The sequence below is a fragment of the Taudactylus pleione genome, unplaced genomic scaffold, assembly GCF_031769625.1.
Source record: "Taudactylus pleione unplaced genomic scaffold, aTauple2 ptg000099l, whole genome shotgun sequence".
NCBI classification, from domain to species: Eukaryota; Metazoa; Chordata; class Amphibia; order Anura; family Myobatrachidae; genus Taudactylus; species Taudactylus pleione.
In genome coordinates this window covers 2,957,629-3,101,807 of record NW_028284501.1, presented here as the reverse complement: position 1 = coordinate 3,101,807, position 144,179 = coordinate 2,957,629, and the positions used below count along the sequence as shown (strand labels likewise).

The 144,179-nt window shown below is 43.5% G+C and overlaps 1 protein-coding gene across 2 annotated transcripts; it reads right to left on the bottom strand.

The window, feature by feature from the left end:
- Positions 1-54,177: 54,177 nt before the first annotated feature.
- Positions 54,178-117,460, bottom strand: LOC148526401 (organic cation/carnitine transporter 2-like). 2 transcript variants are annotated; one of them, XM_088470388.1, is made up of 11 exons: positions 116,981-117,139; positions 103,010-103,155; positions 95,329-95,432; positions 93,747-93,901; positions 84,200-84,371; positions 79,059-79,185; positions 64,765-64,865; positions 61,329-61,543; positions 60,638-60,820; positions 60,048-60,183; positions 54,178-59,501 (listed from the first exon to the last, which is right to left on the bottom strand). In XM_088470388.1, exons 1-11 carry the CDS (start codon positions 117,036-117,038, stop codon positions 59,423-59,425), a joined length of 1,476 nt encoding a protein of 491 aa, XP_088326514.1. In that variant the 5' UTR covers positions 117,039-117,139; the 3' UTR covers positions 54,178-59,422. The 2 variants fall into 2 exon arrangements, with proteins under 2 accessions (XP_088326514.1, XP_088326513.1); XM_088470387.1 differs by lacking the exon at positions 103,010-103,155 and having other exon boundaries at positions 116,981-117,460.
- Positions 117,461-144,179: the final 26,719 nt, after the last annotated feature.

The window sequence follows — 144,179 nt, the reverse complement described above, 5'->3', positions numbered from 1 at the left end:
TCAGGAGGAGGTCACATGAGCAGTGTCATGTGGTCAGAGATCATAGTTGCCAAGTCCGCTTATAAGAGCAGAATTGGGCTTCTTTTTTTTGCAAGTTGCTTCTTTTTTTTGGAAGTAGCTTGTTGCTTGTTTTTGGGCTTATTTTTTTGTGTGCGTTGTTGAGGCACCCATAGAGGTAAGTAAATGTGTGTGTGTGTGTGTGTGTGTGTGTGTGTGTGTGTTTTACACTGGTAGTGACTGAGGGTGGGGGGAAGGTTGGTTCTGGGGAATAGAGGGCAGTGGACAGGGTGAAGTTGCAAGGAGCGGTAAACTAGATTATAGAAATGAGGCAGGTACATGGGGGCGAGTTAAAATTACTATCAAAAGAGGGGATAATGGAATTAGACAGGTGACAGGAATGAAGGAGGTAAAGAAGAGGTGGGTACACACTAGACGATATGTTGCCTAATCCTGCTGATTGGACGGGCATATCGTCCATGTTGGCTAGTGTACCCACTATGCGTGACCCTGCGCACTCCTGCGGGTCGTCCATCGGGGTCGTTCCGTCGGCCTGCATGTAGTGCCGATGGAACGACCCAAATGCCGATGCTGGCATATTGGATGGAGCCGGTGCCCGACATATCGGACGTTTGGACACCACATCATGCAGTATGTATCGACCGCCCAATATAGCGTGGTCAGACGTGCATTGCTGGGTACACACATCGGCAAGTGTGTACCCAGCTGAAGACTGGCAAGGGAATGAGATATGAAAAGAGGGAGGAGGTAAAAATATGGAGGCTGGTGTAGAGGGAGAAAAGCAATATAGGCAGATAAGGCTGTGCATACACTAAAATATTTAGGTTAGAGAAGAGGGTGAATAAAGGAAGTTAGGCAGGTAGAGAGTGAGGACAAAGAGACACCCCCATAAATTGGGCTTTTTTTATTGGGCTTTTAGGATTGGGTTGGGCTTGTTTTGGGCTTGTTTTTTGCTTATAGGTTGCTTGTTTTCCATTTCAGAGTTGGCAACACTGTCAGAGATGTGACAGTTGGAGGCAGTGGTTGGTCAGGGCAGAGCTATGCACTAAGGGCGGTCAGGGAGTCCTGAGGTAACGGTCAAGAGGCAGGAGCTGTGCTTTGGAGGGGCCGCTGGACACATCTGATAGGCAGAGAACGGCATAAACGGTCAGCCACTGAACAGCCCCCTATTCCTCAGTCTCAGTCTGCAGCCACAGTATCTGTGGAGGAAGGTCTCTGTGAGTGACAGCAGCAGAGATAATAGGCGGTCTGGAGGTGAACCCGGAGGAGCAGCTGGGTGATAGACAGCAACCTGCATGCGGGGTAAAGACTAATCAGCAGGTCAAAGCGCAGCCTCCTCTATTTAAGTAGACTTAACTATATCTTAGCAACCCCTCAGACTGCATCCAAGCAGACAGCTAATTAATAGATAGAGCAGTTCTCAGCAAAATGACTTAATTAAAAGGAGCCTCTTCGCTGCTGACAGACAGAGTGAAGCTACATTATCCAAAGGGAGTCAGATACGGTTACTAGTAGGCGCAACTTAGCCCTGAGTAAAGTATTTTTATGGAAGTCCAGTGCACAAGGTGCAGTTGAGCTGTACAATTGCCTTGGAATGGGGCTAGCCTCTCAGCTGTTGTTGAAAGAGAAAGTATACAAAACGGCCAATGAGAGTAATGCTCAGCAGCAGCTCTAATTCATCTTGTTAGTATTATCAGATACTGTTTCCAGATGACCAACTTATTAATAAAATTGTCCAAATATATTAATGTTCCTCATCAGAGATTGCTAAGATAAACCGTAGTTATATACTTGCTGCTATCAGTTCCATGTTGCCAGCAAACTGCAGCCTCAAAGCGCTGCTCTTCAGTTTGTAGAGACACCAATACAAGAGAAATGACCGGACAGCTTAATGATACTAAAAGTACCGGAGAGCATCATTCTTCAGCACAAAGACCTTTAACCATATTTTAGCTGCTGTTTTCTAGCAAATACTGTATATGTGTACAACAGCTAGAGATGAGCGGTTCGGATTCTGTGGGGATCCGAGTCCACCCGAGCTGAGGCTCTGGTGTTCCCACGACTCTGATCCCCACTGCGAGCCCGACGTCAGAGTCCTGACGTCGGATCTCACAAGAGTGCTGAACTCTCGCGAGAGGCGAGAGTTCGCATCAACATAAGGCGCTGAGTCCGTGACTCGGCGCCACTTCTCTTGCATGCTCCATACTGCGCGCAACTCTGCATGTGGGCGGTCTGGCTGAGGGCACGCTGAGTGGCTGTACAGGGGGAGACACTGCACGCTGAGCTGCGCTATACTTTGCTGATCAAGTGCTGTGTCCAGAGACTCACAAGTGGCTGTGATTGTGTAAGGGGTACACTGACTGCAAGTGGCTGTGTGTAAAATAAATAAAAGAAAAAAGTTTAAAGTTTAAAAAGAAAAAAATCTTTTTTTGGTGCTTTACCCCACTGTATATACAAGCGCTGTGACTTTGTGGGCGATAGCCCTCTGTGTATAAAAATACAAGCACCGTAACTTTCTGAGCCATAGCCCTCTGTGTATAAAAATACAAGCACCGTGACTGTGTGGGCCATAGCCCTCTGTGTATAAAAATACAAGCACCGTGACTGTGTGGGCCATAGCCCTCTGTGTATAAAAATACAAGCACCGTGACTGTGTGGGCCATAGCCCTCTGTGTATAAAAATACAAGCACTGTGACTGTGTGGGCCATAGCCCTCTGTGTATAAAAATACAAGCACCGTGACTTTGTGGGTCATAGCCCTCTGTGTAAAAGTACAAGCACCGTGACTTTGTAGGCCATAGACTTTGTAGGCCATAGCCCTCTGTATAAAAATACAAGCACTGTGACTTTGTAGGCCATAGCCCTCTGTGTATAAAAATACAAGCACCGTGACTGTGTGGGCCATAGCCCTCTGTGTATAAAAATACAAGCACCGTGACTGTGTGGGCCATAGCCCTCTGTGTATAAAAATACAAGCACTGTGACTGTGTGGGCCATAGCCCTCTGTGTATAAAAATACAAGCACCGTGACTTTGTGGGTCATAGCCCTCTGTGTAAAAGTACAAGCACCGTGACTTTGTAGGCCATAGACTTTGTAGGCCATAGCCCTCTGTATAAAAATACAAGCACTGTGACTTTGTAGGCCATAGCCCTCTGTGTATAAAAATACAAGCACCGTGACTGTGTGGGCCATAGCCCTCTGTGTATAAAAATACAAGCACCGTGACTGTGTGGGCCATAGCCCTCTGTGTATAAAAATACAAGCACTGTGACTGTGTGGGCCATAGCCCTCTGTGTATAAAAATACAAGCACCGTGACTTTGTGGGTCATAGCCCTCTGTGTAAAAGTACAAGCACCGTGACTTTGTAGGCCATAGACTTTGTAGGCCATAGCCCTCTGTATAAAAATACAAGCACTGTGACTTTGTAGGCCATAGCCCTCTGTGTATAAAAATACAAGCACTGTGACTTTGTGGTGTCTGTGCCGCTGCGCCGTTGCTCTGACGCTCAGTAACCAGTCAGCTCACTGCAACCTTTGGCCAATAATGGTGAAAACAATATTATAAGCTGTGAGGTGGTCTAAATTGACTGTAAATGACTGGAAATTAATGTTATCGAGGTTAATAACACTCTACGAAGAAAACAAAGCCCAATTTATGTGATTTTAGCTTTTTTTGTAAATTTTTGTAAAAAATCCAAAGCTGGACGACGAATTAGAATCAAATCCAAATACAGCAAAAATGGTCCGGCGCACATCCCTAACAACAGCTTCAAAGACACATCTGATTTCTGTTAAATATATTGGGTACTTTCAACATCTATAGTAGAGGAAATGTGATTTAATTATATATCTTGTTGTTAGCTGGGTTACTAATTTCAGACATCTTTTGAAAAGTTTGAACTTAAGAATTGATGAGAAGCTGTTATTGCGACTGTGGTTATTCAAACTAATAGGAAAAAATATTCGGAACCAACTGTTCTAATCCTTTGTACCTGGAAAACACTCCTTACCTCATTATCGCACCAATAGAGGCACAAGTACTTGCAAAGAGTGGTACGTACCATCCGGGTTAGAGCTTTACATTGCACCCCTGCAGCGGGATATTACATTAGGAAATAATAAGAAGAAACGGCTTAACAATAATTGTATTTTAAGATGTTAAGATGTATTAAAAGACGTTAATATATATTAATAAGCCACACAGCTGTGTTAACGGGACATACAGCAGAACACTGGCACATTTTTTTGCCCAAGTTAATGACCAGTGATTGCAGCTGTGATGTTTTTTTGTTACTGGTCTTCTTTGAGCAATTACTAGAACAGCAAATTCTGCTAGTGTCAGACACAGAATCTTCTTCTGGCACTTCTTTTGGTACTTCTTCTGGCGCTTCTTCAGGCTCTTTTGGCACTTCTTCTGGCGACTCTTCAGGCTCTTCTTTTGGCACTTCTTCTGGCGCTTCTTCAGGCTCTTCTTTTGGCACTTCTTCTGGCGCTTCTTCTGGCACTTCTTCTGGCACTTCTTCTGGTGCTTTGTCAGGCTCTTCTTTTGGCACTTCTTCTGGCGCTTCTTCAGGCTCTTCTTTTGGCACTTCTTCTGGCGCTTCTTATGGCACTTCTTCTGGCGCTTCTTCAGGCTCTTCTTTTGGCACTTCTTATGGTGCTTCTTATGGTGCTTCGTCAGGCTCTTCTTCTTGCCCTTCTTCTGAGTTCACCTGGTGGAGACATAAATTATATACAGTATAATAAATATGTCCTGTAAAGTGATATGAATAGTTCTGGCAGTATGACTGCTACCAACCAATCTACTAGTTATTACTCAGAAATTGTACAATAACTAGTAGAGCCCATGCTTAATTCATGGATCAGAATTTTTTTAGATTCAAAATGGATCAGAAAAAAGTTTTGTACCTTGAGCTACTAGTTTAAAATTAGGGAGTTACATCAGACAAATCCTCCCAGCTCGTCCCGTCAGAACATAGGTACTGCCTTGGCCCCAAAAACATTTGCTTAACTGAATAAACACTGCATTCACTTAAAAAAAAGGCATGTGAAGTAAAAAAAAATACCATTTGCACAACACAGGTTGATCATCACCATGTGAGGACCTGGTTACATAACAGGTAAACAGCAATCTAGAGGTGACCATGTAATGATGAATACTTGCATGCATACATACATACTGTACATATACAGTATACTGTACATTAGTCAGCCTCCATCACCTTTACATATTTAAGAATCTTACAGCCTGGAGATTTTAGCTTTTAGAATGGAGATTATTATTTGAGAAATACACATTAATACTCACAGGAGGATATTTACAATGTATACCTGATGTAACCTGCTGTGTGCCTCAGTAATCAATGGTGCAATTGTGTGGTCACAATGCAGTATATGTGGTTACAATGTATACCTGATGTACCCTGCTGTGTGCCTCAGTAATCAGTGGTGTGATTGGGTGGTCACAATGCGGTGTATGTGGTTACAATGTATACCTGATGTAACCTGCTGTGTGCCTCAGTAATCAATGGTGCAATTGTGTGGTCACAATGTGGTGTATGTGGTTACAATGTATACCTGATGTACCCTGCTGTGTGCCTCAGTAATCAGTGGTGTGTTTGTGTGGTCACAATGCGGTGTATGTGGTTACAATGTATACCTGATGTAACCTGCTGTGTGCCTCAGTAATCAATGGTGCAATTGTGTGGTCACAATGCGGTGTATGTGGTTACAATGTATACCTGATGTACCCTGCTGTGTGCCTCAGTAATCAGTGGTGTGTTTGTGTGGTCACAATGCGGTGTATGTGGTTACAATGTATACCTGATGTAACCTGCTGTGTGCCTCAGTAATCAATGGTGCAATTGTGTGGTCACAATGCGGTATATGTGGTTACAATGTATACCTGATGTACCCTGCTGTGTGCCTCAGTAATCAGTGGTGTGTTTGTGTGGTCACAATGCGGTGTATGTGGTTACAATGCATACCTGATGTACCCTGCTGAGTGCCTCAGTAATCAGTGGTGTGATTGTGTGGTCACCATGCAGTATATGTGGTTACAATGTATACCTGATGTACCCTGCTGAGTGCCTCAGTAATCAGTGGTGTGATTGTGTGGTCACCATGCAGTATATGTGGTTACAATGTATACCTGATGTACTGTTAAATCGTTCATAAACCTTTTAATATATTCCTTCCTATAAACCTCTAAGATTCACCTGCCTAGAACCTCTAAGACAAAACCCTGCCTAAAAACCTCTAAGACAACGCTAATTGCGTACGCAGTATGACCGCAAATAAAGACAGGAGTGGAATCTTGTGGTTCCAACGCACAAGTATTATTCAGGTAAAAGTACAGTCAGTTACACGCAATCTATACATACATCATTTAGGCGTAAAAGGAAATAATACAGACCAAGTACGGTTATACATACACTGCGCCTCTGGATCCAGAGATAGACTTCTCACTAGATATCCTCAGCTCACCCAAAATTCAGTATGAACTGCCAAACCAGTGTTTGGACACATGTATTTATTCCCCCCCAGACTGAAACAGGACAAAGGGGAAACTTCCTGCTGATCTCATTGGTTCCCAGAGGAGGAGCATATGTAACGACACATTTAACAGGTTGTTTCAAATAGACTTTTCCTGCCTCTAACAGCCGGGGTCTTTCTGGTAACGCCTCCTGTAACATTCCATCAACTAAAACATTTTGTTGCTTATAAGTTCTGCGATCCATAACTTGAGTTTGCATGATGCGATCTCTCCACCGATGGGTGGTCACAATGCGGTGTATGTGGTTACAATGTATACCTGATGTACCCTGCTGTGTGCCTCAGTAATCAGTGGTGTGATTGGGTGGTCACAATGCGGTGTATGTGGTTACAATGTATACCTGATGTACCCTGCTGTGTGCCTCAGTAATCAGTGGTGTGATTGGGTGGTCACAATGCGGTGTATGTGGTTACAATGTATACCTGATGTACCCTGCTGTGTGCCTCAGTAATCAGTGGTGTGATTGTGTGGTCAACACCAACCTTCAAAGCTCAGGTAACGCTTCTGTAATTTTAGCAATGCTTAGTTGTGTGATCACGCTCCCATAGTTATACCTCCTGATGCCTGTGTCACTTTTTTAAATTAAGTTATAAATGTAATTATTTGCTCCATCAAAATACTGCAGTTTTATCCTAATTCATGGCTTAAATTAATGTAGAGAGTGAATGGACATCAGGGCTGTCTTTGTTACTTGTGGCCATTTTGCCTGTGCAAAGCCGTTATTTACATTATTCAGAGTGGTCTTTTATTGATTTTAATTCGCTTATTATATCCGTCAGTTAATTGTATATTTTATAAAGTGGATATTTTATATACCAATTTTATGTTGTGGAGGTTATATACATTTTTTTGAGACATTTGATTGTCTAATAAAGTATAAAGCTGCATACACACACAACGATTTTTTGAACAATTATCGTTAAACGATATCGTTTAACGATAATCGTTTGAACAGATCGTTCACTTTCTGAGTCAAACGATGAACGATTATCGTTCATGCGTGTTCACGTTTGTAATTTGTAGTTTGTAGTTCAGTCAGACTTGTCAGCTCAACAAGTTGACAAGGGAATATGCAAAAATCGTTTGTAGCTCAAAAAATCGTTCATTACACTTTAAAAAACCTGACAGATAATCTGACAGAAAATCGTTCATAAAATCGTTCATAAAATCGTTCATAAAATCGTTGGTAACAAAATTGTTGTGTGTGTATGCAGCTTATGAATTGGTTTTGACTCCAAGGCTCACTTCTTTTTTTTCTATCTAGTCTGGGGGGGAACCAGTGCCCCTTTAGGAGAATAGCAGTTATTCAAATTCAATATTTTTTAGATCAATTTTAGTGGCATTTAAGTCTAACTTAATGTCTTTTGGTTTCTGCTTCAGTCTAAAGAGGTCCTAATATGTGGCAGGAGAAAAGAATCATTGCTCCGGTAAAATACATTGTGGATTACTGAGTGTGGTGTGAGAGAGTGTGGATTAAAAGTTCAATAGTGTATAGGATAACCAGTCAATAGGATGACACTAGATGGTTGGCAGACAATAGGTTGACAGAATCATATGGTCGACAGTTAAAAGGTCAAAATGTATTTAGGTTGACATGGTCAAATGGTCAACATGGCCAAAAGGTCAACACACAAATGATGACACAGAAAAAGTCTAATCCTCACCCTAACCATTCCTTTAGTGTCTAACGCTAGCCCTCCTCCTGGTGCCTAACCCTCCCGCCCTAGTGCTTAACCCTAACCGTTCCCTAACCCTCAACCAAAGTACCTAACATTAACACTAACCTAACCCTTACCCTAACCCTTTTCTATGTCGACAATTTCTGTGTCGACGTTTTGACCATGTCAACCTTTAAACGCAGTCGGCTTAAATCCATGTTGACCATTAGACTCTTTTTGGACCCTGACGAGCATCTAGTGTCAACTTATTTACTGTCTATCTATGTACTATCGATCTTCAATACAGATATCGGTGTGAGAAAAAGCTGCTGTTTTGGTAGTGGAGTCAAGCAAGGCAGCTTCAGTTGAGACATTGTCATTGAATAATAATAGTAATAACAAGTTATTAATATTCCTAAATGGGCTTTAATGTAATGACAGTGGCAAGTCCTGCTTGTGCACAAAGTTTAGCAACTTATTTTGGAGTCTCTCTCTCTACCTGACCTATGGATAGGGTTGATGCTAGATCCAAGTTGGCAGAAGAACTTCTGACATAACAACCATGTGACCGCTATGGCAGGGCTGTGTAGCTACCACTGCTACTATCCACATGAGCATAGAGGGGAAATATAAACCCGTGGCGTCTGAAGCGCGTCACAGTGCCCGAAGCATGGCGAGCGAAGCAAGCCCACGAGGGGACACTTTTGGCCCCCTGTTCTGAACCTTGCTCCTCCCCCTATTACGGGTCACATGGTTCAAATCAGCGGTCCTGCATTATAGACCTAACCTTTTGGATAGTAACATTGTAATTTATGTTTTATCCCTAATGCCTTACATATTTCTTTAAATAACCTGGCCAGTAGAGTGGGTATCTCTCTCTAAGTTGATGATCAAATGATCAAACCATACTTTTCTACTTGGAGGGGGCAGCCCAAAGGTCAGCAAGTATGGATCAAACCATTGGAATAATAGTAACTTTCTGCTGATAGTCACTGTATATGCTACTATACATAGGTAAGGTTCAACCAGAGTACATGCCAACAATTACAGGTACATGCTTAATATATGTAACCTTTCTTTATTTAAATAAAATTAACTTAAGCATTTTAAAAAGTTCCCCAAGGTGGGGATTGTGCTGCCATATGTGAATTCTCACCATTGCTCACATTATATGCATGACAAATAGGGTATGAATGAGAATACTGTTGAGCGGCAGATATAAATTTTGGGACAAACCAATCCTGGTTCACTGATGATGTCATCCCTTCTCTGCTCAAATAGGCTGTCGTCCAGTGCATGCAGGCACAATATGGCAGTAGTAACTTTATTAGCACTAAGCGCCCATCAGGTGAATGTCACAAGTGATCAGACTGTAATATACATCCATTACACCTCCATGTAGACTTATCCGACTCAGGGGCTTCATCATGGAGCCTAGCAAGGTCCTCTAGAAGCAGATCAACATAATGGCCATTGTTGATACATATCACATAGCCATCCCACAGTTAGTAGTTACATTAATCAAATCATAACTGCTGATCAGGCTCTGTGTATTCTGTTCTAATGTGCACCTTATAACCATTAGTTATTTGTATATTTTATTAATGGGATATTTAATATACCAATTTTATGTTGTGGAGGTTATATACATTTTTTGTTGACATTTGTCTAATAAAGTCTATTAATTGGTTTTGACCCTATAGCTCACTGCTCATTTTTTTCTATCTAGGTTGGGGGGAACCAGTGCCCCTTTAGGACAATAGCAGTTATCCAAAATCAATATTTTTTAGATCAATTTTAGTGGCATTTAAGTCTAACTTGGCACCTTTTGGTTTCTGCTTTCTCTTAGAGCCTAAAGAGGTCCTATAATGTGGCAGGAAATAATAATCATTGTTCCATTAAAATACATTGTGGATTATTATTATTATTATTATTATTATTATCATTTATTTATATGGTTCCACAGGTGTTCCGCAGCGCCTTACAAAGTACATAGACAAAAAAGTAACCATTGACTTACAATACAATACAATACAATACAGGACATGGATAAACATTGCTATATTAGTGACATTAACGCCCGCATAAGCAGCCAAGTGTTAGTTGCCCTAGTGGCTAGTAAGAGATAAATTAAATTACAGTAGGGAGAAGCACAAGAGGGTAGAGGGCCCTGCTCGAAAGAGCTTACATTCTTTAAGGGAGGGGAAGACAAACAGGAGTGACACAGAATGGGGTGGGCTGGGAGAAAGGAAGATGTAGCAGCAAGTTAGGATGAGAGCTGGAAGGCTTTAATGAAGTAGTGGGTCTTAAGAGCTCATTTGAAAGATGGTAGAGAGGTGCAGAGTCTGATAGGGAGAGGGAGGGAGTTCCAAAGGTGAGGAGCAGCACGGGCAAAGTCTTGGAGGCGGGAGTGGGAGGAAGTAATCAACGCATGAAAGGCGGCGTGTATTAAGTGAACGAAGAGGGCGGACAGAAGAGTGAAGGGAGATGAGATCAGAGATGTAAATGGGAGAGGAATGGGTGAGGGCTTTGTAAGTGAGTGTAAGAGTCTTGAATTGGGTTCTGAAAGGGAATGGGAGCCAGTGGAGGGCTTGCAAAAGAGGGGAGGCAGATGTAGAGTGTTTGGAGAGGAAGATGAGCCGAGCAGTAGCATTGAGCACAGACTGGAGAGTAGAGAGATGGGATTTGGGGAGGCCAGCTAGGAGAAGGTTACAGTAGTCCAGTCTGGACATGACCAGTGAATGTACAAGGGTTTTGGTAGCATCCTGGGTGAGAAAGGGTCTGATCTCTATTCTATTCTTGAGATGGAAACGACAGGACTGTGAGAGGTTCTGAATGTGTGGTTTAAAGGAGAGGGAAGAGTCCAGGATGACTCCAAGACAACGCACTTTGGGGCTAGATGAGATAGTAATGCCATCTATTAATAAAGAAATAGTGGGACATGATGTTATGTGGGAGGGTGGGAAGACTATCAGCTCAGTCTTAGACATTAAGTTTGAGAAATCGCTGGGACATCCAGGAAGAGATAGCAGAGAGACAGTTGGAGATATGAGTCAGTAGAGAGGGGGAAAGATCAGGTGAGGAAAGGTAGATCTGAGTATCATCAGAATAGAGATGATAATGGAGGTCAAAAGAGCTGAGTTTACCTAGAGAAGACGTATAGAGAGAGAATAGGAGAGGTCCAAGAACAGAACCTTGGGGAACACCTACTGTAAGAGGCTGTGGGGGGGAGGAGTCGCCATGAGAGGAAACATAGAAGGAACGGTCAGAGAGGTAGGAGGACAGCCAGGAGAGAGCAGTGTCATGTAGACCAAGGGAGTGAAGTATATGCAGCAGTAGAGGGTGGTCCACAGTGTCAAAAGCAGCAGAGAGATCAAGGAGAATGAGCAGTGAGTAGTGGCCCTTGGATTTGGCAGCAAGGAGGTCGTTGCTGACTTTTGTGAGGGCAGTTTCAGTGGAGTGGAGAGAACGGAAGCCAGACTGAAAAGGGTCAAGGAGGGAGTGGGAGGAAAGAAATGTGGTGAGGCGGTTGTAAACAATACGCTCAAGGAGTTTGGAGGCAAAAGGGAGGAGAGAGATTGGACGGTAGTTAGAGAGAATGTTAGGATCAAGGTTAGGTTTTTTAAGAATGGGGGAAACACGGGCATGCTTGAATGCAGAAGGAACAGTGCCAGATGAGATGGAGAGATTAAGGAGGTGGGCAAGATGGGAGCAGGCAGAAGGAGAGAGGTAGCGGAGGAGGTGGGAGGGGATAGGGTCGAGGGGAGAGGTGGAAGGGGGGGATGACTGGATAAGGGCCTTAACTTCCTCTCCAGTCACAGGGGAGAAGGATGTCAGAGTCTGTAAAATGGATGGGGAGGGGTGATCCGGGAAAGGAGGAAGTGGAGAGCTGGGGGACTGGTTGTATATGATGTCCTGACGTATGGAATCAATTTTAGATGTGAAATAGGTAGCAAAGTCAGTGGCAGAGAGCAAGGAGGGGAGACGAGGAGGGGGTGGGCAGAGGAGGGAGTTGAAGGTTGAAAAGAGACGCTGGGGATTTGAGGACAGGGAGGAGATGAGATTCTTGAAATATGACTGTTTAGAGAGGGAAAGGGCAGCACTGTAGGATGACAGCATGAATTTGAAATGGAGAAAATCTGCCTGAGAGCGTGATCTTCTCCACTGTAGCTCGACAGTTCGTGAACATTTTTGCAGGTATCTGGTGCATTTGGAATGCCAGGGTTGAGGTGTGAATTTGCGAGGGTGAGTAGTGATCGCCGGAGCAACAGAGTCAAGATCAGAAGTAAGGGAGGCATTGTATAGGGAAGCAGCTTGTTCAGCGCAGGAGAAAGAGAGGATAGGGGAGAGAAGTGAGTCAAGTAGGGAAGAAAAGAAAGCAGTGTCGATGGCTTCAATGTTACGCTTAGTGATGGTGGCTTTTGGAGGTAGTGGAGGGGAAGGAGAGAGGGATAGGTTAAAAGAGAGGAGGTGATGGTCAGAGAGGGGGAATGAGGAATTGGAGTAAGCAGAAATATCACAACGGTGAGTGAATACCAGATCAAGCAAATGCCCACTCGCATGGGAGGGTGAGGAGGTCCATTGGGAGAGTCCAAATGAGGAAGTGAGGGTGAGTAGTTTGGAGGCAGCAGATTCTGTGGGGATATCAATAGGAATATTGAAGTCACCGAGGATAATAGAGGGAAGGTCTGAGGAGAGAAAGTGAGTGAGCCAGGAAGCAAAGTTGTCAAGGAACTTGGAGGGAGGGCCAGGGGGACGGTAAATGACAGGTACTCTGAGGTGTACTGGTTGGAAGAGGCGTATAGCATGAACTTCAAATGTGGAGAATGTAAGGGATGTTCTGATGGTATATGTTGGTATGAGTAACCAGGGGATAGAAGGACACCAACACCATGGCGACCCCCAGGCCTGGGGGTGTGGGAGAAGGTGAGGCCCCCATAAGAGAGAGCTGCAGGAGAAGTGGTGTCAGAGGGTAAAATCCAGGTTTCAGTAATGGCCAGGAGATTCAGGGAGTTGTAGATGAAAAGGTCATGGGTGGGGGCCAGTTTGTTACAGACTGATCTGGCATTCCAGAGGGCACAGGATAGAGTGACAGAGTTGATAGGAGAGATGTGAATGAGATTATCAGGGTTGCAATAGCGTGGAGATGAGAATACTTTGGGAGACCGAGATGAATAGAGTGTAGGGATCATGCATGCTCCTGTGCTAGGAGGGGACCCTGTAGGATGTGGGCAGGGAGGGAAGTTAAGGAGACGTGAATGAAAGTGGGGTGAAGTGACAGGGAGATAAGTAAGGGAGGAAAGATTACCAGTGGGGTAGTAGGATCCTTGGGGGGTATAAGAGAAAGAAAATGGAGTAATGGGAGAAGAGGGGGAGGAAGGCAGAGAGAGAAGGGGAGATAGGAGGAGGTGGAGGAGACCAGGGGGAAAGGATAGAGGTGGAGTCAGAGGACAGAACAAAAGGTTAGTTAGAAACTGAGTGAAGGGAGGAGACAACATGGTCATGGTAAGGATGAGGTACAGTGTCAGCACAACAAAAATATATTATAGAGTTTAGAAAAAGTGGAGATAAGATGGGAGCAGAAATTGAATATTAGAGTACAGAGTAGCAGTAGCTAGATCATGTAAGACTAGACCAAAGTGCTGATGTAAAAAGACATTATTACAGAGTTAAGCTGATATTAACAGTATTCAGTAAGATTATATGTTAAGCACAGAGGCAGCACAAATAGTAGCAAGTGATGGCCCGAGTTTTTGTAGCAACCAGAGTTCAGTGTTGAAAGTCCAGGTTATGCAGTCAGCAGGAGTTTGTAGCAGTGAGATTTTAAAATCACCTTTGTTGATGGTTTTTCTCCAAATCTAGATTAGGTTTTTAGAAGTGCAGATCGGTTGTTTCCCTTCTGTTCCACTTCGGTTCAACGCTGGTGTAACGCTAGTATTAATTTTAAAATGCACTTTTGAATAGTGCACTTCTGAATGGGGCTATTCCAGCCTACTAATGACCAATATGCGGTATGAGAGAGTGTGGATTGAAAGATCGATAGTGTCAATGCACAATTGGTTGACACCAGATGGTTGACAGGCAGTAGGTCGACAGGGTCAAAAGGTCGACAGGGCCAAAATGTTAACATGAATTTAGGTCAACAGGCTCAAAAATTTCAATATGGTCAAAAGGTCAATGCACAAATGGTTGACACAGAAAAGCTTGATGCTTTTTTGTTATTTTAACCCTAATCCTAAACATAACCCTCCTTCTGGTGCCTAATCCCAGCCCGCCTCCTGGTCCCTAACTCTCCCCCTAGTGCCTAAACCTAAACAGTCCCTTCCGCAGCCTAACCCTAACCCTCCACCAAATACCTAACCCTAACACTAACCTAACCCTATTCCTAAACTTAAACCTCATCCTAACCATAACCCTAAAAATCATGAAAAACCATGTATGGACTTTTTTGTGTCTACAATTTGTGTGTCATCCTTTTAACCATGTCAACTTTTTGACACGATCTACTTAAATCCATGTTGCCCTTATGACTGTTGACAATTTGACCCTGTAGACCATCGGGTGTCAACCTATTAACAGTCTATCTATGTACTATCTAACTTCCATCTGGATACAGGTGTGAGAAAAAGCTGCTCTTTTGGTAGTGGGGTCAAGCAAGGCAGCTCCAGTGGAGACATTGTCATTGAATAATAATAGTAATAACAAGTTATTAGTAATTAATGTAGACGTTGAGCAACATAAGGACCATTGCTGATATGTAACCAAACTGCAGTTAGGTGTACAGTGTAATTTACAGATGCCAATCTAAGTGATGATTTATTGCCTGATTCCTCAGTGCTGCTCAGGCTGCTTATGTCAGGTTCTGGATCCTGCAATGTACAGATCAACAAAGTATTAATATTCCTAAATGGGCTTCAATGTAATCACAGTGGTAAAGTCCTGCTTGTGCACTAAGCGCCCATCAGAAGAATGTCACGATTGATCAGACTGTAATATACATCCATTACACCTCCATGTAACCTTAACAGTCTCAGGTGCTTCATCATGGAGCCTAGCAAGGTCCCCTAGAAGTGGAGCAACATAATGGCCATTGTTGATATGTAGCCAACCTGCAGTTAGTTGTATGATGTAACTTATCAATGACACTTTGTCTGCAGTTACTGTGATGGAATCCGCACTGTTGATCAGGCTCTGTGTATCCTGTCCTGGTCTCTGTAGTTTTAAAAAAAGGAAAAAGTATAGTAATAGGACTCCTAACTCTATTATACAGTATTAGACACTACTCTGCATATTGCTTGCAGGAAAAACAGGACAGCCACAGCTAGAGAGTAGGTAAGGATGTCTGCCTGTCTTTGGGAATATAAATGTGAATAGAGTCTACCTTTTATAGCAGATCCCGCTGATAATGCAGAAAACATAATGCCCATCACACACCCATTTAGGGAAGGGATGACCCCCATTGTACCTTCCTATGTTAGACATTCTTCTGTCTTGTTGAAACTGGATTATTGGCTGAGACAAGATAAGTTTAAAATTGAATCGCAGCGACACCATCTTGCGACTGGCCAAAAGATGCCATTTTCTGAAATGGCCGCCTAAGCGCCATTTTAGATAAACTCACACTTTAGTACATGTGGCGATAATACTATTAGCATCATGCAAAAGCATCTGTGACCATCGCCATAAGTTACGGCGATTCACCAGAAACCTATTTCATGACTTTACGTATTATAAAGGATACATTTCAGAATTGGCTACGTGACAACTAGCTTGTGTAGATAAGCTTCCTGGACAGTGTCTGCCCTCACTACAGGTGGTCTGGCTTGAATACACACCTACATTAGCAAGCTTCCTGCAATGACATGACTTCAAAGACTAGAGTGTCATCTTAGGTCTGTCTCTTGTAGCTGGGCTATTTGCATTTCACACAAAAGACTGGGAGAATAAAGAGTTTTTTCTTTTGAAGCCTGGGACAGGTGGGGGACGACTGCTGACAGAGTGGGCATGTGGAACTATCTGGCTCAGCATGTCACACTGCTAAGATGTTCACTTAGTGAGAGTTAAGTGCACCCTTCCTCATACACACATTAATACGTCTTAAATGAAACCCCGAATACTCACACATTACATATTCACACATAAGGTTTAATAAGCTTTAAAGTATATGATTTAAGTTGGTTCAGTTAGTTTAAATGCTGAGAAATAAAGATATTTGATAACTAAGGTTTTATACATGTTAAGACAGCCGTGTTTGGTTTCGAACTGATGCGTACTCTATCAACAGAATTCCGGTACTATCGGTGTGGAGATCGCATCATGCATTCTCAACTTATGGACCGCAGAAACTACAAGCAACAACATGTATATTTTATGAACAACTTAGGATGCAGCATGGGGAGGAGGGAGGGAAAAGACCCTCAGTTGTTAGAGGCTGGGCGAGTCTATTTGAACCAGCCTGTTAAATGCACTGTGACATATGCTTCTCCCCTTGGCATAAGCAAGAAACTTCTCTATTGTCCTGTCTATTCTGGTGGGGTATAAACATGTGTGCTCAAACACTGGGTCTTTAGTCTTCTTGCTGAATGCTGATAGAGGTTTTCTTTCTGAATGCCGGGATCTGGTCCAGAGCGCATGCGTATGTATGCTGTACTTGGGTCTGTATAATTCCTTTGCGCTAAATTGTACACAGATCATAGCGTGTAACTGACTGTACTTTTACTTGAATAATACTTTGTGCTTCGGAACCACATGTTCTGAGTCTGGAGTCTCTATTTATTGTATGACTGCGTATGCAAATTAGCATCATCCTTAGAGGTTTATAGGAAGGATTTTAGAAGGTACAGGCAGGGGTATATAGAGTTTCATGTTAATATTGTCAGTCTCTTTACTGCTATGAAGTTCTTACATGTATGTCTGGACTCATAATGATAATAATTAGTATTATAATTATTTGCTTGTGTAGGAAAGTGATGACTCCCCTTGTAACTTCCTGTGTTATCATGTACAGGGACTGGTTATAGCTGTACACATCATATACAGGGGAGAAGTATCTCAACTCAGTCTGTAATAAATATAGAATAGTCAATTTAGATTTATAAATTGTTTTTGTTATATTGGGTGCCAAAAATGTAATCATACATTTTTTTTAAATAAATATTCTCTGTAAAGCAATGTGTATAATATTTTAACTATATCAAGGTTGATACCACTACTACTACTACTCAGGGTTGCCAACTTTTGATTTCTCCTCCCTGGGAGAAGCAGGTGGGCGGAGTTGAGGGTGGGTCTGACCGAGTTAAGCCCCACCCCTCACCAGAATTACCCGTGACCACCAGATATTTACAGTAGGGGGCCGGGCCTAATGATGAGATTCTCATAGAATTGCGTCATTAGGCCCCTCTCCCAATGCGCGGACTCGCCGATACATGGTAATATTCTCCCCATTCTAGGAAGTGAGCAGAATGTGGGAGAAGTGTCTATTCTTCAAGGGTACGGGGGGTTACCCGAAAAATCGGGAGCCTCCTGTGACTTCCGGGGGAGTAAGCAAGTATGCTACTACTATTACTACTAATACTGCTGCTACTACTAATAATAATAATTTACTTATGTAGTAAAGTAATTACCATTATAACTTCCTGGGCAATTATGTTCTATGTCTCGATGTTACTGAGCATACTGTACATGCAAGCAAAGACACTCACCCCTTCCTATAATATACAGTCAGGTCCATAAATATTGGGACATTGACAGAATTTTCATATTTTGGCCTCTATTCACCACCACAATGGCTTTGAAATGAAACAAACAAGATGTGCTTTAACTGCAGAATTTCAGATTTAATTTGAGGGTAATTACATCCAAATCAGGTGAACGGTGTAGGAATTACAACGGTTTCTATATGTGCCTCACACTTTTTAAGGGGCCAAAAGTAATGGGACAAACTAAACAATCCTAAATTTAACTTTCACTTTTTAATACTTTGTTGCAAATCCTTTGCAGGCAATTACAGCCTGAAGTCTGGAACGCATAGACATCACCAGACGCTGGGTTTCATCCCTGGTGATGCTCTGCCAGGCCTCTACTGCAAATGTCTTCAGTTCCTGCTTGTTCTTGGGGCATTTTCCCTTCAGTTTTGTCTTCATCAAGTGAAATGCATGCTCAATCAGATTCAGGTCAGGGGATTGACTTGGCCATTGCATAACATTCCACTTTTTAGCCTTAAAAAACTCTTTGGTTGCTTTTGCAGTATGCTTCGGGTCATTGTCCATCTGCACTGTGAAGCGCCGTCCAATGAGTTCTGAAGCATTTGACTGAATATGAGCATATAATATTGCCCTAAACACTTCAGAATTCATTCTGCTGCTTTTGTCAGCAGTCACATCATCAATTGATGTTGTTGTTCCAGAACTGTAATGGCTTTTTTAGATGTTGTTTGGCAAACTCTAATCTGGTCTTCCTGTTTTTGTAGCTCACCAATGGTTTGCATCTTGTGGTGAACCCTCTATATTCACTTTTGTGAAGTCTTCTCTTGATTGTTGACTTTGACACATATACATCTACCTCCTGGAGAGTGTTCTTGATTTGGCCAACTGTTGTGAAGGGGTTTTTCTTCACCAGGGAAATAATTATTTTGTCATCCACCACAGTTGTATTCCGTGGTCTTCTGGGTCTTTTGGTGTTGCTGAGCTCTCTGGTGCGTTCTTTCTTTTTAAGAATGTTCCAAACAGTTGATTTGGCCACACCTAATGTTTTTGCTATCTCTCTGATGGGTTTGTTTTGATTTTTCAGGCTAATGATGGCTTGCTTCACTGATAGTGACAGCTCTTCGGATCTCATATTGAGAGTTGACAGCAACTGATTCCAAATGCAAATGTCACACCTAGAATCAACTCCACACCTTTTACCTGCTTAATTGATAATGAAATAATGAGGGAATAGCCCACACCTGTCCATGAAATAGCTTTTGAGTTGATAGTCCCATTACTTTTGGCCCCTTAAAAAGTGGGAGGCACATATTGAAACTGTTGTAATTCCTACACCGTTCACCCGATTTGGATGTAATTACCCTCAAATTAAATCTGAACGTCTGCAGTTAAAGCACATATTGTTTGATTCATTTCAAAACCATTGTGGTGGTGAATAGAGGCCAAAATCTGAAAATTCTGTCAATGTCCCAATATTTATGGACTTGACTGTATATAACAATAGTTCATTAAGGGCCGCTGCGAGAGTATGCTAATCAATGCATACGCACGGAGACCGCAGCATAAGATGCAGAAGTCCTGCCCCATATTAAACCGCCTATCTCCCTTTACTCAAAGCCTGATCAATACGCAAGATAGCGTAAACATCAGTAACATCGAGAACTATCAACCACATTTGCATAATAGTGGTTGACCAGACCTAGCGCAAGATCTTGGCAACTTCCTGTGTGCACGGAGTCTCATCACTGCATCCGTCGCCGCTTTGGCTTATTTATGGACACCCCTAAAACGGCATCCTAACACACAAGCATGCCTGCATTCACCCGAACACCCCCCATCAACACCCACAAATGACACTTCATGTCAATCAATTTCAGAAGGGGTCTGCGCATAGTCTTTGTACGCTTACCCGATTGTACTGGCTGGTTCATGTACGCGCAGTGCAATGCATACTCATGCGCAGTTCTGAAACATCAGCCAACTGCGTGCATTCACTCCTGAGCATTCCTTGCTGAATCAGGCACTTAGATTGGTGCCCAAAACATAATTCTAAAAATTGTTTACAAAATATTTTCTGTATAGCATTGTGTAGTATGTGAAAATGTTAACAACAATAATAATAATAACAATAATAATAATAATAATGCATTGTAGTGAACTGATGACTCACCATTGTAACTTCTTGAGTTAAAATATATTCTCTTGTGTAATCCTCGAGTATATATATGGGAAAGTTCTTACCTCGGTCTGTAGACAGGTCAGCCCAGGGGTAGAAACCCTATGGAAGTGGACCCCCCAAAAATGGGGTTTCCCCTCCCCAAAGACTTTTAGCCTCTTCTCCATACCCCTGGTATGGTGGGTATGGTGGTGATTAATAAATATTAATATTGTGCTGTTAGGCGTAGCCCCCTTTCTTCGTTCCCAGCGCGGCTCTGCATACCATTCCTCCCTATTTTTCAAAAACAGCCTAGGCTAAGAGGCCTAAAGAAGTTTATCAATTTAGGGGACCCCCACACCATTTGTAATAAACATTTTATAACATAAAAGCCATATCAAATTCTATTGATCTGTGCAGTGGTTTCTGTAAGCTCACATCTCAGTAGCTAGTCTATTATTTGAGTGAGTTTGCCATATATTTGTTTATTATTTTTTAAAGCCGTCATTAAGTAAATACAGAGTTTCTATAATTCTAATGTAACAAACATTGATGGGGATCTGATATTCAGTTGTACTCTAAAGTCTGTTTCGACAGCGGTTTTCCATAGTTTTTGCCATTAGTAAATAAGCGGATCACAAAACCCAATACCGACACTTACTGTAATAAATATGTTACATGTAGCCCAAAACAGACTAAAATACATTTAAACATTCTCTGTAAAGTATCGACTTTGATTATGTCTTAATCGCCAGCCTAAGAGCTCCTCAGTACAGTCACAGTATGGTAGAGCTGCAATATCACCTAAAACATGCACATTTGCCAAATGGAATGCTTTTACTATACATTTGGCCCAGAGTTTTTACTATGGGCCTGGGGGTTCACATGTCAATGTATTATCAAGCCACGTGGTGCAGTGTGGTAGAGGACAATATGGGAACCACACATCCATAAGCTGTGGCTTATACAGCAAGTCGGTTCTCCTTTGTGGAGGCCCAATTTCAGTGGTGGCTCCATGGTGTGAGGAAGACGGTACAAGGAAAGTGACCCATCACATTAGAATGGAAGGTTGGTGATGATAAGTCACTTTTTGAAATGTAATAAAACTCAAATTACTCTTTATCATCATATTTTAACTATTGTGTGAAGTGACATCATTGACAGGACAGTCACTGGGCCTGATTCAGAGCCGGACGCAATTAGCGCCCCCTTGTCCAGAAAATAGGGGTGGCTATTCAAATGAACCGTTCGCTCTTTGCGGTCTGTTCACGCCTCTAGGTCTGAACGAGCGAACAAAACTTGCGGTTGTTTTTGGGAAACTACGCCCCCTGGCCGCTTGCTTCCTACGTCATGTCCGCTATTTATTAGATTAATCCAGTACATCGACCAGGGTATGAGCTGCTCGCTATTCTTGTGGTTGGTTTTTGCTACCACAATTTTGCGAGCAGTTCTGGCTATAAAATAACCCAGTGACGTGCTCAAATACGCTGCTGTTTTAATTATGCACACCCATAAAACGCCCATTTTGACCTTTAAGCACACCTGCGATCGGATCTCCACTCCCCGTTTTCAAGCACCTTCCCCTGTTACCACCCACATACGCCTCTTTCTGTCACTCAAATTATCAGGCATTCGCTATTTTGCGAGCACATGAATTTCGACCGCACTGACTGGTTCGCGCATGCGTATAATGATCCGTACGCATGCGCAGTTGGGCAAGCATCGCTCGGAGCGAACGAGCGGCCGCTTACGAGCGGCTCTGAATCAGGCCCACAGTCTTTATCACTTACCCAGGTGACATAATTTGTTGGTCCTTGTTCCCAATCATCGTCTTGATGCCATCCTTCCATGACTACCTGTTAGACACAAATAGCAGTGGGATTATATACATTCTTATGCATCCTTAAGCTTGTAACTACAAATGGTGGTAAGTGTAGGGCAGGGAAATGTCTCTCTCAGAGATTGTGACTGGCTCCACATTGAGGGCCTCATTCAGAGGCGGTCGGAGGATGCAAGCGGTCGCTCAGAAACTGGGCGGCTGCTTGCATCCTGACCGCCCGCCTCTGTTTCGGTCGTTAGGCTGTGGGTTTACACCCATAGCTCTAACGACCGCTAGGGTGATGGTCGCGATGGTCAGAGACCATCGCGACCATCGGGGCTTACGATGAGACTTGTCGTAAGCCCCGGAGAGCTTCTGGCTCTGTCAGAGCCAGAAGCTCTCCACTGACATCACTAGTGATGTCAGTGGGGCCTCCCCCAATCGGGAACGCCTCCGTTTGGTCTGCCACCCCCCCGGCCCGCCTTCCAAACGGGGCGAGCTGTCAATCAACATCGACAGCTCACCCCCTTCGGCGCTGTCGGTCGTAGCGGGTCTCACGCATGCGCACGAAGGAGCCGGCTCCCTCGTGCGCATGCGCACTTGACAAACATCGAGGCGTACGACCGCGCGTCCGCCTCTGAATGAAGGCCTGAGTCTCTTAATAGAGCCAATCAGTGGCGGATCTTACCATGTTCTGTGAGGGGGGCTGCCTGCAGTCCGGTCAGAGTAAGGCCAGTGAGGTCCAGACTGTTGCACTTGCAGCACCTGCCAGGTGCATTATGCATGAGCAATGGATCTGGCAGGTGCCCTGACCGCCGCATGTGCAAAAACACCAGCATTGACTGCAGTCCCTAGAAACTGGCTAGGGCTGATGGAAAGGCAAGGTTCAAGCCATATAATCAAGCTATCGGCGAAATGACCATCCAGTATTCTGAGAGATCCCTCTGTGCACAAGGAATCCCCCACAACTACTCACAGTCGCCTGTCTGGATCTTGGCTTCACAGGTATTCCTTTAGCAGCATTCTCATTGGTGGTCCCCATGGTGTGCTGTCCTGCGCTTCAGCTGCAACAGGGCAGACATACGGTATATGGAAGTACCCTAACATCAAATGTTGCTTCTATCTATCTTCTCATTCCCTGTTCACTGCTTTGTATAAACAGCAGAGGCAGCAACTTATAAGTGCTCCATTCTTTTACTTATACCACTACTTTGACAAAACAGTACATTTGTTATCTGCTAAGCACTATTATACTCTTAAATGTGATAAATGTGCTCTGTGTATTAACAAATGGATGTGTATTTATTAAGCATTACATTATAAGAAATAGATCCTGATTATAGGCTATTTTCCTGGTAAGCTAAAACACAGGAAATACTGAAAACCTGCATTATCTGCCACAGATGGTCTTTTTTTAACTACTCGGCACGCTCATACCTGGTATATACTGAATATATGCTTTTGATTTACCTGTGACTCACAAATGAAATATGGTATATACAAACTTGGGATATACTGAACACATGCTATATTTGCATAAATATGGTCCTATATTGTTTAACAGCACCTAATAAGCACTCTATTTTGAATTAGACCCCTCATTACATTCTTTGGTGTGCTAAACCAGGGATATACTGAACACATGCTCTACCTGTTACATCTGGTATCTTGTGATTCTCTTATAATTCACAGGACGGAATATGGTATTCTTAAACCTGGACAAAACATGGCATGCACAATACTGACTACATGCTCTATTTGCAATATAGTGTCCTATGTGGTTTACCTGTGATGTATTGATGACCCCACACTGCTGATTAAAATAATTATGTATATTTATTGAACAACCTAAACTTTATAGACTCTAAGGCAGTGTTTAATAAATATATTTTGTTTTTGTTTGTGCTCATTTGATACCAAGTATCATTAATTTGTAATTTTATTGCATAATCATTGACCTTGATAGGTAAATTATTTGCTCATTTTGATTTTTTTTTTTTAATCTTAAGTGTCCTTTGACTTCCTTTATCTTTTTATTTCCTCCACATATATTTTCGCTGTCTGTCACATATCTCATATTGATGAATAATGAAATTCCAGTTGCACAGGATATCTATGTCTTCCCAAGTTATGGGGACAATAAATGACCCCTTTTAATAGTACATTTCTAAGGGGGTGCTACCATGGACATACTAATAGGAATCAAAACAACAAGAAAGAGAAAGAAATGTCCTATGATGGTGCACTAAACAAATTAAAATATATAGATATATATAGATATAGATATAGTCCTGTTTGTTAGAACATCACACATGTTACCATTAATAATAAGCAGGGTTCATTAATATTAATATTTTTGTGGAGGGATTCTTTATATATATATTGAAGTGTGAGAACACTATACCAAATAAGATATACATTATAATCACCTCTAACACACTGGAATATTGTATGAAATTATAGTAGCGCTGACGAAAATGTTCTTTTGAGAACACTTATTTTATATTACACTTTTTTCATACCTTTGACACTATCTATTTATATTTTAATTATTTTCGCTATTACCTGAGAACATTTTAGTAATCATTCAATAAAAGTTATATTTTAATTTGTTTAGTGCACCATCATAGGACATATCTCATATTGTCTGATTGCTCTGGCAATTAGAGAATCTTTTTGATTTTACCAATAGGACAACTAGCCCAGGGTTATGCCGAGATTACTGTCAATATCTGGATTAGTTGACCTTACTCCGTGTGATAACCCACTAGGACTTTGTCCTCTCTTTTCTATGTTTGTTTGATATAAGTGTACTGCAGGTCAAAACATTTACTAATTAAAATATAATATCATAGGCCTTTTAATATGCTGTCTTGTGTACCCCACTTTAGAAGCACGTGTTGTACCCATGTGTGTATGTGTATGTTCCTGTTTGGCCTCTGGGAGCACCCTACCTGTTTATATACTTTATGGTATTTTCATAAGGTGGTAAGTATAAAATACCAGTGATAGGACATTACATTTATTTATTAATGCATTTATTACCAGTTATTTATATAACGCACACATATTCCGCAGAGCTTATTTGGCCATTCACATCAGTCCCTTCCCCAGTGGCGCTTACACTCTATATTCCCTACTACATATACACGCAGCATCTGATTGGTTGCTATGGGCAACATCTCCACTTCTAAAAACTGCACATCTTGTGCCACAGACTACGCCATGAGTCGCGCCACACAGAAAGTTTTGTAACGGAACATGGCGTAGCACTGAAAAAAAGTCATAACATGTAATACAACTTTTTGTCCACCAGGTGTCACTTTTCCTAAACTACACAGCGCATGCGTCTGATTTCCAATGTATTTTCTATATGACCGCCCGATGATAGGCTGACAGAAGCAGTGATTCTGTACAATATACTGTAGTACAGCATTTTCCTCATGGAATCAGGGCTGTAGAAAAATGTCTAATAAAGTTTTAAATCATTAAGTGTGTGAGTCCTCTACTTTAAAAAATATTTCACAGGCACACACAGCTCTGTATTACAAACTGACTGTGTGTTTGAAACTGCACACTTGCGTCAATGTCGGCGTTGTCCCAGACTAGTGATTTCATGACTTTAGTAGTGGGCTCTGTTGAAAAGAGGGGTCTCTGCATTACAAACTGAGTGTGCGTTTTAAGGCAAACACTTGCGGCAATGTCGGCGCTGTTGGCGCTTTGGTGGCTGTCAGCTCCGGGGGGTTACAATGGTATCTCTGGCGCATGCCCAGTGCAGCCGCTCTATATGCCGTGGCGTATGGAAGATCATAGCACTACGCATGCCCAGTGTGTCGGGAGTCACACACAGTGCATCCCAAACTTAAACACTATAGTGATTTCATAACTTTAGGAACTAGTAGTGGGCTGTTTGAAAGTGTGATCTCTTTATTACAAACTGAATGTGCATTTTAAGATGCACACTTGCGGCACTGTCGGCACTGTCCCAGACTTAGACATCACTATAGTGATTTCATGACTTTAGTAACTAGTAGTGGACTCTGTTTAAAAGAGAAGTATCTGTATTACAAACTGATTGTACTTTTAAAAACGTAAACTTGCGGCAATGTTGGCACGTCGGCGCTGTGGTGGCAGTCAGCTCCGAGGGGTTACAATGGGATCTCTGGCGCATGCCAAGTGGAGCCGCTCCATACGCCAGTTGCGCTATGCCATGGCGTATGGAAGATCATAGCACTGCGCATGCCCAGTGGGTCAGGAGTCACACACAGCGAAAGTGGGATGTCTGTATTAGAAACTGACTGTGCGGGTGAAGTTGCACACTTGCGGCACTCTTGGCGCTGTCCCAGACTAAGACACAATGGTGATTTCATGACTTTAGAAACTAGTAGTGGGCTCTGTTTAAGAGAGAGGTCTCTGTATTACAAACTGTGCATTTAAAAACACGAACTTGCGGCAATGTCGGCACTGTTTTGGCTGTCAGCTCTGAGGGGTTACAATGGGATCTCTGGTGCATGCCCATCTTGTCCTCCCGGCCATTTTGTCTAGTACGCTCGGCGGACAATCTAGTTTTATTAGTCGCTATATTGCCATGTCTTACTCAATTACTCGCCTCTGTGCTGCTATAATGTACCCTCCACAGACGCTTATTAGGGTATTGAGTTTCAATCCAGCTCCCATACCGTACATAGCCTCCCGTGGCCATCTTGACCTCGTGGCCTTCTTGTCTAGTACGCTCGGTGGCCAATCTTGTTTTGTTAGTTGCTATATTGCCGTGTCTGACTCAATTACTCGCCTCTGTGCTGCTATAGTGTACCCTCCACAGACGCTTATTAGGGTATTGAGTTTCCAATGAGCAGGCGACATTTGACATGTTCCCCTAAAAAAAAATAATAGTTTTTTGTCTAGCCAGAACATTTGAATTGCTCTGAGGGTGGCCATTACCATAATTATCATACTGTATGTCACGGCTGTTGTAAGAATGTAATACCCCACTGTGTTCTAAAATGTTATACAGTATACTGTAGTAATTTTTTTTTTACATACTGGAAAATAAATTCTGTATACTCAGTAACAGTATTTCTCTTGTTCTCTCCACAGTTTTGGTAGTCAAACATGCCAACAAAAATCAGCAAATCCATGAGCAAAATAATTGCAAACATGAAAAAAGAACACACAACAACATGACAGATCCAGGCCTGGCTGAAAGAGAGTGGTGTTGTCAGTTTACAGACTGTGAGCTATCATGCATTTGAGAGGACGCGACCCAGATATAGATTTTTTTTTAAATGCACATGGTAGGTACTTTACATCAACCTTTTTTAAAATATGTTGCTAGATTGCTACTGTGCTGTGTTCCAATTTCAACAGACTGTAACGGCAGGGCTGTCTCTACCTATAGGCTAAATGGGCAGTTTCCCAAGGGCCCCAGGATTCCAAGGGCCCTTGGCAGTGGCGTCACAAGGGTGCAAGCTGCACCCGGGTGTCACCCGCCGAGGGGTGATACTAAAGTGCAGACTCCCCCTCAGTGACAGGAGCCAGGTGCTGCACTGTAGCATTAAGTGCAGCACTCAGCTCCTGACACTGTGAGGGAGGCGGTACTGCAAACAGGGCAGTCTGCACTTCCGGCATACCCCTTCCCCAGTATTAACCACAGAGATTTGGTTTGCAAGGCCCAACCCCTCCCGTGTGGCCCTGCCCATACATACAAGGCCATGCCCCTTTTCTTTGGAGCGCGGCTCCATCATGCGCACAGCTTCCTGCCCTGCACCAGGAGACACGGCTGGGAAAGACACCACTGTATATAAGTGTAGCACCCATTTTATAGTGTTAGTGGCATAGCTGTACAACTGAATCCAAGGATTCTAACTTCATGCTCAATTTGTAGTGGGCACTTTTGGGCTAGTATAGAGGATCTGTTTAAGTAAAGAGGAAAAGGGCCCTTGCACCTGCAAGTGTGTAATCCAAGTGGACACTGGAACATTATTAGAAGTGCATCAACAGGTAATCACTGTCTGACTGCCGAATAAAATATTTTGTACTGTAACATGTATAACAACCCTGATGTTAGCACTCTAAGGGGTATTGTGGGGTAAAAAGTGGGCTTCGCTGTAGTGGGTGCAGGGTGTGCCGTTGTTATGGAGCAGAGTCTTAGAGGGCCCCAGACACAGGTCTTGGCATTTATATAAGTGATGGTATCTGTCTCTCCCTCTCAGTAAAGATCCACACTGAGCTGATCCATCTACCATGCTCCCATTTCACTCTCACAGGCATAGCTGAGCTAATCAGTGAGCCTGGCACTGTCATAGAGTATGCTTCTCCTTGATTACAGACAATGTTGGAGAGGGGCATGAAGTACCAACAGTGAGAATTGCAGTGTTAGGTCCTGCTCTGACCTACTAGTAAAATAACAATGTATTATTTGAGTGCGCAATCTGGATTGTCGCAGAAAGGGACAGTGTGCTAAAATTAAGATCTCCATCCTAAGGAGAATTTTCTGCATTAGGAAGTTGGAGCTGGTTGGTCACTGCCCCTCCTCTCCTGTCTTTGCACTCACTTTGCACTCACTATAAACTGCAATCTTCTCTGCAGATTGCAGACATGGAGCTACTGTGTAATGTTCAAAAGCTGCCAATGGGGATGGAGCACTAGAAGAGTTGTCATTGGCAAATTAGGTGAAGATAAATGAGGTCAATGGGATATAAACTCGTCTTTGTAGGATAAGGCTGCCTAATGGGCAGACATTCCATTTTCAGCGAGTGGTGTGTGTAATGGATGTTATAAAGGTAATAGGAGTGTGTAGTGAATTTTAAAAAGTACTGGAGGCATTCTAATTAGGTATAATCTGAACAGGGGCCACTGTAATTAGCATAATATGTTACATAATATTAACTGGGGCACTGTAATGTGGCATAATATGGACTGGATGCATAATATTGTGGCATAATCTGAACCGGTGAACTGTAATGAAGCATTATATAAACTGGGGGCACTGTGATGGCACATTATGACCTGGGGGAATTGCAGTGTGGCATAAAATGAACTGAGGGCACTACAGAGTTGAAAAAAAATTAATGGGTCACTACAGTGAGGCATAATTTTGTAGGAAACTACAACATGGTATTGTGGGCCTGATTCATACTCACTCGCGAGCCTGGAGCGCTCGCAAGCGGGTCGATGGTGGCCCAGTGCGCATGCGCACGATGGAGCCGGCTCCTTCGTGCGCATGCGCGAGATCCGGATAGCGACGGCCAAGCCGTCGCTCCCGGGTCGCTCCGGGTCTCGTACCATAGGGGGCGTGCTGTCGATGTTGAGTGACAGCATGCCCCCTTTGGTGGGCGTGCCGGAGGCGTGGCTGCCCAGACGGAGGCGTTCCCATGGGAACACCTACCGTCTGGGGCCGGCCCCACTGACATCACAAGTGATGTCAGTGGGAGTGCTTTCGGCTCTGTTTGAGCCGAAAGGACTCCATGGCTTGCGGCAACGCGACCCTACCACAAGGGTCTCGTCGCAAGCCCGATGGTCGCGATGGTCTTGACCATCGCGACCATCTTCCTGGCGGCTCGCTATAGCTGAGGACTGGCCCAGAGCGTCTGGCTTTGAATCAGGCCTTATATGTGCAGGGGACATTCTGTGTAATAATATGACCTAGATGAAATATGTAGCATAATGTGCTACATACAAGGCCCACCAGGGAAATGTTATGAGAGGCATGTACACAGCTGCCACTAAATGGGCATAAACCAGCAACTAGAGGAGGAGTGGCCAACTACTAGGGGAGGTACTGTAGGAGGGTCAAGAACAAAGAAACACTGCCCCAGACACCTCACCTGATTGATACTTCTCCTTCTGGCACAGTGTCAGAATAAAACAAGAATTACTTAAATTCTTGAGAAGCTGATTCTTCTTTCCTTCAGAATTACCGTGGTGGGGTGGTGCCTGGCAGGAGCAAAAATAGCATTTTAAGAGGATATTGACTGTCATTTAAATAGTGTTAGACCTCTTTAAAACCCCTTTCAATCCATTCAAATGCAAGGGTAATGCTTTACGTTCTGCTGTGAGGCATTCAGCTCTGCTTTCACGATCACAGCAACGAGATGCAGATCATACCTCTCAACTGTCCTCTGTACTGTATTGCAGTCACAGGTATGGTATCTGTATTGTATAAAGGAAGGGGGATACAGTGGCAAACACAGGATTTCTAGAGGGGGGTTTCCAAATGCTTGATTTTAGAGTGAGTATGGCCAGTCCATGAAGAGGGTATAATTAACACTTATCCAGCTTTAATATGCGTCATACAAAGTGTATTGTGTGTAATAATTCCAGCATATAGAGAACCAGCAATCACAGTAAGCCATTAAATGCAGAAGTAGGGCCATCCTGTCTGAGCTGAATGTTTTTATTTTAGATGTGGGGTCCATTCCAGGGCATGAGAGCAAGTCTGGGAGTCTGGGGGAGCAGCAGAAGAACCTAGCACTGCCATGGACATATATGTAAATATTGGGCTCTATAGCAGTGCATCCCTAACAGTGCATGTTTTCCAAATCTCCTAATTGGTGTATAGGTTATTTAATACTGGCTGATACATGTTAAAAGATCGACAGGTGGTGCTATTTATTTCATTTATGATACTGAGAAGAGCATGCAGCGCTAGTAATTCCATTATATTACTATTTCTATTGTGGTCATGGTGTGGCTGTGGAGGGGGGTTTCCAGGCAGACGGAAACCCCCCCCCTGCGTTTGCCTATGGGATAGACAGGGGCTATTATCATATGGAGAGTTGGACATGAAAACTGTCCCATGTGGAAAGGAGGTGTGTGGAGGGAAGGGAGGAGAGAGGGACAGACTTTGCTGGAGTAATTGGTATCTCAGATCAGTGATATGGTAATAATAACATGATGGTAGATAACGCCACTTTATAGTCAGGTCATATCTTTATATCTTTATAGTGGATGTAGTTAATAGACCGGCGGACACAATGCCGCCAGTCTAAATCCCGACTGGACCTGCCAGACAAGGGATTTAAGATACCGTATATACTCGAGTATAAGCCGAGTTTTTCAGCACATTTTTTGTGCTGAAAAAGCCCCCCCTCGGCTTATACTTGAGTCATGCCCGCATGGTACGCAGCTGAGTAGCGTACCATGCGGGCTGCAATGTAGACTGTGTCTCTGTGACACAGCTGCACTGTGTGTGTAGCGCTGACCGGACGGAGTTCGGTCAGCACTACAAACTGCCAAACACACAACCGCCGGCAACGGCAGCTGTGTGTTTGTTGTAATCAGCAGCCGATGAGAGTCTGTCAGACTCTCAGCGGCTACTGCTGCTCCCACTGCGGGAGCCATCTTCTGGCTCCCGCAGTGGGTAATGGGAGAGACGTCATCATGACGACGTCTCTCCCATAATGCAAAGCGGCCGGAGGAGCCAGTAGCAGCGTCGGGACCAGGAGCGGGGTTTCAGGTAAGTGTTTTTTTTATTTTTATTACATCTCTCTCTACTGGGGGGGCTACTACTGGGGGCAGTACCAGGGGGGAGATTACTACTGGGGGCACTATCAGGGGGGGATTAATACTGGGGGCACTACCAGGGGGGGATATTGCTACTGGGGGCACTACCAGGGGGGGTATTACTACTGGGGGCACTACCAGGGGGGGTATTACTACTGGGGGCACTACCAGAGGGGGAATATTACTACTGGGGGCAGTACCAGGGGTGGGATTACTACTGGGGCAGTACCAGGGGGGGATTAATGCTGGGGGCACTACCAGGGGGGGATATTGCTACTGGGGGCACTACTAGGGGGGTATTACTACTGGGGGCACTACCAGGGGGGGATTACTACTGGGGCAGTAGCAGGGGGGAATTAATACTGGGGGCACTACCAGGGGGGGATATTGCTACTGGGGGCACTACCAGGGGGGGTATTACTACTGGGAGCACTACCAAGGGGGGTATTACTACTGGGGGCACTACCAGAGGGGGAATATTACTACTGGGGGCAGTACCAGGGGAGGGATTACTACCAGTAGCTGCTGCATTTCTCACCCTAGGCTTATACTCGAGTCAATAAGTTTTCCCAGTTTTTTGTGGTAAAACTCTGTACCTCGGCTTACATTCGGGTCGACTTATACTCGAGTATATATGGTAGTTGTCTAAATACTGACGCCTATCTTAATCCCGATGCCGGAGGACCGATCCCTGCTATCCAGATCGTCCACTGACGGGTAAGTATAACACTTAGCCCGGGGGTGGGGGATTAGTTTTAGGCACCCCCAGGGGGGACTTAGGGTTAGGCACCCCAGGGAAGGCTAGGGGAAGGGGGAAATAGGGTCAGGCACTAGGGGGGAGATTAGGGTTAGGCAGCCCCCCGGGAGGGTTAGGTTTAGGGTGCGGGGAGGGGGGTTAGGTTTAGGCATCCCTGGGGGGAGGTTAGGATTAGGCACTAGGAGGGGAGGTTAGGGTACTTACCAACGCCCATCGGGATCTCTCACTGTCGGACCCTCACTGTCGGGATTTGAAACGGCAGCTGTTGAGCCGCCGGTATTTCAATCCCATTCCCTTTATATAGTTCTGTATGACTCATGTGGCATTTCCGAAAAAGTCTTTGCAGTCATCTAATCATTTATTTACGGTACCTTATAAACATATCATCTTGCTGATTTCAATATATTTTACATGCTTATTGTAGGAGGTGTTTGTGCAAATATTAATGGTCATTTAGAAAATCAAAAGTAAACTAAATATATTTAAAATACAGTTTTTATACCACAAAAGTCACTTTGAGGTCATTTCAATGTAGCTGTGCATGGATGGTAAAACGTTTGCACATGAACTGTAGTAGGCTGATATGCAAAAATGCATGGTGGGCTCAAACTGTTAGGAATAATAGTGCATCTTACTATACTATGGGGCCTATTAGTGCTACTTTAGTAACCAACTCGCTGCGCGTAGCAGTGGTGGATACTAAAACATTAGAGTAATTCAACATTGCTGCGGTGCAGCGACAGCTGATCCCCTATCACTACCATAGCAGTGAAAATTAGCACTGCAGAGACTGCGCACAAAGAACTCGGCAGCCGATGGAGGGATCCAAAAGGGATCCCATAGGAAGGAGCATGGCGTCCGATCTCACAATCAAATTCTGAAAATGTTTAATCTGAGTTTGGTGAATAGGCAATTAAGGAGGTCCCCATAATATATGAAGACCACGTTCTGCTTCAGGTATAACAGGCACTGTAAGCAGGAGATTTCAGTACATTTTCTCTAGCGTTAACTGTTTAATGACGTAAATTCTACAAAAGTAGGTGAAGATTAATATTTTCAGCTACTTTTAAGGATATTTAATAGGCCCCTATGTCTTGGTTTTGGAACAAAAAATATTGAAATAATCTGGTAGGGCTGCAGGCTGCACAAAAAAGTAGGTGTTCCTAGTTTTAATTGGAGCACTAAAGAGTAGGGAGGGCTCACCAAATCCTTTTTTGTGACACCCAACAATAAAGAGTTTGGTGTAATGTAAGACAAAATATTTTTTGAATAGTATTTGGCTTGCGAACGGGTCTATAACTCTGGCGCTGGCCGCGCACAGCTCAGTGAGCTGCCGGACACCGGACAGAGAGGAGGGGCTCGTGTTGGAGACTGCACACAGGCCCCCTCCGCTCTAGAAATGCCCTTGGCCAAATGTGAGTCATGCTTTGCGGTGGCATTTTTACATGTGCAAGAGTTGTGTTGCATTGTGGAATCCCAACTTGTGTTATGAAACACATCAATACACAGGTGGTTCATGACAATACTCAAGAGCAGGGATGGGGAACCTCAGGCCGGAATCGGTATGATTAACCGCCGGACGCATGGCCGGCGGTTCGAATCCCGACACCAGCATCCTGGCAGCAGTGAAAATCCCGATCGTCCTAAGGTAAGTATTTGCATCCCTATTCTACCCCCTAACCTCCCCCCCAAGTGTCTAACCCTAATCCCCCCTCTAAGTGCCTAAACCTAACCCCCCCTTCCCCGCCGCCTAAACCCAAGTCCCCTGGGTGGGTGCCTAACCCTAACCTCCTCCCGGGGTTGCCTAACCCTAATCCCCCTTTCCCCTAACCTAACCCTAACCTCCCGGAGGGTTGCCTAACCCTAAGTCCCCCCCCCCCGGGAACCCTAAATCGAACCTCCCCGCGCGGCTATCCACGCTCGGCGCCCGGTGTCCCTTCGATCGGGATGCAAGGCGTCGGGCTCCCAGCGTATGTCTAATGACAGGCATCGGGATTTCGACGCCTGTCATCAGACACTTGCTGGGATTAGACAGTCGGGAAGCCGGTGGTCGGAATTACGTCCGTCGGCTTCCCGACAGCCACCCCTCAAGCCCGGAGGCTGTATAAGGCCCGCAGAATCATTTGGTCTGGCCCGCTGAGTTTTTTTCTGCTAACCTCATCTGGCTCATTGCACCTTACCTCCATTATGTGCCTGTTATATATATATAAAAAAAAACAGATTTATGCATTAAAATGGGATGATTAGTATAATTTCCCTGTATTGGTTATAAGGCAAAATGATCCCAATGGCTACATGCATTTTCTGAAAAGTATCAGGGTGTTTTCATCAACAAGTAGATCTTTCTAACTGCTTTGAGGCTCGATGGATTGCCGCGATCCTACTTTCCTGTGATGCAGGGTTGGAGGATCAGTGAAATGCAACATGTTGGATCGCGGAATATCGATGGCCACCGAACGACATGTCCGACCAGCGGATCAGTGTTTCCAATCCGATTGCAGAATCGCGCAATCAATCCATAGGTGTATGATGGCCTTTAGCTGTGTGTGATGAGTCATTCATGTAACTCTCCGTCCAGCACTAGCAGCTTCAGCTGTCCTGTGTGTGAGTGATGAATGAACAATTAACTCTTCTGGCGGCCGGGCCCCCTCAGCTGTTCGGGCCCATTACAGAAGCACTGTTTGAAGTTTGAAGAAGAGAATATTTTCTCTTCTTCATAAATAATAAATTGTAAGTGATCATCCCTCATTCAGACCTATGGGGTATTGATACCCCTTAATCTATATACCCAAAATGTTGCTAGCACTACAAGTTGCATAAGAAATAATTGCTTTCCAAGCCAATTGTGGTTCCAAAACACAAAACGTTATATTGCAATAAAAAGAAAGTTACACGCTTTCATCTAACACAATTAGCGCAAAAATCAAGTAAATACAAAGGTACAAACTGATACATACGCGTGCGCACTGGCCCAGTATGCAGTATTTCAATCCTGAATCTGTGGTCACCTTCACCCAAGGATATAGAGAAATGACTGACTACTGCCCCAGCTCACAAGCCTATATTCGGTACAGGTTTCAGAGACAACAAAGGCACAGAATAACAGATGCTCATTGGTTCTTGCTTCAGGTCACTCCGTTCATTGGTTAGTTCATATGGTGTCATCAGAGGTATGGATCAGCTTTCCAACTGCTTGTTTGTGTAGGTTTCCCTCCGAAGAACTAATAAAAAACACTACATACAGAGATACATTCTAACTTATAATTCATATCTTGCGAACGCATGCTGCGATCTCCTTGTGGGTCGAACCGGAAATCTGCAAATAAACAGTGATTTAGAATGGTACCAAACATGACATGTCTACTAGCTTCTATACCTTAAATATCATATACATACATTTTACAACATAATTATTCGCTAATAAAACCTCTAATATCACGTTTATTGTGAAGGAACCTTTTTTATAAGTTATTGTATGTGTGAGTGTGAGAATATTGTGTATTTTCACTAGTTTGCATTGCGCGTATGTGTGGGTTCGTGCGCACTTCAAAGGTGTGTGCGTATGTGTATGCATGTAAGTCTAAGTATGTGTGTTATGTAATTCAGTGTATTTGTGATGGATTAATATATATATTATCTATTTCTGACATACTTCAACAAGCTGCCCAAACTACAGTAAAAGGTGTCACAAATAGCAAGGTTCACTTCCAAGCAGGGGGAGACTCCCAGCTGTTTGCCGCTGCCACCCTGTCTGGTAGCTTGCGACAGGCTTTTCCACTTAATTACAACGTAGGTGTCAGTTCCTATGAACCAAAACAGTACTGAACAAAAAGGTATACAATTGTTAACGATTTGCAGATTTCTGACAATGATTCCTAACTTTGCATTTAGACTGTGTTACATTTTTAATTATTTGTTGCAGTCATATTGTATTAGTATGCAGAGTTTCTCAAAACACTCACAGACATACACATCAAAACCTGTCTTCCAACTAAACCTTGTAGTAATATAAACTAGGGATGAGCGGGTTCGGATTTCTGAAATCCGAATCCCCCCAATCCGAGTCGGGAACCGAGTCTGGCTCAGATTTTCCCGCCTGACTCGGAACTGAAATCGAGGCAAAACGTCATCATCCCGCCTTCCGGATCTCGCGGGTTTTGGATTCTATAAAAGGTCCCCGCGTTGGCGCCATTTCTCACTCCGGCTATGGACAGTGAAGAGGGAGGGTGGGAGTTAGGGCTGGCTGGGCTGTGTTGTGCTGTGCTGCTGTTGTCCATAGGGGCTGTGTCCACTCCTCCAAAGACCATAGGGGCTGGCTGGACTGTGTTGTGCTGCTGTCATCCATAGGTGCTGCCTGGGCTGTGTTGTGCAGTGTCCCATAAAGGCTATAGTCCAAAAGGGGTGCTGTAGTGTTGTCCAGGGGGTGATCTGTCCATCAGGGGTGCTCCCCCCAAGTGCAAAAAAACATTTATTTCTGTGTTTGTGAATTGCGTTCACTGTAGCTGCACATGCATCAACAAAGGAGCAGCGCCAAGCGTGCACCTGTGTCATAAGTAAAGGGCCGGCTGGCTCATCTCTTAAAGGGTGGTGTAACCCCCAAAGTGCACTTCAAAAAAAATTAAAAATTCTTCTTTTCTGTTGTGAATTGTGTGTGCTGTAGCCACACGTCCATCAACAAAAGAGCAGCACCAAGTGTGCGCCTGTGTCATAAGTCTGTTAAAGGGTGGTGTAACCCCAAAAGTGCACTCCAAAAAAATTTAAAAATTCTTCTTTTCTGTGTTGTGAATTGAGGGCCTGATTCAGACCCACTCGCAAGCGGCTGTCCGCTCGCAAGTGGGTCGATGGTGTGCACTGCGCATGCGCACGATGGCGGGAGCTCTGTCGTGCGCTTGCGCCAGACACGACGAGCGAAGGACTTTCCTTCGCTCGTTGTGTCTGATCAAAGGGGGCGTGCTGTCGATGTTGATTGACAGCACGCCCCCTTTGGTGGGCGTGCCGGGGGCGTGCCTCCCAGACGGGGGCGTTCCCGAGGGAACGCCTACCGTCAGAAGCCGGCCCACTGACATCACTAGTGATGTCAGTGGGAGTGATTTTGGCTCTGATAGAGCCAAAATCACTCCGGGCCTTGCGGTTGAGAAATTCAACCGCAGGCTCCGGCTCGCAGTGGCGATGGTCGCGATGGTCAAGACCATCGCGGCCATCAACCTGCACACTCGTATAGGCTGTGGGTGGTGACCCACAGCTATACGAGCGTCCAGGAGGACGCTCCATAATTATGGAGGACGGCCCTCATTCAGAGCGTGCGTTCTGCTCAGAGCGTCCGGCTCTGAATGAGGGCCTGTGTGCGCTGAGGCCGCACGTCCATCAACAAAGGAGCAGTGCCAAGCGTGCGCCTGTGTCATAAGACTGTTACAGGGTGGTGTAACCCCCAAAGTGCACTCCAAAAATAATAAAAAATTCTTCTTTTCTGTGTTGTGAATTGTGGGCCTGATTCAAAACTGCTCGCGAGCGCTATGCGCTCGCAAGCGGGTCGATGGTGGCTCAGTGCGCATGCACACTACGGAGCCGGCTCCGTTGTGCGCATGCGCGAGACCCGGATAGCGACGGGCAAACCGTCACTCCAGGTCTCGTACCAAAGGGGGCGAGCTGTTGATGTTGAGTGACAGCACGCCCCCTTTGGTGGGCGGGCCGAGGGTGTGGCTGCCCAGATGGAGGCGTTCCCATGGGAACACCTACCGTCTGGGGCCGGCCCCACTGACATCACAAGTGATGTCAGTGGGAGAGATTTCGGCTCTGTGAGAGACAAAATCTCTCTGGGGCTTGCGGCAACGAGACCCTACCACAAGGGTCTCGTCGCAAGCCTGATGGTCACGATGGTCAACCATCATCCTGGCCGCTCGCATTAGCTGTGGGTGGCAACCCACAGCAATGTGAGCGGCCTGGAGGCCGCTCTAAAAAACAGAAGGCCGGCCCTGATTCAGAGCGAGCGCTCTGTCAGAGTGTCCGGCTCTGAATCAGGCCCAGTATGCGCTGTAGCTGCACGTGCATCAACAAAGGAGCAGCGCCAAGTGTGCGCCTGTGTCATAAGTCTATTAAAGGGTGGTGTAACCCCCAAAGTGCGCTCCACAAAAAATAAACAATTCTTTTTTTTCTGTGTTTGTGTGTGAAATGTATGCGCAGTAGCCGCACGTGCATCAACAAAAGAGCAGCGCCAAGCGTGCGCCTGTGTCATAAGTAAAGGGCCGGCTGGCTCATCTGTTAAAGGGTGGTGTAACCCCCAAAGTGAACTTAAAAAAAAAAATTCTTCTTTTCTGTGTTGTGAATTGTGTGCGCTGCAGCTGCACGTGCATCAACAAAGGAGCAGAGCCAAGCATGGCCTGTGTCATAAGTCTGTTAAAGCATGGTGTAACCCCAAAATTGCACTTAAAAAAAAAAAAAATTCTTCTTTTCTGTGTTGTGAATTGTGTGCGCTGTAGCTTCACGTGCATCAACAAAGGAGCAGCGCCAAGCGTGCACCTGTGTCATAAGTAAAGGGCCGGCTGGCTCATCTGTGAAACGGTGGTGTAACCCCCAAAGTGCACTCCCAAAAAAATTTAAAATTCTTCTTTTCTGTGTTTGTGTGCGCCTTAGCCGCACGTATATATCAATATAACATAAATGGAGGACAAAACTTCGTCCGATAAAATAAAATAGGGAGAAATCGAGAACCACTTCCTCCTAGTGCTGAAGCTGCTGCCACTAGTCATGATATAGACGATAAAATACCATCAACGTCGTCTGCCAAGGTCGATGCCCAATGTCATAGTAGAGGGCATATAAAATCCCAAATGACAAAGTTCAGGAAAATTACCTTAAAAAAAACACTTAAATCATCTGGGGAGAAACGTAAACTTGCCAATATGCCATTTACGACACGGAGTGGCAAGGAACGGCTAAGGTCTTTCCCTATGTTCATGACTAGTGGTTCAGCTTCACATGACGATGGAAGCCGTCCTCCCGCTACAAAAATCAAACGAGTTAAGCTGGCAAAAGCACAGCGAAGAACTGTGCGTTCTAAGAAGATATCACAAATCCCCAAGGAGAGTCCAAGTGTGGTGGCGGTTGCGATGCCTGACCTTCCCAGCACTGGACGGGAAGAGGTGGCTCTTTCCACTATTTGCACGCCCTCTGCAAGTGCTGGAAGGAGCACCCACAGTCCACTTGCTGATATGCAAATTGAAGATGTCACTGTTGAAGTACAACAGGATGAGGATACTGGTGTAGCTGGCGCTGAGGAGGAAGTTGGTGAGGAGGATTCTGATGGTGATGTGGTTTGTTTAAATCAGGCTCCAGGGGAGACAGTTGTTGTCTGTAGGATGAAAAAGCCCATCACGGTCATGCCTGGGCAGAAGACCAAACATTCCACCTCTTTGGTCTGGCAATATTTGTATCCAAATCCAGACAACAACTGTCTTGCCATATGTACCATATGTAAAGGTGAAATAAGTAGGGGTAGGGACGTTAACCACCTAGGAATATCCTCCCTTAAACGTCACCTGCAGCGCGTTCATAAAAAGTTACTGTCAAGTTCAGAAACTTTGGCTCAGACCGTAAGCAGTCCAGATGCACCTAAATCCCTTTGTCCTGTTGTATCCAAGCGCCTGCAAACCACACCGTCAACTCCCTTCTCGTCAATTTCCTCCTTAGTCAGGATCGGAAGTAGTCCTGCAGGCCATGTCACTGGCATGACTGACTCTCCTAATCGGGATTCCTCTGGAGGATCCTGCATTGCTATGCCTACTACTGCCACTGCTGCTGTTGCTGCTGGGAGTCATCCCAGAGAGGAAGTAGGAACACCACTACTTTTACTAAACAATTGACCCTCCAACAGTCCTTAGCGAGGAAGATGAAGTACGACAGTAGTCATCCTGAAGCAAAACGGATAACTGAGGCCTTGACTGCTATGTTGGTGTTAGACGTGCGTCCGGTATCCGCCATTAGTGCAGTGGGATTTAGACAATTGATGGAGGTAGTGTGTCCCCGGTTCCAAATACCGACTAGATTCCACTTCACTAGGCAGGCGATACCGAGACTGTACAGAAACGTCAGAAAAAGTGTCCTCAGTGTCCTAAAAAATGCGGTTGTACCCAATGTCCACTTAACCACGGACATGTGGACAAGTGGAACAGGGCAGTCTAAGGTCTATATGACTGTGACAGCCCACTGGGTAGATGTATCACCTTACGCAGCAACAACAGCAGCGTCACCAGTAGCAGCATCTCAGAAACGCCAGCTCGTTCCAAGGCAGGCTACACTGTGTATCACTGATTTCAGTAAGAGGCACACCGCCGACAACCTCTTAGAGAAACTGAGGGAAATCATTGCCCAGTGGCTTACCCCACTTAGACTCTCCTGGGGATTTGTGATATCTGACAACGCCACCAATATTGTTCGGGCATTACATCTGGGCAAATTCCAGCATGTCCCATGTTTTGCTCACACAATAAATTTTCTCCCGCAACTGGGGCTGCCAGGAAACAACTTGAGTATCCTAAGCAACCCGCTGGCGGTGATGCAGGGCAGGCAGGACCAAGTTTGGACATATGGTCCGGACTGAAGGACCTGGCAACAATTTCTGACATGTCTACTGTCACTGCATATGATACTGTCACCATTGACAGAATGGTGGAGGATTACATCAGTGACAGCATACAAGTAGGCATGTCAGACAGTCCGTACCTGTACTGGCAAGAAAAAGAGGCAATTTGGAGCCCCCTGTACAAACTGGCTCTACTTTACCTGAGTTGCCCCCCTTCCAGTGTGTACTCCGAAAGAGTGTTTAGTGCGGCTGGGAACCTTGTCAGCGAAAGGCGTAGGAGGTTGCTTCCACAAAATGTGGAGAAGATGATGTTCATAGATTCCAGCGGGGACGAATTAATACTCTGTGAGGATGAGGATGTACACATCACTGAAGAGGGAGAGGAATCGGTGGATGAGGAGGATGATGACAACTTGCCTCCGTAGAGCCAGTTTGTGCAGGGACAGATTAATTGCCAGCTTGTTTAGTGGGGGCCCAAACAAAGCAATAATTTCAGCCACAGTCGTGTGGCAGACCCTGGGTGCTGAAATGATTGGTTTGTTAAAGTGTGCATGTCCTGTTTATACAATATAAGGGTGGGTGGGAGGGCCCAAGGACAATTCCATCTTGCACCTCTTTTTTTTCTTTGCATTATGTGCTGTTTGGGGCCTAGTTTTTCAAACTGCCATCCTGTCTGCCACTGCAGTGTCACTCCTAGATGGGCCAAGTGTTTGTGCCGCCCACTCGTATCACTTAGCATAGTCATCCAGCTACCTCGGTGCAACCTTTTGGACTAAAAACAATATTGTGAGGTGTGAGGTGTTCAGAATAGACTGGAAATGAGTGGAAATGAAGGTTATTGAGGTTAATAATAGCATAGGAACAGAAAAAAACCACAAATTCTGAGATTTTAGCTGCTTTTATGCTTTTTTAAAAATAAATACAGATCCAAAACCCAGAACCCAAAACACGGAAGGGTGGTTTTGGCAAAACCAATCCAGATCCAAAACACGAAGAAAGATCCAGATCCAAAACCAATACACAAAACACGAAAAGTGGCCGGTGCACACCCCTAATATAAACATTTATTTGTGCGTATCAGAATTGCGCTGACACAGAGTAGCGTCCAAGCAATTTGTCATCAGACCATGGACGACTAAATCATCAGATAACAATTGCAAGCGATCATATCCAATTATCTGACTTCGACGGGGCTGCATCAATTAGAGAAGAGATAAGAAAACTCAGTGAAATCAGCAATTTCACTATAGTTTGATTTTCTATATATGAGGGAGAAGAGAAAAAAAAATATTTTCTCCAGCTAAAATGCTGAGAATAGACGTTTTAAAAAAGATCACCAAATACTATAACACTTAGCTTTAGATTTAATTATACCCATGTAAGCCAATACAAAGAATTTGGAATTCTGAAGTCTTGTACTTTTCATTGGTAACCAACAGCCTGTGAGAGCTGCAGACACAGAAACAGTTACCCCGATAGATGCAAGAATATTTATCAATATACAATTCAGCAGTTGTTAACTTGGAAGTTATACAACAACCTTAATGACTTTCTTTTATGGCAGAGGACTTGAAACTCAGGTCTGTAGTTCATTTTTTTATTATTAATTAATAATTATTAGGATAATTAAGTTGTTCAATGAAGTGAGTGCTGCAACATTCTGCAGATTGTTTTCAGGTCAAAGATCAGGAGCTTAGACAAACCGTGTATATTACTATTATCTAAGAACACAACTGTATTCACAATAAAGAAAAAAAAATAGAACTATTAGTTGCAAATAGACGTTCTTTAGAGTGTTTACAAAGAGTAGCAGGGACACATTGATCTTTGTAACTCACTTAGGTGTATTCACATGTATGGAGTTCCTATTTCATCACAGTTACATGGAATGACAGGATAATTCCACTTTGAAACATCTGACTTTCATCAAATAGATTAGGGCCAAATGTGCATATTTGCCTATAAAACATGGCACCTGTAAACTGTATTTTATATTTATAATCTGGGATTTCTGTGGATTTAAATAATTTAAAAGTTTATTAATTAAAATAATTTATTTAATTTAACAATAAGCAAAAACAATTATTCTGGTGCAGGTACAGCTGCTCCAAATAGCATATATATATATACAGGGCCAGTTCTAGAGCAAGCAAAGCCTGCGTCCATCCCCCACAGGTGCTGTCAGAAAAATCCTTTGCTGTTGTGAATCCAACAGGGCTCCCAGATGGAGCATCTTTTGAGACGAATCAGAGAGGACTTTTTCCAATTTATCAACTACCCGTGTACCAGGAGCACAAATATCGTTAGCTGCAGGTGGTGGTGAAGTACCTCTGTGGACCCTGCTAGTAGCAATAGGTCGTCCAGGTATGGTAACAGGCGGATCCCCTGCAGCCGCAGATGGGCTGCCATTACAGCCAAGACCTTTGCAAACACCCGAGCTGCAGTTGCAAGGCCAAACGGCAGAGCCTGAAACTGGATATGTTGTTGTGACACAGCGAACATGAGAAAACATTGGTGAGATGAAACAATTGGAATATACAGGTATGCATCCTGAATATCCAGGGATACAATAAAATCCCCAGGTTCCATAGCCAGTATAACTGAGCATAGGGTCTCCATTCTGAACCTGGGTACCCTGAGGAATTTGTTCAGGGACCTGAGATTGAGAATAGGATGGTAAGAATGTTTGGTTTCTAGACTAGAAAAAGGCTGGAATAATAACTCATTCCTCTTTGGGACAACGGGACCGGTACAATGACCCCTGCCTGCAGCATGGATTGTACCACCTCTTGAATAGCCACAGCCTTACCCATGTTTTTCGGAAGTCCTGTGCAAAAGAATTGATGGGGAGGCCTTCTGTGGAAAGAGAGGGCATACCCCAGAGAGACCACCTCCTTCACCCAGGAATCCATGGTAGTTTGACACCAGTACTGGGTGAATTGAAGAAGTAGGTCTCCCACCCTGGGGTCCCCCAGGAGGAGGCCCGTCCCATCAAGCGGAGGGCTGGTCAGGCTTGGCAGCCGGATGTCTGGTACTCCAGGGCTGCTTCTTAGGCCTGACAGATTTCTTGGTGACATATGGCCTGGGAAAGGACTGAGTTCTAGCCGTACCTGTGGCCCGCTAGGTCCGAAAGGACGGAGTCCAAACCCCAAATAGGCCGGAGCAGAAGGCAGACAATCCAACTTAGCTGCTGCTAAGGTATTCACAATCTTGTCCAGATCAGGGCCAAACAAGACTTTACCGTCATAAGGCAAACATTCCAACCCCTTCTTGGATTCCGCATCAGCTCTGCAAGTACGGAGCCACAGAGAACGGCGAGCCGCAATGGCCGCCGAAGAAACCCTGACATTTAGTAGGCCAATATCCAAATCTGCCTCATTTATATAGGTAGCCGAATCTCAGAGATTTCCCACCAGATTCAGCTGTTCCCTGTTAGCATTAGAGGCTAAGGATGTTTCAAGGCTATTAGCCCAACATTCCATAGCCCGAGCCACCCAGCAAATGGCCATAGCTGGTCTGCACGCAGCCCCCGAAAGGGAATAAACAGATTTAAGGAATACCTCCATTTGGCCCATTTGGAAAAATAATTCTCAGCAAAAGGGTAAGCATAGACTAGACGCTTCTGCGGTTGATACCGCTTTCCAAGCATTTTCCAAGCTACCTCCAAGTGATTCACCAATTGGTCAGTCAATGGGAATGTAGCCTCAGTCACCTTTTCTTCCATGAAATATGCATGCCTAGATTTAGGCGCAGGAGGCTCATCCTCCTCAATGATCAGGGCTGCTTTAACAGCTTGTATTAGCCCTGGAACATATAATTTAGACTTTACCCCCGCCTCCAGAGGAGGTAGCTCAGTGTCAGACTCATCCAGAAGCAGTCCATCATCTGATGACACACCATCATCATCCCATACAGTAGGTTGCGATGATAGCAAGACACTTTTAGCTGGTTTGCTGATAGGTGTGTCCTGCTAACATACCTCAGTCACACCCTGCAATATAGCAGGAACTGTATTAACCCACTGAGGGGGCAACACCTATGAAGGTGTAGGAGGTTGCAGCAGGTTTTGTGCTGACAAAGGGTGCTGTTGTTGAAAACTGAACTGTGGACACATAGGAGGGCCTGCTAAATGCCCTGAAATGGTTGTTAGTGCTTTTGCAAAGCACTCCCATGACGGCTCCTGCTGAACGGCAGAAGCCTCAAGGCCCCCATACATCATCAATCTGAAAACCACAATTGAACAATTTGAAGATTTATTGCCCGATCTTAGGATTTCGCAATCGAGCAATCTGCGCCCATACACTACAGATCTTTTTCAGTGATTTGCAGATCGATTGCAGCAAACACAGATCTGGCAATCTTGAAAGGCCCATCATTTTGCTAGAAACGGTCTGCAAATCTGCTGATCATGTCCATACACTAGCAATCTACAGCCAAAATCGATCTGTGAAATCCAACATGTTGGACAATCTGATTAAACAATTCCAATCACTTTTTGGTTGCAATCTGTGATCTGTGAAGCCCATACATTGCAGATTTTTATACACAATCGATTGCAAATTGCACGATTGCTGCAATCCATCTCTGATGTATGGGGGCCTTTAGTCATATCACTCTCACTGCCAGACATAGTAAAGAGGATCACTTAATCAGAGACCGAGTCTCAGCTGCAACTTGTGCCACACCCGCACCACACCCGGCTTATAGCCCAGAATAACAGAATAGGTACAGGGATAGCAACAAAAGAATGTTATAGTTTTTAGCAAAGAAAACTAACAGAACTAGCATACAGTCACAAACAAATGCAGAAAACAATAATACCTGCACTTAATGGCACTTCCTTAAGTAAACTACAGAGACTTAGGCCCTCATTCAGAGTCGGTCGTAAGCGGCCGCTCGGTCGTACGCCTAACAACCGTAAAATTGAAAAAGGAAGCGATCGCATGGCCGGTCAGTCGCAACCAAAGTGACGCCCATACGTGAACAATGCACCTCCTCTAGCTAGCGAGTGATAGCAGCTAGCGATCGAGTCAATCGTTGTCAGTCGCTGTATGTTAATTTTCTTCTGATGGTTGCGGCCACTTGTGTTGTGTGCCAATTACAACAAAAATTAACAAAAAACTGCATAGAATAGGCCATCCCCATGAAATATATTTATTCTTATTATTCTCTAATGCAAACGCAACTGAATCAATTACAAGCCAATTAGCAGTGTTATTAGCAACAACAAACGATTATTAGCTGCTTGCATTGTGTGGCACAAAATAGAAACATCAAACATAACATCAGTCACATTCGATAGTATCGATTGTACTCTGGTGCTTGCGAGAGCACATACCTAACCTCAAGCTGTACGATCAGCCAGGCCTCTGACCTGCTCGCAGAGTGTCGTTTTACTACTTCCGGCCTTCTATGTCGGTCCTAGCAGGTAATTTATGTACGCCCCTAAAATGCCCTGAAACGCCTGCGTTTTTAGATCACCACCTCCGTCAACACCCACTAACGGCCTTTCATGTCAATCAACTCCAGGAAGCCAATCCTGCTCGTAAGCCGAACGATTGACAGCATTTTGGATCGCAAGGTCTCGTACGCACATGCGCACAACTAACCGTACGCATGCGGTTTGGAAACATCGGATGCGTATGACCGACTCTGAATGAGGTCCTTAGTGTCTAGTAAGACAAAAGTGCTACATACACTGACCACCAACCATAGGAGAGGTATGTAGGGGGACCTGTACTCCGCACTGCCTGTGGAGATCAGCGACACACAGCCAGGAGAATGACTGTCGAAGAACTTATGGGGAGGCGGAGCCGGAAACAGGAAGCTGTCACAGATCAAGCCAGACCACAGTGGAAAGGCGTGTTCAGCAGCGGGGAGGTAACGGCTGTTAGAAAGGGAAGGCTGGCTTCCCTGGTCAGCGTTTAACCCCTGTGACGCTGGAGTGTTCCGCAGAACTCCAGTCCCAAGTCCCAGACGGCTTAGTGTGGACACAGGACTCAGTGCCTGGCCACACTTGCTGTCATCCCCTTGGTGTCCCCCAACCCTGGAGGAAAAAGACTGCGTCTCGGCACGAACCATCGCAGTGTGTGTCGCTTACCTGCACCCCGTAGCGTCCAGCTGCAGTCTAGGAATCCTCCGGGGTCCCTGCTACCCAAGGCCCCTGAGGCCCGTCGAGAGGTACGGATCGTACCGGCATCTCAGCGCCAGCGGGGTGATGATGCGGCCGTGCGAACTTCCACTGGACTGTTCACGCTGACCGCACTTAGAAAAAACTTCCAATTTTCAGGGCTGTTAGTAACAGCCCCACTGCAATACAGTGACTCGACTCCAGCCGGGCACCAAACAAAACTGAGGAGCCTCCGTTCCGGGAGGCGGGGTATAGAGGGAGGCCCCGTTGCATCTTGGGTGAAAAAGTTTAGCTGCATGATGCCCGGATGTCTTCGTCATCACCTATACCCCAAGGCAGGCTTGCCTACCCTCCCGATTTGGCCGGGAGCCTCCCGATTTTCGGGTGCCACTCCCGGCCCCCCGGAAAGGCAGGCAAGCCTCCCGGAAGTCTCTGACCCTCCCTACCTCCCCCCTGAAACAACTAGTAACCCCCGCAGCAGGGGGAGCCGGTGACGCGATTTGCGCTGAATCGCGCCATCGTGGCCCCGCCCCCTGCTTCACTACACCGAAAATAACGGCATTGTAAAGAGGGGGCGGAGCCACGATGATGCGATCGTGCGGCTCCGCCCCCGGCTCCACTCCCAATGAGAAACAACCTGACCGCCCCCGGCTCCGCCCCCAATGGCCGGCCCCGCCCCACACTTTTAGCCGACAATAAGCTCCCTCCCGGAAGGCTGGAGCTGATTGTCGGCAAGTATGCCCCAAGGTTTCCTGTGGACCTTCTATGGACCCTGAAGTAGAAATGGGGCCCGTGCCTATTTTCCTGGGGACATCTTTTCTGCCTATGCGCAGATCACAGTGAAAATGGCCGCCGCCATTTTCCCAATGAATGTTTGCTGCTCTGCAGCGCCGTTTCGGCGCTGCGGAGCAGCACTTCGGAATCTGCGGAGAGGTAAGTATAATTTTAACTATGGGTGCAGGGTATGCGGTGTGAGCCCCCCTGGACCCAGGGGCTCATGTGCACCACACACCTTGCACCCATTATAAAGACGCCTATAGGTGGTAGGCAGGGTTGCGCTTCTTTGTTCACATATTTTTTGATTGGCAACCAATAGAATCATATTACCAAAAATTATTTGGATACTAAATCACCAATCTGTGGCATCCCTACAAGCACCCTGCGACACCCAGTTTAGGAACCACTGTTGTATTGTGTTTGCTAGGAATTCACTTTCCAGCTGCAGTAGCAGCGCTGCATATAGACTGCAGCAAGACAGAACCTGTCAGTTTAGGGACAAAATAATCCCCCACACAAGGGTGGATTAGTAAATTAAAGTGGTTGTGTTAAAATTCCCAGAAAGGCAGTACAAAAACAACTGTAGGCGGGGCGAGACTAGCAAACTATTACCCTAGCAACATTGTAGTTTACAATATGTCAAGCATCCCAGTGACCGGCATAAAGTACGTCAAACTCAGGGGCGTATTTATAATAGGTGCGCACACTCTGCACCCATATTATACTTACCTCTCCGGAGTCCCATGTCGGCACCAGTGTCAGCGCTGTAAAAACGACTGGAAAATAGCTGCTGCGGCCATTTTCCTGTTGTTTTGCGCATGTGCAGGACAGGGAAAATGTCCGCCGCCGCCATTTTCCTGGTGACCTGCTCATGTGCTATAGACTCTGGGCACACTCTAATGCCCAGAGTCTATAAGTTTGGCACGGGCCACGCTGCTCTCAGTGCGCTGCCGGCCGCCGGACTGAGATGAGAGGGCCCATGATGGAGACTGCACACAGGCACACTCCTCTATTGAAACGCCCCTGATCAAACTATATTTGTGGTCAAACACTCTGATAATCCAAACATCATCTTAGATAACTCACTAATGGCTATATAGAATGGTAAATATTAAACGGTAAGATAGTCCTCTATTTGGCATGCATCCTTAAAGCCCTCTATACCAAATATATCACACCCTGCACACTCATAAGTAGCCATTATAAGAGAACAAAAATATAAACACTCTAAATATACATCCACATGAAACATTTATGAAATTCACACTTTTTAATAATGTATGATAATGTACCAGAAGTAATGTAATAATTAAATTGCTCCATATCCAAATGTTAATAGAATATTCATGTTCAGGTAACATGACAAAACAAAGGGAGTAGGTAAAAGCCTGATCCATAGGAAGCATATTGAAAAAGTTGGATCCACACTAAGGGCCTGATTCAGACCCACTCGCAAGCGGCTGTCCGCTCGCAAGTGGGTTGATGGTGTGCACTGCGCATGCGCACGACGGAGGGAGCTCCGTCGTGCTCATGCGCCAGACGCGACGAGCGAAGGACTTTCCTTCGCTCGTTGTGTCTGATCAAAGGGGGCGTGCTGTCGATGTTGATTGACAGCACGCCCCCTTTGGTGGGCGTGCTGGGGGCGTGCCTGCCAGACGGAAGCCGGCCCCACTGACATCACTAGTGATGTCAGTGGGAGTGATTTTGGCTCTGATAGAGCGAAAATCACTCCGGGCCTTGCGGTTGAGAAACTCAACCGCAGGCTCCGGCTCGCAGTGGCGATGGTCGCGATGGTCAAGAAGATCGCGGCCATCAACCTGCACGCTCGTATAGGCTGTGGGTGGTGACTCACAGCTATACGAGCGTCCAGGAGGACGCTCCATAATTATGGAGGACGGCCCTCATTCAGAGCGTGCACTCTGCTCAGAGCGTCCGGCTCTGAATGAGGGCCTAAATTCCCACACCCAGAAAAGCTAGGTACATACAAAATATATAGGAAAAGATGGTGCAATACTAAGGGCCGTATTCTGAGTCGCATCACTATGCCGATAAACATGCAAACAACCAATGTTTTTTCGTCACCGCGCATAACGTCCCGATTGTCTCCCCACAGAGACGCAGCACAGATCTGTACACAGGGTGCTAAAATTATATAGAGCTTTCCTGTGCAGAGACTGGGAGATAATGGGGGTGGCAAATCCGACACGCAGATGTTGCGTCTTATAGGATTGTCACGTCTGTGTCGCTGGAAGCGGCTATGTACAGAGATGTACAGCAGCTCAAGCAGGAGGTAATACTCAGATGGAGAAACTGCACCTACCTAGGGCTGGTGAAAGTTTCGATGCTGTGACCGATGGTGCACCTTACTGGTGATGTAGTGTCTTCAGATGCTGTGAGTGGGTGTCTCAGTCCTTGGGCGCACGCTTGTACACCAGGGAAGGGCTTTTATCAGCAAGACGCAGACATGGCTAGGAAAAAGACGCAAGACCGTCCTGGTCAGTTTTAGAATCAGGCCCTAAATATATTGAAATAGATGGATCCATACTAAATTCATCGAAATTCCTCCTCTTTCCCCTTCTTATCCATCTCTCACTTCCCGCTCTCTCCTCCCTTCAATATTTCTGTCTACATACACACACACACACACTGTGTACATATATATATATATATACATACACACACAAAACCAAATCAGCCGGCACTAATAAATAAAAGTCCATCTGGTCACGGTGCCAGAATAAACATATTACCATAGTCTCCAAAAAGAAAACGGCACTCCAGGGACACCACACACAGATGCAAAAAAAAATGTGTATTACATAATCAATGTTTCAGGGCTCTCGCCCTTTCATCAGGACACACATGTAATTAACATACACAAAACAGGTATACACTTAACACTTACCCCACATAAATACCCTCCATATCAGACATCGTCAGCCACTGCCTTCCGTCCGCATGCACCGAGCACCAGGCGTTGCAAGATGACGCACTTCTGGGAGCCAGAAGCCGGTGTTGTCATGACAACCCACCATTTTGCGGTCCACCCTAAAAACTCCACCGTGGGCGGGTCCGGAGTAAAGCTTTGGCTGTATCTCCACGGGGAGATTCTGGCACATGGTCAATAATAGTATATTTCAACCCTGCTAGTGTGTGACCTTTATCATGGAAATGCCGTGCAGGGTTGCCTACCCTCCCGATTTGGGCGGGAGCCTCCCGATAATCGGGTGCAGCTCCCGCCCCCCCGGAAAGGCAGGCAAGCCTCCCGGCGGCCGCCAAACCCCCCGTCATCCCCCGCAATTTACTCCTATCCCCCACTGCGAGGGCAGCCAGTGACACGATTCGCGTCATTTTGGCCACGCCCCTGCCTTGCAATGCCTGTATTATCGGCATTGTGTAGCGGAGGTGGGACCAAAATGACACGATCGCGTGACCCTGCCCCGTGACGCCTACAAACGTCAGGCACCCGTCCGGACATGCCCCCTTTTTCGGCTCCGCGCCCCGCTGCCCTGCCGATCTGGGTGCTCCCTCCCGGAAGGAGCAGCCAGAAAGTCGGCAACTATGATGCCGTGCCATCGGCTGGTCAATATCACGTCCTGAGAGAGCAAGATTAATCACTGATCTATGTAAGGCCATTCTATCCCGGTATTTACTAATCGTTTGGCCTATATAAAATAGGCCACAAGGGCATCATATCATGTATACTACAAAAGTAGTCAAACAGGTCAGAACATGACAGATGTCAAAATTCTTGTGTGAGTGTGGATGCTTAAAGATCTTACCGGGGACTAAGAATTTACAAGTCGTACAGTTGAAACAGCTAGAACAACCCGGAGGCTGACATACAATATACATTCGGAGGTCTAGACAAACCTCTATTGAGGTCTATATAAAACATACAATGATTTGACAGATGGTCTAATGTAATCTAAAGTCATGTTTTAACATGCGATCAATTTCCTGTTGGTTTTTCCTTTAGTGAATCTCCGAATTGCAAAATTGACGGGATATCGCAAAAATACATAAAATGTTCCAAAATCATTTTTTTTTTTTTTATTTACCCCCTAAAGTACATACTTCGTGCACCCACCGGCCGACTTTGCTCAGTCATGTGCTAAAGCAGGAACCTCCCATTCAGCAACTTCTGAAGACTTCCACATCTGCAAGGAAAAGGACACTGCTTATTATGAAGCTCGACACTTACCAACTCCGTTCTTTTTTATGCAGTTGGAGCCTGCATTTTGGGAATTTGTGCCGTGCGCCTGCAGAATTTCATATTGCCAATGTTATGGTCGCTCTTGCCTGTTGATGTATCAAATTAACACTGCGCCTCAGACCAGCTGGTGCCACCGCCTTCAGCTGCACTTTCTTAGCCCCATAGAGTAGAGATCAGCTCTGAACCCTCTGCCCTTTTCCATAACTAATGCCCCTGAAGCCTTACTGGATTCAGAGTGCCGTCCTTGCGATGACGACTTCTTTTCTTCTCAAGGTGTCTCCTCTACTGTGTATCCCCAAGACTTCAGCCTAGACTGAACTTAAGGATTCACTTCTTTAACTTTGTTATGTTGGCAAAGCACCACTGTTGATTCACCAAGCCACATTGGGGCAACAGCTTGTCCATTGGATTAGTCTCCAAGGAACAGCCATGACAGCAACCACTCCAGAATAAAATCACTTCCAACCAGCTTCTGATTTCGTCACCATCCTCTCTCTCCATAGCATGTTGATAATAGCATCTACAACAACAAAAATCCCGCTATTTCTGCTGCACCTTCTAATGCCTGGAAATGAAATATATTGCTCCTTTCTTCCCTTTCCCTCTCCTTACCCACCTAGAGTATGCTGGGCTTCAAAAATTGATCATTTATCAGAATATTGAAAGCTACAAAGATGCTGGTGGGGAATGTCAAAGGAGAAGAAATGAGGAATTCCCATTCGAAGAAACACAGATATTTGCAGTGATGAAAATCTAGAAAGTACAGAATTTACTTTGAGAAGTAAGAACAGGAGTAGAATAACAAGTGGGACAAATTTGAATGTGCAGAGTGTGGAAATGTGGAATAGGTGAGGCAGTGTCTGATTTGCTGATCACGGATTCACCTCAGTAGCTGGGCTTTCTTCAATATGTGTGCATAATCAAACCTACAGTAGTAGTGAATATGCAAATTGCTATCAAATCAAATGTTTAATTTGTTTTATACAGAGGATAGAGGGCTTGATTCAGATTGCCAAATAGAGTAAAGGTTTGAACACACTAGGTGATTTTATAAACAATATTGCCGATAAGAACACATCATTACGTCAGTTTTGTTTAATCGTCTAGTGTGTATGCACTAGATCATTAACAATGCACGCTCCCGTGGGTCAATAACGATATTCCCAGTCGTCTGTACTTACAGTACAATCTGGGGATATAGTTAGCGATGCCATGCTGCCGAATGCAGCATGGCCCGCTCTAAAACGCCGTCGTTCATAGTTGCCGGCATCAGCAAGTGTATGCGCACTTACAGATGCCGGCACCCCTGCCAGGTCCCGCCACTGACTATATCGCTGGGTACAAACATCATTTAGTGTGTACCCAGCTTGAGAGCAAGTAACTAAGCATCTTGGTAAAACCATGCTGCACTGCAGGCGGGCAGATGTATAATGTGCAGAACGATTAAGATTTGGGAGGGGTGTGTCCAAACTCAATTCTAAATTGAAGTGTAAAAATAAAGCTGTCCAGCATTTGTGGGCTACATCCCCAAAAAAATAATGTATCTATATTCAACCCTTACATTGCAACATTGTTTGCTCAGGTACATAGTTACAGTACTTGGCTCTATGGTATTCTATTCCCAAATCTGAATCAAGCCCACAGTACTGTACACTATCATATTCTATTCCCAAATCTGAATCAAGCCCAGAGTACTGTACACTATCATATTCTATTTCCAAATCCGAATCAGGCCCAGAGTACTGTACACTACTGTACTGTACACTGCATGAGCCTTAGGTGGCTACTGGATATCAAATAATATGAAGTCATCTTATTGTTATGCATCCCTAATGACAAATATAACTTTCACAGTCTAAGGTAGTTTTTTATAGTCATGACAGTATATTACATATTATCTCTCAATAAAAATAAATAAAATTATATATAAATGTATAGATTTTTCGTTTGTTAAGTGAGTTTTTTGGCACAATCGATTCAGGCTTCTGACAATATTCTCTCCTAATATATACATTATCCCAGGATCAGTAGAGATGTAGGTATCAGATTAATGACTCAAGAGAATTATCACTTCATTTTCTAATGTGTTTTTTTTTGTAGAAAGAATATTCAGTTTCATTATATTTTGGGGTTTAGGGTAGAATACAGTAAATCTGTCTTTACATTCTCTTTTTTTTCATATGGCCTTTAAAAGACATGTAAATATTTTTTTTTCACAAATACATTTCCTTAATTAATCTCTACAATATGTATTGATTTAAAAAGTTTCAAAATAAAGGCTCTTTAAAAAAGTTTTTATTCACATATTTTTATTTTAATCCAGTGCAATCACCCTGCCTTCCTCCAAATATGACAATTCTTTGTATTGACAGAATAATTTATCATTATTACAAAAATGTTATTTCATGAAAAATTGCTAAATTACTATTAGTTAAAATTCATAGGAATATACTAACATTCATTTATATATACATTTTGCATTGATGTGCTCATATACAATTCAAGTAACATTGTAAATAAATACAAGCTTAAACAAAAAGTATATTTTAGAAATTATTAAAAAGAAAAGGAAAATCCATCACACAATATTGAATATTGGTACAGCTATATGTATACATTATTCTCAACAAAATTGTGTCTTTAGAATTTTCAGAATGGAATGCAATTGAATGCTTGAGAAGGTACCAAAAAATGCATTTTGGTTTAGGAAGTAACTCCATATCATCAATTATCATTACTTTATAAATTGGTAACAGAAAATGATCACAATACCATTACAAAAAATAAATGCTACAAGTACATACAAATGTATGTAGTAGTGCCCTTTACATCTATACCAAGTGTTTTTAAATCAGGACATAATACATATGCAATAAAATGCAAACAACACGACTTGTGCATTCTTATCGCCGAATTGTTCACATGTACAGTATTTAATTATCGTAACAAGTTGTATTGAGCATTTGCTATTAACTGTATAATGAATTTACCATAATTAAATCAGTTTTTAAGGTAAAAACATTCATGTTTGCAATAAACCCCAAACATGAAGGACCTTGTTCAGGGAAAAGCTCACTCATACATCAGCCTGGAGCCCCATGATGCTTCGGAACTCATAGCCTTGAGTTGAAATATAAACTCCTGCAGATTCAGGCTGTTGATGTACAGAAGTCTATTGGACAACTTGTATTAATTCCCATCCAACTCAAGCTACAGGTGGTAAGAGTCACTGACAAAAGTGCAGGTCCTCCAGAGGTCAATTTTGCACCCATTTATTAAAGAAAGTGTTTGGATTTGAAGATGAAGATTGGGGGCATGCAAAATTCTACAGAAGTGAGGTGCTGGGTGATTTGGGGCCTGATAATAGGCTAGGCACTATAAATTACATTCATGTAGAAAAACAAGGATTGGTTATGAGAGACAACACTGGATTGTTGGCTAAAGCAGAGCCATTCCCCAGAAAAAAGGAAGGCAAGGTGGAAACCAGGCACTGGCCTATACTGTCTTTGGGATGACTTTTGCATCTTCAAGTCACACTGTACATGGGAAAACACATTTCTGTCAATGCATTAACAAATGCTATAAGGTAAGGCATTGGCACAAATCGATGGCCTCTTACTAATGTATTTAGTTTAAGATAAAAATGAATCTACATGGAGCAGAATTTTAAAACAAAAACGGTTGAATTTAATGACGGGGTTGTCAACCTTGCACATTCCCAGCTTGACCTCCATAATGTTCTGCAGATAATTCTTTTAGAGGTAAGTCTAGAAGAAAGACTATGTAATGGTTGTTACTGGTAAGGCAGGTAATGGAGCACATTTGCACAAAATGCTCTGCACTCCAGTATACTTTACAGGTTGTAAACAACCTTCTGTGGCAGGGGCATGCGGCATGTCTACAGTATATTCTGTGTGTGACTGCGGGTGCATCTGCATGCAAAATGCACGTTACAGGGTCAGCGGCTGTGACACTAACGTAGCGTTTCACATGCAGATGCATCCGCAGTCACACAGAATATAGGCATGGCGCGAGTAGAAGGGCAAGGAGGCTAGATGTATGAGGACACATCTGTAGATAGCACCAAATTATTCCAGCCCAGATCTACAGTAAGCTGGGTAAAACGGTGAGGAGCTACATTGTAGCAATACTACACTAATCCAATTAAGACAAATGAAATATAAAAACATTGTATGCAAATTAAAGGTTGGTCTAATATCAATTTCTATTTTGTTCCTTGATGTGTTACAGTTACATACTTTCAACATCGCATGAACCCAATAGAAAATAAGAACATGCTCACTGCACCAGAGTGCCACCTTTATTCACGTACTTGAGGTTCGATGTGCAACATCTGAAAATATTGACCATTTTCATTACTAAAACTCTGAAAGGAATGGCTTTTTGAAATGTGATTTAATTGGAATATATGTTCATTTAACAACAAAAGAAGGCTTCAATTAAAAAAATAAAGGATATTATTTGTAGGCACGAATATAAACACTCCTAGCCTATATACATCTGCAATTCAATAAAGTTTTATTAAAATTATAATATACCTAAGTTTGGGATTAAATATTTTGTGCAAAAGGGCATTACATTCAAATACAAATAGTAAGCTTAACAAAAAAGAACCATAACATGTAAATGGGTCCAAATTTTCAAACTAACTTTTTTCTCTCACACAGTATACACGAGTTTCAAAAAATGTGACATTAAGAACAATTATGAATTTGTGGTTTGTAATGCAATTCTACTTACAAAAGACAATATATGTATTTAATTTAAAAGACAACACTACAGACTATATGATTTCTTTTTCAGAAATAGTTTGCCAGTGTTTTTTGAGGTGAAATGGAAGATACATCTGAAGGAGTATTCCTGTGGTGTGCACATCATTATCAAATCTATATATTAACACGTCAAACTGGAATGGTTAAGGTGCCTACACACTTGGCGATGTGCTCACGATCCGACATCGTGTACGATTTCCCTTGAACTCTCCCCCAGTAGCTCCCTGGCAGTCGTGGGCACGATTTGGTGTAAAAAGTGTCCAATGTGACAAACAATCTATGGTGCATCCTTAACTTTTTCCAGTGCATTGTGTCCCACATTGGCAGATCTGCCCTACAGCACGGCAGATCTGAAGATGAGATGTATGACCTGCGGGGATGAGTATCGGCATCATGATCGTGAGTGGACACTCACGATTTGGGCATATTTTACACGATTTGTTGTCACGATGCGTCGGAATCGGCCAAATCGTGTAAAATATCGTTAAGTGTGTAGGCACCTTTAGATTTCATTGTTCTGTATTTTTTATTTTCTTACTGAGCCCAAAATAAAACAAACCCACATATCAGTAGCTAAATTAAGTATTTGTAGTTGGCTCCAACTTAGTGTCATGGGGTCAGGAAGGATGTGCCAGAATAATCTATGGTAACAGACTAACAAAACAAGTTAAAATGGGCATAATAATGAAGTGAACACTATGGCCCCGATACACAGATGTACGCTAATGCCGGCACAGCTGCGAATTTGTACGCAGCTGCTATATGAAAATATGCCACAGCCGCCAGGAGATTTCCTGAGACGCCCACCTGTGGCTTTGCACTTGCGTAAAATGTAGAAGCATCTGAAACAAAGACGCAGCCTCGGTCGCAGATCATTCAATTGTTGCAGTACTTAGTCTACGGTTGCGTAGAATGCCCATGGGAATTGAGACGCTGGAGCCATATTCCTTGCTCATGGGATCGCAGTCTCAGGTTGAGGTGCCCCGAAATGGTCGCAACACGCATGCATTCACTGCCGCCACTCCTCGTTACCTCCCCCATATGCTCCTGTTACTCACACTGCGAATATAGAGCCACTGAGTAACTATGGTAATGGTCCCGGACGCATGGGCATTGCTCTGTTTTTATTATTTATTACATGTTGGTGTTCCATGATGCAATGATCTGAGTGACAGGCGTGTCACAATACCAAAAGGATGGGAACCAATGTCTTATTTGCTATACATTTCTTTGCAGGTCATGAAAAAATAAGATATTCTATATTGCCACATCCTTATGCTTTGTAAATAGAGGAGAAACCATAGAATTATCTCTTATGTACAAGTTAATTGAGAACTGGCATTCTAGACAAATTAGTACAAAACCTATGTAAATAAGTGATTTAAGATGAATGGGAATATGAAAAGCTAGAGGCGTTGTGTTGAATAACAGAGTTCATAGTGGCTAAGTAGTGATAAAATCATCAATAAGAATAGCACCCAACATACAAGTGATCCTTTATAAGGACACCTCAGGGAATGTGACAAGGAACTAGAAAAGATATATTTCAAATAGCAGCCAATTTCATGAGAACACATGGAAACTTCAGCAAATGACCGACAATGCATGAACTCACAGGAAACGTTTGAGGTTAGAATGCTATCGCAGTGCTTTCTCGTGTATGTACTGTATGCTAGTAATCACTGCACAAACTGTGGGGGACATATAGTGAAGTTGGTGCACATTAATAAGGTGTAATAAGGTAATCTACAGTATATAAGTTTCAGCTACACTACAAAAATGATACAATAATTGGTTTGCTATGGGTTACATTACCTATCTTCAAGGCACCAGTTTCCATAAATTTGCTCATTTTATGTTTTAGATGACTCCATCCCTGGCACCAGGCAATGGCTTTTAGAACATACACTTCAATGGAAAACATTCTCTTAAGGAAAAATGTTATCTAACAGCAAGTTGCCCTCTCTGGAATCCAGAGTGCATTATCTTCCCATTCCCCAGTAACACCACACATGGTTTGTGATTCAATTAGTAGCAGGTTTAAGGAGTGAACCACTTCCGTAGACTATCAGACATTGAGATCAGCAACAGGGTAAATTTGTCTGTAGGTACCCATATCTGCTTGGATATTGTAAAAACACGATCTGCCATTGGTCGCCAAGTATTGTGATGCAAAAACCCTATCCAAGATGTCCCCGCTAACCACAGTATTCTAGGAGGACAATGGAATACAGGTGGTTTAATTTCAGTAAAGAAGGCGCAAGTAGCGTCCTCATCAGCAAAGTTGCACATAAAATAAATAAAAGGACAATAAAGTATATTTAAAAAAAATAATAATTGTTTTGTGCTGTTAGCCATCTTCCACAAATCCCCCCCTCCTTCCATCCATTATGATCAATCTTTTTCAGTGTTTGGACACTTCTAAAATAATACCCAGTGCCAATTTTATTGAGAGTTAAAAAGAAAAAATATTGGCACATTAGTTACAGCAGCTTTTCATTCCGATGCAATAGGCAGCAGATCCAAATCACACACGCCTCTTGTGTTGAAGATTTATTGCACACTACCATGGCTATCCTGTTTTGGAGAAGTTACTGAAAACTGCAGTGTTTTGCCATGGTGTGTGTATCATCAAGTGAGTGACAGGCGTCTAGTCTCTAGAGCTTTGGGCTGTGCAACACGATACAGTACTTCCGCTTTGGACAAACATCTTCAGCCAATAATCCATTCAGTGTAGAAATGAAGGCAGCTCAGTCTCATAATGCAGTGTTTGAGAGTACCTTAACATTTCCATTCTTCTGTCGTGAAACTCGAATTCCTCTTTTGTACTTAAATCTACAGGGGAGAAAAACATGGGAATAAAAAATTGACCCAAGAAAAAGCTTTTTTCATCTCAATTAATCGCACACAACTACACAAGGCCCACCTGCGGTTAGAGAAGTGTTTAGTAAGATTTTGTTTTTGTATTTTTGTCTATTCCTACATGTGAGCATCTGATGCTATTCCCTGGCATCACCTATTAATAGAACTAGCTGCCAGCTAGGATAGTCCATCTCCTTCCTCCTTAAATATCTCAGTGATGTGCAAGAGATGAAGATTAATAAAAACATTGTGCTCCTAGTCAAAAGCAGGCTGTGCTGGAAACCAGGGCATGAGACTGAGGGGTCTATTTACTAAGCCTTGGATGGAGATAAAGTGAATGGAAATAAAGTACCAGCCAATCAGCTCCTGTCATTTTTCAACCATAGCCTGTGACATGGCAGTTAGGAGCTGATTGGCTGGTACTTTATCCCCGTTCACTTTATCTCCATCCAAGGCTTAGTAAAGAGACCCCTGAGAGACATAGAATAAGAATTAGCAATGCACAGAAGAATTACACACCCGTTTACTCTGAGCATCTCTTCTATGGTGTCTGGCAGTGGCATGCCATATGTTTCTGGGAGAAATAAGGTAAAAATGCCAACAAGGACTGTGAGACTGCCCATCAATACAAAAGGCAAATGTCTGTCATAGGCACCTAAAGGGAAAAAAAAAATAACCAAACATAAAAATGATTTACAATGTGAATGGCAACTACAGTACTACTATATTACCACAGATAAAACAGTGCAGAGTAACATAACTAATTATTGCACACAGTATTAAAGGAATAAAAATACACCATTAATAATATACATTCATAACAAATGGGCAAACATGAACCCAGCTATCATATAGTCAGAAATGAGGAGCGATCTACTTCCAATGTAACAGTTGTGTCTTCACATTGGCGTTATTCAGAAGGTTCTGAACTCTTTGTAAGAACATGAAATAGCAAGAATCCAATGTTACTACTCTAGCACCAACATTGAACAGCTTTAAATCAAAGTATATAAATGGTTAGCAAACTGTCATTTACACCTAGTAATATCTATACGAGTCACATCATCATCAAGTTTGTTCATAGTTCAATAATTTTAAAGACGCCTCACCAAGGTAAACAAAATAAGGGGATAAAATGCTGCCCAATCTGGATGCCATAGAACTGGCACCAAGTCCCATGTTCCTCACTACAGTAGGGTAAAGCTCGGCAGTGTACACGTAAACGATGGAGAACGCAGACGTGATTCCAAATTTCCCAAGCATGACCAGCACGATGGACAGGATGTTCAGTCCTGCAATGAAACATACATCACATTGTAGAGTAGTTTAACTTGATGCTGCACATATTGGGGCTGATTCTGAGATGGGAGCAAAGTAAACAAGAGCTAGTAACCTTACACATTGGTAAGACCATACTGCACTGCAGGTGGGGCAGATGTAACACGTGTAGAGAGAGTTACATTTGGGAGTGGCGTGTCCAAATTGACGTCTAAATTGTAGTGTAATAATAAAGCTGTCCAGCATGTGTGGGCTACATGAAAAGCAATCAGTATTTACCCTGCATGCAAAAATAATAAATATTCACCCCTTGTATTGCTACATGGTTTGTTCCAGGTACACAGTCACATGCTTTTTTTTTTTTGCTTTGCTCCCAACTGAGAATCAGCCCCATTGTATCTATATCAGCCACATAGGACATGAAAATTGTGTCTAATGTGTTTATGTTCATTCAAAAATAAATAAAACAGTTATACAAAACAATTAGTGAATAACAATGTTGAGAGGAAAAATTCCCGTTACCTTGAGGCACGAGCTGTATGAAGAGAAGCACTACTCCTCCGAGGAACAATGTGCCAGATGTGGAGTACCTGCGAGAGAATCTGCGGAGGAGCACCCAGGCTATGACATACGCAGGGACTTCAATGATGGCAGACAGGAAGCAGTTTATATACGGGTCACCGTGCAAATTGGGAGTGTTAAGTGATAAGCCAAAGTATCCCACTGATATTATCATCCTGCAAAGGAAAAAATATATTATACGGAGTAATCCCATAAGCCTGTCAGCAATTACAATAGCGTTTTCCCTTTTTTTTACTATTCATTCTCAATATAGTTCTCTAATTATAAGTAATTATATTTTACTTATATCCACCTCTAACAAGCAAGATACACAACACAACACTGAGCACCCTGCTCAAAACTTGCAGGGAAATGATTTCTTAGGAATGCAGACCTGTGTGCCAAGCAGCTACTCTAGTGTGTGTAGATTGCGCTATATATGCCAACATACATGAGCCACTGTAATGGGGTCTAATAACTATTACAGTATTGCAGGGAGATCAGGAGAATGAGGTTTTCTGCAGATCCTGCATTTCTGTGCCAAACTGCCACCATGCTAGCTGAGACAGGGAGAAAATATTATAATGCTAAATGGGGGGGGGTATCAAACAGATTTGAGTACTGGGATAATAATTAATTTGGGAGAAAAAACCCTTTAAACTATTAGTAGAAACAAGTGACATTATAGGAGTATGCAACAAATACTTCCATTTTGTTTACATGATGGGTACACTTACAGTACATAAAAATAAAGACATTATCAATACAATCAATACAGACAGCTAACATTGTTATAAAGGCTGACTAGGATGGTCTTACATAACATTTGCACAAGTGATAAAAGGTTAAATCTACAGTCTGTGTCTGCCCATACACCTTCCATTACCTACCAACAAGCCCATACACCTTCTGTTACCTACCAACACGCCCATACACCTTCCGTACCTACCTACACATACACCTTCTGTTACCTACCTACACATACACCTTCTGTTACCTACCTACCAGCCCATACACCTTCCGTTACCTACCAACAAGCCCATACACCTTCTGTTACCTACCTACACATACACCTTCTGTTACCTACCAACAAGCCCATATACCTTCTGTTACCTACCAACAAGCCCATACACCTTCCGTTACCTACCAACAAGCCCATATACCTTCTGTTACCTACCTACACATACACCTTCTGTTACCTACCTACCAGCCCATACACCATCCGTTACCTACCAACAAGCCCATACACCTTCTGTTACCTACCTACACATACACTTTCCGTTACCTACCTACACATACACCTTCTGTTACCTACCAACAAGCCCATACACCTTCTGTTACCTACCTACCTACCTACCTACACATACACCTTCCGTTACCTACCTACCAGCCCATACAGCTTCTGTTATCTCCTTACCAGCCCATGCACCTTCTGTTACCTACCAGCCCATACACCTTCTGTTACCTACCTACACATACACCTTCTGTTACCTACCTACCAGCCTATACAGCTTCCAATACCTATCTACCAGCCCATGCACCTTCTGTTACCTACCAGCCCATACACCTTCTGTTACCTACCTACACATACACCTTCCGTTACCTACCTACCAGCCCATGCACCTTCTGTTACCTACCAGCCCATACACCTTCTGTTACCTACCTACACATACACCTTCTGTTACCTACCTACCAGCCTATACAGCTTCCAATACCTATCTACCAGCCCATGCACTTTGTTACCTACCTACCAGCCTACACAGTTTCCAATACCTACCTACCAGCCCATGCACCTTCTGTTACCTACCTACCAGCCCATACACCTTCTCTTACCTACCTGCACATACACCTTCCATTACCTACCTACCAGCCCATACAGCTTCCATTACCTACCTACCAGCCCATGCACCTTCTGTTACCTACCTACTAGCCCATATACCTTCTGTTACCTACCTACACATACACCTTCTGTTACCTACCTACCAGCCTATACAGCTTCCAATACCTACCTACCAGCCCATGCATCTTCTGTTACCTACCTACCAGCCCATACAGCTTCCGTTACCTACCTACCAGCCCATGCACCTTCTGTTACCTACCTACCAGCCCATACACCTTCTGTTACCTACCTACACATACACCTTCCGTTACCTACATACCAGCCCATACAGCTTCCGTTACCTCCCTACTAGCCCATGCACCTTGTTACCTACCAGCCCATACACCTTCTGTTACCTACCTACACATACACCTTCTGTTACCTACCTACCAGCCTATACAGCTTCCAATACCTATCTACCAGCCCATGCACCTTCTGTTACCTACCTACCAGCCCATACACCTTCCGTTACCTACCTACCAGCCCATGCACCTTCTGTTACCTATCTACCAGCCTACGCACCTTCCGTTACCTACCTACCAGCCCATGCACCTTCTGTTACCCACCTACCACCCCATGCACCTTCCATTACCTACCTACCAGCCCATACACCTTCTGTTACCTACCTACACATACACCTTCTGTTACCTACCAGCCTATACAGCTTCCAATACCTATCTACCAGCCCATGCACCTTCTGTTACCTACCTACCAGCCCATACACCTTCTGTTACCTATCTACCAGCCCATGCACTTTCTGTTACCTACCTACCAGCCTATACAGCTTCCAATACCTACCTACCAGCCCATGCACCTTCTGTTACCTACCTACCAGCCCATACACCTTCTGTTACCTACCTACACATAAACCTTCCGTTACCTACATACCAGCCCATACAGCTTACGTTACCTACCTACCAGCCCATGCACCTTCTGTTACCAACCTACACATACACCTTGTTACCTACCTACCAGCCTATACAGCTTCCAGTGCCTACCTACCAGCCCATGCATCTTCTGTTACCTACCTACCAGCCCATACACCTTTTGTTACCTATCTACCAGCCCATGCACCTTCTGTCACCTACCTACCAGCCTATACAGCTTTCGATACCTACCTACTAGCTCATGCACCTTCTGATACCTATCTACCAGCCTACACACCTTGCGTTACCTACCTACCAGCCCATGCAACTTCCGGTACCTACCTACCAGCCTATACACCTTCCGTTACCTACCTACCAGCCCATACACCATCTGTTACCTACCTACACATACACCTTCTGTTACCTACCTACACATACACCTTCTGTTACCTACCTACCAGCCCATACACCTTCCGTTACCTACCAACAAGCCCATACACCTTCTGTTACCTACCTACAAGCCCATACACCATCTGTTACCTACCTACACATACACCTTCTGTTACCTACCTACCAGTCCAAACACCTTTCATTACCTACCCATACACCTTCTGTTACATACCTACCAGCCCATACACCTTCTGTTACCTACCAGAGTAAGATGGATAGAAATGTTATGATACGGATGTTCCTGGTTCTCAGCAGGTCAAAAAATGTGTAAGTCTTCTGAGACTGGCGCTTCAGATCTTCTAACTATGAAACCAAACATGGAAAATCAAGATTTAGGTGTTAAGTCAGTTACTTATAATATCATTGCAATAATTTCGGTTTTTATGATCTTTTTTTTTTTTCAAAACATTTTATTAGATTTTCATAAGAAAATTGAACAAAGTACAAAGAACAAAGTAATACATTTTACATATATCTAGTCAAGGCTTAAATGGATATTGGATACATAGATATACAATATCCAAGCACAGATTCTTTTGATAAATAATAATACAGAAATAATACTAACATAAATGGGATCATACTTAAGAAGACACAAAGAAGGGGGGGTGGAGAGACGGTTCGTAAACAAGTACATATGGTATACTTCCTACATCTCAATCATGTGGCTAGTCGATTACTCTAAGATTTTGAGTGTGAAATAGTCTTGACAGTTCCGACTATGAGACCTTAGAGTCCAGCTGTCTATTCAAAAACCAGGAGGTGGGTTCAAATAATTTGTAAATATGTGTTTGAACTGACACATCTAAAGCTACGATATAATGTTCCCATTTTTTGTGGAATCTGATAATACCCTTCTCTATGTCAGGGATGGTAGCTCGTCTTTCAAAATATATGATACGAAGAAGGATGTTTTTCACCTCAGCCAGAGAGGGCGTAGACTTCTTAATCCAGAAATTCAAGATTAACTTCTTCGTAACAGTAAGAATAACAGTTAATACAGGAATAATCTCTCTTCCCAACACACCTACGTCCCATACCGACAAGATTACGAGCAAACATGCTATTGGGTCTCTAGACAGATTTAAGTTAAAGATTTGATTGATATAATTAATGATTTTATGCCAAAATACCGCTATCTTCCCACATTGCCAAAAGTTGTGAAAGAATGTAGCTCCCTGCATTCTACATTTTGGGCATTTACCAGTTTCTTCTGGAACCATATGTGCTCTCCCAAATTTTACCATACCGTGAAGTTCTAAGATACATATTATAATGTTTAAGTCTGTAAAGACTAGTATGAGAGACAGAAAAAATAGTCTGCATCGGGTCAGGTGTCTCATCCTCAGACGTAGGTTTGGGCAATGAGTTAATGAAATGTCTAATCTGTAAATACATGAAAAAGTGTCTGTCCAATAACGTAAATTTATTTTTTAATTCAGAGAAAGGCATCAAGACCCCACCTGGATCAAAAACATCTCTGATTGATGCAATTCCAGCCTCCTTCCACCTCTTATACATAGCGTTTTGTAGACCCGGTAGAAAGGCTGGGTTTCCCCAAAAAGTCGTAAATCTGGAAGAACATGGATTTCTTTGTAATTTAATATTGGTATACCTCCAGGATTGATATGTATTAAAAAATAAAGTGCTAGAGAATATCTGAGCTGGGATGTCTTTCTTGGGTGAGTGAAGCAGTGCACTGGGGGAATATGGGGAAAATAGTTCTACTTCTAAGTCAAAATTCACAAAGATAGACCGACCCCAAAACCAATCCAATATATATCTGAAAAGTGTTGCCCTGCTAAATGATTGTAAGTCCGGTAGATTTACCCACCCTCAGAACAGGGCAGTTGCAGTTTAGAATAAGCTATCCTCGGTTTTTTTTCATTCCATATAAATTTGGAGAATATGGAGTCCACATGAGACACATCTTTTTTTTTGAGACTCAAGGGAAGCATTTGCAGTAAATATGACAGCTTAGGAAAGGCTATGCTTTTAATTACAGTGGTTCTGCCCAACAGAGATAGAGGCAAGTTTATCCATCCGGATAATATCTCAGAGATATTTGTCAGAATGGATTTAAAGTTGACAGTGTATAAGTCAGTTAACGACCGAGGAATCTGTATTCCTAGGTATGTCAGAGTAGTCATAACCACTGGGAACAGGGACAGTTTCAGGTGAAGACCAAATCCTGTTACATCTCCTGATATAGGCAACAATTCAGACTTGGAATAGTTTACTTTGTATCCAGCAAATGCCCCAAAGTCAGCAATTAAAGAGATGATTGCTGGAACCGATACATTGGGATTAGATATAATAAGAGCATGTTGTCAGCGAACAACGCCAATTTAGCTTCTATCTTGCCCACTACAATACCCGTAAAGAGCGAGGAATTTTGAAGGGCGATCGCCAGGGGCTCCAAAGCCAGCGCAAAAAGTAAAGGTGACAATGGACATCCCTGGCGAGTACCCCTCTCTATACAAAATGGGGAGGACAAAAACCCGTTACCTATCACCTGTGTCATAGGGTCGGAATATAAATTAGCTATCAAAATAAACAAACTGTGCTGGCGCCCCAAACCTTTGCAATGACTCGAACAAGTGGTCCCAAGTAACTAGGTTTTCGGCGTCTAGTGATAAAATTACATTGGTATCGTGGCAACCGGATGATTCCACCGACTGTATGATCTATAGTACTTACCTAATATTTGCAACGGACTGGCGGCCGTGGATGAATCCAGTTTGATCGGAATGGATAATGGACGGCAAGATCAATTTGAATCTGTTCGCTAATAGTTTTGTGCAAATTTTATAGTCCGTATTTAGTAATGATATCAGACGGTACGAACTGGGGAGTTCTGGATCACGGCCCGGCTTTGGCAGAACTCTGATAAAGGCAGAGTTAAAATACCGTGAAGGGCTATTGCCCAGTAACATAGAATTATAAACCTCAGTGAGGGTCTCAGAAATTTTAGAGAAAATCATGTAAACATCATTGGAGAGGCCATCATTGGAGAGGCCATCGGGACCTGGGGCTTTATCACGTTTTAGAGAGGATATCACTGCCATGATTTCGTCAGTAGTCACTGGTTTTATCAATGATAAGGCCGGATCTGAGGATATGACGTGCACATGAATGTTGCACCAAAAAGCCTTTTTCTTTGACTCATCCACGACCGGACTGGAATATAATTGTGAATAGAATGACCTAAGAATATCCGTGATATCTGTATTAGATTAGATCTGACTAAATTACCATCATTGCTTTTTAAAGCTTTAATAACTGTGGGTGGGTGATGCCCTTTTAATAAATTAGACAGTAATCTGCTGGCTTTATTTCCATGACTATAGAATCTCGATTCCTTGTTAAATGTATATTTTGACTCCATCGTGGACAAAACATTGTCGAACAGGGATTTTTGATGGTAATATGACTGTTTGGATATCGGGTCAGGATTGCTTTTGAATTCATGGTATGCGGAACTAAGTTTCACCTGAGACTCCAAGTAATCTGATCCCATTTGTTTTTCTCTATGTTTGCAATAAGAGGAAATTACACCCCTTATCACAGGTTTAGAAGCCTGCCAGAATAGGAGCGGATTAGCATGTTCACAGTCTGAGTTATTAAGTTTAAAATCATTCCACGCTGACTCTAGCATATTACGGAACTTTATGGAACTAGACAAATAACATGGAAATGCCACTGACGAATAGGGCCCCTATCAGTATTGATTGAGATCTGCATCCAACACAGAGCATGATCTGATACATGAATTGGTTTGATCTTAGAGTCTATCACCCTGGAAAACAAACAATTGGAAAGCAATAGATAGTCAATGCGCGAAAGGGTGCCATGAGTCGCAAACAGGCATGTAAATTCCCGGCCTACAGGATGGCACGCCCTCCACACATCCACCAATCCCAGCTGGTCAGATATATAGGGTATACCAATTTTTTGGGGGGGAGGAACGTGTAGACATGGTAATTCTGTCTAGCACACTAAAGGCAACTAAATTGAAGTCTCCTCCAAGAATAAGTGAGGCATCTGAATAAGCATGTAGTTTGGAAAGGATATGCAAGAAGAATGTTAGTCTGTGTGTTGGGGGCATAAAGATTACATAGCATAAATCTAGAAGCATTAATTGACGCATCAGCAATGATATAATGACCATGTGGGTCAGTAGTGGTCATGTGAAGAAGTGTATTAAGATTTTTATTAACTAAAATGACTACCCCCCTAGCCTTAGAAGTATATGTAGAGGAGGCCAAAACCGACCAACCCAGCATATTTCGTTTCATTACTTCAGGAGGGAGAAGATGCGACTCCTGCAGAAAAACCACATCCAGTTTGAGTTTTTTCAAATACAGGAGGATTTTCTTCCTTTTAATCGGGGAATTGATCACGCCTACGTTCCAGGTACCATAAATAAGACTAGTCATAATGATTTATAAAGGAAGTGCAATAACCACTGAACCATATTAGCATTATCATGTAACAAATACACCATGGAAGTCAGATCATGAAACAAACAAGACAAGACACATGAGGGAAAAAAATAAAGAATAAAGTAGGGGAACATTAAAAAAATAAAAATACAACTGTAAGGGCAAAGACGAACTTTCAGCGTAACAGCACGCAGTGACATCAAATAAACAGTTTAGGTATGCGCTCAGCATACCCCGGCATATGAAAATAAATAAATATCATACAGCACAAGGTAACGTGACGTTACCATTTCACTTTTCAGAATATCTTATTCTAATTTCAATTTCAAGAATATGTGAATGGCCAAATATTCTCTGTAAAGCACTGCGGAATATGTGTGCGCTATATAAATAACTGGTAATAAATAAATAATAAATAAATAGAAAAGGCATGGCAGAAAAATTTAGAAACGTCTAATAATAGAACAACACAAACTTCAGCCTCTCTAGCTCTCATATACTTAATTGAATTCAAAAACGTATATTTAGAGAGATGTGAGGTGAACTAATTCACATGTTGGTTATTGCTCACGGGACTGTCCCAGTAAATTCACGGGTCATGTGTAGATGTAGACGCCATTTCCTTTGATAGAAAAAGATCAGCATCCGCAACAGAAGTGAAGTCCTTAAAGGAGTCTCCATTAAGCAGCCTTAGCCGCGCTGGGTAAAGTGGAGCAAAATTGCGGTTTGCTTTGTATAAATGGGTACAAAGAGGGGAGAAGTCTTTTCTTGATCTCGTCATCTCTGCAGAATAATCCTGAAATATGCGGAACTTTGAACCCTCCCACTGAAGATCACTGTGTCTATGTGAAGCACTCCAGATGGTATCTTTGTGGAGAAGATTGAAGCACCTGAGGATGACCACACGTGGTCTAGTATGCTTAGACTCACGCACTGGGCCAATTCTATGTGCCCTTTCCACTACCATATCGGAACATATATCTGTTATATTCAGTAGCTCAGGCAAGGATGACTTAAGAAATTGGGTCAAATCTGTGCCTTTAAGGGATTCGGGTAGTCCAGTGATGCGAAGATTATTCCTTCTTGATCTGTTTTCAAGATCGTCAAGTTTGTTTAATACTTGGTAATGTGATTTTTGTAGAGAAACCGTATTTGTTTTCAGTTCCTCTACATCGTGGAACATGGCTCCCAGCCTATTTTCATTGGTCAGAACTCTCTGTGAGATTTGTTTGATTTGAGATTTTATGTCTGAGACCGCTTGTGGTTTTATGATCTTACTTCATCTACAGTACTTAAAAAAATACATAAGAAAGGGGGATAACAAATCTCTTGTGTGATCTCTACTTTCTGTTTTCCTGTTATACAGCATATGGCCTACAGAGGGTTATCATTTAGCAAATGTCTGCCTGATTCCAATGTGCTGGACAGGACCTGGATTTTCATGTGACAAGTAAATTAGTAAATGGTAGGGACATTAGAAGTTTTCAACATGGTATAAATTGATATATTGGTAATATTTCCTTTGCCAATATTGTACAGATCTCAGCTTTCCATGACTGGGCAAATCACAAGGTTACAGGCGGCCCACAGGTAAGCTTCATATACTCAGTCATTTTGCAACCATGTTCTCCAGCCAATACTAAATCTAAAGCTGGCCATTCACTAGACCAACTTTTATCCAACCATCCAACTAGTTGGTTAGTTGGAATGAAAATCTGGTAATGTATGGAAGCAAATGACAATCAGCAATTTGCCCCCAAACACCAGAAAATAGGCTAAAATGGTTGTTCAGACAGGTTGGTTAAATGTTTGATAAAAACAACTTATCTGACAGTTTTTGTCCATTTTGGGGGGTTTGGGAGCAAATTGTTGATTGTCATTTGCTCCCATACATTACCTGATTTTCATTCCAACCAACTAGTTGGATGGAAGTTGGTCTAGTGTACGGCCAGCTTAAGGGGACGATTTGTTAGCGCCGATGTGCAGCGAATATCCTGTGATGTTCAGCTAAGCACACATCTGCCTAATAAGGGAGGCTCAACATGGCTACTTACCTGCGCACCTCTATAGGTTCTTTCATGAAACAATGCTGATACTTATCAAATTATTTTCTAGAATTTGTTTCAGACTCCCATCCATCCCAATCTTTTGAAATAATTTAGCCATGGTAGAAACAGGCTTACAGGTCTTAAATGTCTTGATTCCAATTGTGTTTCCTTTTTAAAGATTGTTACCAGATCTACTTTCCCCAATACGTATTGTGCATTACCCTAACACATGGAGTCTCTAAATAAAAGCAATAACCAAATACCAAACATAGGGACGTCCCTGTCGCCTACTGATATCTGTCCAACGATGTGCAATAGCATAAACAACGGCATCATTGATACACGTCAGACAGTCATGCAGCATGTAAGGCACATCTGACCAGCCGCAAACACTGCAGCTCTCCTGACACGCAGGGGACTCTCATGCTGTGAAGGAGATTGGAATGGCTAATTTATGCACACCCATGAAACAGCATAATAAATGGTCAGATACGCCTGCGTTTTTCTAACCATCCCCCATTACCAACCCTAAACGCTGACTACCTGTCACTCGCTTTGGGAGTGATTCCTCTGTATTGGCAAAATTGTATTGCAATTGCTGCTCATGTGCAGTAAGGCTTGCGCGTACGTGCAATGGCAAACAACTGCTCCATCTGCAAAAATATTGCCATCGAAATCAGGCCCTTAGTTCCTTTAGTACAGAGGTAGGTAATGTGACGCACTCCAGCTACTGAGGAACTACACAGCATTCCCTGCCACGGTTTTAGCATGCACTTACCACAATACTGTGCCAGGACATTCTGGGATGTGTACTTCCACAGCAGCTGGAGTGCATAACATTGCCTACCTACATGGGTCAATGCCATTTGAAAAAAGTGCTTTACCCACCTTTTTTAAGCATAATTCCATTTCCTGTGTTAGACACATAACATTTCATAAAGTTCATAGGCTACACAATTGTTTTTCATGTTTGTCCACTTTTGTGAAAAACATTTAGAAGATCAGCTTTCTCTTTTGTTTTCCAAAACTATTTTCTGCTATAAAACTTGGCACAATTGTATGTTTGAATTTTCTTGTTGTTGATGTACTTTGGGATTAGACATGTTCTCTTTTGTAATTCGTTTCTCAGTCTTTGCTAAGCTAGTTTCCTCTTTTACATATTTTGCAACACTTCTTATATTTCTATACAGAATTTTCAGTCCCTTCTGGTTTTTTTTTTTTGCAATCAATGTTCTTTTTTCCCCCCTTTAGTTACCCAATACTTTCTTATTTAAGTAATTTTTTTTCCTAGAAATTGTGTTACCATATGTAATGTACTTGCAACAGTATTTATTACAATTTTTGTAAATAAAAATCTCCCAATTGGGCTGTGTGATTTTATTTAGTAGTATTCCAGTCTACAAGCTTTGTTTAATACTTTTCAGAGTGGATTAATCTTTGCCTTTTATAAAATTCATAGTTTGTAAGCTCCCTTACAAAAAATTAATTTAAACTCAAGTCACATGTTACCATGTCTCTGCATTTTCCACATTCATTGCAAACAGAGAAATACAATTTCAAATGTAGTCTTTATATTTCTCACAGGGATACCGGGTTGTTTTGTTGTGTAAAGTACAACTTCCAGATGTGCTGCTCTGGCAGTTCTCCTGCCAGAGGGAAAGATGAATGCAGCAATGTACAGACATATCCTGAATGAAAATCATCTCCAGAGCGCTCTTGACCTCAGACTGGGGCGACAGTTCTTCTTTCAGCAGGATAACGACCCTAAGTGAATGTCCTTGAGTGACCCACCAGAGCCCAGACTTGAATCCGATTGAACATCTCTGGAGAGATTTGAAAATGGCTGTGCACCGACGCTTCCCATCCAACCTGATGGAGCTTTAGAGGTGCTGCAAAAAGGAATGGGCGAAACTGCCCAAAGATAGGTGTGCCGAGCTTGTGGCATCATATTCAAAAAGACTTGAAGCTGTAATTGCTGCCAAAGGTGCATCAACAAAGTACTGAGCAAAGGCTGTGAATAATTATGTACATTTGATTTCTTAGGTTTATTTTTTATTAAATTTGCAAAAATCTAACAAAAAATGTTTTATTCGTTGTCATTAAAATCAAAGCAGGAAACTATCATTGTATTTTTCCCACTATGAGGGGTATTCAATATGAAACGTTAACTTCACTGTCGAAATTAACGTTTCATATTGGAGTTTTTACCTGCGTTAAAGTATCGGGTGCGCGCCCGATTATCCCCGTATTCAATATGAAATTAACGAAAATGGGAGACTCCGAAGTTGGATTTGCATAAAGTTACGAATTTTTCCTTAAAAAAAATTGTAGGACCCCCCTAAAGTTGTAAAAACATGGGGGATCACTATGGGTACCCCCGTTTTAGCCTGTAATTGAAAGTCGGGGATTTAAATAGCCGCAGCAGGTGTTTTTTCCCGACATTGAAGAAGTGATGCAGAAGAGCACATAGGTTATTTTTTTCATTTTTTAAAGTGGTCCCATCAAATTTGGGGTACATGAAAATGGGTACTAGCATATTTTTAAGTCCCTAAAGTAAGTTTTTAAAAATTCTGCAATTGTGCACCTGCCGCATACATGCAGAATAGCCCTGAACCTATTTCCCTATTTTTAAACAATTTATTCCCTTTTTTTTTTTTCACCCCAATTTTTGAATTCATTTTTTGGGGTGTCCCTATTTTTTTTTTTTTTGACACAGTTCTTTTTTAAATGTCCTTCCCAGGGTGCAGGCTATTTTTTTTAAGCCTGCACCCCTAAACCCCAATTCTGCACTTTTTTTCGACACTTATTCAATGGTGAAAAGTTATCACCGTTTTTTATCCAAGACTTTTCAAAACTGAGATAAGCCTTTGAAATTGAATACGGTGTAAAACTAAAACCTGCGATAATGACGTCATAAGTGCGATATTAATGCAAAAACGATGTTATCGCTCCCATATTGAATACCCCTAAAAGACTTTTCAAAACTGCGATAAGTCTTTGAAATTGAATACGGTGTAAAACTAAAACCTACGATAATGACGTCATAAGTGCGATATTAATGCAAAAACAATGTTATCGCTCCCATATTGAATACCCCTATATGACTGCACAGGTTTCCTCAAGAGGCTCTGTTTTCCTTCCACGGTCCAAAAAAAAACAAAAAACTTACTGGTAGGTGTGCATTGTATGCCTGTAGTGGGGCAGGGGCTAATATCAGTGAATAAACATAATAATGTAAAGATGTTACAAATCTCCATGGAGATCAGTGTGTTGTGTTCATGTGCATTATACAGGTTATGGAAGTTCAAGCTGAATTGTGTCGTAGTAATTATACAGTATGTAAAATTTACAGATGTTACTAAATATATTAGTCTACATTTCAGGATTAATGCTCTAATGTTATATTACTTATTTGTCTATCAAATTTTGATAATAATTTGCCCTAATTGTGGAGCGATCTCAGCTATAAAATGACTGATTTAACAATTAATACATACTGGAGGCCAGTATTCAATTGCCGGCAAAAGGTCCCGGACTTTTCACCTGGCGTACTTTCCGCCTACATCGCTGGTTTGGGCACCGGGAAAGTATTGTGTTCGTCCCTGCTATTCGCCCTATTCAAATTGCAAAGGACGCGAAAACGCACCCCGGTGAAACTTGGAGAGGTGGAAAGTCCTGTCAAAAACGGGGAAATTAGCCTGATACCCCCCAAAAGATGCACTGACATGGGGGATCACTATGGATACCCACGAATAGCCCTGCTGAAGGTATTTGGGGTGCTTGAATGGTCTCAATAGCTGCTATTTAGCGTCTTTGCACAAGAGGTGAAGAATAGCATTTAGCAGTATTTTTTGGTTAAAATAAGTAGTCCCAGCAAATTTAGGGTACATGAAAATGGGTGCAAGGATGGTTAAAAATCGCTAAAGTGCAGTTTTAAATAACATTAAAAACACATATATAGCAATGACCTGCAATCAAAAAAACACCTGGGGCATATTCGGGGGACCCCCTGGAGTCTATTTCGCTAGTTTTTAAGTTTGTCCCCCAACTTTGGTATTTTTCGCCCCAAAACAAAAGTACTTTTTTGGGGTGTTCAAAAGTTTTTTTGGTTTTTTTTACACAGTTTTCCATTGGGGGACTGTCCCAAGGCTGCAGGGGTGTTCCCGCAACTTGGCACCCCAAAACTCCAATTCTGCACTTTTTCTCATCTGCTTTCATAGGCAAATCTTTTCCGCTGGTTACAAGGCGCAGACTTTTCGCACTGGCAGAAAATCTTTGCAATTGAATTGGGCGGAAAGTTTCTGCCTGCCGAAATGATGTCATCTGCGAAACTTTTCCGCCGATCGCGGCTTTTCGCCGGCAATTGAATACGGGTCATGGTCTACAGACAGGTGAAACTGTGCATATTAATTCAGAAAACAAAGGCCACTTAAAACAAGGTGAGAAACAAATATATTAATACATTATATTTTGTGTTTTTAAAGACAGGCTTACTCATGGGGTTCTAAATTATTTTGTTCACCCAGTTTAGGTATAAAAATCAATGCAGAGGTGGAACTTCCCCATAGTGTGCAACAGCTTATGGGGCCCTGAGCTGAGGGGGGCCCATACCCACAACATTCCCTGCAACGATAGTAGTTCCACCACTGCCTACAGCCACCATAATTTCACAGCATGGAAAAAACACTTGGGAAGAGCCATCCGGGGGCCACAGAAAGGATGAAATGTTGCTATGGCTATGGTGCCCATGGCTGTAGTGTTACACCCCTGGATTAACATGGCATTATTTCTGTCTATCTTCTGCAAATAAAATTAATATAAGCTATGGGAACTCTGTTTGAAGGAGCCATAAAACAATATTGTGTGTGTTTTCAGTGTGTCAATACAAGGCCAACAGCTACTTACATTGGCTTAGATCAGTCTATTATAATTTAGACTAATGGAATGGTTAGGTAAACACATTTGTTCTACTTGCTCCTTGTTAGTAAGTAAGCCCCATGGACTGAAAATCAATCTGACAGATCATACAGTTCACACAAAGACAATCTGAAGTACTGGTGGTATCCTTTAGAACAAGTCTGAGTCGTCGGAGACAAGTTCATACAGAATCGGTGGAAATCTACATACTCCAGTTTCAAAATAAAAACTCATCAGCGATAACATCGACGCATGTACAGGCTTTGATGACGCATTCCCCATTTCCCGGGTACTCTGCCAGATCAGGCTTGCGCGTCTCTGAAAATAAGCCTAATCACTATATATCTGCAGGAGATGTTTTTAAAATAAACAAAAACAAAGAACAGCCCAGCAGTGTCCGTTCTCTGAACTGAGAACAATAGTTTTGTTTAAAAAGGAAAAAATTTGCTGCAAAGTAAAGTTAAAAGTTGACCCTGATCTGTGTAACACATAATATGATACTACTAATGTTGGTGGTGGCACAATACAGGCCAGGGATAAGTTAGAAGTATTAAACTAATAATGATACAGCAGAGGCAGTGGCCTATCTATAATGGGTGCAGGATGTGCGGTGTACTTGGGTCCATATAGGGCTCTACAACGCTCACCCTGCATCCAGAGATTCACCAATGTCTGTGAGGCTGCTCCCTCCCCAATTGTGGCTTACAGAGGCGCGGGCATCTATTAAGCAATGTGTACAGAAAGATGGAGCAGTACAGCACATAACAAAGGCTATATTTCCCATTATGTAGTTGGAAAGATGGAGCTGTATAGCACCATGCTCTCTTAGGTGTATGCGCCATCTTTCCAAATACTTAGTCCAGAAAGATGGCCATGACGCTGGGAGTTAGGGCAGGGAAGGGGGCTTGGATTAAATTCTTCCTCTAAAAATATTCTATTTCTGCCCAAAAAAAAGTTTGACAAAATAATAGGGTTCCGGACTATAGACAGACAGTAATTAGTTAGACAATGTCTAGATAGACACCAGATGTTGGACAGTTGATAGTTAGACGAGGATAAAAGTTCGACACAGACAAAAGTCAGACATACTAAAGTTAGACATGTAAACAGTTCGACAGGTACAAAAGATCAACAGGGTCAAAAGTTCGACATGAAAAAGATCGACACAAAAATGGTCGACACATTTTTTTTGTTTTTTAGGATTAGGGTTAGGTTTAGGATCAGGATTAGCATTTACTGGAGGGTTAGAGTTAGGCACTTACCCAGACGGTTAGGGTTAGGCACTAGGAGGGAGGGTTAGGGTGAAGATTAGGCTAAAAAACAAAAAAAATTAATTGTCGACCATTTTTGTGTCGACCATTTTCATGTCGAACTTTTGACCCGGTCAACCTTTTGTACCTGTTGAACTTTTTACATGTCTAACTTTAATGTGTCTGACTTTTGTTTGTGTCTAACCTTTTTCCCTGTCTAACTATTGACTATCTAACATCTGGTGTCTATCTAGACATTGTCTAACTAATTACTGTCTATCTCTTATAGCACGCCCCTACACTTTGATAAATACCAGTTACCACATGCAGCCATCGCACTGCAATATAATGAACTCGTCCTACTGACAGTTTCCTTGTATTCTCCTGACATATATTACTATTTGAACCTTTATAAATTCATATATTGCACAGACTTATTTACCTCAAGGTTCAAATTGTAACATGCAAGGAATGCATGTTAAACATACATTTGTCATTTATGAAGGAGTAGCAAAATAGAGGAGTTGGAGTTGAAAGTTAGGTGTACCAATTCCGCAGCTCTGCTTTAATATTCATACATTTTATAGAACTAACTTATACCTAGATTTTTAATTCATACCTGCAATTGTTTCAGCATTGTTAATATTTATCCACAAACCGCATTACATGAAAGATATTTGCAAGTTATACAGTAAGCAGTAGTCCCTAGAGCAGTGATGGCTGTAGCCCCCAGTCAGCTGCTTAAGATGGGTGTGGTATGCAAGATCGACAGTGAAAAGGTCGACAATTCAGAAGGTCACCACTAAAAGGTCAACTGGTTCTGAACTTCGACAGTCATTAGGTCGACATGGTCATTAGGTCGACCATCATTCTGTAGACATGTATTTAGGTCAAGGTTAAATGGTCAACACATTGAACAGGTCAACATTTAACATGTCGACACTAAAATGTTGACACTTTTTTTGTTATTTTAGACTAACTAGCCATCATGAAAAAAACATGTTGACATTTTAGTGTTGACCTTTTGAATGTGTCGACCATTTAAAACTGTTGACCTAAATACATGTCTACAGAATGATGGTCTACCTAATGACCATGTTGACCTTTTTGACTGTCCACATTCAGAATGTGATGACCTTTTGCTGTGGACATTTTTAGTGTCGACCAATGGAACAGATCTCGCTCAAGACGCAATTACGCTCTGCTATAAATCAGAAAATAAGACTGAATGAGAGTCACTGGGTTTCGGCCATTGTGACCTCCTGTACACACTGCAGGGTAAGTTACACAGCACATCCAATCAGAGGAGGAGAGTGCAGTGCATTCTGCCCCACGTGCTCTTATTCCTCTCTCTACAGGCTCTGGCTTTGCAGGTAAGAGAGGTCTTAATGGCATGCAGGGGAGTTTTGGAGTACATATGGCATCTGAGGAACTGCATGACATTTCATGCCAAGTGGGGGTCTGAGGGCACGTGGGGACAATTTATGGTAATCAGAGTTCCGAGGGCATGTGGGGGCATTTTATGGCAAGCGAGTTCTGAGGACATGTGGGGCATTTTATGGCAAGCGAGTTCTGAGGGCATGTGGGGGCATTTTATGGCAAGCGAGTTCTGAGGGCATGTGGGGGCATTTTATGGCAAGCGAGTTCTGAGGGCATGTGGGGGCATTTTATGGTACATGAGTTCTGAGGGCGTGTGGGGGCAATTTATTGCAAGTGTATTTCTAAGGACATGTGGTGGAATTCTGGGGCATGGGTACTGTGCAGCCCTTTTGAGGGAAAATTGATTTGACAATTGACTGAATTTATAAATTTTAATTCCAAAATAAAACAGATTACCTCTGAAACACTAAATATTATGTCAGGGGGTGTTATGCAATTTTTCTTGGCCGCTTTCCTTATTATGACTTCTGCTTCATTTACTCGGCCCTGTGACAACAGCCATCTTGGAGACTCTGGGATAAACCTGCAAAGGAATAGAAGGTCACTGCTATTAAAGCATTGCTCAATAAATATATAGCTGACATTTTTACTGTAATCATCACTTACAATATTAGAAATTAGTATGTACAGCAATGTTATCTGTATTTTTTAGTTACAAGGTGTATCTAGACACATACTGCAATTTTGACTCAGGGCTAATGGTAAAAAATTAATGAAAGAATCATTTTAAAGGACTTCAGTCTAAGGAGATCCAGTCAGTGTTCTGTGGGCCTGATTCAGACCCGCTCGCAAGCGGGTCGATGGCTGGGCAGTGCCCAGGAGGCCGGATTGAAAAAAAAAACAGGCCGCTCAGATTCAGAGCGAGCGCTCACCAAGAGCGTCCGGCTCTGAATCAGGGCTTGTGTCTCAACACAACATGCCACACTACAATGCTGATATTACATTATAACTAATCTTAACAGCTGCACAAACAAAACACTCCCTTTAATTTCCAATAACGTTTTTCTACTTGAATTGCATTGTAGCAAATGATGGTCAAGATGAGCTGATACTGCAGCCTAACCCGAGCAACAGAAACAATTATACATTTATAGACGCAACAGTTGGCATATCAATGAGATTAATAATGCATCTAGATTCAGCTGCCAGATCATTGTGGTCTGTTAGTGTGTTTGGGAGATGACTTTAGGTCAATGACATGGGACTGTAATAATTACAGTATGTGTGGTCAAACTATTAAGGGCCAAGAGCGTACTTTGCTGCTTGCTCTCGTAGTAGCAGACAGCTGCTGATTTGCTTTCATACCAAAGAGATTAAGGGGGGAGGGGGGGGGATTTAGTTCACAGTAATGGCCGTGATGTGCATTTGGAATGGACAGGTGAAGGCACTATGCCACCAGTATCTTCGCTAATATTACCATGCAACCCATAGTGATGCAGGAGAAAGTGTGATTTTCTATTGTAACAGATATAATGCACACAGCTATGGACTGATCAGCCACCCAGAGGTATTTAAGTCTAACTCCAGGAACAACATCTGGATTTCTATGTGGACTTATTTTCCGGACCAGCACCATTCATCAGTTCCAGTTTTGTCCTTCAAACGTCAGCATGCCAGTGCAGGGAGATCTGCATCACGACCAGGCTCTGGACATTTAACGTAATCTGGTAACTATATCTGCTGGATAATTTTCCGGATCCACACGTGTAGACCAGTGACTGTGGCTGTATTATTTCTATACCAAAATATCCCAAACGAGACTGCCCCCTGAGATTGATCTCTCAATCCAATTTCCCCTATACACCACTACTCATCCAATTGTATGGACATTTATCCCAGATCTCTTACGGAATGATTTTATGATATATGTATTGTCCTGTTTATTGTTGTCAATGTTTATGTATTTATTTATTTTTAGTTTATTACTGTGGATTATCTGTTTTTCATATGGCCTAATACAACTTTTGTTGCCTATACAGTGGAACAGATATTTCTAAAAGATAATTTACTTGCCATTTGAGGTGCTAATAAATTGATATTTTTTAATCAAGCCGCATAGATATCCAGGAATTATTTCAGGATGTATTAGTATTTTATAAGATCCTTGATTATTGTTTCATGTTAGAATTACAGACACTCTATATATTAATTGATTCCATACCATACCCATCACCTATACAGTGTTTAGTCCTTAAGCGCTGTTCATTTCCATTTTCTTTCTTTCCAAGCTATGGACTGAAGGCCTGATTCAGCCTCGGTCGCAAGCGCTGAGCGCTCGCAACCGGGTCGATATTTGCCCACTGGGCATGCGCACGATGGAGCCGGGTCCGTCGTGCGCATGCACGAGACCCAGCTAGCGACGGGTGCTCCGTCGCTCCGGGTCTCGCACCAAAGGGGGCGAGCTGTCGATGGTGATTGACAGCTCGCCCCGTTTGGTAGGCGTGGCCGGGGGGTGGCTTCACAAACGGAGGCGTTCCCAAGCGAACGCCTGCCGTTTGTGGGCAGCCCCACTGACATCACAAGTGATGTCAGTGGGAGAGCTTCCGGCTCTATTAGAGCCAGAAGCTCTCTGGGGCTTGCGGCCACAAGACCCTACCACAAGGGTCTCGTCGCAAGCCCGATGGTTGCGATGGTCTTGACCATTGCGACCATCATCCTGGCCGCTCGCAATAGCTGTGGGTGGTCTGGCTCTGAATCAGAGCCCGAATTCCTCCCTCCCTTATAATATCTGCTAACCTAGTGCAGTTAAGTTTATTGTCAATACTCTACATAATTAGGTGACTTACATGAACTAAAAAGCATATACAAAAATGTTTCCATTATGTCTAGTATACAGGCTTCATAAGAGTAACATATGGAGGAACCTTAACAGAAAAACAAAATATCCTGTCTTTACAGCAGTATGGTTGATCCAAGAGCACACACAGGGTCTCATTCAGACCCGCTCGCAAGCGCTATGTACTCGCAAGCGGGTCGATGGTTGTGCATTCGCAAGCCCCGTAGCGAGTGAAAAATTCACTCACTCCGGGGCTCGCTACAAACAGGGCAGCTGTCGATGTTGTATGCGGGGTGGGGGGGTGGCTGGACAAACTTTGGCGTTCCTGAAGGAACGCCTGCTGTTTGTGGGCGGCCCTACTGACATCACCAGTGATGTCAGTAGTGAGCTTCCGGCTCTATTAGAGCCGAAAGCTCACTGGGGCTTGCGGCAGACGAGACCCTACCACAAGGGTCTCGTCGCAAGCCCGATGGTCGCGATCATCGCGACCATCACCTGGCCGCTCGCAAAAGCTGTGGGTGGTCACCCACAGCTTAGCGAGCGGCCAGGAGGCCGGCTTTAGAAAAAAAAAGCGGCCGCCCTCATTCAGAGCGAGCGCTCGCTTTTTGCGAGCGACTCTGAATGAGGTCCACAGTACAGTACAGTAGAGCTCCAGAACAGGCTATCCTTCTACACGTCAGTGAATGTCACAGCTGTAACAGTGTTGGCTATATAGTGGCTTTCACTTATGCAGTGTTGCCATTTTTTAATCTCACCCCAATGACTGATAAAAACTCATGTAGTCAATACTGAAATGATTAGCAAACAGTTGTCATTTTTCAATTGTGGTCACAAATGGAGGAACAGCCCTAGACTACAATGCAGCATTACCTCTAATAGATTAGTAAACTACATTATATTAATGTGTTCGTATGAAAAAAAAGAGATTACTTTCTTGACTTTACCACACAATAACAATTGAAGAAAGTGTCGGCCGTACAATTCTTCATTTAGCAAGGAGAATTCAATGAAACATGATATTTAGAAGAATTATTACAGTACAATCTTCATTTAAGCAATCCTGCTGTCAGGAAAATAAAATCACACGGATAACAACATTTACTACAAGACTATTACCAGAACCTGTAACGGACTTGCTGACAATGCAATCTAAAACCATAATACATTGTGCTTCTTGGTTATATTGGTACATCTTATGGTTTTATAACTATAGCACTGCCCCCTTGTGGGAAGAAATCACATTTCTGTTCCTACATTTTGGATATAAAGGAGCTGATGCAGAGTTGAGAATTAGTCCGTTTGCAGAGCAGATCTGTCATGATGTCACTCTGTACGTGCTATGGAACTAAGTATAAGTAACTATGTGCCACACCAACCTAAAGCATCTCCACTTGCAACAGGGCGTTTTCACGCAGGAGAAGTTCAGTGGGGAAGTGCTGATGGAATGTGGGCTATGCAGAGCTGGCCATCATGGTAAACACGCCTGTGATAGGACTAGAGGAAGTGTGCAATGCGGGTGTCAATCCAATCACATGGGTAGGGGTGACTTGGTCACGGAGATGCATAATACTCAGCCAATGGGCAAATTTATGCTATATGTGAACAATCATGGAAGACAGCTAGTAATCATTTCAATGCTGCAAATTACACTTTGTAATAGCAATAATAATATTATATGATATCATAGTTATTATAATGCTATGGATAATGTTGATGCTTCATCATTTGCAGGACCAGGTCCCTTTTAAGAAATAATTTGGTAAACAAAGCTTTAGGATTCTAATAAATCACTAGTTAACTCCTAGTTGTGTATCAGCATTTGGGAAATAATTAAAAGCCAATAACCTAGGAGTGGAAGGCAAGTCAGCCGTGAGAGTCATTATCCCTGTTGGACAGGCAAAGTACAACTACCCCCATATACTATAGGACATTGCTGTGTAGTCACTGGTGGGTGAATGAGATGATGATTACAAAATAAATGCGATTTGTTAGCATAGTTAAATGTTGCAATAAGTAAGCATTATTAATACAGCTTATGGTGCACAAAACGCCTTACATCAATATCAGCATTTTGCCTTGGAGGGAGTTGCCTCATGGAAAAATGAACCAAAATGAAATCTCTCCAAAGACAGGAAAGGAACTACCAGAAAAGCTTAAAAGAAAAAAGGACTTCTATTTTAAAAGAAAAAAAGCTATACTTCCATAACTATGTGCTATTTTAATCCTAAAATACACAACTTTTTGATGTTTTATTAATAATCCTCATTATACTTCATTCTTGAATTAATATTAAATCAAACATTAAAAGCTTAGATATACTTTTGAACTGTCATAATAATTTATACTATGGTCCTATGTCACACGGAGATTGCAAGTTGTGTAACACACTCTAAAATCAAGAGGACAGCCGGGTACTTACTATGCGATGTGTAACCAGCCAAAGGCATGGCGCGATGGAACGATGTATCACGTTGGCCTGTACACATTAAATGATCCGGGGTATGACCGCAATATGCTCCATTTAGCAGCGTGTCATCGTTCAATTGCATCATCCCATTTATGTGCAGCACAGCAAATGGGAAGATGCGATGAACGACCGCCGTGTACACGCAAATGGGGATACACACTATACGATTCGCATAATACAATGTTCCGATATGCATCGGAATGATATATCGTGTGAGGGATGGCATAGCGTGTATCCAGCTTAACTCAATAGTTAGATCTTACATAACAAATAAGCAGTCAGCATGATACTTACCACCACAAAGGAATACAAAACAAGCCTGGCACAGTAAGGGCCAGCAGGAGCATCCGCCAGTCTCTGACGAAGAAAGCAATCAGTGGCAACAACATGTATCCCACTGCATAGAATATGCACACGCCCAGCGTAGAGAATATAATGCGCACCGACTTGCCAAGTATCTCTGCACCTGTTTAAAAAGAGGATTATAAAATTATCTGTAGTTGATAAATTACGTCGTAGGACAAACAAAACAAAGAGGAAATAATGAAACCGCAGAGCAATGCTTACTGTATATGTAATTACAGCCACATCACACCCCAGCACAATTATTTCAGTAGACAGAAACAGAGCATCGTTTATTTTACAACTTGCTTTTTTCTATCCTTTAATCCTTTATGGGTGGGAATACATATTAAAGTTTGTGTAAATGTAATCAGTCATGGAGGCCATTAATGGATTTTTATGTGGTCCCAAGCAATTTGGATATGAGAGACTCAACCTGTACTAACAATTATAGCTCCACATTCAAAAATATGTCATCATTTTTTACAGTACTATGGTATAAACTATAACCCTGCCTGATAGAGGTCACCTGGACGTGGTGGGCAGGCCCATAATTATGGCCATTATTATGCTAAGAACCTCTTGGATGCAATTTAGCAGTTATATTATTAGGTTCAGCATAGTTAGAGTGTACACTTGCATCTGTTTTTTTTTTGCTTGCAGTACTACAAGTCTCAGCAAGTAGCACCTCACATTGTGCAATCTAGGGCCCCTCCCCCTATATAAACTATAACCCACCTCTGCTACAATGATCAAGGCTATGTTGCGCCTTCATAACATTTGCTGCTGTGTCACTGGCTCATGAGCACCATTTCCTAATGAGCCAAGAGTGCTCCATTTCTACTACTGCGTCCTATTACTGACCTTTTATCCTGATCACGTCAAGACAAATTCAGTAAGGAGAACTTATGGATGGCTTATAGAGCGCTGACACGCAATGCTTCTCTATATGCACTACCGCTTAGCTAGTTTCTTAGTACACACTCCTTAGAAGAGCCCAATGCAAAAACCCCTTTCTGAATCTAGCTGTGCAGGCTAAAATGCACATGGTGGAAAGAGTGCAAGGTCACTTCACAATGCAACTTACTTACACATTACTAATAATAGATTTTATGGTTGTCCCTTAATACTGCTCATTTTAGCTTCATTTAGGTATTGACTTAATCGGAGCATGAGGGGGCATAAAACTGTTTGTTACTAGTAAAGAGACATCAGTCAGTATGCTGCTCTGCTCTGCCCTGTCCCTACCTGCTGCTCCACCCCACCCTTCCACTCTCACGGCTATATACTAGAGATGGCCATCAGTGGGCTGCCATCGATGGTACTGTGATTGCCGTCAATGGCACAAAACCATCTACAGTGAACTGTCAATGGTTTGCACCCCTCGATGACACCAGCTGCTGGGGGGCACGGCAGAGACCAGAAAAAAAACACATTGGTCTCCAGTCTGCCATCATTGGCAGAGAACCACTAGATCCCTGCCATCAGTGTTGAAACCATTGGTCATCAGTAGTTAACCATCAATGGCTTTTAACCATCGAAGGTCCATGGCCATACTTAACTTCCCTGTTCATGGCGGGTCCTCTCCAGCTAGGGTCTGTCCAGTCACTAGTAGTGGGAACCATTAGAGGGACGGTGCATGTGCATGTAAGAGACGGGACAGACCATAGAGGATTATTATATAGATGTGTCACTTCTGTGATCTGTACTGTGAATGAGGTGTGTGATGTTTCACTAAAGTGCAACTGGAATGAACAAAATCTGTCCCATCAGAAGTATAGGATGAAGAAAATGTCTATCACCCAATCCTTCTTAGTGGAGGTGGTTCTTGCCCTTCCATGAAGGAGGAAACGCCCCTGTAAATGCCCTTAATTTACCTATAAACCTAATTAAATAATCTATCCTAATTTTTGGATGTTTTGTGCAGAAGTATGTACAAGTATGTACCTATGCCTTACTCTACAAAGGGTGCTCTGATCCGACCTCATTCCTGCAGATGCTATCTATAACTTCCCTGTAAAACCAATTACAAAAGTATGCACGTGACATCACAAAAGTACACTTGAGCTGTGATTCATAAAAGGCACCAAGTGCCCTCTAAATGACATAGAAGGAAAATAAGAGCACTGCCAGTGTTGACAGACTTGTAAGAAGAGACTTGTCAGCAGTCTGGATTTACTACGTACACCCGCAGCTGCTTGTATACCTAGGACAGGGTCTGCCGACTCTCTAATACTTTGCCTGCTGTAAGAAATTCTGGACTGGCCCCATTGAAGGGTACAATAGTACAATAGGGCGATATACCTAAAGAGCAGTAGCTAATGTGAAGACTTCTGAAACTAAGCAGACTGCTGCAATAATATATTTATAAGCTAAAAAGGGAGGTATTTTACCACTTATAATTGGCATGCAGGCAGTAGATAGAGATAGATGCACATTAATACCCCTTTTACACCGGAGCTAAAACTCGGGTTATTGAAGGGTTAACCCGGGCAGCTCCTTGGTGACCATCGAGTGACACGGCAATCCAACCCAGGTAAATAGCAGGGTTTAACACGGGAGTAACCCGTGAAACCCTGCTGTGTGTACAGCGCACTCCGGGTCACGATGACCTGCAGTGTGCCACAAGCCGGCCGATTGGACCAGCTTCAGTGGCGCTTGGAGATGACATCATCTCCAAGCGTCCACTTTCACGCCGGAAAAGCCGGGTCTATGCAGACCCGACTGCGGTGTGAGCGGCGCCGACTCGGGATATTCCCGAGTCGGCGACAGCTAAATTCCTGGTCTGATCCGGATAGGAACCCTGTTCCAACTCCGGGTCAGACCCGGAATTTTGGTGGAAAAGGGGTATTAGTCAGCTTATGTTCTATTTCTCACAAAGATTTATTCTCAAATAAAAAACAACTGAAATTTGTGGAAAACAAAGCTACATGAAACGTAAGTCATGCTGAGAAATGTCACTACACCAAAAAGAAGGTTGTTCAAGGATCTACTGCTCCACCATCTTTGTGCAGCTGCTGGATCCACTGAGCACAAATATTATTGCTGCTCCAATGCTGGACCCCCCAAGCCCAGCTGTCAGTGTCTCAGATCCTGTAAGGGGCAATAGGAGGCAGCCTATGATATTGTCCCAGCCAGGGGTGTGCCATTAAGGTTCCCATGTCTGGCTCACGTTTCCTAAATTTTGACCTACCTACAGATGTGTCCTCCAACATCTCACGGCTATATAAGGTGTGCCGTTAAGGTTCCCATGCATGTCTGGCTCACGTCTCTTTTATTTTGACCTACCTACAGATGTGTTCTCCTACATCTAGCCTTAATACACAACACAGCGCGATGTGCCTGGCATGAGTGAGCTGCCAGGTCCCGTGCAACTCTGCTAGCGCATGGTGTCCTTTTTTTGCCAAAAATGCATCAGTCACAATGCGATAAGACTAGGACGCACCAGGAGACTGTGTGGAATAATTTGATATGTGACACTTGTTTGCCTGTGTGCACCTCAGTCAGTATATGAAGCACAACGGAACTTGGAATAAAAAGAAAGCCAAAACTGCAGCTACTACACTGTAGCATTTCATATACAGATTCAGGGACTGCACACAGATATAATAATGATAATAATAATAATGATAATAATAATAATAATAATAATAATATTGTTATTTATATAGCAGTTTTCTCCTAACGGACTTAAAGAAGGGCTTGACAAATTTTTCTAAAATCTAGGAGCCAGAATGAAAGTGTAGGAGCCAGTTCACTGTCCCGATATAATATAAAAAATATATATTTTTATAATATATTTTCCCCAAACCAGTAAGGCATTGTAATTATTGGACTAATTAAGCTAATTGGAAACTTCCAATTAGTCCAATCAGCCTAATTATTCATTGGGGAGTGTCCAGGGGGGTCTGAATCATCATTTATAACTCAAAATAAGGTTGGTATTAATATATATGTATTAATATTCACATTTATCTAATAAAATATAAAGGATGCCAGTGTTAGCCTTCTCACCCACTCCCCTATTCCAGCAATATGCAGCCTCCTCACTCCCCTTATTTATGTCAGCCTCCTCTTTCACTCTCCTATTCCAGCAGCCTCCTCCTTTCCCCTCATGCCAGCCTCCTCACCCACTCCCCTTATGCCAGCATCAGCCTCCTCACCCACTTCTATATTACAGCAGTATGCAGCCTCCTTTCCCTTCATGCCAGCCTCCACTCCCCTATACCAGCCTCAGCCTCATCACCCAGTCCTCATTCCTGCAGCCTCCTCTTCTCCCGATACCAGACTCTATATCAACTCCCCTTATGCCAGCATCAGCCTCATCACACACTTCCCTATTCCAGCAGTATGCAGCCTCCTCCTCTCCCTTCGTGCCAGCCTCCACACCCACTCCCTTGTGCATGCCTGAGCCTCCTCACCCAGTCCCCACATTCCTACAGCCTCTTCTCCCCTCATGCCAGCCTCCACACCCACTCCCCGTTTCCAGTATCAGAGTCCTCACCCACTTCTCTTATTCCTGCTGCATCCTCCACACCCTTCATGTCAGCCTCCTCACACATTAATCCTCCCCTTATGCCAGTCTCAGCATACTCATTCACTCCCCTGTTCCAGCAGCATCCCCGCTCTCCCCTAATCTGCCAGTCAGCTTCCTCACCCACTCCCCGACTCATGGCAGCCTTTGCCACCTCACTCACTCCCCACAGCAGCCAGGCTCCTCTCCCCAGACTCCTTGCTTAGCTCCTCATCTCAATCTGGTCTCCGGTCAGGTGTTGGCGCCTATTTCTCTCAGGCCTGTGTCGAAACTGAATTATTGGCTGAGACAAGATCAGTTTAAAATTGAATCGCAGCGACACCATCTTGCGACTGGCCGCAAGACGCCATTTTGCGAATGGCCGCCTAAGCGCCATTTTAGATAAACTCACACTTTAGTACATGTGGTAATACTATTAGCATCATGCGATTGCATCTGTGACCATCGCCATAAGTTACGGCGATTCACCAAAAGCCCATTTCATGACTTTACGTAGTTTGGGTGCTCTGGATAAAGTGTATATTATTATAATTCCCCTAAAGGATATATTGCAGCAAATGGCCACGTGATAACTAGCCTGTGTAGATAAGCTTCCTGGATAACGTCTGCTCTCACTCCAGGTGGCCAGCTAGAATACACACCTTACATTAGCAGGCTTCCTGCAATGAAATAAATTCAAGAGTGTTATCTTAGGTTTGGGTCTTGTAGCTGGACTAATTTGCATTCACACAAGAGTCTGGGAGAATAAAGGGCTTTTCTTTTGAGCCTGGGAAAGGTGGAGGCTGCTGAGAGAGGGGGGCATATGGAACTATAAGGCTCAGCATTCCACACTGCTAGGTGTTCACTTAGTAAGTGAGATTTAAGTGCACCATTTCTCATACACACATTAATACGCACAATTGCGCTGTTAACTAGTCGCATATTAGCGAATGCATAAGACCTTGTATGAAAACACTGTTTTATTAGCTTCATGCACACGCATCTGCCCCAAGTTAACTAGCGTCTTTATATCAAACCCCGCATACTCACACATTACATATCCACATAAAAGGTTTAATAAGCTTTAAGGTATAAGATTTAAGTTTGTTCAGTTAGTATAAATGCTGTGAAATAAAGATTATTTGGTAACTAGGGTTTTATACATGCTAAGTAAGCCGTGTTTGGTTGCATACTCTTTCAACAGAATTCCGGTATTATCCGTGTGGAGATCGCATCATGCATTCTCAACTTATGGACCGCAGAGACTTCAAGCAACAAAATGTATATTATATGAACAACTGTTAGGATGTTGCAGGGAGCGGGAGGGCAGAGACCCACAGTTGTTGGAGGCTGGGTTGAGTCTATTTGAACCAGCCTGTTAAACGCTCTGTAACAGATGCTTCCCCCTTGGGAACCAATGGCATAAGCAACAAACTTCTCTATTGTTCGGTCTATTCCGGGGGGGGGTATAAATATGGGTGCTCCAACACTGGGTTGTTAGTCTTCTTGCTGAACGCTGAGGGACGAGGGGTTTCTTGCTGATGCCTAACATCTGGACCAGAAAGCGCTGCGTATGTATACTGTACTTGGGTCTGTATAATTCCTTTGTGAAGAATTGTGTATGGATCAATAGCGTGTAACTGACTGTACTTTTAATTGAATAATACTTTGTGCTTTGGAACCACACGTTCCAAGTCTGGAGTCTTTATTTACTGTATGACTGCGTACGCAAAATAGCGTCATCCTTAGAGGTTTATAGGTAGGATATTATAAGGTATAGGCAGGGGTATATAGAGGTCCAAATATAGATTCCTTACCTGTCAGGCGCGGTGTCCTCCTGGTGATGCAGCTTTCTGGGCATCTTTATGCCTGGGGGCAGCATGGTTGCGCATCCGACCGCGATGCTCCTCATGGTGACCGCGTCTACCTACCTCCCTCCTGTCTGTCCAGTTGCTGTTGCTAAGCTCCTCTACACTGCACAATGTCATGTGCGTGCAGAGAGCCAATCAAAGATCACCTGCTGTAGACGGAGCGGGGCTAATCAGTCATAGCCTCCTCCTGTCGGCAGCGGCAATATATAGTAAAAATATATATATTCTCCGCTAGGGCTGACGAGGATCTGCTTCTTCCCATCCTGGATTATCTGGTCGCCAGGTAGCAAAATCTGGTCGCTATGGCGACCTGGCCCCCGGGATTTGTCGAGCCCTGACTTAAAGTGCTTTAGATTTGCCTTTACTGCACAATATACAAAACAAGCTTAACAAGGGACATTAGTGAAATGTTGGGTGAATAGGTGAGTCTTGAGTCTATTATTAAAAGATTCTTGAGTGGAGGCCTCTCAAGCGTGTTCCATAGAGACAGAGCCACAAAGCTGAAAGCTCGAACCTCCAGATGAATTCCGGGAGATTCTAGGTATTGTTAATAGTCCTCCATCAACGGATTGCAGTAATCGAGTGGGACAGTTAGGGATCATAAGCTGCTTCAAGTACCTTGGGACCTGGTCATGTAAGGCTTTGAAAGTCAGTAAGCCAATGTTGAAAATTATTTGCCATCTGACAGGCGGCCAGTGAAGAGAGTACAGAATGGGTGTTATGTGGCTGGAATTGGGCTGGTTGGTTAATAGCCTGGCAGCTGCATTTTGTACCATCTGCAAGCAGTGCAATTCTTTTGCTGGGAGACCAAGGTAGTAGTCTAGGCGTGATGATATAGATGCATGTATGACTTCAGGCAGATCTTCTGAGGGATTTAAGTGCTTGATTCTGGCTATGTTCCTCAGATGAAAGAATGAGTATTTTATTGTGGCTGATACCTGATGTTTAAGTGCCAAGCCACTATCCAGGACAACCCCCAAGCGTAAGTCCTGTTGGTTGGATGGCTGTGCTGCAGTCATCTCCTGTGACCTATAATAAAGACCTCTGTTTTATCAGGGTTCAGTCACAGCTAACTGGCACTCATCCACTCCTGGAGCTCAGCTAGGTGGCCATTTAGGGTTGTTCTCAGTACATGGAGCAAAGGACAGGTACAGAGCACTGGTAGACCAGGCCATGACGTCTGATTATTTCACCCAGTGGTAGCATGTATACTGCAAAAAGCATAGGAGATAGTATAGAACCTTGTGGGACACCGCATGGAAGTGGCACTGGTGATGAAAAGTTTACTCCAGAAGAAACTCTGTGACCTGCCAGTGAGAGATGATTCAAACCAGCTAAGGACTGTGCGATGGTCCACGGTATGAAATGCTGCAGAGAGATCCAGAAGGATTAAGATTGAACAATCACCTATATCTATTGACATCAGAAGATCATTAAGCACACATACTAGGGCTTTTTCAGTGCTATGTCTTCTCCTGAATCCTCACTGGAATAGATCATAAATATCATGGGCAGACATGCGGGTTTCCAGTTGTGTTGCGAACACTTTCTCAATGATATACAAATGTCACATTTCAAATGAAATAGCAGCGTCTGTATTTTCGGTAAAAAAAAAAAAAAAAAGACGCCCGGCACTAGCAGAGTCTCACGTGACGTGGCACGCCGAGGGGGGCTTTTTATCGCAACTGCAGCAAAGATGTGTAAGGACACATCTGTACACTCATATGGCTTCACAGGACTCTAATGCAACATTCCCTTTGGAAACCCCACTGTCTATGTGGCTACAATACTTCTTTTTGTACGTCCTCCTGAATGAACTTTATCTTTCATCCTCTGATAGACACGGCGTAGACCTTGTCTTTTCCCTCTCCTGAATCCACCTGTAGCTTCCCAGCTCAGCCTCCCAACTATCTAGCCACAACCTCTCTTACTTTCAGCCACACATTATCTCATACTCACTCACTGCACCCAAATAGACAGATACTTAAATAACCTCAACCCAATCCACATTTCACGTCACCATAACTACCTACTCTGACCCTGATCCGGTTGCACAGCAAATGTTCTTCAACCCTAGACAAGGCAGTTTATTGGCTATCATGACTTGGCTCTACTCTGGGTCCACTTCCTACCAATCCAAACACTCCATTAGTGTCTCTACCCCTCTCATAATCTCCTTTTCTCCCATTGGGGGGTCACCCAGGGCACTGATCTCTGTTCTCCGATTTTCTCACTCTAGACCATTTCTGTTGAACTAATTTCCTTGTGCAGCTCAGGACCACCTCAACACTGATAACACCCAATCCTCTTCACCTAACCTCACCTCATCTCCAATACACTGTGCAACCACCTGTCCCCATTGTTATTTCCATAGGAAGTCTGAAAACTACTTACATCTTAAAAATTACTAAATCAGAGTTTATCCTCCTTCCTTAGAGAGTTAAACCCCCCTCCCCCCTTAAATCTTTCTCACTGTCAAACCACCCGGTTTCCCCATGCCTTGTTGTCACCCATAACTCCATCCTCTGTTTTATTTCTCACATCACTGCCACTTTTTAACAGATTCATCCAAGACTGATCCATTTTCCCATCATCTTCTGAGCGGACAGTGCACCCGCCTCATATTGGGGATTTTCCTCTCTTGTCTGCTCCTGCTTCATTCTGTCCTAAATGCTGCAGCCCTCATCCATCCCCTTTATTAGCTCAAATCTCAACTTGAAACTCTCTTCCTCACATCCTTTTAGCTCTGCTGCAGCTCCTTCTGATAACCACCCCACCCTTCCACCTGTCCCATGCCACTACCCACCTGTACAATTCCCTGCAATGCCTTATGAGACTCTCCCTCAGCCTTCAAAAAAATGACATGCTCTCTGACACGAAGCCAACTTATAGTTCTCACACTGGCACACCCCCACTGCTGCCCCAATCTCCACTCAGCAACACATATGCTATTCTTAGATTGTAATTTCTCATGAACAAGGACCTCCTTTGTTTATGCGTCTACTAGTACTAAGTACACTGTGTTGTGGACTACCTTACAAAACAATGACAATAATAATACTTATATATGGCATGTATTCTTATGAATGGTAGAGGAGAATGGGATTCATCTTACCAAGGATGAAAGCTGCCACATAATTGGAGATCTGCCCCATTCCAACAATGAGGAACAACACTGTAAACATCTCCCAGTTGATGGAGAAGACTTGTACTAAGCTGAAGCCGGTCTGAACAGCCATAGTAGAAAACAGGACTTTCTTCCTGCCAAACCTTTAAAGAGAAGTTAGACAAGAACATTATGTCTAGCATGAGCTCACTACCTACCATTCTGCTGCAAGACTTGGCCTAGTTATTACAATAGAAACGGAAAAGTCCTAATTACTTTTCCTAGTCTTACATTACCATTCGCACAGGTAGGCATAGGAGACATTGCTGGTCACTCATTGTAAGTTTTAATTCTGACTGTAGTAAGACTTCATTAAAGAAGGAATTCTATATATATACAAAATGAAATAAGAAATGTTTTTGCTACTTCTTAATGTAGACATGTGCATGTAATCAAGCTACTTATGATACCTACTTGTAGAAGATGCATATTAATAATGAAACATTAGAAGTCAGAGTTCAGAAATCGCCCCCCTTACTTTGAATTCTATCAGACTTAGGGCTTGATTCAGACTCGCTCGCTAGTTGCGTACGCTCGCACCCAGCATATTCAAATAGTTTTTTATTTTATTTTAATATACTCTGCAAAACAGTTTAACTGTCAGCAATGTAAATATTATTTGTAAATGTTGCTTTATATGGGTATTGTCTATTGTTACACAACCCATTCTCAAAAAAACATGCTATGAACTATGCAGTTACTGCAAGGTAGGTGCTGGGCCACCACAAGACGACATGTGAATTACATAGTGCAGGGGATCATGTTTTACAAAAGTAGGACAGTGCTTGTAACCATGAAGCAGAGAGATGCAAAACTAGTTTGAAAGGGATCTTATCAATCAAGGGTCATGAATTTAAAAAATATCACCTTAAAGAGGGCAATGACACGGACATCCAATCTGTATTGCAACACACATTCTAAAAACAAACAGAAAAAGCAAACGTGTTTTCTTTATTACACTTTATGAGTTTGCTTTGTACGCCTCCTCTATTTTGCTTGATCATTAATAATGACTACTGTCGTCCATGAAAATATTTAGGGTGTGGTTAATTACTATCCATAAACAGCAATTCAAGATGCTGTAATGAAACAAGTGCACATTAAATGTAACTGAGACTTGCTCTGTGGAAGACTTAGCTTCTGTCATATGATGCAGACAGATGAGCAATATACAGTGTCACATGAGCAAAATGGGGATGTTCCGGTTAAGGTTTTGTTACATTTGACCATATCCCTATTTTCAGCTCTGTGTTCCTACAAATAAAATATACTACAGAGCCAGTCACAAATTGTGTCATGCGGCATTTCAGAATCCCCACGTTGTGCATAGCCAGCAATGTGACAGAAACAAAAATAGGCATCTGTATTCCAGTTCATCGATCTTTGTACCATCAAAATATTATTTTAAGTTGTAAAAAGGATCTAAAACAGGTTTATATTAAAGAGCAGGTTCGCACAGTATGATGCAGAATTTGTTGTGCATTGATACTTAATTAATGCCCTGTTGGGGATGAATACTAAGAGAAATTACCTGTCTGACATCTGTCCCGACACAAATGAGCCGAGGAGCACTCCCAAAAAGAAGAGCGAGGTAGTTAATGGTCCTTTCCAGTCATTATCGCAGATCAGGTCCCACTGAAAGAAAACAGACATATGTATAGGAACAAAAACATATTATGCTTTGAAAAGTAAATTCTGGTTACTTGACTACAGAAACACAGATTTCCTATGCTTTCTAATCACAAATATAATCAGAGCAGCCACAGTTTATTCCCATGGTAGGTGTTGCTGCTAAGAAATGTCAGTTACAAGCTGCAGCAACGTCATTTGGAATTGCAGTAGCTTTTAAACTAAGCTAACCTGATAGATTTACAAGTATGCTACAAAATATATTGCTTATTCCTATATCTTCCATGACATATAGCACCAGATTTCCCCGTGTGTCTAAAAGCACACAATTATTTTGAAACAGAAATATTGACACCTGTACTATATGTATATTTCTAAATCCAGAAAAACTGTTGTACAATTTCTTAGTTATAAATACTACAATTCTGTTAATCTCTGTGTGTCAAGGAATTGTAGGAAAAAAGGGTACTTGTGTACTTTATGGACTCATTGCAGAGAGAACCCAATGAATGCTTTAATGGTACTTGTGTACTTTACGTACACAAGTACTGAAAGTTGTCCCCACCTAAAGAAGAAAGTTGTCCCCTCACGAGCTCGCTGCCCTCGCTCGCGCTTCGGGCTCGGTGGCTCGCACCAAGGTTATATTCTCCCCCTATGCCCACTTGGATGGTAGGGAATGACGCTGGACACTGGCTGATGACGTCAGGGTCCTCTCCATTATACCTCTTCTACAGCTGTCACCAGAGCAGGTATATTTAGCTTAGAGGTTGGCTCCTCGTCTCCTGATAAGGAGTCAGAGTGAGAGAGGTCTGAGTCTTCTGCCTCCCCAGAGGATACATCAGAATCCAAAAACTGGGTAGACTGGGAAGATAACACAGCACGCTTAGCAGGTTTACTAGGGAGAGGTTTCTCTTTTTGCAGCATTTACTGAAAAACTGTAGGAGGTATTCGCCAAACTCTGTACTGATGTAGAAAGTACATCTACCCATGGGGGAGGCAAAGGATTTGCAGGGAGCACTGGTTGTGGCCATCCCATAGGGGGAGCTATCACAGGGACCACTAGGTGGTCCGCAATTTTTGCTAGCACCTGTGAAAAGATAGCCCAAGGTGGGTCCTTAGGAGGAGACACCTGGGCTGAGGGGCCTGGGGAGGTATAGCAATTTGTACAAAAACCATCTTGATGTGGTCCTCTGGAGCGAAGGCCGCTAGCACAAGTCACATACAAACGCAGAAAAACACTGAATATATCTGCAATGGGCACTAAATCAACTACACAGACCGCAGTGGCTGGTAGGATATAGTGCTGTATAACCTGGCCCTTGAGAGAGGTATACAGGGAGACTGGACCCAGCGTTCCAAGAGATCTGCTTGCTGAAAATGGCTTCCGTGCGTCTCTGAGGGGGCAGAGGGTGAGGGAGGAGTAGCTGAGGGCACAGCAAGACCGCCTTGGAATGGCGCCCTAGCTGGGGGAGGGGCTGCAGGGAGAGCGCCTTTTCCCCTGGCTGACATTAACCACCAGGTCCTCTGGCCTTTAAAATATGCCTCTGCGCCAGTATTATATATGCCCCGGTGGTCTAGTGGAGTCGTGGGTGAACCACTGTCCACATCAGCGCCTCCAGTCTGTCTTCTGAGACCAGATGCAAGACTGCAGAAAGACGTGGGTCCCCGCAAGCGGGGATCCACCTTACCTGTCCCCTGGATTCCGGGCTGCAGTCTGAGGTCCGGGAAGCCTGCTAGCTAGCCCCCCTCAGAGCCCCGCCGGGAGTACCTAGCCGAGGGCTGGTATCACGGCGCCGCGGAAGGGTGATGGAGCAGCAGTGAGGGCGTCCAACGGACTGTTTCGTGCTGCCGCTCCGTAGTAAAAAACTTTTAGAAATAAAATTAAATCATAAAAAGCAGCCCCACTGTTAAACATAGGGATCCAGCTCCTGCCGAACACCAACGAAACTGAGTTACCCTCCTGCTGTGGGCGGGGTATACGGGCAAGAACTGGAGCATCCTTGGATTGAAAAGCTTTATTGTTGGTGTCCAGTCCTCCAGGTCCCACCTACACCCCATTGTCTCCCCTGTGGAGAGCTATGGACCCTGAAGAAGAAATGATAATCTTTCTGATAGATGTAACAGCATTTACTTTTTTTTTTGTTAAATAGTAGGTAAACCATACAGTACTAAGAGTCAATCGCAAGAGGTGTTACATCGTGTAACATCACGTGAAGTACTGTACATGCAGGAGCCCAACATCCTGTATTTTCCTACACACCCTCAAAGGAAGCAGTGAAGGGGTGATGTTGGGTGCCCTTATTGACAATCATATGACGTTACAAAGACACATGGCAAACATCTTTCCTACATCACTTTTAGTTGAATTGCCCAAGAGTATTGTACGGTAAATATCTGCCCACGGCTTAAAATCATAGTGGACTATTCCCATAGACCAGATATGCTTCTCCCTGTAAAAATCTGCATTAACTTCAATACAAGACATTTTCACCTGACATTACAGGATGATCTATGGTTTTTGTATATTATTTATATTATTGTGTGTGTTAATATTTTATGTGGTTTGCCTGAGCCACAAATATCAGTGCAAAGTACTGTACGTACTATAAATCCATCAATAGGCACAAGTTCAAGTACTGAATATCATGATAACTGTGCCCTTTAGACTGAGGAAAAGCTGATTACACAAAGAACCCCTGGAAGTAGGTGAGAGTGCACACAGCCTTTGTTTAACAGGAACATTAACAACAATACTGTACAATGCATGTGAAATGAGTAATGTATGTGACGCTTTGCCATAAGTCATACTGTATACAGTAAACAATCCACAATTAGCTAATACATTGAGAAAAGCACCAAGTTTGCTTATTGGATTCATATTTTACAGTTAGAAAACTAAAGGAAGTGAAATACAGAAAGATAGGGGCATGAATAAATAAATGTTTCTATATAAAACCCTTCAGAAGGGCCCGCAGTTTGGAGTCCGGTCTAATCATAGTAACACATTGACAGTTGTTTTTAGTTGAGGTGCGCCAAAGAACAAAAGAAAAAAAATGGCTCCCTACTCCACTAAGTTCATCCAGCTCTATCTGTTAGTTCAGTGATTTTCAACCTTTTAAATTCGAGGCACACTACAAGAGATTTTAAACTTGCAAAGGCATACTATCCGGCAATGTGGTGTGCGTGACCAATGACAAAACATAACCATTGGCTCCCACATACCAGTAGACACACATATTGGCATCCACAGGAATAAAAACAGACAAATCTCAGGTGCACAACTCCAAATTATTAATAATATATATATAATGGGAGGTGCTACCTGATGAGACTAATTGCAGGCACAGAAACAGACAAATCTCAGGTGCACAACTCCAAATTATTAATAATATATAAATGCAATAAAATTTTGCAATCAGTAGAGGTTTTTAGTATAATCTTGGCCAAGGTTATGGGCCTACCCACCATATCCAGGTAACCTCTGTAGGGTAGGTCCCTAACATACTACGATTCAAATCCAGAGCGCAGGACACCCCCAAACTAGCCCAGCTAAGCCCCCCCAGGGCACCGCCTTAGTAAGAAAAGTGCAGTGTGAAAGAGATAGTTAGGAGCAGCTACTGCTGCATATGAAGAATTTACCCATTTTAACACATTTTAACCCTTCACTGTTTGTTTATTATATATGTACCTCACTTTTTATTTTCATTCTTTATATGCAGCAGTAGCTGCTCCTAACTATCGCGACCATCATCATGGACGCTCGCATAAGCTGTGGGTGGTCACCCACAGCTATGCGAGCGGCCAGGAGGCTGCACCAATTTTAGGTAGGCTGGCCCTGATTCAGAGCGAGCGCTCTGGTCAGAGCGTCCGGCTCTGAATCAGGCCCACAGTACATTGGCCTCCGCAGGAATAAAACACACTACATTGGCCTCCACAGGAATAAAATACACATATTGGCCTCCTGAGGAATAAAACACAGGGCCTGATTCAGACCCGGACGCTCTGAATCAGGGCGTTTTTTTTTTTGGAGCGGCCTCCTGGCCGCTCGCATAGCTGTGGGTGACCGCACACAGCTATAGCGAGCGGCCATGATGATGGTCGCGATGGTCAAGACCATCGTGACCATCGGGCTTGCGACGAGACCCTTATGGTAGGGTCTCGTTCATCACAAGCCCCAGAGAGCTTTCGGCTCTAACAGAGCCGGAAGCTCTCCACTGACATCACTCGTGATGTCAGTGGGGCCGCCCCCAAACGGCAAGCGTTCCCTCGGGAACGCCTCTGTTTGGGCAGCCACCCCTACGGCCCGACCACCGAACGGGGCAAGCTGTCACTCAACATCGACAGCTCGGCCCCTTTGGTGCGAGACCCGGAGCGACGGATTGCCCGTCACTAGCCGGGTCTCGCGCATGCGCACGACGGAGCCGGCTCCGTCGTGCGCATGCGCTGTGGGCCACCATCGACCCGGTTGCGAGCGCTCAGCACTTGCGACCGGGTCTGAATCAGGCCCACAGTACATTGGCCTCCACAGGAATAAAACACACATATTGGCCTCCTCAGGATTAAAATACAGTACATTGGCCTTCACTGGAATAAAACTCACTACATTGCTCTCCTCAGGAATAAAACACAGTACATTGGCCTCCACAGGAATAAAACACACATATTGGCCTCCTCAGGAATAAAACTCATTACATTGCTCTCCTCAGGAATAAAACACACTACAATGGCCTTCTCAGGAATAAAACACACTATATTGGCCTCCACAGGAATAAAACACACATACTGGCCTCCTCAGGAATAAAACTCACTACATTGGCCTCCTCAGGAATAAAACACAGTACATTGGCCTCCACAGGAATAAAACACACATATTGGCCTCCTCAGGAATAAAACTCACTACATTGCTCTTCTCAGGAATAAAACACACTACACTGGCCTCAAGAATAAAACACAGTACATTGGCCTCCTCAGAAATAAAACACACTACATTGGCCTCCACAGGAATAAAACACACTACATTGCTCTCCTCAGGAATAAAACACACTACATTGGCCTTCACAGGAATAAAACTCACTACATTGCTCTCCTCAGGAATAAAACACACAACATTAGCCTCCACAGGAATAAAACACAGTACATTGGCCTCCACAGGAATAAAACACAGTACATTGGCCTCCACAGGAATAAAACACAGTACATTGGCCTCCACAGGAATAAAACACACATATTGGCCTCCTCAGGAATAAAACTCATTACATTGCTCTCCTCAGGAATAAAACACACTACATTGGCCTTCACAGGAATAAAACTCACTACATTGCTCTCCTCAGGAATAAAACACACATTAGCCTCCACAGGAATAAAACACAGTACATTGGCCTCCACAGGAATAAAACACAGTACATTGGCCTCCACAGGAATAAAACACAGTACATTGGCCTCCACAGGAATAAAACACAGTACATTGCTCTCCTCAGGAATAAAACACAGTACATTGGCCTCCACAGGAATAAAACACACATATTGGCCTCCTCAGGAATAAAACTCATTACATTGCTCTCCTCAGGAATAAAACACACTACAATGGCCTTCTCAGGAATAAAACACACTACATTGGCCTCCACAGGAATAAAACACACATACTGGCCTCCTCAGGAATAAAACTCACTACATTGCTCTCCTCAGGAATAAAACACACTACATTGGCCTCCTCAGGAATAAAACACAGTACATTGGCCTCCACAGGAATAAAACACACATATTGGCCTCCTCAGGAATAAAACTCACTACATTGCTCTTCTCAGGAATAAAACACACTACACTGGCCTCAAGAATAAAACACAGTACATTGGCCTCCTCAGAAATAAAACACACTACATTGGCCTCCACAGGAATAAAACACTCTACATTGCTCTCCTCAGGAATAAAACACACTACATTGGCCTTCACAGGAATAAAACTCACTACATTGCTCTCCTCAGGAATAAAACACACAACATTAGCCTCCACAGGAATAAAACACAGTACATTGGCCTCCACAGGAATAAAACACAGTACATTGGCCTCCACAGGAATAAAACACAGTACATTGGCCTCCACAGGAATAAAACACAGTACATTGGCCTCCACAGGAATAAAACACACAACATTGGCACCACAGGTATAAAAACACTACTGTACAAGTGTGCTGAGCTGACTGCAGCGGCACACTTGACAACCGCTCGCGGCACACTAGTGTGCCACGGCACAGTTTTGAAAAACGTTGTGTAAGCTGCTTCTCCAAGTCACCTTAGTGCGATTACAAACTCTTGGTGACTGTAAGATGTCCAGCAGAACCTGTAAGATGTCCAGCAGCATGATGTCCTAATCATTGTAATCCGATAGCAAGCTTTAGCCGGACACTTTATACTGTATGAGTGTTTTCATTCACTCAGTAGAAGTGTCAAATTTCAAATGTGTAATAACACAATGGGGAGAATCCAATTAGCCGCAGGTTTTACACCACTAATTACCCATGGCCGGCAATTCAACTAGCAAAGCCCGCAGTCAGCGAGAAAAAGGCACCATCAGGGGTATCACGTGTGGGAAAACCCACTGATTCTGCATAAACTGCGTGAATCCCTGATTTTCCCCGTGGCTAGTTAGATTTCCCCCAAAGTCATCAATAATTCTGCAGTATTTTGGTTTCCTAATAATCTTGTATTATATATTATATTGTTCTTTTGGACACATTAGCTGCATTCCAAGTATTAAAGATGAGCTGGCCTTATATTTATTTGTAATTTCAAAGGATAAATGTGTGTTTTTTTATTACTGCAAGGGATAAAAGTAGGAGAACATGAGCGACAGAGGATGGAGTGATTTGTGCTACAAGACAGTGTCAGACTGGAGAGGAATGAAACGTCTTACAGAAGACAGCTGTGATATCATTATGTATTCATTTAAATAAAGAAAGAAAATTGTTTTGTTTTCTGTCTTTACTATTTTCACTTTGTGGAGAACTGTATGCTGGTCATGGGTTTTGATAAAGAATCAAACACTGTACATTAGGGTGTTGGATACTGATCAGGGGTCTTAGTGGCCCCTTTAATAGTAGACATAGTCTTATCACTCAGAAGCATGATAGATGGATAAGATGCAGTAAGTGACATTATTTGCCCTCTGTGGCTTTTATTATAATACAAGATATTATGGTCTAATCATAAGATTTGCCTCTACTGTCTGCCAAGCATTAACTGCAGATGTGGCTGTCAGGCTCTTCTACTGCAACTGAATTGTGTCTACTAACCTTACCATTCCATCAATACTATTTAAAGAAGAACACAAACGCAGTTTGAGATTCAGTGTTTGTATATTATCACCTACACCAGTGCAGTTCCTAAAGTGGTCATTACATGTGAAAGAGGGGTACAGAAGGTGGATAAAGATTAGCCTAACATACTAAAAATGGGTAGGAATTGGGGATGACCTAGGTCAGTGGTTCTCAACTCCAACCCTCAAAAACCCCCAACAGGTCATAATGTTAGGATTTGTGACACAGGCGGATAAGTACTGACCCAGCAAAAACGACACATCCTACTCACCGATAGTTCTATTTCAGGCATTACTCTGGGATAGTATCCCATTCTCCTTGGTTTAGATACAGAGTTTTTTCCTAAGGGACCGCCCATCTGATGTATATATATCCCAGCTCCTCCTCTTCCCCTTTGTCTTTTCAGTGTCTTGGTTCCTGGTAAAAAACACAATTAAGGGGGGATAACTATAGGTTGCCATGGAGTATCTCGAAGGAATAGAATTATCGGCGAGTATAATCCATAGCTTTCTTCTACGGTCCTCCATGGCAGTCGTTACTCTGGGATGTACCAAAGCAGAATTATAGGTAAAGATAATTACTGGTCAATACTTTAAAAGGTATATGCTTATACAAGGGTAATTTATTCATTTAATTAACCCTTGAAGAACATGTCTTCCGAAGTGGGCATCCATTATATTTAGAGCATAGTGACGTATGTTTAGAGAACCAAGCTGTTGCTATTAATATACAGATGTCCTTCACTGGTGCCCAAGGACTCCTTGCCCATGAGGTCGATAGTGCTCTAGTCCAATGTGCATTAAGAACTTCAGGTACACCTTAGATCCTTCCTATTTATACAAGATGACTTGATTCTCTAATCCATCTTGCAATGGTCTGCTTCGTACACAACCTATTTTTATTCATGCTGGAAATACAAACAAGTGTTCAGTTTTTTCCCAAATCCTTTCACTGAATATGTAAACAAATACTGCTCTGACAAGATCTAGCGTGAGCAATTGTTTTTCAGTTCATCTTTAGGTAGCATGATCTCCTGATTCAAATGGAATGAGGATCCTACAGTACTTTTGGCAGAAAGGCCAGATATGTTCTTAGTATGACTCTGGCATGATATTTAGGAAAGGCTCTTCTGTCCATAAGGCTTGTGATTCACTCACTCTCCTGGCTGATGCAATTGCAATTAAGAATGGTACTTTCCAAGTCAAGAATTTTAGAGAAGACTCCTGCAGGGGTTCAAACGGAGATTACATCAGACCATTCGGTATCAAATTTAGTACCCAGGAAGCTATAAATTATCTAATTTGTGGACGAATTCTCTTTGTGGCCTGGCAGATTCTTTTAACCAAGTCTTCCTCTGCTAACCTCCTATCCAGTAGGATGCACATAGCGGATATCTGTACGTTTTTGCTACCGCTAGACCTTTAAAAAAGCCATTGTGCAGAAACGGAGACTTGTTACGTTTCTGCTTTCATAAAGTCAAATTAAGAAACTGTCCAGGAAACTAAAGTTTTACAGATTCTATACTATGCTTGCGAGATTATTTCCTTGCCTTTAAGAAGTTTAATGACTTGATCAGATAGTCTTTTTTGTTTCAACAATTTCCATTCAATCTCCATTCTGGGGCGCGGGAGATTTGAGTGAAGTAGCGGCCCCTGATGTAATAGATCCAATCAGCAATATCCATGGCTTTTCTATTGCCATTTCCAGAGCAATTGAGAACCATGCTCTTCTCAGTCAGTAAGGCAGAACTGCTACTACCACCACATGCTTTTCCCTGCTTTCTTCAGCGTGCAAGCTATAAATAGGGAATGGTGGGAACACATAGCCCAGATGAAACAACATCCAGGGTAGTGAGAAAACATTTATACCAGGCAACCCTGGAAGATGATACCTGGAGAAGAAGTAAGGCAGCTTTGTATTCAGGTGTGTTGCCCTGAGGTCTATCTCTGTGCAACCAACCTCCTCACCTGTGTATGCAGCTCCCATTCTCTCTGAAGTACCACCTTCTCTGCTTAGAAAGTCTGCTATAGTATTTTCTTTGCCTGGCACATGGAGTGCAGATGGGGACCTCAGATGTTTTTCTGCCCATGCCATCATTTTTGTTACTTCTCTCAGAGCCTGGCTTTCGATACCGCCCTGGCGATTCAAATAGGCCACCACTACCATGTTGTCTGAGGACACTTTCAGGTAAACTCCTTCCAAGTGGACATTTCTCGCTGGTTTGAAAAGAGCAATCTCTGAAGGGGTCTAACATCCCTGTACTACATGCTGCAACAGATGTGCCCCCCACCCTGAGGAGTGTCTGTTGTCATGAATATCAGATACGGAGGTTGCAATAGCGTAGTTGACCTTTTTCCAATATACTGCTTTTCCACAAAGTCAAACACATCTTTGTTGACTGCTTCAGCTTTACCTGCATTTTTCCATCTCTCTTCTGAGAGTGTAATTGCATGTTGTAGGAGTATCTACCTGTACGCTCAGACACTGTATATACTGTACTGGCATTGTGTCTATTTACCCAATTTATGATCCAGCCATGGAAATGGAAAAATTATATCGTCTGGTCTATGCCATCTTGTACTATTTTCCTCTGACTTCCCAGAGACCAGTATACCGTCAAAGCATGGCCAAACCGCTATCTTTTGTTTTCTTAAATGAGCATTGAGGGTCAAAAGACGCTTTAGGAACATCCTTGGTGAAGTTGCCAAACCAAATGAGAGGGAAGTGAAGTGGAAGTGTTTGCCTAGGACACAGAACTGCAGGTATCGCTGGCTGTCTGGCACATGGAAATAAGTATCCCTCAGATCTATCGAAGCTAGAAAATCTTGTTTAAATATGCACGCAAAATTGACTTTAGAGTTTCAATGTGAAACTACCTTATTCAGACGAACCTGTTCAGTTCCTTGACGTTCAATATTATTCTGAAATACCATAAGGATTTTCTTACCAGGAACGGACAAGAATAAAATCCTGTCTCTGAATCTATATACGAAGTGCTACGATGCATTGGTCGCTGCTTTATTCCACGCCAAGTTCCACTGTGCTTTGTATACAGACTTAGTCGCACACAGATACATAGTGTCGCATATCAAATTAATCAGTGCAGTCTCCTGGTGTGTCCTGGTCCCATCGCATTTCGACTAAGACTCATTTTCCGCAAAGAAAAAAAAAAAGACACCCAGCACTAGCAGAGTTAGATATTAGATGCAGGAGGACACATTTGTATGCACAACACATTTTTTGTGTTCTTTCAAAAGACAAATATTGGGGTCTATCAAAAAAACATTGTGCACGCCGCATCGCCGGATGGTGTGCCTTGGCAACTTTACAATCTTGCGTAGTGTGCCTCGGTTTGACTTTTTCCACATTTTGTTATGTTACAATGTTTTGCAAATTTAATAAAAAAAAAACCTAAGAAATCATATGTACATACGTATTCACAGCCTTTGCTATGAAGCTCAAAATTGAGCTCAGGTGCATCCTGTTTCCACTGATCATCCTTGAGATGTTCCTACAGCTTAATTGGAGTCCACCTGTGGTAAATTTAGTGTGTTGGACATGATTTTGAGCATACACCTGTCTATATGGGAAGCAGTCGAGAAGCCGACGGACGGAATACCGACCGCCGGCTGCCCGACTGTCTAATCCCGGCAAGGGTTAAACGACAGGCGTCTCGAGATCCCGACGCCTGTCATTTTATCTACGCCGGGAGCCCGTCTCCTGGCTCCCCGATCGAAGGTAAGCCGGGCGCCGACAGCCAAGGGGGGGAGGGGTAGGTTAGGGGCTCCGGGGGTGGACTTAGGGTTAGGCACCCCCCCGGGAGGTTAGGGTTAGGCTAGGGGAAGCAGGGGTAGGGTTAGGCACCCTTGGGGGGAGGGTAGGGTAAGGCACCCCCGGGAGACTTAGGTTTAGGCAGCGGGGAAGGGGGGGTTAGGTACTTGGGGGGGAGGTTAGGGTTAGAGAGAGGAGAACCTTCCAGAAGGACAAGTATCTCTACAGCAATCCACCAATTAGGCTGTATGATAGAGTGGCCACCACTCCCTACTAAAAAGCAAATGGCAGCCTGCCTGGAGTTTGCCAAAATGCACCTGAAGGACTCTCAGACCATGAGAAACAAAATTCTCTGGTCTGATGAGACAAAGATTGAACTCTTTGGTGTGAATGCCAGGCGTTATGTTTGGAGGAAACCAGGCACCGCTCATCACCAGGCCAATACCATCCCTACAGTGAAGCAGGGTGGTGGCAGCATCATGCAGTGGGAATGTTATTCAGCAGCAGGAACTGGGAGACTAGTCAGTATAGAGGGAAAGATGAATGAAGCAATGTACAGAGAAATCCTGGATGAAAACCTGCTCCAGAACGCTCTTGACCTCAGACTGGGGCAACGGTTAATCTTTCAGCAGGACAACGACCCTAAACAGACAGCCAAGATATCAAAGGAATGGCTTCAGAACAACTCTGTGAATGTCCTTGAGTGGCCCAGCCAGAGCCCAGACTTGAATCCGATTGAACATCTCTGCAGAGATCTGAAAATGGCTGTGCACCAACGCTTCCCATCCAACCTGATGGACCTTGAGAGGTGCTGCAAAGAGGAATGGGCGAAACTGCCCAAAGATAGGTGTGCCAAGCTTGTGGCATCATATTCAAAAAGACTTGAGGCTGTAATTGTTGCCAAATGTGCATCAACAAAGTATTGAGCAAAGGCTGTAATTACTTATGTACATGTGATTTCTTAGTTGTTTTTTTTTTTAATTAAGTTTGCAAAAATCTCAAAAAAACTGAACACGTTGTCATTATGGGGTGTCGTGTGTAGAATTTTGAGGATAAAAATTAATTTATTCCATTTTGGAATAAGGCTATAACATAACAAAATGTGGAAAAAGTGAAGCGCTGTGAATACTTTCCGGATGCACTGTATATTTATCAGTAGGAACTGCGAGATTTGCGGCCGTGCGTACTCGTGAATTCAGGTCACTCATGCACAGTCGGCCAAATCGGCACGGTAAGTATCACTGCTACTTCTGTTAGGGATCATGGGGACAGATGCTTTTCAAAGCTAAGTTAAAACCGCAGCAACTCGCTACTAGTTGAATAAATTATCAGGTGCCATCTGGTCCAGTTGATGAATAGGTCCCTGAGCAACAAACAAACAAATCTTGCTACTGAAATCACAATCTGTGTTAAATCAAGAATATCCTAAGAATCTGCTCATCCCTAACGCTTGTAGAAGGCAGTTTATCCTTAGTGACCAGGGAGATTCACTTTCAGTGGCATTACTAGGTGAAGACTGCAACACTGGGTGACAAAGTACTAATTTCACAGTAAATACGAAACAGAAACCATTAGTAATATTTACTTATGTGTTCCTGCAAACATTTCAATTACATTGCAGTTTCAAAATTGTAAGAACTCATTTTACAAACATTATTATAATTATAATGCTTCAGTTATAGTACTTAGGAAGTATCAGTTTCACGGGATGCCTAACTGCTTACAAGATTTTGTAAGTGATCATATACAGAGTGGTTATAAAATAATTGAAAGGGTAAATTTCCAATCAATGTATACCATTTGTGCCCGATAACTGTAACTGTAGAATATCAATCATATTTTGGTTGATAATTTAAAGATTTAAAATGTGAATTTAGATATTCCTGAGATTTCAGATTCCACCAATGATTATTTAAAACGGTGGTAGAAAGCTTCAGACAGTTTAGTAAAATTCAATATTGATGGCCCAGTGGGTTTAATTCTAACCTTTTTATCTACATCAAAGGATGATTGCTTTTGTATTCAGGTCCTGTTACCTGCAACTGCTTTGTTTCTCCGAATCCATCTCACTTTCCACTTTCATTGCCAATTGAGGTACCATAGGGTTCAGTCCTAGGTACTATGCTCTTCTCCATCTATACCACTTCTCTAAAAAAAAAAAATAAGCTCCTTTGGATTTCAGTATCACCTTTACGTGGATGATGGACCAAAATTGATCTATCCCAGGGGTTGGGCTAGTCGCTTTGGCACTCTAGATTAAAATATATAGTTTAAAATTTAACTTTTAATGTACATCAATAAGATAATAATGTACCATACACCCAAACAGGGTTGTTTAGAAATTGTACAACCATGATTGTATGAAAAATAAACAAAGGAGAAAGTCCTGTGGCGAAATATTGGTAAAATCTCTATTTCAATGGGTAAGATTGATTTTTAGTTTGAAATAATAAGCAAACTAATTTATTATAATCTAGAGTGCCCCAGCGACTAGCCCTGCTTTTTTCTTTTCTATTTGTATGAAGCTCACTGGGCTTTGGGAGCACCACCAACAGTTTCTGATGATATCATATATATACTAATAATCGATGGTTGGTATATATTAATGAATCTAACAAGCTCTGTGCCAGAATCCCCCCCCCCTTTTCCCTGTTTGTATCTATCCCAGGGGTTCCCAACCACGGTCCTCAAGGCACACTAACAGTCCAGGATTTAAGGATAGCCATTCTTGAGCACAGGTGACTTAATTAGTACCTCAGTTATTTAGATTTAACTTTCTGTGCTCAGGCATAGATAGCACTAAAACCAGGACTGTTAGTGTGCCTTGAGGACCGAGGTTGGGAATCACTGGTCTATCCTCTCCAGATCTCACCCTGTCTGTATTAGCCTATGTTACAGAAAAAAATATGTGAAGGAAGCCCTGTGTTAATTAATATGCATAAGGCCTGATATGGATGAACTGACAATCACCACACTGCTATAATTATTTATAAATCTTTACTTATAATAAAATATAATATAACAATATCAAATTGACCGGTCAATGTACAATATAAAAGTCACCATAATATAGTGATTCAATTCTTAGATACACTATCACAAAAATGTATTGCCGAGAGAGGTGAATCCAAAACATAAAAAAGCATATAATATGCAATAGGTGTCTTATATTAAATGTCTCTCATAGATAGTCTCAATATAAGAGATAAAAAACAAAAAAAAGCAAAAATCAATCATCCAGTTCATAGGGAAAATATTGGAATGTTTCACACTAAATGTGTGATCCCGCTAGAATGCTCTCACCAAAGCGCTGATCCTATGTAATATCAGACAGCCGGCTCCATATTATTAGGAATCCTGGGAGGCATCTAATATACAGCTCCGTTTAGGTAGATGAAATAATGTCTATTTCCAGGTAAGTAAAGCCAGGTAATTGCCGGAGGAGGCTGCGTCCACGGAGAGACAGTGTATGAGCGGCTCGCCTGATGGTGCAATAAAGGTGCTTCAGCCGCGTCTCAATCCCAGCCTCTACTCCGACTGCCAGCAAACGTCCTCCGGGGTCACTGAAATCCACGTCCCAGCTGCTGAACACCACCAATGTGTAATGAGTCCCATATTATATGTTTTTTATGTTTTGGATTCACCTCTCAGGAATACATTTTTGTGATAGTGTATCTAAGAATTGAATCACTATATTATGGTGACTTTTATATTGTACATTGACCGGTCAATTTGATATTGTTATATTTTATTTTATTATAAGTAAAGATTTATAAATAATTATAGCAGTGTGGTGATTGTCAGTTCATCCATATCAGGCCTTATGCATATTAATTAGCGCAGGGCTTCCTTCACATATTTTGTCTGTCCAACACACCCGATTCACAGGTGTGTAACTGTGTTACCACTAGCACATTTTTTATCTCTGCTGCTTTATATAATTATTTTTGCAACACACAGGTAATTTGAGTTTATATATTTAAATTTAGTCAAATTAGCGCTGGATGGTTGTTTTTAGTTTGGTTTATACTATGTTACAGAATGTCTTTCTGCCATTTCATCTTGGATATTCTCTCTCCACCTCAAACTACCTTTCAAGCACTGAGCTAATAATATTCCCACCAGCCAACAGATACCATCTATCTGAAATCTCTAACTCTGCTGGTAACACGGCATTAAACGCCAGCCCTCAAGCCCCCTGCCTAGGTATCATCCTTGACTCAGTCTTTTGCTCCCACATTCAGCTGGTTTCCAAATACTGTTACATACTCGTACATCTATGAAACATACCCAGAGCTCACACATGTCCCAAACCAAACACTGCAAAAGCTTTAACCCGTGCTCTCATTATCTTCCACATTGATTATTGCAATAAGATTCTTACTTATCCTCCCATAGCAAACTTTCACCCCTAAAATCTAATTGAAAGCAATGACTAGAACGGGGATTGGCAATAACTGGCCCTTCAGCTGCTGTTGAACTACACATCCATGCAGTTTTAGCATGGCCAAATAGTAAAACTGTGGCAGGGTATGCTGTAATGCAGGCATGTCAAACATGTGGCCCAAATAAACATTTTATACGGTCAGACTGTGTGTGCCCAAATACAAATATCATGCGGCCCAAACCTCTGCTGCAATTGGAGCTCAGCTCCGATCGGGCAGTGTTTACTGGGAACGCTGGTCTCTGAAGCTATCAGAGACTACAGAAGCCTCCGATCGCTTCTGAGGCCAGCGTTCCCAGTGATGCAGTTAACGGGTGCGCGGATGATGTCATCAGCTTCACCCGCGATGAGAGGAGCCTGCACCTGCTGGATCTAGTTAGATCCAGTCAGCGGCATCTACGCAGGAGCGGTGCCCAGTGGCCAGCGTGAAGAGAGGTAAGAGAGAGGTAAGTACTGCAGTGGGGCCTGTTTTACCCTGGGAGGAAGCACAGCACATAAGGGGCACTACTAGGGGCATTACTGGGGGCACTGCATAATGGGCACTACATAAGGGGCTCTAATACAGGGGGCATTGCATAATGGTCACAACTACAGTGACATTGCATAAAGAGCTCTTATACAGGGGGCATTGCATAAGGGGCTCTATAAAATGCCCCCTGGGCACAACTACAGTGGCATTGCATAAGGAGCTCATATACAGGGGGCATTGCATAATGGGCACAACTACAGTGGCATTACATAAGGGGCTCTAATACACGGGGCATTGCATAATGGGCTCTAATACAGGGGGGCATTTCATAATGGCCACAACTTCAGGGGCATTGCATAAGGGTCTCTAATACAGGGGGCATTGCATAAGGGGTACTACTACAGAGGGCACTGCATTCATTTTTATTAATAATAAACCTTTCAAAATTGCATATGACTTTTTTTTTTCTTTGCAGCCCACACACACTCTTAAATCTTGAATATTCGGCCCGGTTGGTATTTTGAGTTTGACATGCCTGCTGTAATGTGTAGTTCAATGGCAGTTGGAGAGACACTTATTACCCATCCCTGGACTATACTGCTTAGCCTTGCAAAATATTCAACTGCTGCTGTTCTCCTGTCAGTTCTCTTACACTGGTTTCCTGTATTTTACAGAATCAAACATAAAATACTTTTACTGACATACAAGGCAATAATCAAATGACAGTAACATAGTAACATACATCTCTTCACTTGTCTCAATCTCTCATAACCCGACCTGCCTGCTCTGTGATAGATCCGTGTCTCTCATCCACATGCATTACCACTTCCCATTCAAACTGTAGCTGCAGGACTTTTTGGGCTGCACCCTCACGGTAGAATGTTGTTGCACAAGAAGTGCGCCACTTTTGGTAAGCAGAACTGGCGCTGCGGGATCAACAGTCAAACACTCCTTGAAAAATCACCTCTTTAAGACAGTTTAACAAATTCCTGAACCAGCCGTTAAATCTTCTTAAACTATTTTACCAGATTAACATCACTCTACACAATTCACACAAAATTTACATGTGTTCTCAAACAACCCTCTTACCCCAAACTAACATTGCTGTGTGACTGGATCATATACAGATGTGCCCTCATACACCTAGCCCCAATACGCCGTGTGGCGTGAGACGCCTGACACGATTGAGCTGCGCTGAATGGTGTATCGCCCTTTTCAGTTGAATGTGCATAATATATTAAACCTTTATTATCTATTTGATTGTGACCTTCCAAGCTCTCGGCGCAGATGGGGCTGTGGCACCCCGCCTACTGATCAACTTGCTCCCACCTACTTCATGCTGCAGTGTATTTGATTTGACACACCGCTGACAGCGTGCAATCTGATTCGCTGTCAGGTTGCCATGACAGCCAAGGCTGGGGTACGGGTAGCTGGCTGGAGCGGCGCGGTCGCTCTGCAATGTCATCCGCAGGGTCAGCAGTCCAATCACAGTGCACGTGTGGTCGGCACTGAACTGACCCATGTCAGGGGTCGGCAGGAGGAGAGAGGTATCAGTGAATTATTATGATTATTATCCTTTATTTATATGGCAGAAAAGGCAATATACTGCACTTAAATACCCCAGTCAGGACATTAATTCAAACACACGTAAAAAATTAATAGATTTAGTTACCCGCACTTATGGTCAGAAAAAGTACATAAATTTACATAGACATAAATACCAATAAATACACAACCTAAAGGAATATATATATCATACTGATAACAATATAGATAGTATTATAACAAATACAGAGAGTTGATCAGACTCTATGTATAGGAACCATATATAACTTTCCCAACAGGAAAAAATCCCTAATCAGGGGTCTCTGGAGTAAAACACAAAATCACAATTTAATTCAGCTTATTTGCTCAATTGTGTACTGATGTATATCAGATGCGATACATATTATGCATAAGCAAAAATGAGTCTCATGTATCCAATGGAATTATTGCACTTTGTATCCAAAATAAAATCCTCACTTGCCGCAAGTGGTATGACAAGTATACGGCAGTCCACCTCAAAGCATTCATATAATCATTGTCAATTTGATTTCAACATTAGGACATATTTTTCTCACCACCCCAGCTGGAAATGTAGGTCTGGTGTATTATTGACAGTTTTAGTACTTGCCGTCACCTCTCAGTCTGATTGAATCTGGTTTATTGTAAAATGTATATAGGTACATTTTTCACAACTGTTGTCACCCCACAGTGCCTTAGGCAGGAGACAGAAGGGAAGCTGCAGCTTCTCTGAGCACTAGTTGCATGAAGACTGACTTTCTGCAGCTGAGGGCTGAGCCATAGAGAGCAGGTACGTGGCCTATTTGTGGAGGCGTGGTCACACTCCCTACAAAAAATGATGAAAAAAACAGTACGGCACTGCACAGGGGTGCGCCGTTTGCCCATCAGCCAGGGTCGGATCAGTGCGATCATTTTCGCCCCGCACATCAGGCAGGCAGAGGAGACGGCTGCTGCTCAGCTGCAGTAGCTTCCCTGGACCCACCGCAGCCCAGCACATGATGAGGAGCGAGGCTGCTGCCGCTGGCATATAAGAAGTGGGGGAGGGGAGGCGACAGACAGGGACCCCTCCAACAGGCCCGGGCAATTAGTACCTGCTCTCCCCCCCCCCCCTCTTTCAGCGCCCGACTGAGGAGAGGTTGCCACGAAAGAGGATGGCAGGGCGAGCTGATCTCAGTAGCTGCCAGATTACCTACCTGCAACTGATACAACCATGTCAGGGAAGGCCCAGCTTGGCGTGGTCACATCTCATGTCACCATGCAAGGCAAGTAGTTAAAAATGTCCACTATTATGGGCGATGTTCATACTGTTAGGTAAAAGTCACAGGAAAGATACATTTCGGGTTTGTTGATTTAACAAAGTCATCAACATTGCTGGCAGTCAGTAAACTCTCAGACTATTTATTAGGGACAAATGTAATAGCCTGCTATATAGCTATGAGATTTAAAGTGGTAGTATTTTTAAAAGCAAAACCAACTCACAGGCTATTACATGTGGGCCTATATATATATGGGCTGGACTAAGGATCATGTAGGCCCAAACATGGTGCAATACCACCAATCATACTGGCCAACCAGAAGTAAGTAATCACCTCCAAAGCTTGTGATGGACTCAGTAATATAAATAGCGTAGACCTAAAGGAGTCTATGATGTTCTCAAGGTCATCCCTGATTAAAACAAATAATAAAATATCATTACCTCTATCCCTATTCCCAGGCCGCAACACATTTTCCTTACATCTAAAATACCAAACTATTTGGCATTAATAGTGAGCATATGGGTAGGGTGGTGGGGGGGGCATTGTTTGTTTATATACAGGAATGCTGCATATTTACCAAAATATATATATATATATATGTTAGGAAGACAGGTACATAGAGTAAATTCATGGGCCTGTTCGACCTACAGTACTTTATTATGCACGGAAATGAAAGACTGACATAACATTCATGTAGTCAGGGTGGATGGAGAAGCACTGGCTCTTTACATCCAATACTAAAATAAAATTAGTACTGTGTTTTGAAATCAATGTATCTCAAGATACCTGTGACTCAAAACTTCATTGTTTGCGACAGAGTTTTTATGCATATATTGCGTCAAACTAATGAGGCCCTTTGTATTTTGGTGGTAATGCTATTATACCAAAGTCCTGAGCAGGAAAAAAGTGACCTTCAATACCACTTGCAGAGTCCGTTGGAAAGAGATTCTCCTACAAAAATTACTCCACTGACAAAAAAACACCCCAATTTAGGTTTCTAAGTTTTGAAGCCAATATGAATTACAGTGAATCTAAGGGGCCCATTTATCAAAGCATATTTGAGGTATAATCCCCGAAAACACCCGTTTTCAAGGGTTTACCTCAAATATTAAGTATCCCCAGTATGTATTAAGGTCGACCGCAGCAGGTATCTACGATACCTACTCTGATCCCTCCATTACTGCTGGCAGCCGCCTCCCCCATAGGTTTCTATGGGGGACGCGGTGCTGCCAGATTTACCAATATCCGGAAGACGATGCATTCCCGATATTGGCCCCTGAAGCTAACACATCTCAAGGTGGCGTTAGCCGCTGTAGCCTAAGGGCTACACCGCGCATAATTAGTCAGCTGAGGGATCCGCCGGAACTCTCCCCGGCTATGGCGGCTGTGCATGTGCAGTCCACTTAAAGGTGCATACATACACGATTTTTTTAACGATTTAACTATAACGACGTCGTTATCGTTCAAAAAATTGTTCAGTGTAAAACGATAAACGAACGATCATCGTTCATGCGCGTTCACGTTTGACGATTGTAGTTCAGTCAGACTGGCCAACTGAACGATTTTCAATAGAAGTTGCAACATTTTTCCTTCAACACACAGAAAATCGTTTATTAAGTAAAGTAAAACCAAGTACTTTGTAAAACGATTTTCGTTCACTTTTTCAAGGTAAAAACTGAATGAAAATCGTTCATTACTTACATCGTTGTGTGTGTACGCACCTTAAAGCTGCATACACACACAACGATTTTGTTACCAACGATTTTATGAACGATTATCTGTCAGATTATCTGTCAGATTCTTTAAAGTGTAATGAACGATTTTTTTGAACTACAAACGATTTTTGCATATTAAGTTAATGAAAATCGTTGAGTTGACAAGTCTGACTGAACTACAAACTACTGACTACAAACAACAAACATGAACGATAATCGTTAATCGTTTGACTCAGAAAGTGAACGATTATTTCAAACGATAATCGTTCAAAACAATCGTGTGTGTATGCAGCTTGATACTCAGCTGCTCTGTGATACTGGCTGAAATCAGAGAAATGTCATCCATTCCACAGCCAGTCTCATCGGTGCCCACATGTCCACTAGAACTAGAAGCCCTGACTTGGGCTCCCGGTTTCACTTGTTAATACAAATAGATTGGGGAAAAAATACATAATATAAATAATTTGTACTTATTAGGAAACATGTTTTATTTAAATAAAACGTTTTTCTAATAATACCTTCTGCGATAATGGGGATACCACCTTGAACATTGTAAAGTAGGCTTTGCAATACTTTGCATGAGGAAGGCTATTGCCAGAGACAGGCGGCACCTCTTTAGATAGTCAGGGTGAAGATTTATCTCTGGTAAACACAGAGAAAAAAAACTGGTCAGGTTAGTTATGGGAAATCTTTCATCTGATGCGGTTACCCACTTACAGAACCACCAGCGCACAAACATGGAAATAAATGAGCCTAGAAATGGGACTTGTTTTTACTGGCACACACCCTGGACCAGTGGCAGAGGGGGTAAGAAGAATAGGGTAATGTACTTTTAGGGAAGCAGCTGGGAATTGTACAGAGGGAAGGTTTCTCTCGCATAACAAATCCCATTCAGTGCGTTGGTTGCAGTGACCCTGATGCTGGGGGAACATATTAGAGTGCAAGCTCTTGAGCAGTAGCTGTAGTGATACCTAATGATACCAGTGCTGCTGCTACTGTATACCATGTCCTGGCTGTCACTCACCTCTGTGACAATAGTGGAGTGATAGACGTCCCTGCTGTATTCCCAGCCATCCAGGCATCTCTCCCTCTGTATGCCGCTCACATTGACATCCACCCCAGGCACCAGCCCCAGAGCAGAGTAGTTCCTCAGGGTCTCCAGCCTGTACCTCCAGCACCTGCTCTCCACCTGCTGCCCGTCCCTCTCCTCCAAGGGGATGCTGACATTCCTCCAGGCCTGGCTGAGGGTGCCATTGTCGGGTACCAGGCACCGGTGCTCGGGGGTGGCAGCCAGGAAGACAGCGGAGAGGCCGGTGAAGCCATTGGGGATGATGCTGGCGCTGAGCAGGAAGAAGATGGTCAGCTGGAAGGGTCCCCAGTCTCCCAGGAACGAGGTCGCCTCATCATAATCACGCATGGCCGGTACTGAGGCTGCTGCTGGACAGGGGAAGAGGGGACAGTCACTGGCGGCAGGGGGAGTTTGGTGCTGCCTGGGGAAGGGACACACAGTGACCGTGGAAAGTTTCCTCCCAGTCACCGAGCAGCAGCTCCCGGCCGCCGCGTACACAGAGGTGACATGAGCCGCTGCCGAGGAAGAGGAGGAGGAGGAGAGCTGCGGCGGGGACTGGGAGGCCGGTGCTGTGTGACGCCGCCGCTGTGTATACTATACTGCACACACCTCCTGCTCCTCCTCTCATAGCTGTTGCTGTGTATACAGTACACTGACACTCACGTCACATCACTAACTGACTGCAGGTCAGGGGCACATGGTCACTACAACATACTACATGCACATGGAAGCATGGCATGTGAGAGAATCATACGCACCGTCTAGTAATGCTGCCTCTCATTCCAATTAGCGTTAAACAGAGGGAAACAGTTATTCCCATGTAATACTACATACGTTTTTCTGATTACACGCATGTGCGTGTACTTTATATACAGTATGTTATGCATTGTATGGGGCTGCCAGGTGACGCTTCTGTTAATACAGCAAAAGTAGTTATTTCTAGGTAAACAGAACAAGCATGGCAGGGTTCCTACATATGCAGATAAATAACCTTCCATGTTTAGGATAAATAATAGCTATATGGTGACATTTCTATACCAGAAGGAATATGGAAGATATTTTTGATGAATTATTAAACCCATATCTAATTTATGTTTCAGAAAAATGACACATACCAAGCAGTTCTTGAAATAAGTTGAACAAAGTGAAACATTGGATGATAGCAGTCAATCCTCTGTACAAAAATTATTGAGTGCCACCTTCATTTACCTTTTGCATGCTCCGATATTAGGAAGGCACCTGGGCAGTGATTTCGTTATTTATGTACTGTATATGTGAGTACTGGACCTGGAAACTGTGTATATTATATATATATATATATATATATATATATATATATATATATATAAACAATAGCCGGCACACCAATAAACAGAAACAACCACTCCAGGTGCCCTTCCAAATGGTAATAGTAATGCAGGACACTCCTAAGTATGTAAATAAATATTTACTTTTAATAGTATACATTAAAATATCTATTAATTTAAAAAAAGACATATAAACTGGCACACTATTAAAAATTAGGATATAGGGCCTGATTCAGCTTTGGGAATAGAGGGCCTGATTCAGCAGGGATCGCAGTTGCAAATACGCACGCAATCGGCCGATTGTTGCGTTCTGTGTATGAATATGCATCAAAGTGTACGAGCCGGCCACTGCGAACGGGACTGCGATCACAGCAACTACACAGACCCATTGCAGAGTGATTGACAGGAAGTGCCGTTTGTGGGTGGTGACGGGGGGTGGTCAGCGCCAGTGCGTTTGAACGCCATTGCATGGACGTGCATAAATTAACCACTGCGATGCCCTATGCAGCCTGAGGCCTGATAGCATGCACCTTGTGCAAGTGTGCGTGAGGCTGCAATGATACTCGATTGTACCAATGTTTTTGCAGTCTTGCTAAACATTACAGTACCGATGTTTTCGCAGTCTTGCTAGGCATTACGGATGTGTGTATGGTAAAGTGGGCGTCCTTATGTAGTGCTGTGTAGTGCTGTGTGGGGGTGCGGGCAGTGTTCTCAGTGCAGGGTGCCTATGGTGTCGGCAGAGTGTAGGTGCCAGCGGTGTCCTCAGTGCAGGAGGGCTGACAGTGTTGGCAGTGCGGGGGTGCCGGTGGTGTCTTCAGAGTGGGAGTGCGGGGTACTGGCAGTGTCCTCAGTGCAGGTGTCGGCAGAGTGGGGGTGCCAGCGGTATCCTCAGTGCACTGGTGCCAGCAGTGCGGGGGTGCCGTCAGTGTCGGCAGTGGGGAGTGTTGGCGGTGTCGTACAATGGGGATGCCGGCGATGTCGGCAGGGGGATGGGCGGCATCTTCCTTCCTTCCGACAGCAGGATCGCGTGGTTTTGCCTCGATTAGGGATTCAAGCTGTGTCTCGGATCCCCCCGGATCGCCAAATTTCGGGTGGGCTCGGTTCTCTGAGAACCGGGTACTGTCATCTCTAATTGGAAGCTAGTCGGGATACCGGTGTCGGGATTCTGACCGCCGGCATCCCGTACCCATCCTCCTATGTCCACATGAGGGTCAATAGGTTGAATGTTTGCACATGCAAACAAATGGTTAATCAAGTAACTTCAATGTGATCCCTGTGTCCACATGAGGGACAGTTGTGGAGGTATCTGACACTTTCACTGAATAAATAACTAAACAAAATATTGTGTAATCCTTTGGAGTTAAAAGTAGCTATCGGCATTGTCAGTTTTGTGTCTGAGAAGTAATTGAAAAAAGAGGTTTGTTCACAAATTATGTGATAGCAAAACAGCTACATCAGGTGCACTAATGCTTTCTTCTGTTGTATTCACCATGAAAAACCAGCTTCAGAGGGATACAGATACATAACAAGCGGACAGTGAGTCTGATTCGGCAAGCAATGCAAGTAAGAGAACGTGAGCCGATGTTTGCGATTTGCGCATGCGTATGCATCGCATTGAGCGTGCGCGAACAGGATGCTGAGTATGGTAAGGGCTCTCTCAGAGTACGCAGGGAGCCCGCGGAGAACTTCAATGTTGATTGAGAGGAAGTGTCATTTGTGGGTGGTGACGGGGGTGGTCTAAGCGGCGCTACATGCAGCCGGGCGCCTTTCTGTGTGCAGGAATCCTGCGTCAGGGTCAGTTCTACCCTTAGCTTACTCGCAGCTTCGATGGCACTCGATGTTCCCAATGTTTACGCTGTCAATAACGGCATAGGTGGGCAGCTTTATGTTTTGCTGGGTGTCTGCTTCTTGTGCTGCGGTCACCGAGCGTATGCATTGATCAGCATATTCTTGGGTGCGTGCGTCTGCTAGCGTGCATTCCTTGCTGAATCAGACTAGTCTGTATAGACTTCTTTTAGAGAAGTATTTTTAAATATTTGTGATTGTAATATTGGTGCAAATGCTAATGCTGGCAATACACGCTGCAATTATGGGGACGATCCGCCCGATATCGGCGGATAGCTGCGATAATTGTAGCGTGTGTTGTGGGCGACTGAGGGTTAAATATTGCTCGGTCGGGCATGCTGGATTGTCCAGCATGCCCGTCCGATGCGATATTTACCCGGGAAACTGTCAGCTGCATCGGGCAGGGTATGCCCAGCGCAGCCGACAGACAGACATTTCCTTCCTACGGAAGGAACAGGGAAATGTCTCCTCCCCCCGGGGGGCGGAGCGCAGATGTCGGGCTATAGAATGTGAGATTTCTCTCACAGTGTATGCCGGCGACATCTGCGGCTGGCAGGCAGCCAGATAAAATGTCTGTTGGTCTGACAGACATTTTATCTGGCAGTGTATGCCCAGCATTAGTAATATATAAAGAAGAGATTTCTTAATCATACATTTGGTGTCTTGACTCTATTTTCTGCCATGCCCAGTTACTAATTAATTTAATATTTGAATTGGTCATTTATAACCGCAACACCAACATTCTTCTTGACAAAGAAAAGGTCACTGCATGTTTTTTCATGATCCTTAGGGTTAGAATGAGAATGAGGGTTAGGCTGCAGAAGGGCATGGTTAGGGTTAGGCACTTGGCGGAGGGTTAGGCTGCAGAAGGGCATGGTTAGGGTTAGGCACTTGGCGGAGGGTTAGGCTGCAGAAGGGCATGGTTAGGGTTAGGCATTTGGCGGAGGGTTAGGCTGCAGAAGGGCATGGTTAGGGTTAGGCACTTGGCGGAGGGTTAGGCTGCAGAAGGGCATGGTTAGGGTTAGGCACTTGGCGGAGGGTTAGGCTGCAGAAGGGCATGGTTAGGGTTAGGCACTGGAGAAGGGTTAGGGTGAGTATTAAGGTTAGGGTTAAAATAACAAAAAAAGTGTCAACATTTTCTGTGTTAACTTTTTGACACTGTCAACCATATGACCCTGTTGACCTTCGTCCTTGTTAACCTTTTAATTGTCGACCATTTGACCCTGTCAAACTTTTGACCCTGCCGACCTATTGCCTGTCGACCATCTAGTGTCGACCTATTGACTGTCTATCTATACACTGTTGATCTTTTATACCACACCCTTGATGAAAGGACAAATGAGACCAAATTAAGAAAAAAAAACTTCAATTTTAATACCTCTTGTTAGAGTCTCAGTGTTCAGCAGGTCCCGACTCCCGGCTGCCACTGATTCTATGAGGAGAATGGACCATCAGAGAGGAAGCAAGGGCCATGCAGCCTATCATTGCAGCACACGTCCCCTGGGTGTCTCCATAGGTCTGTGTAAAAAGTCCTTAAGTGCAGCAGATCTTGTGCAAATGTCCGTGCACAACAGGAGGGGATAAGGTATAAGCTGTCGACCACCCTCCCCACTCCCTCCGCATCCCATCTGGGCCCGTATTCAATTTGAGACAAAAAGTCCCTGTCCGCGATACTTTTTCGCCGATAACGTAATTTTTGGAAGTTTTGACTTTCTACCGTATTCAATTTGGAAGACTTTCCATCTAGGCGGAAAGTCAATGCAATGTAATAGATGTAAAGTTTCGCCTATGAATAGCAGGCGGAAAAAAGTGCAGAATTAGGGTTTTGGGGTGCAACGTTGTGGGAACCCCCGTGCAGCCTTCAGACAGTCCCCCGAAACTGTGTCAAAAAAAGTTTAAAAAACATTTAAGAACACTCCAAAAGAATTTGGGGGCGAAAAAAAAAATGTTGGGGGACAAAGATAAAAACTAACGAACTTGACTCTGGGGAGGTCCCCAAGTATGCCCCAAGTATGCCCCAAGTATGCCCCAGGTGTTTTTTTCATTGCAGGTGCTTGCGGCAGGTGGATTTTTCACGATTTTCTCAGCTTAACTTTAGCAACTTTAAATTATGCTGACCCCCATTTTCATGTACCCCAAATTTGCTGGGAAAAGTTATTTTCTGCAAAAAAAACTCCTGAATACTATTCTGCACCACTTATACAAAAACGCTATTTAGCAGCTATTGAGCCTGTTTAAAAACGCCAAATACCTTCAGCAAGCCAAATCGGGGGGTACCATAGGGAACCCCCATGTCAGAGCATCTTTTGGGGGGTGTCAGGCTGATTTCCCCAAATCTGACAGTACTTTCCACCTGTTCAAGTTTTGCTGGGTCCTGTTTTCGCCTACTTTGAATGCGGGGATACGCGCTATACTTTTCCGCCTACAAAACACGCGATGTAGCTTAAAGTCTGGGAGGCGGAAAAGTATTGCGGGTCCGCTCAAATTGAATACGGCTCCTGGTGGGAATTGTGGCTCCGCTGTTAGCATAGCTTCCTTTACCAGGGGACATCTGCTCCACTTGCCCTTCCCCTAGCCGCTGGAGTCTTGACCACCTGGAAGGCCAGGAGTGTCCCCGGGCATCCAGTGACTGCGTGGTCCAGGAGGCACATTCCCCCCAGTCTGCCCCTGATACCCCACAAATATTAAACATCACTAAAATGTATGTACTGGTTACTGCAGTAGATATCTCGTTTATGAGCACAAAAGTGTCTCTCATAGGTTTCCATGGGGGCTGCAGAAATGTAACATTTGACAAGCTCCCGAATACAAAGCATTAGAGAACTTGGATCCAATAGCTACCATCTTCTATGGGCTACACACATCAACATTTTCTGAGATCCGATAAAGCACATGTGCAGTCTGATGACCATGCATATCCAGTAGCGCAAATGGGAACTGAACCCCAAAGTAAAGTGATTGCATTAGTGAACATTTGACTTCGTAAACTATTGGAGCCCCTGTCCCTGCATGTGAGGAATATTAAATCCTGGGGATTCTTAACTTCTTATTCCCCCAACAAGTGGACTACAGTTGGGTGCACACCTATACAATAGTCAGGCTGTTCTTTCGATATTGACCTTGTTCATGCAATATCGCAAGAGTGTGTATACACCTTCAATCATGTTTTGTTGGAAGAAAACTGGTAGAATCGAAGGATGACATCTAGGCCCTGATTCAGAGCCGTTCGTTAACAGCGGTACGCTCGTTGCGTTCCGATGTTGACTAACCGCGCATGCGTCGGTGTTACACTGCGCATGTGCGTACGGCAGATAGCGAGGTTTTTTTGTCTCGTTCGTAAAATAGCGTACAGGAAGTGATATGTCAAATGTGATTGACAGAACAGGGCGTTTTTGGGTGTTGACGGGGGTGGAGATGGAAAAACGCAGGCGTGGCGAGGCGTTTTTGGGGCGTACATACATTATCAAATGCGAACGTCAAATGTGTTCATACCAACTCATACGTCACTGGATGATCCTCTTTCCCTTCAAAATGCTCGCACAGCTTAGGGTCTGGATTACTCGACCACATTGGCGATGGCCTTCTCCTCCGTCCCGGCACTCCACGATGTAGCATCGATTAATCACGGCTTGTCAGAAAATCAATTAGTGTTGGATTGAAAACCGGCTTGGTATGTGTTTGGAAATCAGTTTTTTTGGTTAGCACAAAACTGTACGCAGGTGGAACTCATAGCTGCTAATGTCAGGATTACACAATCAATTTGCGTACATTTGTGGGGGTTTATTTTGGCCTCACTTTTTGGTTTTTGGCCTATTGTAACAATAATGTCATCATGTTTGTGTTTTTTTGGCCATTTTGTTTTTGCCTGGTGAATTTGCATCCTTATGTAAATTTTTAAACGTTCCTTAAAGAGCCCTTTTTTTTTCATGTAAAATGTTGTTGTTGCACGTTGTTGCCTTGTGGGCCAGGATTAAATGTAACCCATTTTTACAATAATGTCAGAATACAAAGTCGTACATTTTTGGAAAATTTATTGCTATAAAAAAACAATTTCATGCACATATTTTACACAAACATTTTTTGCAGTGTTCATTCCAAAATATTTAATAATTGTGCAAACATAAAAGTTTTGGGAAACGTAAAGCTAAAAATTAAAAACAATTCACAAGAAAGGAGAGGGAAGTTTTGGCCAGAAAGGAATATGAGGCAAGCACAGAAGGAGTGTGGGAAAAGTAACCAGTGCTGTCAACGTTTTTTCCCCCGTTTGGCTGGGGGAGGGAGGGCGCCAGACCGGGTCCGGGATGTCATCGGGCTGGCCTGTCCAGAGGCAGATGTTGTGGCCACTGGACTAGGCACAGGGCTAGGCACATTTGGAGGATTGGCTGATGTTGTGCCAGAGGTGGAGGATCCTGATGTTCCGGCAGGAAGTGAGGTCGGCTCCAGCATGTGCTGGCGAACGAGCTGCTCCAGGGCATTGGTGATGCGGATGTTGGCCCTGGTATTTTCCGCCAGGGCCTGACCAATGGTCACGTTGGCCGCAGCATTTTGCTCCAGGGCCTCAGCCACCCGTACCAGACTGGCGTCCATCCTCTACAGAATCTCCGTATGGAAATCCGATTTAAAATTGAGTTCTGTGAGGAGGGACACTGCCTGCGAGGGGGATTGCCCTGGACTGGCTTCTGCAGGGTCCTCAGCAGTACTGGTTCCTCCCCTGCAGAGCCAGCAGAAATTCTGCGGCCAAGGCTCCCCTCTGGAGCAGACTCATCTGCCTGTGTCTCTGTTGGAAAAATGAGAAAAGACTCACATTAGAATCTACATATTGGCCCAATAACATTTCAGAGTTGGTGACATCACAATATTTACCTTGGACAACATGAGGAGCCGCAAAGTCTGGCATGTTCGTATCCATGTTGGACACGCCAAACACCTCCACAGCCTGCACACACCCCTGTGCCAGCTCTTCTAAATCATTCAACTCCAATGACACAGGGGTGGGACCCCCACCTGTCCCCCTTGCATGCCTAGCCCTGTCAGCCATTTTTTGTTTCAGGCGATATTTGAAGTCTTGCCATCTGTTGGTGAAAAAGTAGCCATTATTAATGCATTCTTTCCCCCAGTTTTTGTGGGTGGTCAAGTTTTAACTTACTGCTGTTTGACATCCCGGGCTAGACGGACAAAATCACCCACCCGATTGACCGCAACGGCTACCTCCTCCCACATTCTCCACTTCTGGCTTGCACTCATATTCCTGTCTGCCTGTGGCAGGATGTCCACACACTTCTGAACCAAAACCTCCATCTCCTTTCTTGTGAATTGTGGCTGCCTTTTCTTTTTGCCAGCTTTGGCCGGAATAGTGGGCCCAGCAGCCTCTTCCATGTCATCCTCCTCACCTATTTTTTTAAATGTTGAGAATTGTAAACTTCACAACTTGCACTATATTATGTTTCAAATTAATCATTGTTTACAAATGCCTGAAATACTTACCGCCAGACTGTTGCCCATTGTTTTCCTGGTCTGTAGCCATGTCTTAGCTCAAAACAAGAAATACACCAGAGTTTTAGGTTTGGCTCGTGACGTATTTATACATGCGTCCTTATTTTTCGGCCGCATCATTGATTGTGCGTTCCTATGATCCCTCCTTAATTTGTGCGGGAAACTAAACACTATTTATGGCTTGGGGCGTCTCGAGTCGAGGTGGCGTTTTTGGATTGTTGGAGGTTACGTTGGTCGGAGTTGATTGTTGGCGGGTTTTGGAGTTGGCGTTGGTCGGAGTAGTTTTCGTTTGCTATATTTGCTTTTTGTTTTTCTGTTCGCATTTTTTCTGTTGGTTTTCTTTTTGGCGTTTCTTTATTTGGTAAGTTCTTGGCAGTCTAACTTTTGTTCAATTTGTGTCTCCTTCTTTTTCTGATTTTTCTAACGTTTTTTTGGCGTAATTTCATCTCTGTTAGGTTTTTTTTTGGCTCTGCCCCAAAGACCTTTTGATCCGGAATCTTATATATTATCTCTTGGTAAGTTAATTTTTTCACTTGGTTAGTAAATGTTCATGTTTGTCTTTACGCAACTTTGTTGGACCTAATACTTGTAACCTTTGTTTTTCTTATTCAGAAATGTTTCTAAAATGTTGTGTTTTTCTAGCTGCGTATTTTTTAACTTGTATTTGCGAACTAATTAGCGCATTTTTATCTGTTTCTATTGTGAATTGTATTTGCGAACTAATTAGCGCATTTTTATCTGTTTCTATTGTGACTTGTATTTGCGAACTAATTAGCGCATTTTTAAATGCTTATTCATCTCGTTAAATTGTTTGTGTTTTCCCTTTAGCATTTGTTGCTTACATTTGGCCCCAATTTGACGTAGTGTGCGCAATGTCGTTTTGCTCTTTGGGCAAATGTGTGTTTCTCCCCTTTTATGTTTTGTTTTGCACAAAATTTTGAAACAGAAATGCCCAGCATAAATTGATGTATTTTTATATTGTGATTATTTACAGTTTGCACGTATCATGACAATACCCCGGCATGTAAGCATCAATGGATGGTATCATCAAGCTAAGTTAATTTCTTTTTTTTGGGGGGGTTACAAAGCCTTACATTCAAATCTTGCCATTTCAGGTTGATCTGGGTCGGATTGTTCTGGCCATGCTCCCGGAAGCCGACCAACCTCAATCTCGTCCCAGGCGTAGGCATCGTAGGAGTGCAAGGCCCCAGATATTTCGAACACGTGTCACCCTTTTTGGAATGCCCGATGATGAGGTTTTAAGACGCTACCGTCTTCCTCCCAAAATCATCATAGACACTCTCTCATTAATAGAGAGTGATCTTGAGCGGCAAATTGACATCCTACAGCAATACCACCACTTACGCAATTTATGGCGGTGTTACATTTCTGTGCCTCAGGATCGTTTCAAACAACGGTGGGAATAGTGGCGGGCATCTCCCAATCCTCCTTTTCCCGGATCCTGAGGGCAGTGATGGAGGCACTTTTCAAGCACCTCCATCATTTTATTCAAATGCCTTTGGATATGGGTGCCCTTAGTGTGGCCAAGGCCAATTTTTACCAAATAGCTGGCTTCCCACACATCATAGGGGTTGTGGATGGTACTCACATACCACTTCAGCCTCCAGCACGGCTGGAGGCCATATTTCGCAACCGGAAACACTATCACTCCCTGAATGTAATGGTGGTATGTGATGCCTCCCTCCAGATCCTGTCCCTGAATGCAAAATTACCAGGAAGTGCACATGACTCATTCGTCATCCGGCAATCAGGGATATGACATAAATTAAACAACCTACAAGCTGGTGATGCGTGGCTTCTGGGTAAGTGGAGACCTTTAGTACATAACAATGTTAAGCTTGATACACAGTGATCCTGATGTTGTCTATTCTTTTTCACAGTAGACAGTGGCTACCCTTGCACGCCCTGGCTGCTCACTCCTTATTTGGCTCCCACACCAGGGCCACAAAGTGAGTTTAATGCCGCACTTACAGCCACCAGGCAAGTGGTGGAGCGCTGTATCGGCCTTTTAAAAGGCCGATTCAGATGCCTCCACCGCTCTGGTGGCGAGCTCATGTATTTGCCGGATATGGTTTCGAAAATTGTGGTCCTGTGTGGGATATTTCACAACATCGCCATAAGGAGTGGTGTCCCAATGCAGCCAGAGGATGCCTTACCTGAGGATGGCCCCCCCGAGGTTGGTCGGAGGTCAGTATGTGGGGGGGCCATACGCGATGATGTGGTGGCCAGATATTTTAGGTAATTATTGTCAAAACAACAGTGTTTATACCCAATGTGGTACGGTTTGTTTGAGAACATCTAATTAAATGGTTTTTTTTTCTCCATCTTCTGTTTGTTTGCATAATCTTTGGCCCTCCAACGATGACTACTTCCTGCTACCCTTAAAAAACCTTCATGTGGAAACTTTGGGAATATATTATGGAACCCATATTGCAACGCCACATTTGTGGAATCATGTTGGCATGGTCCTTCGTCAACCAGTTCTTGATTTGTTGTGTGTCTTTTTATAGTTTTTGGTATGTGTTGTATTTATGATTATCACTGTGTGTTTTGTTTGTGAGTGACCACTTTGTTTTTTTAGTTATGTTGTGAATAAATGTCTTGAGAGTGTAATTTTGTTCCTTTTTTTGCATGTTACAAGCAAGTGTAACCAGGTTCACACACGTTACATTTGCCTAAGGGGTAATCCAGTAATGACGCAAGTTGAGCTAAAATGTAATATGTTTTCTGGGTCCAAACCAACACCCAAAGGAATCCTGTACAATCAGTTGGCTTCGTAATATCGGCCTAAGCAGCTTGCCCCCCAAATAGGAACCTGTAAAATGTAGTAATATATAATTTTGACAACACCAAAAAAGGGAAATGAGATTGTTACTGTTAGGTGTTTCTTGTGCCTGTTTTCCTTAAAAATACAACACACAATCTTAGTGACAATAATTGCAAATCCTTGCTGGAAGAGTCTACTTATGTCAGTGTAAACAATCTCTGATTTTGAAACAAGGAATGAGACAGAACGTTAAGTTGAAAATATTAATTTATTTACATTTTGAAAAAATAAACAAAAAACTAGTTCCTAAGGAGGACCGACATATGGTCAAGGACCACCAGCAGACCGGTGATGTTTTCCCGCATACGGCCCACACAGCCGGCTAATTCAGCCCTACGCCTCTGTTCCTCTGTGGGTTAGAAAAGTGTGGGGATTAATACATCAATAATGAAACCACATTAAAAAACAAGCCAAAACAAGCAAACCAAAAATGAAAATATTGGGGCACAAAGCATAGTTACACCGATAAAACCCAGCCCCCAAAATGGTCTAGCCCAAAAATACAAGTCCAAAAAACAGATTCCGACAGGTGTGATATGTGTATGGTGAAATCAGCAGTAACAGGTAAAGACAACCCGAAAATTCCCAAAAAGTCTACCAAAAAACACAAAAAAAGGGAACGACACATGATTACATACAAACAGTTTGTGGCGCAAAAAAAACAAAATAAAAAACATACCGTTCGAAAAAACGGCAGCTCCAGAAGGCACTCCCTCGTCCTCTTCGGAGGTGCCTCCATTCCCCAAAGATCTTGGCGGGGTGATTTCTGATTCCGGGGATGGGGTAGTTCGAAGAGGGGTGGTTGGAGGAGAGGGGGAATTGGGATGGAGGGGAAGGAGCCCCGAAATATCCGCCACAGGGTCTTGGCAGGCTGGGGAGGAGGGGGAAATAGGGGAATTTGGGGTTGTGGAGGGTTGGCTTGGGGTTGGGGAGAGTGGGCGAGAGCGCCGTCTTGGATGACGATGACGCCGTAGTCTTCGCTGTGCCCCTAAAAGATGTGAAACAAATTGTGGTTAGTTTCAACCTAAATCCGAGAAAAACACTATTTTATGACAACACAAATCGTAAAACATGGCCATGCAGATATGAGTACAATGAATAAATAGGACATACATGAAAACATGGCCATGCAGATATGAGTACAATGAATAAATAGGACATACATGAAAACATGGCCATGCAGAGATGAGTACAATGAATAAATAGGACATACATGAAAACATGGCCATGCAGATATGAGTACAATGAATAAATAGGACATACATGAAAACATGGCCATGCAGAGATGAGTACAATGAATAAATAGGACATACATGAAAACATGGCCATGCAGATATGAGTACAATGAATAAATAGGACATACATGAAAACATGGCCATGCAGAGATGAGTACAATGAATAAATAGGACATACATGAAAACATGCACACGCAGTTAGGGCCACAAAGATAAACATGAAAACCACAGTCCCTAAAACTTACTTTCAGCGATCTGCATGCGAAAGCATGCCAGCAAGCGGGGCGTCCGCCGTTGCAGGTCCGACCACCTGTGCTCCAGCTGGCCGATCTGGCGGCGTGAGCCGAAGGAGCGCAGGCGGCCACGTACCTCCGCATATGCGGAACGCTTCTCGCGATTGGTGATGGGTGGGGGCTGGCTGGTGATCCACCTATCCATCACCTCCGTTAGCACCAGCAGCTCGCGCCTGGTGAATGCCGAGGCTCTCATGATGGCAATGGTGTATTTGTTAAAAATCATTTTTAATAAAGACCCGAAAATAATTTTGATTGGCTAATGTATTTGGGTAATTAACAGGACCAATTCTATTGGTTAGTGTATGAGTCATGTGTTCGACAGGGCCAGAAATCTCTTGAGAGTTATGATAGGCTTGATGCAGTGACATGCGTAAGCAAATTTAAATAAAGAAATGAACCCCGGGAAATATGCGGGGATAAAAACAAATAAAACAATTGTTTAATTGGGGCTAACATGTATTTTGACAAATAAAAGCGAATGTTTAAGCCGTACGTATTCTGCGGGTAAACACAAACACGGACAAGATTAAAGTTTATTGCATTGTATTAAAAAAAAAAAAAAACAATTAAGCTAATTGATATATTGATTGGCATGATACGATTGAGGGAGGTAGGCAGAATAAACAAGCAGTTAATCGAAATCTGACAGTCCCACTTCCGGTTTGTACTTGTGCGTGCGTTCCCTTCAAGCCATTTTGGGGATGTACGCTCGCTATTTGGCACGCTCGTTAGTTAGAGAAGGGGTCGGTAGAGTTTGGGGAGGATGTTTGTCTGCGTTCGAAAATATGAGCGAGTGCTTGAATTTACATATTTTTTAACGTACGCCGAACGTACGAACGGCCACTTGCGTCCGGGTCTGAATGAGGGCCCTTATGTGCTATTTAATATTCATCCGATTCAACCTGGCCAGATCAAACCAAAAGTGCAGTGTGTACGCACCTTTGTCCGTTCCTGCGATTCTACACCAGCAGCAGCGCCGCCTCTGTGGGTGATACAATCATTTTCTTTCGATATTTTGTCAGATCGAAGGTCAGCAGTATGATTGTATAGGTGTGTAAGCACGTATCAGCACTGTGGTCGAGTGAAGTCGATCGAACCATTGCATCGAAAGAGTGATCGCAAAGGTGTGTACCCACCTGAAGCCCCGATAAGTAATAAATATATCCCTTAATCTTTGACTGCATTTATATGCCACAAAATAGAGGTGATTACACTTGAGGTGCAGCACTATATCTCACTGGAGAACCCCACAGATGCCAATGTATTTCCACTGCTTCTCTTTGTCATGAGACCTTCATATACACATAAAAAGAACATAACACATAACATACACAGCTAAAAGCAACAAGCACAGAATGTGCAATAAGAAACACTACATTGCAGTGATCAATGTCATGCCAGTATCTTAGACAAAACTTTTTTTGAAGTAGAGACAAAACAGGCAATGGCTTAACCTTCATGCTAGAAACTGTAATAATTAGATTTTATGGCTCATCTAACGCAAAAATATTATGTTGTATCATGTCCCTGATTATGCTGCCTGCACAAATATAAAATTGTTACAGAGGGCCTGATTGAGATTTGGAAATAGAGTATAGGCCCCTATACATCAGCAATCTGAAAACCAGAATTGAACAATTTGATATTTATTGCCTGATTTTAGGATTTCCCAATCTATCAATCTGCGCCCATACATTACAGATCTTTTTCAATGATATGCAGATCATTTTCAGCAAAAACAGATCTGTCAAACTTGAAAAGCCCATCCTTTTACTAGTAATGGTCTGCAAATCTGCTGATCATCTCCATACACTAGCAATTTACAGCCCCAATCCATCTGTGAAATCCAACATGTTGGACAATCTGATTTAACAATTCCAATCACTTTTTGGTTGCAATCTGCGATCTGTGAACCCCATGCTGTACATTGCAGATTTTTTTTATACAATCTTCTGCAAATTGCAGAATTGCCACAATCGATTGCTGATGTATGGGGGCCTTAAGATGGAGCAAGTAATACCCCTTTTCCACCAAAATTCCGGGTCTGACCAGGAGTTGGAACAGGGTTCCTATCCGGATCAGACCCGGCAGTTAGCCAGCGCCGACTCGGGATATTCCCGAGTCGGCGCCGCTCACACCGCAGTCGGGTCTGCATAGACCCGGCTTTTCCGGCGTGAAAGTGGACGCTTGGAGATGATGTCATCTCCAAGCGCCACTGAAGCCGGACCAATCGGCCGGCTTGCGGCGCACTGCAGGTCATCAAGACCCGGAGTGCGCCGTACACACAGCAGGGTTTCACGGGCTACGCCCGTATTAAACCCTGCTATTTACCTGGGTTGGATTACCGGGTCACTCGACCCGGCGATCCAACCCTCACCCCTTTTACACCAAGGAGCTGCCCGGGTTAACCCTGCAATAACCCGGGTTTAAGCTCCGGTATAAAAGGGGTATAACTGTGCATCTTGGTAAAACCATGATGCACTGCAGGTGGGGCAGATTTATAATGTGCAAACAGATTAATGCTGGGCATACACTATACAATTATCTGTCAGATATCTGTCCAATCTGGCTGGTTGGAATGAAAATCTGATAGTGTATGGGATCCGACCATTTGCTCATGAACACTGAAAAACAGTCAAAAATGTTTTTGCAGACAAATTAGTTAAATAAAACATATTTAACCAATTTGAACAATCGTTTTTGTCCATTTTCATGTGTTTGGGACCAGATGGTCGAATCTCATTTGCTCCCATGCACTACCAGATTTTCATTCCAACCATCCAGATTGGACAGATATCTGACAGATAATTGTATAGTGTATGTCCAGCATTCGATTTGGGAGGGACGTGTTCAAACTGAAATCCAAATTGCAGAGTAAACTGAAGCTGCCCAGCATTTGTTGGCTACATGCAAAACCAGCCAATGTATGTATTTTCACCCCTTACAATGCAACATGGTTTGGCCAGGTAACAGTTACTTGCTCTATCTTACTCTATTCCCAAATCTGAATCAGGCCCATTTTCATTTTAGATTAAGGATCATTATGGAGAGTGGAATAATTGACAGTATATATATATATATAAAATTATTATCATTTTGTATTGTAACTATTGTATATTTTTTCTGTGTCAGACAGATTTGGAGCATTCTTGCCTATTCTCCCGAAATTGCCGGGAGCCTCACGAAAATCAGGTGTCGCTCCAGGCCCCCCCGGAAGAGTGAAGTGAAGAGAAAGTCTCCTGAACGGCGCAACCCGCCCAGAGCCCCCGCCGGCGTCTGCTCCCACCTTGCTGGTCCAGGGGGAACTGATGGCGCAATTTGCGCTAAATCGTGTCATCGTGGCCCTGGCTACACAATGCCGGTAATCTCAGCATTGTGTAGTGGGAGCAGGGCCACTATACCGCGGTCACTCCCCGTCCTCAAAATCGCGTCACGCTCTTCCCGCTGTGCCGAGCTGGCTGCCTCCACCCGGAAGAGGCAGCCAGATTGTCGGCAAGCCTGATTTGGAGGTTATATCATAGGAAAGTAGGATGCCTCAAAAATAGGTGCACTTGGTTCAAGGGTGAGACATTAAAATGTAAAATTTTAATAAATTAAATATAAAATCAGGAAAAAATATTTAGAAAAACATATAATACACAATAAATGACTGGCTTGTCTTTAGCTAAATCTTGAAATTCTTCTCTCTTCTGCAGTTATGAAACCTCCTTTGGGTTAAACCCAATTTGCTTTGAGATTTGAAATGTTTCCACTTCCCAGTGTTATATAGATCCATCCTGTTATGATTGATGTTTATTTTGTGTATTTACAGGTAGAAAATATCCTACTACATGATCGCGGTGACTACCTCCTATGCAACTTTGCAAGTGCAATCAGCAAATAAACCCCCAGGCTGAGCGTCTCTCTGCTATGCAATATAAGATTATGGGGCCTATTCATCATTACTAAAAATTCTTAGGAGGTAATTAGGTTTAGAACTCGCATGGAATTCTACCTAATTACCGGAGGAATTCATCATTCCTCCTCCCCATAACTATCTATTCTGAAAAGCTGCCATTTTTGCGATGACAGCTTTTCGTGAAATAGATACTTTTCCCTACCTGCCTGCACATTTCACTGCCGTCCTCTGTGTCGCCCAGGTCCTTAACCTCTGTGCCCCGGCGGCATGTCTGGCTCCCTCCCCCGCTGTCCGCTGCATAAACTATTCCCGGCTGTACTGAGACTCAGCCGCTGGCGCCAAATAGGCTGTCACTTGTGGGTGTCTTTCAAAGGACGCGGCCGGCGGGGAGATGTAAACTGGGCAGAGGGGCTGCAATACCTACCTCTGTTCACCCCGTCACCGCATGCTGCAGGTGCCGGAAGCGTCTCCCATGTGTTCCCCCGGCGTTGTGTCCGGCTCCCAGCCGCGCTGTCCGCTGCACCAACTATCCAAACTGTTCCCCGGACACCCACCGCCCCCCCTTCCTTGCCGGCTAGTTTTTCCCGGCTGTTCTGAGACCCAGCCGCTGGCGCCGACTGGGCTGTCACTTGTGGGCGGTTTTAAAAGGACGCGGCCGGCGGGGAGATGTAAACTGGGCAGAGGGGCTGCAGTACCTAGCTCTGTTCTCCCAGGGCCGGCACCACATGCTGCTGCTGTTGGAAGCGTCTCCCCTCTGTTCCCCGGTGACACTTATAAGTTCTTCTTCAATTTACTGTTTATAGTAAATAAACAGTTAATAGAAGAAGCACTTACAAGTTCACTGTGGAGCAAAGGGGAGACGCTTCCAACAGCAGCAGCAGACAGAGGGGTGAACACACAGCCGGAGCTGGAGGAGGGAGCCAGAGAAAGACCAGCAGGTAAGTATATGCTGTACCGCTGCTACACAAGCTGCCATGTAAGCGGCAGTTTGTGTAGCCTTACAGGGGCTATTCACCATCTAAACTTGGCGTAGAGCAACACCATCAAATTCAGAAAATACTTCATTTTCGGAATTTGATGAATAGCCTAATTTCTACATCCCCATACTAAAGTATGGGGGGTGTGGAAATTAACACAGATGGACTTAACCAGGAGATATCAGTGATATCGCCTGCGTTAAGTGTCTTCATGAATACTAAAAAACAGTAATTAAGGAAAAATGTCCTAAAAAACGTTAATTTAGTGTTGATGAATAGGCCCCTATGGGCCTGATTCCGATGTCATGTAGATGTATTTGTATCTTTTGCTGCAAGGGGGGACATTTGTCCCCTCAGCAGCTGACCTGGGCACCTCAAACAAGCCTGGGCATTGGTAATTGGTAATTACATTCAATGCTGAATGAGGCCCTCAGTCCTTTACTCCATATAGATGAGTCTATGCCAGAATCCTTCTCACCTCTGTTCCCCTTGTGCCCTTGGCCTTATTTATTTAGTTAACAACCATTGTTCATTACAACTTACAAAGCTATTTCCAGAGACTACATAATTTGCATGATCCAGGGCTGTAGAGAGCTGTGCTGTGACCGGGTGCTTTGTGGGGGCGTGGCATAATGTAAGGAGGCGTGGCTACATCTCCTTAGAAAACTAGACCCCCAGGCTCTCCTGTTTGCATCATATCTGTATTCCCTACTGCACAAACCCACACAGACAACATGGGACTGGTCCACTGGGACAACGGAGAAGTACTTGGTGGGCTCCGCTGCCTAAAGACTCTGCCCTCCTTCCCTAGAAAGCGAGGACAAGATTATGTAGCAGGGTTGCCCTGGACTGAAGGGCAGGGTGAAGGATGTGTCTCTCTCATCTTCTGGTGTTTCAGCTAGGTGATTGCAGGACTTTGTGGCCCAGGCACTGCTGCTCTTCCTGGTGGCTGCCCTGGGGATTTCACATCGCTTACAGGGTGAGGAGTCCCCCACAGCATCACACAGATAACATTAGTGTGATGATTAATATGCTGTGCTTTTTTAGGCAATTCATTTACTGTGAGGACTTGTGTGTGCATATATATGTTAGTTTGTTAATATACAGTAGTTTCATGACTGGTGTGTGTGTATGAAGAGCTAATAACTGTAGGACAGCCATGGCAAACTCTTTAAAACCGACCCGCCTAACCATTATGCCAACTTCCCCTGTTTCAGGACCGCACATTGTTTCCCCTGTGTATGCAGGTGAGTGCATCCTGCTGCAGGGATTGGGAATATCCATGGTATGAACTATTTCCTTTCCAGGCAAGAAAGATGGTGGCTGAGTTCTGAGAGATTGGCGAAATGCTGCCCCGCTGTGTTTTCTGTCTACCGCGGCCACTATAGTGAGTGATGATTTCGGTAGGACACTCACCAGCGCACGCAGGGGCGGTTTCTGAGTACCTAGAAACCCCCCCTGCCAGCTGCTTCATCACCAGTCAGCTGAACTATTTTTTTGTTAAAGAGAAGTTCAGACTCCTGCCTAAGCTCAGGCAACTGTGCCTGCTGTTATACTGTGCTGGCTGTAGGGGGAGCTGCAGCGCGCAGCCCCTCCTAGGCAGTTCACATGGCAGCACCAGCATTGTGAGTGGCTGAGAGCTGCTGTCGGGTGACAGTGATCTGATCTTACTGCCGGCAGTCTCTCCTGGACTCGAGCCGCACTGCAGGTCTGTGTATAATGTGGGGTGCAGTGATGCCAGAGCTGTATTTATTTGTGTTTTTAAGTGAGAGGTGTGTGTCAGTGTGTGTGTCTGTGTAGTCTTTGTCAGTGTGTGTGTGTCTGTGTCAGTGTGTGTGTCTGTGTAGTCTGTCTGTGTGTGTGTGTGTGTGTGTAAAAGTGTAGTCTTTGTCAGTGTGTGTGTGTCAGTGTGTCTGTGTCAGTGTGTGTCTGTGTAGTCTTTGTCAGTGGGTGTGTGTCTGTGCAGTCTTTGTCAGTGTGTGTGTGTCAGTGTGTCTGTGTCAGTGTGTGTGTGTCAGTGTGAGTGTGTCAGTGTGTGTGTGTCTGTGTCAGTGTGTCAGTGTGAGTGTGTCAGTGTGTCTGTGTCAGTGTGTGTGTGTCAGTGTGTGTATGTCAGTGTGTGTGACTGTGTAGTCTTTGTCAGTGTGTGTGTGTGTCTGTGTCTGTTTCCAATGAAGGACTCAATGCCGCCTTTTGATTTCTTGGAGGGGCTGAAAAGCTCCACATGGTATTTTACCTATAATTGAACTAATAGAGGGCACCCCAGAAACGTATTAAATTCATCCTGAGTGCCCAACTATGCAATTTATATTTTATTATTATTTTCTTTCATTAAGGCATTGATGAAAAATTTAATAAATGGATTAGCAATCTTGGATTATTGAGTACCTGAGAAGTGCTGCCTGTATGTGTTTAGATTTTTTTGTCATTGGTAGTGTAACCTAGTATTTAGAAACCCCCCTTTGCAAATCCTGCGTTTGCCACTGACACTGCTAAGATCGTGAATGCAGCCAGCCTATGAAAAGGATATATTTAGCACGTTACAAGCTATAGTCTGCCTCATAAAAGATGCAGGGGGGGGGTTGGATGCGGTCACCATTCCACAATACAATTCTCCTCCTCCTTTTTGCCCTTCTGCACCACGAGAGGTTTCTACCCTCCCTGAGCTCGCCTTTTTTATTTTTGTTACACAGATCTTCAGCCATTTATTGATATATTTATATGGTATATGGGAGTATATTTACTAAAGTGAGAGTTTTTAGAATTGGAGATGTTGCCCATAGCAACCAATCAGATTATACATTTAACTAGCACCTTCGAGACGATAATAGCTACAATCTTATTGGTTACTATGGGTAACATCTACACTTCCAAAAACTCTCACTTTAGTAAATATACCCCCTGGAGTCTTGGGGAGTGGTAGAAGAATCTAGCAACTGCTAGAGAGGGGGACTTTTAGGATAACTGGTACCCCACCTCCTGTGCTTGCCTATGTCCTGTATAGGTTCTGACGAACGGTTGTGACTGGGTGGCAGCTCTTTTCGCATTGATCTTTGTGTCCAGCAGTTTTTGGGTACATATACAGTATATCTGGTGATTTTATTCCAATTTCTCTCTATAGTAGTAAGTATATCTAACTTTGAAGGTACCTCGTTTGCTGTATAGACTTTATGATTGGTTAATGTTTTGTGCACTAGTTACTTTAGTTCAACTAAACCTAATTTAGGGACATGACCTGCAAACATTTGGATGAACAGTCTGTTTAAACAATATTTTGTTACAGCCCAACTTTACCTGCAGTGCTCCAGACCTAGGGCCTCATTTACTAACGAGTTTTATCACCAAAATGATAAATTTCACTGTGTATGATAATGGTGCTACAGCCAATCAGCTCCCAACTGTCATCTGTTAGAAAAATGACAGTTGGGAGGTGATTGGCTGGAGCACCATTTATCATACACAGTGAAATGGTGATAAAACTCATTATTAAATGGAGGCCCTAGTGCCTTTGACCTTGTGGATTTTGGTGTCAGCGTATACCACACCAGGGGTATCTGGACTTTCAGTAGCCAGATACGTGCACAGTGACGGCCTTGGAACAGATTCCACTTTGCGTTAGCCTGGTGATTAGAGAGATGTTTAAATTGGGGATTGATGGTACAGTAACTGCTAGCACATGGTTACTGGGCCTATAACCTGTTAGCTGTATGGTGACAGCAGATAGTAGTAGCAGAGTAGTATGGTGACAGCAGATAGAAGTAGCAGAGTAGTATGGTGACAGCAGATAGCAGTAGCAGAGTAGTATGGTGACAGCAGACAGTAGTAGCAGAGTAGTATGGTGACAGCAGATAGTAGTAGCAGAATACTATGGTGCCAGCAGATAGTAGTAGCAGAGTAGGTTGGTGACAGCAGATAGAAGTAGCAGAGCAGTATGGTGACAACAGATAGTAGTAGCAGAGTAGTATGGTGACAGCAGATAGAAGTAGCAGAGCAGTATGGTGACAACAGATAGTAGTAGCAGAGTAGTATGGTGCCAGTAGATAGTAGTAGCAGTGCAGTATGGTGACAGCAGATAGTAGAAGCAGAGTAGTATGGTGACAGCAGATAGAAGTAGCAGAGTAGTATGGTGACAGCAGATAGTAGTAGCAGAGTAGTATGGTGCCAGTAGATAGTAGTAGCAGAGCAGTATGGTGACAGCAGATAGTAGTAGCAGAGTAGTATGGTGACAGCAGATAGTAGTAGCAGAGTAGTATGGTGCCAGCAGATAGTAGAAGCAGAGTAGTATGGTGGAAGCAGATAGTAGTTCCTTACTGAATCAGGCCCAATGTTCACTGGGCCTGATTCAGCAAAGATCGCTATTGCGATCGCAGCTCCGTAATCGCACACAGGTCTGCTGATAAAATATGCTCATGAGTACAATCGCAATGCTGTCACACTGCCAGCATAGAGATGCCCACTGCCTCCCACTACCGCTACCTCACATCCGTAATACTTAGCAATCCTTCACAAACATAGGTGACATCGAGTACCATTGGTCCCTCACGCAGAATTACAGCAGCCCTGACCTTACTCTGAAATTGTAACCACATCGCACGCAGTGATAGCTCAAGCTGCGTATGCCATCGCAGTGGCTAATTTAAACACGCCCCTGAAACTGCATTCAAGTGCACTGGCACACCTGCGTTTTGCCAACCGTCACCACCCCCAAATGCTCACTTCCTGTTAATCACTCTGCGATGGTTCTGCGTGGTGTCTGCTATCACAGCACGGTCGCAGTGGAGGCTTCGCGCACGTGCATTGCAAATGGTACGCTTGCACAGTACGAAACAATCGGCCGTCTGTGTGCATAATCACAATAGCGATCTTTACTGAATCAGGCCTGCAGTCTATCTCAAACTGCAACTTTTCTTGTAAGACTTACTTATTGTGCTACCTGCTGTATGTGCCTTCTTAACCGGTCCCATCCATGTAATTGGTAAATTCAAATGAATAAAGGTATCCGGATGGAAGGTCTACAGTATCTAGATAGACAATCAATAGGTCGACACCAGATGGTCAACAGACAATAGGTCGACAGTTAAAATGTCAACATGGACTAAGGTCAACAGGGTCATATGATTGACGGGGTCAAATGGTTGACACAAATTGCCGACAAAGAAAAGGTCACTGCGTGTTTTTTCATGATTTTTAGGGTTAGAATGAGAATTAGGGCATGGTTAGGGTTAGGCACTTGGCGGAGGGTTAGGCTGCAGAAGGGCATGGTTAGGGTTAGGCACTTGGCGGAAGGGTAGGCTGCAGAAGGGCATGGTTAGGGTTAGGCACTGGAGGAGGGTTTGGGTGAGGATTAGGGTTAGGATTAAAATAACCAAAAAAGTGTCAATCTTTTCTGTTACCCTTTTGACACTGTCAACCATTTGACCCTGTTGACCTTAGTACTTGTCAACTTTTTAATTGTCGACCATTTGACCCTGTCAAACTTTTGACCCTGCCGACCTATTCCCTGTCGACCATCTGGTGTCGACCTATTGACTGTCTATCTATACACTGTTGATCTTTTATACCACACCCTTGATTAAAGGACAAATGAGACCAAATTAAGAAAAAAAACCTTACATTTTAATATCTCTTGTTGTAGTCTCAGTGTTCAGCAGGTCCCGACTGACTTTGATGCCACTGATTCTATGAGGAGAATGGACCATCAGAGAGGAGACAAGGGCCATGCAGCCTATCATTGCAGCACACATCCCCTGTAGCCACCATCTTCTATGGTCTACACACATCAACATTTTCTGCAATAGAGATCCGATACTGCACATGTGCAGTCTGATGACCATGCATACCCAGTAACGCAAATGGAAACTCAACCCCGAAGTAAAGTGATTGCATTAGTGAACATTTGACTTCGTAAACTATTGGAGCCCCTGTCCCTGCATGTGAGGAATATTAAATCCTGGGGATTCTTAACTTCTTATTCCCCCAACAAGTGGACTACAGTTGGGTGCACACCTATACAATCATCAGGCTGTTCTTTCGATTTTGACCCGTTCATGCGATATCTTGTTTTGTTGGAAGAAAACTGGTCGAAACAAAGGATCACATCATATGTGCTATTTAATATTCATCCGATTCAACCCGGCCAGATCAAACCAAAAGTGCAGTGTGTACGCGTTCCTGCGATTCTACACCAGCAGCAGCGCTGCCTTTGTGGATGGTGCAATCATTTTCTTTCGATATTTTGTCAGTTTGACATCGAAGGTCAGCAGTATGATTGTATAGGTGTGTACGCACGTATCAGCACTGTGGTCGGGACTTCCGATCGGGAGTGAAGTTGATTTAATCATTGCATCGAAAGAGTGATCGCAAAGGTGTGTAACCAACTTAAGTCCCGATAAATAATAAATATACCCCTTAATCTTTGACTGCATTTATATGCCACAAAATAGAGGTGATTCCACTTGAGGTGCAGCACTATATCTCACTGGAGAACCCCACAGATGCCAACGTATTTCCTCTGCTTCTCTCAAGACTTTAAAATACACATAACAAGGACATAAAACTTAACATACACAGCTAAAAGCAACAAGCACAGAATGTGCAATAAGAAACACTACATTGCAGTGATCAATGTCATGCCAGTATCTTAGACAAAACTTTTTTTGAAGTAGAGACAAAACAGGCAATGGCTTAACGTTTATGCTAGAAACTGTAATAATTAGATTTTATGGCTCATCTGATGCAAAAATATTATGTTATATCATGTCCCTGATTATGCTGCCTGCATTAACATAAAATTGTTACAGAGGGCCTGATTGACATTTGGGAATAGACTATATACATAAGCAATCTGAAAACCACAATTGAACAATTTGAAGATTTTAGGATTTCCCAATCTAGCAATCTGCGCCCATACATTGCAGATCTTCTTCAGTGATATGCAGATCATTTTCAGCAAACACAGATCTGCCAATCTTGAAAGGCCCATCATTTTACTAGTAACGGTCTGCAAATCTGCTGATCATGGCCCTGATTCAGAGCCGCTCGCTCTGACCAGAGCGCTCGCTCTGAATCAGGGCCCTCCTCAATTAAAATGGAGCGTCCTCCTGGACGCTCGTATAGCTGTGGGTGACCACCCACAGCATATACGAGCATCCAAAAAGATGGTCGCGATGGTCTTGACCATCGCGACCATCGGACTTGCGAGGGAAACCCTGTGGTCGGGTTTCCCAGCCACAAGCCCTGGAGTGATTTTGGCTCTATCAGAGCCAAAATCACTCCCACTGACATCACTAGTGATGTCAGTGGGGCCGGCTTCAGACGGTAGGCGGTCCCATGGGAACGCCTCCGTCTGGCCGCCACGCCCCCGGCACGCCCACCAAAGAGGGCGTGCTGTCAGTCACCATCGACAGCACGCCCCCTTTGGTGCGAGACCCGGAGCGACAGCTTGGCTGTCGCAGTCCGGGTCTCGCGCATGCGCACGACGGAGCTCCCGCCGTCGTGCGCATGCGCAGTGGGGACCATTGTCCCACTTGCGAGCGTACTGCCGCTTGCGAGTGGGTCTGAATGACCCCCCATGTCCATACACTAGCAATCTACAGCCCCAATTGATCTGTGATGTTGGACAATTTGATTTAACAATTCCAATCACTTTTTGGTTGCAATCTGCGATCTGTGAACCCCATACATTGCAGATTTTTTTTATACATTCATCTGCAAAGTGCAGAATTGCCACAATCGATTGCCGATGTATGGGGCCTTAAGATGGAGCAAGTAACTGCATCTTGGTAAAACCATGATGCACTGCAGGTGGGGCAGATTTGTAATGTGCAGAGAGATTAAAGGCCCCCATACATCAGCAATCTGAAAACAACAATTGAACAATTCGAAGATTTATTGCCCGATCTTAAGGCCCCCATACATCAGCAATCGATTGTGGCAATTCTGCAATTTGCAATCGATTGTGTATAAAAATCTGCAATGTATGGGCTTCACAGATCGCAGATTGCAACCAAAAAGTGATTGGAATTGTTAAATCAGATTGTCCAACATGTTGGATTTCACAGATGGATTGGGGCTGTAGATTGCTAGTGTATGGCCATGATCAGTAGATTTGCAGAATGTTACCAGTAAAATGATGGGCCTTTCAAGATTGTCCAATCTGTGTTTCCTGCAATCGATCTGCAAATCACTGAAAAAGATCTGTAGTGTATGGGCGCAGATTGCTTGATTGGGAAATCCTAAGATCAGGCAATAAATCTTCAAATTGTTCAATTGTGGTTTTAAGATTGCTGATGTATGGGGGCCTTTAGGATTTCCCAATCAAGCAATCTGCGCCCATACACTACAGATCTTTTTCAGTGATTTGCAGATCGATTGCAGCAAACACAGATCTGGCAATCTTGAAAGGCCCATCATTTTACTGGTAACATTCTGCAAATCTGCTGATCATGCCCATACACTAGCAATCTACAGCCCCAATCGATCTGTGAAATCCAACATGTTGGACAATCTGATTAAACAATTCCAATCACTTTTTGGTTGCAAACTGCGATCTGTGAAGCCCATACATAGCAGATTTTTATACACAATCGATTGCAAATTGCACGATTGCTGCAATCCATCTCTGATGTATGGGGGCCTTTAGATTTGGGAGGGGCGTGTCCAAACAGAAATCTAAATTGCAGAATTAAGGTACCCATCCACTAGCAGACATGAAAACGACTGCACGATTATGACATTGTAATCGTGCAGTCGTTTGTCAGTCTGTGATGAGCCTGCACTGAACGTCAGGTTGACCAGTATGTTTGCACGATGATAGATGTCTAAACGACCAGCGGGCACGCATATCGCTGGTCGTTTTACACATTTTTGCAAACGATTTGCAAACGATTGAACGATCGTTATCGTTCATTCGCTCAACTTAATCGTCTAGTGGATGGGCACCATAAAACTGAAGCTGCCCAGCATTTGTGGGCTACATGCAAAAGCAGCAATGTATTTGTTTTCACTCCTTGCAATGCAACATGGTTTGTCCAGGTAAAAAGTTACTTGCTCTATCTTAGATAACAAGTAGAGTGGCGCTTATCAATCAGCAGCTGTTAAGGGGAGGTTGTTAATCTCCCTATATAAATATATACCACTCCTGGTCTGTCTTGCTAACAGACCAGGAGTTGTAATGTCTCCATTATTATTATTGCTGAACATTATACCGGGACAGATCCACCCTTTCTCTATTGCACCTGAGCGGGATACCCAAAT

Excerpts from the sequence above, each read along its gene's own strand:
- LOC148526401 (XM_088470387.1), bottom strand. The coding sequence starts at position 117,373 with ATGCGTGATTATGATGAGGCGACCTCGTTCCTGGGAGACTGGGGACCC. Across the intron at positions 79,186-84,199 it reads TTTTGTATTCCTTTGTGGTG|GTTTATCCCAGAGTCTCCAA; the intron begins GTAAGTATCATG and ends ATTCCTTTGCAG. Across the intron at positions 60,821-61,328 it reads CATACAGCTCGTGCCTCAAG|GACTGAACATCCTGTCCATC; the intron begins GTAACGGGAATT and ends GTTTCATTGCAG.